This window comes from Emys orbicularis, chromosome 5, assembly GCF_028017835.1.
Source record: "Emys orbicularis isolate rEmyOrb1 chromosome 5, rEmyOrb1.hap1, whole genome shotgun sequence".
Taxonomy (NCBI): Eukaryota; Metazoa; Chordata; order Testudines; family Emydidae; genus Emys; species Emys orbicularis.
The window spans coordinates 100,927,631-101,063,534 of record NC_088687.1 but is presented as its reverse complement, the minus strand read 5'-3'; the positions used below and the strand labels follow the sequence as shown (position 1 = coordinate 101,063,534).

General features: G+C 43.0%; 1 protein-coding gene across 1 annotated transcript; it reads left to right on the top strand.

Annotated features, from left to right (window-relative positions):
• Window positions 1–14,273: 14,273 nt before the first annotated feature.
• Window positions 14,274–94,003, top strand: N4BP2 (NEDD4 binding protein 2). Its single transcript, XM_065405077.1, has 18 exons — window positions 14,274–14,338; window positions 31,020–31,208; window positions 50,724–51,078; window positions 55,569–56,811; window positions 59,089–59,213; window positions 60,384–60,472; window positions 64,670–64,746; window positions 65,980–66,135; window positions 71,290–73,676; window positions 75,538–75,623; window positions 76,688–76,733; window positions 77,955–78,175; window positions 79,839–79,957; window positions 82,035–82,173; window positions 83,851–84,039; window positions 86,756–86,924; window positions 90,025–90,148; window positions 93,958–94,003. Exons 3-18 carry the CDS (start codon window positions 50,850–50,852, stop codon window positions 94,001–94,003), a joined length of 5,445 nt encoding a protein of 1,814 aa, XP_065261149.1. The 5' UTR covers window positions 14,274–14,338; window positions 31,020–31,208; window positions 50,724–50,849.
• Window positions 94,004–135,904: the final 41,901 nt, after the last annotated feature.

Genomic DNA, 135,904 nt, shown 5'->3' with positions numbered 1-135,904 from the left:
TAACAGAGGATCTAAAAATATTTCCAAAAAAATAAACCATACTGCAAGGTTGATTTTTTAAAGATCAGCAAGCTAGGGCATAGATGTGTTAGCTAACTTGCCTGGGGGTCAGTGGCAGTGCCAGCAAAACAACTCAGAAGTCCTGATCCCATTGAAGTCAATCGAAGTTGTCAGTTTTCTGCTTTCACCGTTAAACAATGCTTCCTCCCACTTAAATGCTGCAGCAGAACTCAGGCAACAAGATGTTAATATGCTATTCAGTATAGGTGTAAAAAAAGAAATTACACAGGATGAAAACAGCTTCAGCATCCAAGAACCACTAAGGGCATTATTATATTGCGGTCAATGGCTGTGACAGTTGGGGTGGGGGTCCTTCCTGCATGTCTTTTCTAGCAAGTCTAGACACAGGAAAAAAATGTAATCAGTACTATGCAAGTATGGAAGCCAAATGTGGGAGTCTGCAGCAGGTTTTCAAGGTATAAGGTTTATGGAAAAAATATTAAAAGCACCATGCATTAGACCAAAGTCTGGAAAAGACAGTATCAGAGGAGATAAGACAGTACTATGCAACTTTTCCCTGCAGATATTTATATTAGGCTTCTAGCTCTTTAAATGAGACATGGGTCTATGCTTCAGGAACACAATTCAAGTGCAGGGAGGAGAGTTATTTTTCTGAGGAACTGTAAACTAGAAGACTCTGGAAAAAGGCATAAGAACTGGAGATAAAGGGATCCAAACTGGCCAGGCAAAACATCTTAAACCAGTACTACAGTAAACCCAATTTTTAAAACTGGATCAAGCCAACAGATTTCCCACCCCCATGGTAAATGAAGCCTAAAGTTGGCAGCAGAATGAAAGGATCAGTGAGAAGTGCCAGGATTACAGTATGATCAGACTGAATCAAAAAGGTTGCTGTGCAAGAGCTATATTTAAAGTATGGTGGGGACTGCATGGGGCGGGGGGGGTGTCTTTTGTTTAGGATTGAAAATTTCAGCATGATTTTAAGATTTTGTCCACATCAATGAACTAGAGTGACATCTTTCAAGAGGCTTGGATAATGAATCTAAAACAAATTACCTTTCCAGAGGCACAAGGTACAATCTTCAGTCAGGTCATGAATTTGGCCTGTGACCAACTGTCTGGATAACGTTGGTATTCATAATATTTTACTACACCCATTTCACAAATTGTCAAGGGGTGCACCACTGGACTAGCACCTCCTCCTGGTCACTCTGGGGATTAGCTCTGGAGGCCAATGCCCCATCTGCCATTTGCATACCATCACGCCAACTCCCATTCTGGTCTGCAGCACACTCCAGGACTCACCGCATCTCCTTCGTGACATCCTTCCAGCTAGGTTACTCAGCATTGCCCTTCTGGGGTACAGTCTATCAGCAGTCCTAGGCAGTCTTCACATTCACTGCCTCAGATCTATGCCATCCCCTTGGTGGCTGGTAAGGGAACCCAGTCCTGCACTCTTCTCCCGGTTTTAGTCCAGGGACCCTCAGCTCAGTAGTTTAGGCATTCCTCACTGCTCCTTCCCTGGACTGCTTCCTACCACTCTGGTTCCCCTTCTCTCTGGCTATACTAGCTCCAAGAAGCCTCTTCCCTCATCTCGGGGAGTGACTGTTGCCTGCCTGCAGCCCCAGTCTGTAGCCAGCTTCCTGGCTTTATAGGCCCCACCTGTTCCTGCACAGATGAGCTTCTCTAATTAGCTGCCTCCACCCAAAAGTTCTCCTGTTTGCAGCCTAACTAGCTGATTGGGCCCACCTGGCCCAATTCTGCTCTTCCAGGGCTAGTGTGGGGAATCTCATCCCACCACACTAGTGTTTATTTAATCTAGTTAATCATTCTATATTTAATATGTCATTGTGAATAAAAATAAAGATCTTTAAAAAATGACACCTAGGTTAGTCTTTGTCTGTCTTACTACCACACCATTTTATCTAAGTTGCAGGCCTAGAATATAGTTCAAGTTATTCTTGCAAATAAAAAAATCTATTCTGTTTTAATTCTAGAGCTTCAAAAAGCCATTTTTCACATAGTAGAAGTCACACATTTCTGTGAGCTCCCATAGAGGGCCATGCATATGGCAAAACTAAAATATAACAGAGTGAAAGAGTGGTATTTTGTGCTTTAACGGCTTTATGGCTCAACTTTAATGGTACTAATATGTTAATATAATTAATTATAATAAAAGCTAAAGAGGAGCAACAATTTTTTAGTTTTTGTTTTTTTAATTTGAAAAGACTAGATTAAGGAACAGATTCTGTTTTGAATTTTCTATATGGTATCTGCTGCACACCAGAAAAATAAACACTTGTGACAACCAGTACAGATTACATCCTATATGTTCAGGAGACTCCAGATAAACACAGGCCAGCTGTAGACAAAAGAAGTGACAAAAGAATGAGAAAAACATTTATAATGCATACAAGATGATTACTTTATTGAGTTTAAGAAACAGCCTTACCAACACTCAAAAAATAAGGCCTGAGCTAATTAAAAAAAAAACTCATGGAGGTTTTTACAACTATCAAGATGCCAATATTCCTCCTATTTAAAGTGTGAACTGTTATAGAGGGCAGGCTGCCAGCACCCAAATTAGTCTTGCATTTTCATGGTGTCGAATACTGTAACATGTACAACTGGCAAAGAACCTCATAGTTTCAGGCATAAAGTGCCAGCAGCAACATCACACTAGCACTCGAGTTTAATCAAGGCAGTAGGCAATATATCAGACTCAAGCATGCTTAAAACCTTATTTCACTTCCTTTTTTTTTTTTTGCAACCTTGAAAAGTAAAGATGCAGTCACTAAACTGGAATTTACATGACCTATTTTTCCATATGTATTATTAACATAATACCAACATCACACCCATTGAGAGAAGAGGTTGTCTTTTTCCTACTTGCTCAAAATTGAAAAAATAAGGAAGTTTTTATGTACTTATAAGGAACTGTCTCCTATCACTTGGCACCATGTGTATATTGAGTTCTGATCAGCTTTTCCTCTCCATATTTTTGGGCATTAAAGTCTCACAGTGGTGAAGATTTTCTTTTGTTTTCTTAATGAGTCATGACAGAGATTGCTTCACTGAACCCCGCCAACATGTTCTGTGGATTGAATGTGTGCAAATATTAGAAATGTTTCATTTGTATATTACATAGCAGATAAATAAAATATATACTGTATGTGCTCAAATACCAAAGTGAAAGGCAAATTAACATTGCTTAAATCAATCCATACTAGTTCAGGATTCTTTCTCTGTTTTAAGAGCATTTTCAGAAATTGTAATATTATTATTTGTATTTTGGTGACACATAAGCATTCCTGTTAAGGGGATGCACATATTATTTACCTCTCATTTGCTCTGCTCTCCAAGAGCAGACACAGAGAGACTGTGATACTCACAAGTTATACACAATGTGACTGTGAGTAATCTTCTCTAGTAGTTTTTTTAACCTACTTATAAGTAGTTCATCTTTTTAAAAACTCAAGGTTTTTTATTTATTTTTTTCCATACTTGCCTGGTCTTTATTCACATTAAATATAAAAATGAGCCTCAGAGCTCTCAAGCAAAAATGTCAGTCCTACTAGCAGAGGGAAACAACAGCTGGTCCTGAAGGGGGGTGGGGTTGGGAGGAGGCCAAGGACACTTTCTCTTGCTCTTTCTTGTGGTGATAGAAGGAAGATTAGATCCTGACTTTCTGCTTCAGTGCAGGGAGAATCTGTAAAAGGCTACCTCTTGCTCTCCTCTTTAAAGAAAAGTGGAGGAGAAATCAGGCTGGGTGAGACCACCCCTTTTGCTTAATTGTATGAAGCACACAGCATAAACACTGATTGGGATGGGAGATATTGTCACATTGTTTGGGACAGTGGGCCCCTTCCTGATTTTCCCTTTCACAGCAGCAGAAGAAGAAATCAGTCTAAGATTTCCTCACTTCTCTTCAGTCGGAAAAAAGAAAATAAGGCCATGGTAAACCACCTCCCTCCAATTCTCTCCCTCAGAGGATATTAAAAGGAAGTGTACTATATAGTGATAGGGTTGAATATATATGCAGAAGGAACCCATGTCTCAAAAGTGGGTGAAGATAGCTTATTGAAGAGCTGCCCAAAGGAGGAGGAGGTGGGGTAAAATCCATCTTGATCCCAACTCCAGCTGCTCACCTTCTAATGAGAAGCAGGAAGGAGTGGAGCCCAGGGCCAGTTTTATCTCCTTAGCACAGGCAGCTGAGCTGATAAGGAAGCACATAAACCACTGAGTGGCCACAGGTTGCTAGGAAATTCCCTGGGGGCTGTGAGGATCATTGTCTGGATATTTCTAAGGCGATGTGTACACTATAAAATTATGCCGACCTAAGTTACATCAGCATACAACCACCACAGTTATTGCATTGCATGTGCACGCTTTGTTCCTTGTGTCAGCAATGCGCATACATAGTGCAGTGCACCGTGGGAAGATATTCCACTGTGCAACTCACCACCAACCAGCACAGGGTGTTTTGGGAAGTTTTTGTAGTGCCTTCTGGGGCCAAAACAAGTTGCGCAGGGGTAACAGGGAGCATGGGGTCAACTTGCCATAATGCAGTGTTCTCCATACCATAATTTCATCTGCACCCAATAATATTTTGTGATTTCTTTTCAAAATCCGCACAAACCGACGCGTCCCTCCTCCCTATCTGCCTTCTCTGACAGAAGCATGGAGCCTGCACTACTGTCATGAGTGTTGCAAGCACAGGGAGCAGTATTTGCAGAGTCGCAAGAAGAGCTGTGGGGAACATGACAATTCCTTGGCGGCAAGATTGCTGTGGGACATAGAAAGAAACAATTCAAGGTTGTTGTTGGAACTCACAGAACAGCGTGAGGTGCTAGAATGCCGGTTCTGGTCCCAAGAAACAAGCACTGACTGGTGGGATTGCATTGTCATGCAGGTTTGGGATGACGAGCAATGGCTGCAGAACTTTCGGATGCACAACGCCACGTTCCTGGATCTGTGTGCCAAGCTTGCCCTGGCCCTCTACCATAGGGACACCAAAATGAGAGCTGTACTTATAGTCGAGAAGCGAGTGGCAATTGCACTGTGGAAACTTGCAACATCAGATTTCTAATGGTCAGGCAGGAATCAATTTGGAGTTGGGTAATCTACCGCAGTGGCCCTTGTCATGCAAATGTGCAGGACCATTAATCTTCTCCAGCTATGCAGGACTGTGGCTCTGGGCAATGTGCAGGACATAGTGGACGGTTTTGTAGCAATGGGGTTCCCAAGCTGCAGAGGGGTGATAGATGGCACGCATATTAGAACATAAGAACATAAGAATGGTCCTACTGGGTCAGACCAAAGGTCCATCTAGCCCAGTATCCTGTCTTCCTACAGTGGCCAGTGCCAGGTTCCCCAGAGGGAATGAATAGAACAGGTAATCATCAAATGATCCGTACCCTGTCGCTCATTCCCTGCTTCTGGCAAACAGAGGCTAGGGACACCATTCCTACCCATCCTGGCTAATAGCCATTGATGGACCTATCCTCCATGAATTTATCTAGTTCTTTTTTGAACCCTGTTATGGTCTTGGCCTTCACAACATCCTCTGGCAAGGAGTTCCACAGGTTGACTGTGCGTTGTGTGAAGAAATACTTCCTTTTATTTGTTTAAAACCTGCTGCTTATTAATTTCATTTGGTGACCCCTAGTTCTTGTGTTATGAGAAGTAGTAAACAACACTTCCTTATCTACTTTCTCTACACCAGTCATGATTTTATAGACATCAATCATATCTCCCCTTAGCCGTCTCTTTTCCAAGCTGAAAAGTCCTAGTCTTATTAATCTCTCCTCATACGGAAGCCGTTCCATACCCCTAATCATTTTTGTTGCTCTTTCCTGAACCTTTTCCAATTCCAATATATCTTTTTTGAGATGGGGCGACCACATCTGCACACAGTATTCAAGATGTGGGCATACCATGGATTTATATAGAGGCAACATGATATTTTCTGTCCTATTATCTATCCCTTTCTTAATTATTCCCAGCATTCTGTTCGCTTTTTTGACTGCCGCAGCACATTGAGTGGCTGTTTTCAGAGAACTATCCACAGTGACTCCAAGATCTCTTTCTTGAGTGGTAACAGCTAATTTAGACCCCATCATTTTATATGTAGAGTTGGGATTATGCTTTCCAATGTGCATTACTTTGCATTTATCAACATTAAATTTAATCTGCCATTTTGTTGCCCAGTCACCCAGTTTTGAGAGATCCTTTTGTAGCTTTTTGCAGTCTGCCTGTGTCTTAACTATCTTCAGTAATTTTGAATCATCTGCAACATTTTGCCACCTCACTGTTCACCCCTTTTTCCAGATCATTTATGAATATGTTGAATAGGACTGGTCCCAGAACAGACCCCTGGTGGACACTAATATTTACCTCTTTCCATTCTGAAAACTGACCATTTATACCTACCCTTTGTTTCCTATCTTTTAACAAGTTACTAATCCATGAGAGCACCTTCCCTCTTATCCCGTGGCAGCTTACATAAGAGCCTTTGGTGAGGGACCTTGTCAAAGGCTTTCTGAAAAATCTAAGTACACTATATCCACTGGATCCCCTTGGTCCACATGCTTGTTGACCCCCTCAAAGAATTCTAGTAGATTGGTGAGGCATGATTTCCCGTTACTAAAACCATGTTGACTCTTTCTCAACAAATTATGTTCATCTATATGTCTGACAATATTGTTCTTTATTATAGTTTCAACCAGTTTGCCCGGTACTGAAGTCAGGCTTACAGGCCTGTAATTGCTGGGATCACCTCTGGAGCCCTTTTTAAAAATTGGCGTCACATAAGCTATCCTCTAGTCATCTGGTACAGAAGCTGATTTAAATGACTACCGGTTACAAACTACAGTTAGTAGTTCTGCAATTTCACATTTGAGTTCCTTCAGAACTCTTGGGTGAATACCATCTGGTCCTGGTGACTTATTGCTGTTTAGTTTATCAATTTGTTCCAAAACCTCCTCTAATTATACCTCAATCTGGGACAGTTCCTCAGATCTGTCACCTAAAAAGAATGGCTCAGGTTTGGGAATCTCCCTCACTGCCGTGAAGACCGATGCAAAGAATTCATTTAGTTTCTCCGCAATGGCCTTATCATCCTTGAGTGCTCCTTTAGCACCTCGATCATCCAGTGGCCCCACTGGTTGTTTAGCAGGCTTCCTGCTTCTGATGTACCTAAAAAAATAATTGCTATTACTTTTTGAGTCTTTGGCTAACTGTTCCTCAAATTCTTTTTTGGCCTTCCTAATTGTAATTTTACACTTAATTTGCCAGTGTTTATGCTCCTTTCTAATTTCCTCACTAGGATTTAACTTCCACTTTTTAAAGGATGCCTTTTTGCCTCTCACTGCTTCTTTTACTTTGTTGTTTAGCCACGGTGGCTCTTTTTTGGTTCTCTTATTATGTTTTTTAATTTGGGGTATACATTTAAGTTGAGCCTCTATTATGGTGTCTTTAAAAAGTTTCCACGCAGCTTGTAGAGATTTCACTTTTGGCACTGTACCGTTTAATTTCTGTTTAACTAACCTCCTCATTTTTGTGTAGTTCCCCTTTCTGAAATTAAATGCTACAGTGTTGGGTCACTGTGGTGTTTTTCCTGCCACAGGGATATTAAATTTAATTATATTATGGTCACTATTACCAAGCGGTCCAGCTATATTCACCTCTTGGACCAGATCCTGTGCTCCATTTAGGACTAAATCAAGAATTGCCTCTCCTCTGGTGGGTTCCAGGACCAGCTGCTCCAAGAAGCAGTCATTTAAGGTGTCAATAAACTTTATTTCTGCATCCCGTCCTGAGGTGACATGTACTCAGTCAATATGGGGATAATTGAAATGCCCCATTATTATTATTGAGTTTTTTATTTTAATAGCCTCTCTAATCTCCCTGAGCATTTCATAGTCACTTTCACCATCCTGGTCAGGTGGTCAGTAATATATCCCTACCACTATATTCTTATTATTAGAGTATGGAATTTCTATCCATAGAGATTCTATGATACAGTTTGACTCATTTACAATTTTTGCTTCATTTAATTCTAGGCTTTCTTTCACATATAATGCCACACCAGCACTACCTGTTCTGTACTTCCAATATATTGTGTACCCTGGTATTACTGTATCCCGTTGATTATTCTCATTCCACCAAGTTTCTGTGATGCCTATTATATCAATATCCTCATTTAATACGAGGCGCTCTAGTTCACCAATTTAATTATTTAGACTTCTAGCATTGGTATATAAGCACTTTAAAAACTTGTCTCCTTTTAGCTGTCTGCCATTACACGATGTAATTGAATGGGACTCTTTTTTATTTGACTGTTTCTGATCAGACCCTACCTGTACTTTATCATTTTCCATCCTCTCCTCCTCACCAGGGCCGCCCAGAGGACTCCGGGGGCCTGGGGCAAAGCAATTTCGGGGGCCCCTTCCATAAAAAAAAAGTTGCAATACTATAGAATACTATATTCTCATGGGGGCTCCTGCGGGCCCGGGGCCTGGGGCAAATTTCCCCATTTGCCCCCCGCTCTGGGCGGCCCTGCTCCTCACTAGGACATAGAGATTCCTATTTTAGCACCAGACCAACTTGCCACAGAGTACATCAACAGAAAGGGCTACTTTTCTATGGTAACGCAAGTGCTGGTGGATCACTGGGGAAGCTTTACTGACATCAGTGTGGGCTGGTAAGAGAAGGTGCATGACATGCACATCTTTGAGAACACAGGACTGTTCAGAAAGCTACCTGCAGGGACTTTATTTCCTGACCGGTGCATTACCATTGGTATTGCTGAAATGCCAACTGTGATCATGGGAGACCCGGCCTACCCCTTGCTCCCAAGGCTCATGAAGTCATACATTGGCCACCTCAACAGCACCAAGCAGTGCTTCAACTACAGACTAAGCAGGTGCAGAATGACCTGGTGTTGTTTACTTACAAGATTGAACCTCAGTGAGAAAAATGTCCCAATGGTTATAGCTGCCTGCTGTGTTCTGCATAGCTGTGAAGCAAAAGGGGGAAAGTTTCCGCTGGGGTGGAGGGCAGAGGTGGAGCAGTTGTCTGCTGAATTTGAACAGCCAGATACAAGGGCTATTAGAAGAGCTCAGTGTGGAGCTATACGGCTCAGGGAAGGTTTGAAAGATCATTTTAATAGTGAGCTAGAGTAGTGTGTGTTGTTGTAGTGTGGTCTACTTAGCCTTGCTCTTTTGCATCCCGATATGAATCTTGTAGTGATAGCTCTGTATGTAAGAATATAACATTGTCTATGCACTTATTAATAATGTCTGTGAATGATGTTATGGATTCTGTGACACAGTGAAGTAACAGGAAATTGATTTCTGTCAGACTTGCTCAGCACCAGACAGCATATGTTATGAGCTAATAAAGATAAATTTTGTTCCAAAAATAGAATTTATTCTGTAACATGAACCAGGTAATTAAAAAAATTTAAAACTTAATAAATTAAGGGAACAGAATTTATGAAGGAGAGAGAATACTCCATTTCAGGTACACATACACCAATCGTGGCTTTCACAAGTCAGTGCATGTTAAACTGTGATTGTCTTTAATGTCCCCCAGGGTGGAGTGATAAAGGTAGTGCAATGACCCCTTATGCCATGTGGAATGTTAAGGGGGAGTATAGGAAGGTCCCTATATTGAATTCTCTATGGGCTGCAGAAAGAGGCGAGCATGGGATTGTTGAACCTGTAGGTCTATCAGAGTCAGCAGCATCTCAATTTGCTGTCTGAGAAGCTCAGGTATCTCTTGCTGCATGTCCCTCTCTTTTTCCCGTGCCTTTCTCCTCTCCACTCTATCCTTCTCCATGCTGTCTCCAAGGGTGATCTTCCAGGCCCTGGTCTTGTTCTCTGATTCAGAACTGGCTTGCAGGATCTCATGGAACATGTCATCCTGAGTCCTCTTCTTTCTCCTCCTTATCTGGCTCAGGCATTCTGCGGGTCTGGAGGGGGAGACCCTAAAGGCTACATTGGCATCAGCTGCTGATACAACACACAGAGGTACCATTGTCAGTGTATTCATGATGGAAATTGAAACTTAAGATACTGAATACATTCTCCTTGCTCCCCAAAAGTTGTAAGCACTACATTCGCACTTCTGCTTGGGACTGATAGAGCATGGCGCCAGTCACAGCACCAGCCATAACGAGTATTGTCCTCAGGGGGCAGGGGGGATAATGAGGGGGTAATAGCTCACTGGCATTATTATAGTTGTATAGGTCTGTGGCTCTCCACCGGATCAATTGTTGGCCTCTCTGGCCTTCTGGCGTGCCTGCTACAGCACCTTGGCTTTCACATGGCACTGCTGCTGGTCCCTGTTATAGCCCTTTTCCTGCACCCCCGAGCAATCTGCTCATAGATGTCCATGTTTCTATGGCTGGATCAGAGCTGTGCCTGCACAGCTTCTTGTCCCCAGAAGCTCAGGAAATCCAATACCTCTTGTGTATTCCAGGCAGGAGCACATCTGCAGCGTGTAGTCAGCATGGTCAGCTGGGCAGTTACACTCAACAGTGGAGAGCTGCTAGGTGTTCTCACTAAGCCAGACAACTAGAAAAAGAAATTTAAAAAATTTGCAGGGCTTTAAAGGGGTGGGGTGGCTTCCTGTCTACTTGACCTCTCAACAGTGGAGTTCACAACGGTGACCAGAGCGGTCAGTGGGACAGCTTATGGGACAGCTCCTGGAAGCCAGTAACAGTTGACGTAAGTAACAGAGCGTCTACCCTATCACTGTGTCAACCTAACTACATCAGCCCTGACTCTATACTGCTCAGGGAGGTGGTGATATTAAATCGGCATAGCAGGGTACTTATATCAGAGGGAGCCAAATTTAAGTGAAGACACATCCACAGCTAGGTTGATGTAACCTGCCTTGTGTCAACCTAGCCGTGTAGACCAGGCCTAAAACTTGCTACTTCTACCTCAATAACATTTCCAAGATCTGGCCTTTTCTTTTGTCCACATAGACAAAACTCCCCTTCAGGCCCTTATTACTCTTCATGACAACTCCAATCTCCCCCTATCTGGCTCCCTGCAGATCAGCTCAAAACACAGCTGCTAAGATCATCTGACCTATCATGACCATATCACCCACCTTTTTGAGACCTTCCACCTCTCCCTTCTCATCTGCATCAATTACAAACTCCTTGTTGGGCCTTTCAGACTCTTCATAATTTGATCCCTTTCCTAATTAACTGCTCTAGTATCCCACTGCATTGCACCTCTCCCCCTCCAATCTGCCAGTGATGGCAGCCTCCATTACACACTGGTCTACTTCTCTCATAGACACTTCTGGGCTGCTCCTTGTGCATTGAATGCCTTCCCCAAATTAATCTGTAGAGCCACTGTATCGTTCAAGTCCATTCTCCAGACTCACTTCTGCTGTGATGTCTATTGCCAACTGATGATGGCTAGGCAGTTGGCCGTTAGGAACTACTGATATCAATAAATATGCCCAGTTTATTTATTTAAAAAAATATATTTTTATTTCAAACCTGCTAGTTGTTACATGGCTAAAAGATGGAAATACATGTTCATTCACTGTTATCCTTATCCTTTTTTCCCTCACCAATGGTTTGCTACAACCATTTGTGTCTTGGCTTTAGTTAGTGTAATCTCTGTGGATATGTCTATGTTGCAATCAGGTGCTGTTACTGCAGCACATGTAGACATAACCAAGCTAGCTTTTTTTTTATATATATATAAATATATGGAGATATACCTATCTCCTAGAACTGGAAGGGACCTTGAAAGGTCATTGAGTCCAGCCCCCTGCCTTCAGTAGCAGGACTAAGTACTGATTTTGCCCTTAACCCCCTCAAGGATTGAACTCCCAACCCTGGGTTTAAGCAGGCCAATGCTCAAACCACTGAGCTATCCCTCCCCCTTTGATAGAGGTAGTTCACTAAAAATAGCAATGAAGTCATGGCAGCATTGGCTAGCTGCTCAAATATGTACCCAGGCTTGTGGGTGGGCTTGTACTTGGGCAGCTGCCCCAGGTGCCACAGCTTCACTGCTATTTTTAACAAACTAGCTTAGGTAAGCCTACACCTGCTGCAATCACACCTCCCAATTATAGTTAAGGCTATGTTTTAGTCACAGGTATTTTTAGTAAAAGTAATGGACTGGTCATGGGCAGTAAACAAAAATTCACGGCCTGTGACCTGTCCATGACTTGTTCTATATATTCCTTACCAAAACTTGGGTGCTCTGGGGCGGGGGGCGGCCCAGGGGCACCGTGGGTGCTTGGGGGGGACGGACAGTGGCCTGCGACCCTCACTGGTGGGGGGGCAGGGGAGAGGGGTGGGCTGGTGGGGCTGTCAGGCTCCCTACCCAGCTCCGTGCGGCTCCCGGAAGTGGCCGGCATGTCCCTGTGGCCCCTAGGCGGAGGCATGGCCAGGGGGGCTCCGTGTGCTGCCCCCGCCCTGAGTGCTCGCTCCGTGGCTCCCATTGACCAGGCACTGCGGCCAGTGGGAGCTGCGCCTCTGGGCAGAGGCAGTGTGTGGAGCCAGAGATGCCGGCTGCTTCCGGGGAGCCACCTCCCCCCCAGGTAAGCGCCGCCCAGAGCCCTCACCTCCTCCCGCTCCCCAACCCCCTGCCTCAGCCCTGATCCCCCTCCCACACCCAAACTCCTGGTGCTGCTGGTGTGTGTGTGCGGTGGCCTAAGACTGCCCCTGCAGCAGCTGGCCAGAGGGCTGCCCGAACTGCTCAGGCGGCCCGCGGGCCAGCCGCTGCAGAAGTCACACAGGTCCCGGAAAGTCACAGAATCCGTGACTTCTGAGACCTCCGTGACAGACTCACAGCCTTAATTATAGTGTACACATACCCTATAAAGGACTGTCTTCATTGAGCCTAACACAACAGGGCCTAATTGTGAGTGGGAACTCAGGGCACTGCTATAATACAAACAACACTAATCTCGTTCATCTCCCTGCTAATGCATGGTTGAATATTTGTTCAGCATTTTAAAAATGTGAATTACTATTTAAGTTTGGGTTGCCACCTCTGAGGTACAAAGAACTGAGACACCCACAATGATAGAAGCCATAAAACTGGACAGCTGGCAGTGTGCATTGAGCACCTTTACAGATTTCTGGGGACAGCTACCTCAAAAAAGGAACAGCTGGCACTGTTTACTGAAAACCCTTATAGATTTCCTGAGACAGCTACCTCAGAAAAGGGACAGCTGGCAGTGTGTACTGAACACCCTTACAAAGATTTCCCAGGACAGCTACCTCAAAAAAGGGGTGATCCAGGGAAAACCTGAACAGGTGGCAACCCTAATCCAACTGTTAAGAATTATTACTAACTAGATGAAAATGTTAATATAATTGCAAGCTTCTCAGGACAAGCACTACTTCATATTTTGTTTTACAGCATCAGAACAATGTGGCTTCTGTCTTGATTGGGGACTTTAGGCACTATTGCAATATAAACAGTATCAGGTTATTTCTTAAAAAATCAGGAAACATAGACAGTTCCTACCTCCATGTTAATTCTGCCTCAGCCACAATGCATAGATAGGTTTCAGAGTAGCAGCCGTGTTAGTCTGTATCCGCAAAAATAACAGGAGTACTTGTGGCACCTTAGAGACTAACAAATGCTCTAATAAATTTGTTAGTCTCTAAGGTGCCACAAGTACTCCTGTTATTAATGCATAGATACTATTTTCTATTGTTCATGCATACTGTAATGTGTTACCTTCCCCCCCCCCTCCTAAATACATGCTGTGGCACTGGTAGGGACCAGGCGAACCCCATAGGGTTGCCAGGTGTCCAGTTTTCAACCGAACACCCAGTGGAAAAAAGGACCCTCTCCAGCCCCGTGAAAATGAGTGAGGGTGGGGGAGAGCAAGCGACAGAGGAGGGGAGAAGATGGAGTGAGCCGGTTAAGGTCTCCGAGAAGGGGCGGGGCAAAGGTGTTCCGTTTTGTTCAGTCAGAAAGTTGGCGACCCTCCTCGGCAGACAAGCTGGGCGCGGGTTCTGCTGCCCGTGCCAGGCTGGGGCGGGGTTTCCCGGCGGGCGCTGCTGGGCCAGGCCCCGGGGGGTGGGGGGAAGAGTAGCGCGGAGTCTCCTCCTGGGCTGTTCTTCCCCGGCCGGACGGAGAGCGGCACTGTGTCCCAGCGGCGCGGCGCACGCTCCGCGTGAGCCGCCCCCTCTCACCCCAGCTCCTGCAGCCGCCGAGCAGCCTCCTCCCCCCACCTCTCCCCGGGCAGGAGCCGCCGCCGCCGCACGGAGAAGCGAGCAGCTGAGGCCGCTCAGGGCTGCGCCTCGCCGGAGCTGTGTGAGGTAAGGGCGGCCCCGGGGGGTCGCTGCAGGGAGCGCGGCGCGGCTTGGGTGAGGGGGCCGCGGCTGCCGGGGAGGAGCCTGGGGGTGGTTGTTCCTTCCTCTCCCAACAGGGGCGAGCTGCCCGGCTTCCGGGGCCGGCCGATCCGGGCTGTGCTGCAGAGCGAGGCCTTGTCCTACCCGCACAGGCAGGTGCGTCGCGGCCCTCGTCCCCTCCCACCACTGCCGGCCGCTCCGCCTCGTCCCCTGGCCAGAGGGGCACCGGGAGCTGCCCTCGCCCCGTCCCGTGTCGTCCGCCTTCCCACACGGGGCTGCCCCGGGGGGTTCTCCTCTGGTCCCTGCACATCATCCCTGTGGACTCACCAGCCTGCTCGGGGCTGCCGCTGCGTTGGGGGCTGTGCAGCAGCGACCGAGCATAGTCAGTCAGAATTAATGACAAAACAGAGCAAGAATCCCAGTCCCAAATGCGCTGGGAGATGAGCTGCCTGTAGCGGGGAGTATCGCCTAGGCAGCGCTTCCTGTGTGGTGGGAGATTTCCCGTCTTTTAGTACCAGTATGGGAAATGCTGAGCAGCGTGGCAGGACTTTGCAGACTAATTGATGTAGGGCTTGACTACACTGGGAAATTGACTGGAATAGCTCTCTCTGAGCACTCTCCTGGAATTATTAGCAAAAACAAGGAGGAGTCCTAGTGGCACCTTGGAGACTAAGGCCTGGTCTACACTAACCCCCAAATTCGAACTAAGGTACGCAACTTCAGCTACGTGAATAACGTAGCTGAAGTTGACATACCTTAGTTCGAACTTACCGCGGTTCAGACGCGGTCCACACGCGGCAGGCAGGCTCCCCATCGACTCCGCGGTACTCCTCTCACCGAGCTGGAGTACCGCAGTCGACGGCGAGCGCTTCCGGGATCGATTTATCGCGTCCAGCCCAGACGCGATAAATCGAACCCGGAACTTCGATTGCCAGCTGTCGAACTACTGCGGTAGTGTAGACCTGGCCTAACACATTTGGGCATAAAAGCTTTCGTGGGCTAGTGCATTTCCAAAGCAGAGTGATTATTCTGGAATAAAAGAACTTGTTATAGAGCAACTGCACCACCTGCACTTTTAGTTGAAGCTAGCACTGCAGTGGTGCAGAAGGACCCTGTGCAGGATACAAGTTCTTGGCTGTACACACAAAGTTGCTCTAAGAGTAGGACCTTCTTAACTAGTTAGTAAGTGCCTTGCTGCCACACATGAATGATCTCTCATCAAAGGCTCTTTTGTTTTAAATCAATAAAAGTTACTCTAGTTCAAAACTGTAACTGTATCCCTGGGAGTTAAATTGATTTAGGGCCAGTGTGGACATATGCATCCCACTTCTAATGTAATGAAACCAGTGCAAGAAGGCCTACTCTGCACCTTTCATTGCAAAAATGGCCTTCCTGTTTACCTTTCTACACTCACTTCCTTTGGGGTTACGCAAACCAGAAATCAAATAACACTGGCAAGTGATAGGATTCCATTTGTGAGCCTTCAAGCAAATCTAGGTATTAGAATGGTGCTGGCAGTACTTGTGCACCTTTCCAATCACTTTGATGTGTGGTCATGAGATATATTACAAGTATGGAAGCCACTTGCAATACCAAAATTCCTGACAAGATTCACTCTAGAAGTATGTGTAGATGCTATCGTTCCTCCAAACTTCCATACCCTAAATTACCTCACACCATAACAGCAGCCCTGTCAGGATAGTCTATTACAGCTTGTCTCCAAACACTTAGTTGGGCTATAACAAGATTCAGATCTACTCAAATTCACCCCAAAATATAGATTTTTTTTTTTATTTTTTTTTTTGTAAAAATTTCTGAACATGTATAACCTGTGGAAATGTTTCACTAATTTGTTTTTAAAACCTTACAAAGTATAAAAAATAGCTGTTTGCCATGTTCTCAATTCAAAAAGTGAATGCTTGAGAACCTTAAAGCGAAACTAACAATGCACAAAATGATACTAATTTATTTTAAAGTAAATTGTATTTTTAGACATTTTTGTTTTGTTTGTAATAATCTCACGCTTGTTTACAATGTGATTTTTATGTTTTGTCCATTTTAAACATGATTTTAATCTATGCTTTAGACTTTCATTATGGGAATAACCAGAGTGTAATCACATGCTGCAACATGGCTGATTTTGGTAGAGATGTGATTTAAAATATTGGACAGGAATATTGCACTCTTGTTTCCAATACTCTTCATATTTTTCCCTTGACCCTTCCTACCCTTACTTTTAAACTTGTTCTAACTAATGTAAACAACTTGAGTGCTAAGTTTTTAAACATTTACAGTTCCTCCTCCGTGATATATTTTTCAGCATGCTCATTACCACTTGTGGTTGACTGGTGCCCCCATTTGCGGAAGTCATGGGTGGCAACCCTACTAAAAATAAAACAAAAACCTGAATACAAATCCTACTGGAAGTTAGCCTCCAGCTAAACAAAATAACAGCAGCAAAGAAGTCAGTTGATTCCTTCTCCATATATTTCATCTCACTGACATGTTAATTGCAAGAGGGTCATTTAAATAAAATCATTATTTAACATGGCAGTCTGAGGGTTTGTCTACACTGCTGGCTGTAGCTGTGCTACTGTAGTGTCATAGTATAGATGTTTCCTACACAGATGGAAGGGTTTTTTCTGTCTCTGTAGGTAATACACCTCCCTAAGTAGCAGTAGCTTGGTCAGTGGAAGCATTCTTCCATCAACTAGGGATGTAAATATTGTTTAAAAGGTTAACCGGTTAAACGATTAAAATTATATAGTTTAACTGATTGACTCATTAAAGGGAGAGGCCCCAGGGCAGCTGCTTGGGTTGGCCGGCCGGCGCGGCCAGGGGCTGCTCTGTCTGGCAGGGCTGGGGCTGAGGCTGGAGCTGCTCCTGCCGCCCCGGGGCTGGGGCTAGGGCTGCTCCAGCTGTCTGGGGGCTGGGAATTAATGGTTAAGCTGGATTAACTGGAAAAACTAATGCTTACCAGTTAACTGTTTAGCCGTTTACTATTTTACACCCCTACCATCATCCTAGCCACATCAATGCTGAGGGTTAGGTTGGCATACCTCTGGCATTCAGGGATGTGAATTTTTTCCACGCCTGAGAAACAAACTCAGCTAGGAGCAAAGAACTTCTTAAAAACACTTACATTATTCTTTATGGTCTCTCTCTTTCCCCCCCCCCCTTCTTTTTATGTTCTTCCCTCACAGAATGTATTTATTTTCCCAGATTTTTTTTGTTTGATGGCCTTGTCAACACTTTCATTTTTGATAAACTTTCCCATTGTTGCATTGGTAGTGGTGCATCATAACCAATGGGTGCAATAATGGAAGCACTAATGTAGTCTGGAGGCCAGTCTACACTAGTGTTGCAATTGCATTGGTGGAAGATTTTAACAAAAATACAAATGTGTAGGCAAGGCTTTAGGGCCCATCAGCGCCACATTTTAAACTGTCGGGGACCCAATTACAACACAGTTCTGTTTTGTACTGTAGGTAGGATGTTAACTGTGTTACAAAATAGAACCATGTTGTAACTGAATCACTGGATAATGGTAATATATTAATAGGGTCTTGTGGCATTTGTAATTGTCTTGCAATTGGGTCTTATTTTCCTGGCCCACTGCCCTTGGCTTCAGTTCACCTTCGTTTTCATGTGCTGATATATCCTCTATACCAAATCCAAATATATTTGATAAAAAAGGACCCTCTTAAAGGGACACCTGTGAATGGAAGTAACCTGTTTAAAAATACAGTGCAAGAGGATTACTTTTGTGTGTGAATTTAGTGCTAGTGGAAGCTGCTAAATAGTTAGCTCTGAGTCTTGTCTACACTGGGGAAGTGTTTGAAAGAATTCTCTGTGGTTGAAGCCCTAGTATAGAGATGTCTCTAGCACTATGTTAGTTAATTCTGCTGAGACTGCTGAAGTGCCGATGTAGACCAGGCCATAGGGCTCAACTACACATGGAGTTATTCAGGAAGTGTTATTCCTGACAGCTTATCTGCACTTGAAACTACAGTACCGCTGTAACACTTCACTGTAGAGCTACCCACACTGATGGGAGGGGTTCTCCTGGTGGTGTAGGTAATCCACTTCCACAAGAGGCAATAGCTAGGTCAATAGAATAATTCATCCTTTGACCTACTGCTGTTTACACGTGGGGGAGAGGGGGGGTAGGTCAGTTGAACTGTGCCACTCAGGAATATGCCACTGTGGAATTTTCACACACCTGAGCAATATAGCTGGGTCGACCTAACTTTAGTATAGGCCATGCCTGAATAACTCCATGGGCTTGTCTGTATTGAGTCTTGGGGTACATCTACACTACAGAGACTATAGATCAGCCTAACTATGTTGGTGTAGCTATGTTGGCGTAACCCCATAGTGTAGATGCAGCCTACATTGACTGAAAAGGGTATTTCCTTCAGTGTATTAATACTAGGGTGACCAGACATCGTGATAAAATTGGGACTGTCCCGATATTTAGCTGTTTGTCCCGCGTCCCGGCCGATGTACGGTTGGGATGCTATTTGCCTCGATATTTGGCATGGGGCTGGACTGGTCACCCTCGCTGGCAGGCTCCCTACCTGGCTCTGGGCATCTCCCGGAAAGTGGTCGGCAGGACCCTGCGGCCCCTCGGTGGAGGGGCGGCCAGGGGGGGTCTCTGCGTGCTGTGCCCGCCATGAGCGCTGGCTCCGCAGCTCCCATTGGCCGGGAACCACAGCCAATGAGAGTTGTGGGGGCAGGGCCTGTGGGCACGAGCAACACGCAGAGCCCCCTGCCACTCCTGACCCTAGGAGCTAGAGGGACCTGCTGTCCGCTTCCCGGGAGCTGTCCCAGGTAAGTGCCATCCGGACCCCAGCCCTGCCCCTGCCCCAGCCCTCAAGTGAGAAGGTGAGCAGCGGGCGGGGAGGCCGGCCGGGGCAATGGGGCATGCATGGCATGGCCAGATGCACATTGGTCCGCCTGACCCTGTGCTGCCAGCATGCCCCTTCCTGTTGGGGGCGGGCCCATGCTGTGCCACACAGCTCCCCCACCTAGTGCCCCCCGGATCAGCTATGCCCAGCCTTCCCTCCCCCCAACCCTCCCACCACAAATGCACAGTGCCCTGCACGCCACCACCCCTGCCCAGCGTCCAGTCGCCCACAGCTCCACCACAACTGCCCAGCAACCCATACAGAACTCCCCATTCCCTAGTTCCTCAACACACACAGATCTTCCCCTCCCCCACTACCCAGTGCCCTTCCCCATAATCCCACCATCACAACTACACAGTGCCCCACACAGACCCCCACTGCCCAGCGCCCTGACAGACACACATCTCCCCTGGTGTCCCCCCAACAGGCCTCCCACTGCCTAGCACCCCAAAACACACAAACCTCCTCCACCCCCTCACAGCCCAGCGCTCCACCACAGACCTCCCAGACACTCACTCCCCCATTCCCTGCCCCCTCCCCTGGGTGCACTCACTGGCCCTGCTGGGAGGTGAGGTAACTGTCAGCTGGGCTGAGCCAGCAGAGCGGCCGGGACTGGAACTGGAATCATGCACCCCTGCCCCACAGCCTCAGCCAGGGGCTGGAGCTGTGGCCCTGCGCCCCTGCCCTGTGGCTTGTGGCAGGGGCTGCAGCAGGGGCCGTATGCCCCTCTTGCAACTTCCTAGGGCTGTGCACTCCTCTCCCCCATGTGTCCTGATATTTTACTCTTGCGATCTGGTCACCCTAATTAATATCACCTCCCTGAATGACACTAGCTATATAGACAGAAGCATTTTTCTGTCGCCATAGCTGTGTCTGCACTGGGGGTTAGATCAGCATAGCTATGCCGGTCAAGGTTGTGTTTTTTTCACACCTCTGACTGACATAGCTATGTCAGTCTAACTTCTAAGTGTAGAGCAAGCCTCAGCATGCTGGGGTGTGAATGTAAAATGCACTAGTCTGCTGTGTACTGTCACCATGTGGACCCTGCTCCTGTGCACTAAAAGTTCCATGTAGACAGTCTTATTCCAGAAAAAGAGTGCCTTGTTCCTGTTGGTTTAACCCACTTTCAAAATGCATTAATTTAAATAGGAACCAAGGCACTCTTTTTCTGGAATAAGAGTGTCCACACATGGAGTTATTCTGGAATAGTTATTCCTGAATAATTGCATGTGTAGACAAGCCCTAAAGGGTTTAGCACTAACCCTATTAGGAAGTTTTGACAAAACAAATTTGAAAACATGGTTGACTGAGCTGGCTAGACCAGGATGTTAAGGTCTTTTAAAAATTGGCAAAATTCTGAATTCAAATGTCTAGTCTTCGATTATTTTACTTTATTTTCTACCACTTTGATGCATCTGTGACAGCTTGTTTCACAAACATAAATTTGGGTTAGAAAGTGGGATCATCAATTTTAAGTGCTAAAAGAAAAGAACTCAGGATTTTGTCCATCAGCCATACTCCAACCTCTTCGTCCTGTTCTGGACGCAACTTCTGATCTTTATATTTGGGATGAGTTTTATTGGCTAAAATAATAGAAATGTTTCAGAAATCTTCTGGATGCTACTTTGAAATTACATTTTCAATAAGACTGGGATGGTAATGTCAGGAGCTTGTGAACTGTCAGGTCTTTCATCACTTTTGTAAACTATTTCCTCTTTGTTAAGGACTGAGTTATGTAAAATATGCTCTATGTTTTGATCAAAGTTCTCCTTATGCTTAGAAAAATTTCAACATACTTTGGTGCAAATGTGTAGACAGTCTTCTTAAGAATTCCATAAAGTGTCTTTAGGAAATTGGGGCGTCAGTTCTCCTTTTTGAATCAACCAATCGTAACAGTGGTTGTGGAAGAATGTTTAAACTTCCACAAGTGTGCTTTAGGACTGTATGTCCATAGTCGTGGTCCACTAATTTAACAAGACTGAAAACGCCACATAGCACCAGTGTAGACATGACAGCTGTACAGCGCTGTGAGTTAAACCTGTCTTGGTACAGCTGAGTAGGGAAAGCGCTGCAGTCTGTCCACACTGACAGCTGCCAGTGCACTGTCGTGGCCACATTTGCGGCACTTGCGGCGGCATTGGGAGCGGTGCATTATGGGCAGCTATCCCACAGAGCACCTCTTCCCATTCTGGCGCCATGGGTTGTGGGAAGGGTGCAGGAGTGTGTGGGGCATTCTGGGTCTTGTCCCAACGCCCCATGATGCATCGCCCAGCAATCCCTGTGTTTCCGTCCACATTTGGCGCCATCTTTCAACGGTTTCTGGGCAGCGCGATCTGTGTTCCGTTTCGGTCTGCGGGAGTATGCTGACGAGTCTCGCTAGCACATCACGTTTGGCAGTCGAGCTAATCCTTAAGATCCAAAGTGACAGTGAGGAGTCAGACGATGATAGCGAGTCGTGTAACGCTTACGACACGAAATTGCTTGTGCCATTCACGGACATGCTCAGCACCGTGGAACACCGCTTTTGGGCTCGGGAAACAAGCACTGAGTGGTGGGATCACATCGTCATGCAAGTCTGGGATGACGAGCAGTGGCTGCAGAACTTTCGGATGAGAAAAGCCACTTTCATGGGACTGTGTGAGGAGCTCGCCCCCACCCTGTGGCGCGAGGACACGAGATTGAGAGCTGCTCTGCCAGTGGAGAAGCGGGTGGCTATTGCAATCTGGAAGCTGGTAACTCCAGACAGCTACTGATCGGTCGTGAACCAGTTTGGAGTGGGAAAGTCAACCGTTGAAATCGTGTTGATGCAAGTTTGCAGGGCCATTAATCGCATCCTGCTCAGAAGAACCATGACTCCGGGTAATGTGCAGGACATTGTGGATGGCTTTGCACAAATGGGTTTCCCTAACTGTGGAGGGGCGATAGATGGGACGCATATTCCTATTCTGGCACCACCCCACCTAGCATCCAAGTACGTTAATCGGAAGGGGTATTTCTCTATGGTTCTCCAGGCGCTTGTGGATCACCGTGGGCATTTCATTGACATTAACACAGGCTGGCCCGGAAAGGAGCATGATGCACACATCTTTCGGAACACTGGCCTGTTCAGGAAGCTGCGGGCCGGGACTTTTTTCGCAGAGCGGAAGATCACAGTAGGGGAAGTCGAAATGCACATTGTGATCCTTGGAGACCCCGCTTACCTCTTAATGCCGTAGCTTGTGAAACCCTACACAGGGAAGCAGCAAGGAACGGTTCAACTACAGGCTGAGCTGGTGCCGAATGACTGTGGAGTGTGCTTTTGGCAGTTTAAAGGGCTGCTGGCGATCTCTGTATGAGAAGCTGGACTTGGCCGAAAACAGCATCCCTGCGGTTATATCCGCGTGCTGTACCCTCCATAATATTTGTGAAGGGAAGGGTGAAAGATTCAGTCAGGCATGGACCTCCTATGTTCAACACCTGAAGGCTGAATTTGCACAGCCAGAGAGCAGGGCTATTAGAGGGGCCCAGCACAGGGCTGCAAGGATTAGGGATGCCTTGAGGGAGCAATTTGAGGCTGAAAACCAGCAGTGATATCTGGTGCCCTGCAGGGGAGTGAAGTGCAGTGGTTACAATGTCAGTAGGAATCTGTGTTTGCTAAGCTGATTTACAGTGCCTGTTTCTTTCCTGGGCTAAGGTATCTTTTAAGGCAGGCCTGCACAACATACGGCCCGCGGGCCGCATACGGCCCGCGGGGGCTCACTGTGCGGCCCGCGGGGGCTCACTCTCAAGCCTGGGAGGGAGGGGGAGCAGCGGCGCGCGAATCAGCTGTTTCGCGCGCCGCGGCCGCTCGGGGTCTCCCCCTCCCTCCCAGGCTCTCAAACCTGGGAGGGAGGGGGAGATCCCGAGCGGCCGCGCGCGAAACAGCTGATTCGCGCGCCGCTGCTCCCCCTCCCTCCCAGGTTTGAGAGCCTGGGAGGGAGGGGGAGACTCCGAGTGGCCGCGGCGCGGGCGCCGCTTCTCCCCCTCCTTCCCAGGCTCTCAAACCTGGGAGGGAGGGGGAGCAGCGGCGCGCGAATCAGCTGTTTCACGCGCCGCGGCCGCTCAGGATCTCCCCCTCCCTCCCAGGTTTGAGAGCCTGGGAGGGAGGGGGACACCCCGAGCGGCCGCGGCGCGGGTGCGCTTCTCCCCCTCCCTCCCAGGCTCTCAAACCTGGGAGGGAAGGAGGGAGGGGGGGGAGATCCCGAGCGGCCGCGGCGCGCGAAACCGGCCCCCCTGCCCCAAGCGGGACACGGGCAGGGAGCCCTCGCGCGCTGCCGCCCCCCCCCCCCCGCCCCAAGCGGGACACGGGCAGGGAGCCCTCGCGCGCTGCCGCGCCTCCACCCCCCGCCCCAAGTGGGACACGGAGCCCGCGCGCGACGCCGCACCCCGCAGGCCTCAAGCAGGACAGGGAGCCCTCGCGCGCCGCTGCCCCTCCCCACTGCCCCAAGCGGGACACGGGCACGGAGCCCTCGCCCCCCCCCCCCAGCAGGGACACGGGGCTCAGCCACCGCCCCCGTCCTGAGCGCTTTTTGGCCCACCCCCCCCCCGGGACTCCTGCCCCATCCACCCCCCCGCGTTCCTTGATTCCCCCCCCGGGACCCCTGCCCCATCCACCCCCTTCCCTGTCCCCTGACTGCCCTCCGCTGCCCCGTCCAACTCCTCTCCTGATTCCCTATCCAACCACCCCTTCTCCCTGTCCCCTGACCACCCTTGGAACCCCTGCCCCTGACTGCCTCCCACCGCCCCATCCAACCCCTGCTCCTTCCTGACTGCCCCCTGGGACCCTTGCCCCCATTCAATCCCCCTGTTCCCTGCCATCTGACTGCCCCGACCCCTATCCACCCCCCCACCCCACCCCCTGAACTCCCCTGCCCTCTATCCAACACCCCCTCCCTGCTCCCTTACCGCGCTGCCTGGAGGTGGCTGGTGGCGCTCCAGCCACGCCGCTCGGCTGGAGCCGGGCCACGCCGCCACCGTGCAATGCCTGGAGCACCGGGTCAGGCTGAGCTTGCAGCCCCCCTGCTTCCCGCGAATCAGCTGTTCACGCAGGAAGCCTGGGAGGGCTGAGAAGCAAGCGGCGGCTTCGCGCTCAGGCCCAGGGAGGCGGAGCAGAGGTGAGCTGGGGCGGGGAGCGGTTCCCCTCCACACCCCTCCCCCCGGGTTACCTGCTGTGGCGCGGGCGGGTCCCCCCACCCCAGCTCACCTCCGCTCCGGCTCCCTGGGCTTGAGCGCGAAGCCACCGCTTGCTTCTCTGCCCTCCCAGGCTTCCCGCGCGAACAGCTGATTCGCGGGAAGCGGGGGGGGGGGGGGAGAAGCGGGGCAGAGTGTTCAGAGGCAGAGGCGGAGCGGAGGTGAGCTGGGGCTGGGGAGCGGGGCGGAGAGCTGGAGCACCCATGGGGTCGGCTCCTAAGGCGCCACTTTTGGATAATGTGCTCAGGGGGAGCAGCCGCTCCCTCTGCTTCCCCCCAGCTACGGTCCTGGTCACTTCAATTTACCAGTTGTCCCGCGCAGGACAACTGGTTCTAAAAGGGCTTCTAAATTTAACAACTGGTTCCCGCGAACCGGCTCCCGCTCACCACTGGAGACTCCCCTTGCCGCTCTCACCCTAGGAGCCAGAGACCTCCCAGCAGGGCTGGTGAGTACGGCCAGGGAAGGGGGAAGGGTGTGGTGGAGTGAGTGTCTGGGAGATGTGCGGGGAGTGCTGGGCTGTGAGGGTGTGGAGGGCGCTGGGCAGTGGGGGAGGTTTGTGTGTTTTGGGGTGCTAGGCAGTGGGGGCCTGTTGGGGGGTGCTGGGCAGTGAGGGAGATCTGTGTGTGTCAGGGCACTGGGGGTCTGTGTGGGGCATTGTTTAGTTGTGGTGGTGGGGCTTTGGGGAAGGGCACTGGGAGGGAGGGAGGAGAAATCTGTGTGTATTGGGAAACTAGCGAGTGGGGGGTTCTGTGTGGGGTGCTGATGTGTATTAAGAGTTACCAGCTGGATTGAGGACTGATAGATCTGGACAGAGTTTATATTGAATGGGCAAATGAAAAAGATCGCAGGGAAAAACAGTAAGGTTAGTTTAGCCGTCTTTGACATTTCGACCAATAAGGACATTAAAATGCATTTGTAATTACATATCTTATTCTTGGCTGATAATCATTTATTGATATTTTTTAGGAAAATTTTCAATTTAAAACACAAACTTTTGTTTTTCTTTTTTTACTTATGATGTCTATCTGAAAACCCATATAAATTGACACAAATTGCAAATTAAAACTTTTTAAATGTATAAGCATTTTACTCACTTGGGCGCATTTGCCTCATGGCACACAAATTTGAACTCTGCTTCAAAAATTTGCACAGAAGAAATTTTTCTTTTACCTTAATTATACTATCTTAGGAGCCCGCTATAACATAGTACCAAGGTTCAATACAAAGTCATATAAAAGTTATACAAAAATGCATAATGCAGAGATTTATCTACAACTGCATTGATTGACTGCTGTGTGCAGTAATATAGTGACCCCTGGACCTACAGGCTTCCACACACCGTCAGTGCCTTGATAGTGTGCCATGCGCCGTGAGATATCTCTTCTCTTTGTGTGTGACTGTGAGTGTTTCCCTTGTGTGTGAATTTATTCAACAAAATCTTGAGCTTCATAATGGATACCATGAGTGAAAAGAAAAAGAGAAAAATAGAATCGGAGCACAGAGTTTTCAACACTGAATGGACGAATAAATACTTATATACTATTTCCAAAGACAAAATACTGTGCCTCGTGTGTCGCGAAACGTTAGCCGTTCCGAAAGAATACAACCTTCGGTGGCACTTTGAAACTAAGCATCCCAATCTCGCCAAATTGAGCCCAAATGAAAAAATAATTAAAGCAGCCAGTTTAGCGAAAAACCTTAGTAGAGAACAGCAAATTTTCAAGAAAGTGAGCACTGAGAACGATACAGTTACTAAAGTAAGCTTTAAAATTTCTAAGGAAATTGCTGCTGCTGGGAAATGCTTGACAGAAGGCGAGTTATTAAAAAAGTGTATGTTGATTGCTGTATCTGAGTTATGTCCAGAAAAGAGGGGAATATTTGAGAATGTCAGTCTATCACACATGACTGTACGGAGAAGAATAGCTGACATTTCTACCAATTTAAGTGATCAGTTAAAGCAGAGAGTCAGTGAATTTTGCTTTTACTCCCTAGCTATGGATGAAAGCACCGATTTAAAAGACACCACCCAACTTCTTATTTTTATTAGAGGTATTGATAAAAACTTACTGAAGAACTTGCTGGCATGTGCTCCATGACGGGTCACACAACCGGAAAAGAAATTTCCAGTGAAGTGATAAAGTGCACGAATGATAAGTCGGGATTAGATTTCACAAACTTGGTGGCCATTTGTACTGATGGTGCTCCAGGTATGTGCCAAAAAAATGTTGGAGCAGTTACTCTTCTTGAAGAATTTATCGGGAGAGAAATAACCAAACATCACTTCATTATGCATCAGCAGGTTTTGTGTAGCAAAGTCTTAAAATTTGAGCATGTAATGTCAGTGGTAGTTTCCATTGTAAACTACATCCGTTCTAGAGGACTAAAACATAGGACATTTCGAGCCTTTCTTGAAGGGGTAGACACCGAGTGCAATGACTTAATCTACCATACAGAAGTGAGATGGTTGAGTCGAGGAAGAGTGCTCCAGCGTTTTGTTGCTTTGAAAGAGGAGGTAGCAAAATTCCTAGAAAATGGGCCAATAAAATTCCCAGAGCTTGAAAATGAGTCCTGGAATCAAGATCTCTTTTTCTTTTGTGATATTAGAGCACACCTGAATGATCTCAACATTCAACTTCAGGGAAAAAATCAACTTATATTTCAAATGTGTGCAGCAGTGAAAGCTTTCAAAATGAAATTGAAACTTTTCAGAAGTCAGCTGTCAAAAGGTGAAATGTGTCACTTTCCCACTTGTGCACAGCGTATCCCTCAGCACAAACACGCCGAGTTGGGAGAAAAATACGCAAAGCACATCATTCTTTTGATTGAAGAATTTGACAGAAGACTTACTTTGTCTAAAGAAGAAGACGTCCAGTTGAAGCTGATTGAAGATCCCTTTTCTGTGGATCCAGAGGAAGTGCCACTAGATTTGCAGTTGGAGGTTATTGAACTTCAGTGTTCAGCAGTTTACCGAAATAAGCACAGAGAAAGCAGCTTGCGGGACTTCTACAAAAGTCTGGACAATGAAGTTGCACTGAAAACATTCAGCATTTTTGGACGCACTTACATATGTGAACAAACATTTTCCATCATGAACATGAATAAAAACAAGCAACGTTCTTCTCTGACTGACGACCATTTGGAAGACATTATGAAAATATCCACTTCAAATATGACCCCCAAATGCGACAAGCTTGTTGCCGAGAAGAGATGTAATATTTCTCATTAAATTTGCAAGGTAATTATGAAAAGTACAAATGTTTTCTTTCAACGGAACAGATGTTTTTAATTTTTCCATGATTAATAAAAAAATTTAAAAGAATTTAAAAAATTGTTTGATTTAATTGAAAAATTCTTAATAAAGTATCACACACCCTCCCCCGCAAACCTTAGCTGTTTCGGCGGTGCGGTGCTGGGGAAGGAGGGTTTGTTTCCGCGGGGCTGGGCGGTGCTGGGGGGGGGGGGGGGTGTTTCCGCGGGGCCGGGAGGTTTCGGCCCTCAGCTGTTTTCTTTGGAGTAATATGGCCCTCGCCGCTTTACGAGTTGTGCAGGCCTGTTTTAAGGTATCTTTTACTTTATGCAATATTAAAGAATGTTTTCAAAGCCAAAAAATCCATTTATTGAAAAGAAAATTCATTTATTGAAAGAAACACAACTGTTTGGGAATCAGAAAGGGCAAGGGGGTGGGGTGGGGAACGGTACAATTATAGATTTGCGTATGTCCTGTCTGGAGTGCTGTGCAATGAGTGCTGCACTTCAGGATGGCTATACTGCATGGTGATGGGGGTTGAGTGCAGATGGTAAGGGTCGTAGTTCTCAGGGCTGGTTGGTGAAGATACAGGTGTTGGAGGCAGCTGGTGGCGATAAGAACCCGGATGTTGGGGAAAGTGGGTTGGAGGTGACATGGGGGGCACAAGGGAAAGAGTTTTGGGACAAGCTTTGCGGGGGGGCGGGCGCGGTAGTGCTCCGCCTGCACGGCTACGAGCGCCTGGATAGAGTCTGCTTGTCACTCCATGATCCTTGTCAGCCGATCCGTGCTTTGCTTCCGGTGCGCTGCGTTTTCCTTGCGGATCCTGCTTTTGCTCTCCCTCCACTCCTGCGCTTTTTTATTCTCTGTAAGAGATTGATACATCACTTCGTGCAGCATGTCTTCTTTGCTTTTTCGCGATCTCTTCCAGAGTTTTTGCAGTCTCTCAGCTGGTGATAACACGGACGGCTGAGATCTCAAGGTTGCGTCCGTAAAGGCAAAATGCAACACTTAACAGAGGCAGCATTGTTTATACCAGACAGAGTAATGATTCCCCCGCACTTAAGGAGGGCACACACAGTCTACACAATAGCATAATTTTCCCGTCCCAAAGAGAGTGCACATAACCCACGGGAGCCCCAAAATGGTGAGTAAGGGGGACTGATTGTTTCAGGGCTGTACTGTCCTCTGGGTTTCTGTGCCTTGGGGAGAGCCAACAGCTGCAGGGGGCACCTACACTGAACACTGTCCCAACATTTTCCACAGGAGTTTATCCTGGAAGATATCTCGCTGCTGAGGGTGACCTGGGAAGCAAGGGAGGGTCTTCTACTGCAATCCGGCTTCCGCCCTGACCCATATGCAGCTTGCCTGTGTGCAGCAATGGTCCCCCCGCTCCTCGTGGCACAGTGGTGCGGACATGTTAGCCTGACTGGGACAAGGACCACGGTGGCTCTCCCAATAAACCTGCGCAAGCGCATTGCCCACATTCTGGATGAGACTTTTGAAGAGATTACCGAGGTCGATTACCGCGATGTGATAGACCACATCAATGCACTATTCCGCATCTAGGCATGCATGCAGCCCTAACCCTCCTCTCCCAAAGAGCCCGCACCAAAAGAATTCCTTCCCGAAAAAAAAAAACCTCCCCCCCCCCCCCCCCCCAAAAAAAAAAAAAGCCGCTTACTGGGAACCTGCTCTTCTGTTTGTCCTCCACCAAGTACCGGCCACTGCGACTGGCTACCTTCCTCCTGGCTTGAGAAGAGCTCCTGGCCGCATGCCTCCAGGGATTCCGGGGTGTCTCCCCCAGCCCCAGCACCCTCACTCCCGCTTTCCTCTTCCTCCTCCTCCTCCTCCCCCCCGCTCTGAAGTTTCCATGGTGGTGCTCGGAGTGGAGGTGGGGTCACCCCCAAGTATCGCGTCCAGCTCTTTGTAGAAACGGCAGGTCATGGGGGCAGCACTGGAGTGGCGGTTTGCCTCGTGGGCTTTGTGGTAGGCATTCCGCAGCTCCTTCACTTTAATCCTGCACTGCAGTGTGTCCCGGTCATGGCCCCTTTCCATCATGGCCCTTGATATCTGCCCGAAGGTGTCGTAATTCCTACGGCTGGAGCGCAGCTGGGACTGGACAGCTTCCTCCCCCCAAACACTGATGAGGTCCAGCAACTTGCCATTACTCCATGCTGGGGCTTGTTTGGCGCGTGGAGGCATGGTCACCGGGAAAGATTCACTGATAGCACTTCACACCTGGCTGAGCAAACAGGAAGGGGATTTTTAAAATTCCCGGGGAATATAAAGGGCGGGTCTGACGATTGGTCACCTGAGGCCAGGGCAGTAGAGTTCGAACTGATGAGCAGAGTGGCTAGAACAGGCATTGTGGGATACTGCCGAATCCTTCTGGGGGCCAATCAGAGCGCATTCGGTGGCCACACTGGCGCCGCAATGCAGCAGCGGCAGCGCAATACTCTTTATTCCTCTCGGGGAGGTGGAGTACAAGCAGCGCTGTAGCCGCGGAGATACAGCGCTGTACGTGCCTTGCCAGTGTGGATGGGGAGTGAGTTACAGTGCTGTGGGTGGCTTTATTGCGCTGTAACTCTCAAGTGTAGCCAAGGCCTCAGTCTAGGAGGTCCAGTTTTAGCCCTAGGCCAAAATGTCTCCATTAGTGTTAAATGGGGTTTTCAATGAGTTAAGTTAGCTCTATTGAGCTAATTTAACTCAATTGAAAACCCCACTTAAACACATTAGGGCTGTTGAGCTAACTTGACTGAAAAAAGCATTATTTTCCTCATCTAGAAAAAGCCTAAAAAAGCTTGATCACTCTGGCTGTAAGGGATATATTCTGATTTCTGTGCACCACAGTTTCCCTGTTTGCTCAATTCCCCACATGGTGAGCTGAATCTCTTCCTGACCATCACACTTTCATGACAGCCTAAGAGCTACGATGAGGACATAAGAACCAAATGAAAAAAACTTATTTCTAGTTTGAACTCTGTTCTGTTTTTACAGGTATGGTTGGTGAGTTATGCCTATGTCTAATGCAATTCAGTTTTTTCTAAATTAGTAACTAGAGATTCTTAGCTGAATTCAAAGTTATCTTTGTCCTTTAGAAAAGTGAGTTAAATCTGACTGCGCTTATTGCACAGGTGCCAGGGTAATTGTCAGTAAATGTTAGAATACGTGGCTGTAAAAGAAGTTATATTATCCGGTCTTTAAATTTGCTCAATGTTATTAGATTGTTGGAAAATTATATACGGTATTTTATTTTGTATTTTGATTATTTCTCTTTATAAAGAAAGTGCACCCGCACCAACTGATGCCTGATTCGTATGTTCAACAATATGGTTTCCTGACAACAAGAAAGCAGCATATCAGATGTTTACATTCATTGAAGAGTTTGTAGATATCAGTGCTGGTTTCTGCAAGATGTGAAGGGACTCACCGCTAGGGAACCTAGTATGGTGTAGTCAACAAAGCTCAAAATGTAAGTTCCTTTAGAATTATTATTTTATTTGAACTATAAATGTTTTTTTTCCCAGTCTGTAGAGATCTATAGTTTTTCAAAACGAAAAAAGGAACATTGAAATGTTTTGAGTATATGTGGTTTGAAAAATAGAATGTGAAATAGAAATATTGATTCTTTTAAGTCTAGTTACTTAAATATTTTCTCTCTAATTTCTCTGAGCGATTAATTACCATAGCAGTCATACCACCCGAGATTGTATGTTAAAAGCTATGCCGTTTAAGGCCATTTCTATATATGAACCGGAGGCCTCCACAGTAAAAACATGTAAGTGTTTTTTCCACTTGTCTCTAGGTCTGTTGTTTGTTTGTTTGTTTGTTTGTTTTTCTTGGACTGTTCTGTGCTCCACAGTGTTTGTTTGCTCAATCCCTGCCCAGCATCATGACGTTTAGATGCAAATTTCTGCTGCCGATTATTTCTTGGGGTTTTTTTTTTTTTTTGACCAATCATGCTTGTTTTGGGTGGGCTTATTGACAACCGTTGGTCCACATTTTTGTATGAAACATAAAACCAAATTCGAGACCACTTCTAGTCATTAATCTCATGCAGAGATCAAAAACTTACCTGACATGACTAAGTACTAAGACAACTAATGGCTTTGAAAAATTACCTGTACTTGCATTCCTCCCTTGATGCGGTGTCCTCTGTGAATTAAAGATTGCAACTTTCTAATCACGCAAAACTGAACACCCGTGCCCTGCCCCTTCTCCGAGGCTCCACCCCACTCACTCCATCCCCTCTCCCTCTGTTGCTCGCTCTCCCCCACCCTTACTTATTCGCTCATTTTCACCAAGCTGGGGAGGCTCTAACCATCCGTAGCCAGAACTCTATTGATTTTGGGGACAATTGGAACATTGAAAGAGGAGAAAAAGGAGTCACATTGAGCCACTGTCCTCTGTTAATGCCACCAATTAAAATCTGGCAGCATAACAACACTCCTTCTCATCCTCCCAATGGAGTTTAATATGCTGACACCTGAATGGCAAATGAAAAATAATTGCTCTCCCTCCTGGGAGCTGTGGGTAGAATACTCAGCCATCAGGGGGTAGCCAGAGGGAGAGGCAAGAGAAGGCTTCATTCTTTCCTTCCTTCCTCTTTCCTAATGTCCTGCTGTGACAGTCTGTACCCCTATGTTTATTCTTTTACAGGATTATAATAAGTTTTGTACAAAGTATGCCTTGTGAGGTATCATTTGAAAACTCATAATCTGCTGAATATTATTGTCTTGTTAAAATGTGTGTGGCAACACTGTGTGTAATGTTATAAGATTTTATTGCATAATGTTACTGAAGTATGTTGTAATTTGGGGGAGTGCCCACAGACCAATTCCTCAGAGACAGAAAGGCTAGCCAACACCCCAGCCAGGTTTCAGTGAGATCAACTGGTTAAATGGCCATTCTTTAGCAGGAGACAGGGTGTGAGTGAGAAAACCTACATCTTGAACAAAGAAAATTTAAAGTTCCCTCCAAACAGACTTTCCGTCACTCATGACTCAGCTGGAAACAGGTTTTGTGAAACAGCTGGAGATGCTTCTAGCACAAGAGATTAGATTATAAAAGAGGACAACGCCTTAGGGCACTCCTCCCTTTCTCTCTGTTCATGGTGTCAACAACTCCTGAAGTTCAGGAGAGGGGGAATCCTGACTGAAGAGATGTTCAGCCAGTAAAAGACTGCAAAAAAGCATGTGGTGAGAAAAACCTTTGCTTTTAATTCACTTAGCTTGTTAAGTTAGGTCTTGTCTACACTGCCACTTTACAGCGCTGCAACTGTCTCGCTCGGGGTATGAAACCCCGCCGTCCCCCGAGTGCTGCAAGTTTCAGCACTGTCAAGTGGCAGCATAGGCCGTGCACCCAGCGCTGGAGGCCGTGCACCCAGCGCTAGGAGCCACTTCCCTCGTGGAGGTGGGTTTTTTTTATAACGCTGGGAGAGCTGTCTCCTAGCACTGATGCCGCAACTATACAGCCACGTTAAAGTGCTGCCGCTGCAGCACTTTAATGTTGCTAGTGAAGACATACACTTAGATGTTAGCTGTGTTTTACCTTTTATTTCCTTTGTAACCTCATTACTTTTAGGCCTGGTGTACACTGGCAAGATTTTTTGGTGATGAAACAGCAGAGGTGTCCACACTGACAAGCCACGGGGGAGGCGGGAGCTGAGGTCAGGGTTTCCGCCTCCTCCATCTCAGGACTGGTTGCTTCCTGCGGCTGTCTGAATTTACGAGACAGCATGCCGACACATTCTCCCCCAACACACACTGTCTGTCTGCCCCCTCCCCCCCAATACACAGGCTCCCTATCACACACACTCCCCTCCGCACTTCAGTTGAAAAGCAGCTGGCAATCGGATTGAGAAACCTGCATCATGTGATGCTGTACCTGCCCCATGAGGCATTGCAAACCCTTCCCAAAGCACCCTGTGGCCAGTTGCATAGTGGGATAGCTACCACAGTGCACTGTTCTCTTTGTTGTTGCAAGAGCTGCTAGTGTGAATGTGTTTCAGCGACCCAAGGAGCTAGTGTGGACACCCAACAGCACTTTTAATCAAAGTGCGTTAATAAAAGTGGTATAACTTTTTTGGCGCAAAACTTGCAAGTGTAGACATACCCATAGTCACTTAAAATCTTTCTTTGTGTAGTTAATAAACTTGTTTTATTGTTTTATATAACCAGTGTTTTTGGATGAAAGTGTGTGGGAAACTACAAGGGTTGTGCATGTAATTTCCATTGATGAAATGATGGACTTTATATGAGCTTGCATTGTCTAGTAGGGTGCTGGGCAGTACAAGATGCACATTTCTGGGGGAAAGTCTGGGTTGGAGAGTCTGCTGGTGTTCTCCTGTGGTATAATTCATGAGCGACCTGTTACATGCTAGAGACTGTGTGTTAGTAGACCAGGAGTGGTTGTTCCCACAGTGGAGCACTGTAAAAAGCACCCCAGGTTGGAGAACTGAGAGGACACAGCAGTTCAATGGTCCAGATTGTACCCTGGGGAATGTCACACCTGCTTCCTCAAAGTCTGCTCCAGGTGAGGCAGAGGTCACCAGTCATCCACCCCTCTAGAGGCTTCCAGTCTGGGGGAAGGAAAGGTACGTTGGGGGTTGGGAGGGAGGGAGAGACCAACAGAACCCTTGGCATGGTGAGAAGAATGGGGGGCCCTGATTTGGGGAAGGGAAAAGAACAGAGCTGCTGGCATAGTGGGGAGAATGAGGGACTCTGCTGGGGCATGGGGTGCACATACAATCCCTGTCAGGAGATTAAGGAGAGTTGCCGGGAGTCCCTGAAATAGAGATGGATGGGAGGCTGGCACACAGAGAGCTTGTAGGGTGAAATGGAGGTCTGCAAGGAGCTCCTGGTGTGTGCAATAAGCTTGGCCTACAGAACCTACAAAGCATATATCCCCCTAGATTTGTAAAGAATACATCACTTGCAAAATGAAATTGGTTAAATAAATAGTTTTTAGACCTCATCTGATGTTCTGGGGAGCAAGATAGTGGAGCTGTCTCGGTAGCAATGCTTCCTAAATATTTTGTAGTAAAATTTTCAAAATCAATATTTATTTTTAAAAATTGCTGTAAAGTAACTTAATATGGGGTGTGAAGAGAAAAGAAGAGTAGTAGTCCTCTTTCATTTTTATTCTTTTATATAGGGCATATCAGTATGGATTTAACAGTTTTAACCTCAGTTTTATATACTACTTCAACAAAGAAATAGCAGTAATTGAGATGAGAGGGGAAGAGAACTTTTTTTTATATTAGCACACTCAACATATAAAAAAATATATTTGTATACCGATAATTTAGATCTGTGACAACAGTGGTTTGAAACAAAGCAGAACCTGAAATATTCAATGGAGGTATCCATGTGTGTTTGTATACACCTCTATTAAAAAGGGTGACATAAATAGTGGGAGTGGCAAAAATTTTCTTCTGCCTCTTTTATTTACTTTTGCCATTATTGTCATTATTACTGGACAATTATTACTAGAGAGCTGAATCATAGCATTACCAAAGCTCCAAACAAGAGACAGCACGTTGTTATGCTGTTCCTGGAGAAGGCCAGAAAGCAGAGTGTGATTGTCAGTTGCAGCCAGCTTCTCAATCTCCCCTTTTCCAAAGTCGTCTCCTCCCCCCAGATGCATGGAGTGAAAATTACAGATACAGATGCCATTAATTTTCACTCCTTGTTGCTTTTGTGGATACAGACTAACATGGCTACCTCCTGATACTCCCCCTGGTGTTGCTATTACTAGCCACTGCACTGCAGCATTCACCACCCCTTTCTTATTCTGAGGCAGATAGGCCTGTGTATAAAAATTGAACAACACAGTTGTGATTTTTAGAAAGAAAAGACTTTTTTGCTCTGACCAAGTTAATCTAACCTTTCAGCCAGATTTTATGTGTGCAAGTCAAACTGTTGAGTACCAAAATATAAAAGAGGAAGTTATAAGCATCTGTCTATAGAACAGGAACTATCCTATCTGCATGGCTGAGTGAATGTATGATTGGTATTTTCGTATTGTTTTATTTCCAATTTTTTATTAGCCTTGCATTTAAAAAAAAATGTTGACCTTTGACTTTTGTAGGTTTTGTTGAGATAATGTCTATAAAATGACCCATGACCTGAAGTGTGTTAAAATATGTATAGACCTGCTGACTAGATATATTTTTGGATCTGTGAGATTTCGGAGCCCAAAATTACTGGAATGGGGAGTTGGGTTTTTTTGTTTTGTTTTGTTTACTTAAATGTGACCTAATCATACCCCTTTGGGTGATGTCAAGGACTTTAGAAGAGGAGTATCTCATTCTGATTCATCCAAGAACTTTAAAGGGGGAGGAATCAGGCAAGCGACCATCCTAAAAAAGTGAAGGAAAGGAAGTAGCCTTGGCTTTTGGCTAATGGCTTGTTGACCTTCACTTTTTTGGCTTGCTTGCTTTCAATGGCTGCTCACCTCTGGCCACGTGTTGCTTCCATGTCTGACAAAGAGGTCTGTACTTCCTCCATTTTCCCAGCTGCCCACTGAGGTAGGAGTCCAGTAGAGTGCAATGTCAAAATCTACGATCAAGGAAATTCCAGCTGATGGTGGAGAATGGGGTGGGGTGCATAGAACCACAACATTTATTTGAGAATGGCACCTATACAACAGTTAGTTCCTAAACAGCTTTTCTGTCTAAAAACTCACATTCATAAATGTAATGAGTTAGGAGTTGTAAATTTAATCCTGAGAGGTCATGTTAATTTAATTTTGTGGGGGAATGGAGGGAGAGAAACAGGCAATTCACTAACCACCAATAATTTGGGTAGATGGCCTTAATTGGCATCAGATCTGTAGTCTTGTTTAGCTTCATTCTCAGAAGGTTTTGACCCTCCCTGTATCAGCAGTTTGGCCGGAATATAAATATGCCAGTTATCATTGTGATTCATAGTTAGGCTTGGAAGGATTAGATTTTTATTGATACATGTTGATTTCACCATACACTCACAAACCTTTGAAAAAATATTTCTACTGATGATAGTTGAAATTTACAGATCGGCAAAATAAGGAACTTCTTGAGAACTTATTAGAGTTTGATTTAAGGCAATTTACTTTGTATATTTTAACATATGATGTTGACAATTTGTGTTTTAATGGCTATAAAGCTTTAACTTTTTAAATCTCCACATCTGTTTTCATTAAATAATTATTCTCTTCCTCCCCCCCCCGCCCCCCACGCATACCAATTTCCCACAACTGAAAATTCAACTGTCTCTTTTTTTAGGGCTGGCATTACATTAAAAAATTGTCTTTTGTGGATGTTTTTGATCAATTTCATTGCAGTCTAGAAGCATTTTGATATAAATTTGAAAGATTCCAGTTTCTCTAGGGAGTAATTTATATAACACATTGTAGCCAGCACAAAACAATTTAGTAAGTTTCAGGGTATGAGGGATGCCTGTGGAAGGGAGAGGTATTGGCTGCATCCTAACTTGAACATCAGTCAAGGACTCAGCAAATTGTGTTACATCTACACGTGGTAAGTCAGAAAGCTGGATTGACTCTGTGTCCTGTTTCTCATCCTCCAATTTCTTGACAGATGGCAGACACTTATGTTCAGTCCATCAAGAAATTAGAAAAAGACATGTATCAGAGGGTTAACCGTGTTAGTCTGTATCCACAAAAACAACGAAGAGTCCGGTGGCACTTTAAAGACTAACAGATTTATTTGGGCATAAGCTTTCGTGGGTAAAAACCTCACTTCTTCAGATGCAAAAGACATGTCACTCATCAAACTTTGAAAACGTTCAGGTACCTTCTATCATCAGGGTGCCCACCAATATCCTGAGTAAGGCAGATATTTTGATACACATACCCTTATCCACTCACAAAATATTACCAATTTTTCAGTATAATTCTTGGGACAGATGTCTCCTATAGAAATTTCTAGAAATATCCGAGTGAAGGATATTGCCAAGTATCAAACATGTACTCAGAAAATATGAGCCCTGCACATGTCTGCAGCATACTACACTTTTGTTATTAAAAACAAAATCACATATACTCTGCATAAATCATGAGTCTAAAATTAAGAGGCAAATGCATACTACTGATAGGACGAAGGGGTTACTCACTTTCAGGTGCATGTCTTGAACCTTTGTAAAGAAACATTCACCAGATATTCATTTTCTGAGTAATTCAAATCTCTTTTTGATGAATTAGTGTGTCACACTGTCTTGCAGTGACTCATGAACGTGAGTACCAACCTTAGGGCAGACTGTTAGGAACCAGGGCACAAACCCCAAATTGGCTGTGATTTCTATACTTCGATGTCAAAAACCAATTATCAAATGTAATCTCCTCAGGCACTATAATAGCCTTAACATGGAGTCACAGGCAGTTCCCTGGGGTACTCTGATCTCTTTTCCCACACAGTTAAGTCTACATTTGTGATAGATGGTCCCTTACACCAAGAGTCACAGCAATATTCAGGTTACTCTCAGGACCAGTTACCTACCCCAGGTCACAAAGTAGCAGCCGTGTTAGTCTGTATTCGCAAAAAGAACAGGAGTACTTGTGGCACCTTAGAGACTAAAATTTATTTCAGCATAAGCTTTCGTGGGCTACATGACACATGTAGACACATGCCTAGAACCCCGACCAGGTGTATTCTATTTGCTACCCAAGATCCATAAACCTGGAAATCCTGGACGCCCCATCATCTCAAGCATTGGCACCTTAACAGCAGGATTGTCTGGCTATGTGGACTCTCTCCTCAGGCCCTACGCTACCAGCACTCCCAGCTATCTTCGAGACACCACTGACTTCCTGAGGAAACTACAATCCATCAGTGATCTTCCAGAAAACACCATCCTGGCCACTATGGATGTAGAATCCCTCTACACCAACATTCCACACAAAGATGGACTACAAGCCATCAGGAATAGCATCCCCGATATCATCACGGCAAACCTGGTGACTGAACTTTGTGACTTTGTCCTCACCCACAACTATTTCACATTTGGAGACAATATATACCTTCAAGTCAGCGGCACTGCTATCGGTACCCGCATGGCCCCACAGTATGCCAACATCTTTATGGCTGACTTAGAACAACGCTTCCTTAGCTCTCGTTCCCTAACGCCCCTACTCTACTTGCGCTACATTGATGATATCTTCATCATCTGGACCCATGGAAAAGAAGCCCTCCATCATGATTTTAACAATTTCCATCCCACCATCAACCTCAGCCTAGACCAATCCACACAAGCGGTCCATTTCCTAGACACTACTGTGCTAATAAGCGATGGTCACATAAACACCACCCTATACCGGAAACCCACTGACCGCTATACTTACCTACATGCCTCCAGCTTCACACCACACTCAGTGACAGACTTGAAGGTGTCAGTTTTGCAACAAAAAACTTCAAAAACAGACTCCAAAGAGAGTCTGCTGAACTTGAATTAATATGCAAATTAGACACAATTAACTTGGGCCTAAACAGAGACTGGGAATGGTTGGGTCATTACACTAATTGAATTCCCCCCCCCCCCATGTTAACTTCTCTTCACACCTTCTATGGGTCATCTCGATTATCACTTCAAAGTTTTTTCTTCTGCTGCTACTGATAGCTCATCTCAATTGATTGGCCTCTTACAATTGGTATGCGTACTTCCACCTTTTTATGTTCTCTGTATGTATAAATATCTTCTGTCTGTGTGTTCCACTCTATGCATCTGAAGAAGTGAGCTGTAGCCCACGAAAGCTTATGCTGAAATAAATTTTAGTCTCTAAGGTGCCACAAGTACTCCTGTTCTTTCTACCCCAGGTCAGTTGCACGTTAGATCTCACACCAAAGACAATGCTTGTAGCCAATCCTATAATAAACTATCTAAAGATTTACTAAAAAGGAAACGACTTATTTGCAAAGTTAAAGCAGGTAAACATATATACACAAATGAGTTACAATCTTAAGGATAAAAAGGTAATAGAAAGTTCTATAATAAGCAAGCTCTATATGTCCTTTAGGGCTAACCCAGGCTAAACAGCTAGGTCAGGGGTTCTCAAACTGGGGGTCAGGACCCCTCAGGGGGTTGTGAGGTTATTACATGGGAGGTCATGAGCTGTCAGCCTCTACCCCAAACCCCGCTTTGCCTCCAGCATGTATAATGGTGTTAAATATATTAAAAAGTGTTTTTAATTTATAAGGGGGGTCACACTCAGAGGCTAGCTATGTGAAAGGGGTCACCAGTACAAAAGTTTGAGAACCACTGAGCTAGGTATCACTTGCTTATGCTTAGAAAACTTTACCCCTCTTCCCCCATCACTCCAAGCAGCACAGAGATGCAGTTCCTTCTTAGGGATACAGTAACTCCTCACTTAAAGTCATCCCGGTTAACGTTGTTTCGTTGCTGATCAATTAGGGAACATGCTTGTTTAAAGTTGTGCAATGCTCCCTTCTAACATCGTTTGGCAGCCGCCTGCTTTGTCCACTGCTTGCAGGAAGAGCAGCCCGTTGCAGCTAGCTGGTGGGGGCTTGGAACCAGGGTGGACCGGCAAGGCCGCCGGCAAGGATCACAGACTGGTGATCTTACTACCCAAGATCCACAAACCTGGAAATCCTGGACGCCCCATCATCTCGGGCATTGGCACTCTCACTGAAGGACTGTCTGGATATGTGGATTCCCTACTCAGACCCTACGCCACCAGCACTCCCAGCTATCTCCGTGACACCACTGATTTCCTGAGAAAACTACAATGCATTGGTGACCTCCCAGAAAACACCATCCTAGCCACCATGGATGTAGAGGCTCTCTACACAAACATCCCACACACAGATGGAGTACAAGCTGTCAGGAACAGTATCCCTGATGATGACACAGCACAGCTTGTTGCTGAGCTCTGTGACTTTATCCTCACGCACAATTATTTCAAATTTGGTGACAATATATACCTCCAGACCAGTGGCACCGCTATGGGCACTCGCATGGCCCCACAATATGCCAACATTTTTATGGCTGACCTGGAACAACGCTTCCTCAGCTCTCGTCCACTCATGCCCCTTCTCTACCTATGCTACATTGATGACATCTTCATCATCTGGACCCATGGGAAGGAGACCCTAGAAGAATTCCACCGTGATTTCAACAGCTTCCACCCCACCATCAACCTCAGCCTGGACCAATCTACACGGGAGGTCCACTTCGTAGACACCACAGTAGAAATAAGCGATGGCCACGTTACCACCACCCTATACCGAAAACCCACCGACCGCTACGCCTACCTTCATGCCTCCAGCTTCCACCCCGGACACACCACACGATCCATCGTCTACAGCCAAGCGCTGAGGTACAACCGCATCTGCTCCAACCCCTCAGACAGAGACCAACACCTACAAGATCTTCACCAAGCATTCTCAAAACTACGATACCCACACAAGGAAATAGAGAAACAAATCAACAGAGCCAGACGTGTACCCAGAAGCCTCCTGCTACAAGACAGGCCCAAAAAAGAAACCAACAGAACTCCACTGGCCATCACCTAGAGTCTTCAGCTTAAACCTCTCCAACGCATCATCAGTGATCTACAACCCATCCTGGACAATGATCCCTCACTTTCACAAACCTTGGGAGGCAGGCCAGTCCTCGCCCACAGACAACCCGCCAACCTTAAGCATATTCTCACCAGCAACCACGCACCGCACCATAACAACTCTAACTCGGGAACCAACCCATGCAACAAACCTCGATGCCAACTCTGCCCACATATCTACACCAGCAACACCATCACAGGACCTAACCAGATCAGCTACAACGTCACCGGCTCATTCACCTGCACGTCCACCAATGTTATATATGCCATCATGTGCCAGCAATGCCCCTCTGCTATGTACATTGGCCAAACTGGACAGTCACTACGCAAGAGGATAAATGGACACAAGTCAGATATCAGGAATGGCAATATACAAAAACCTGTAGGAGAACACTTCAACCTCCCTGGCCACACAATAGCAAATGTAAAGGTAGCCATCTTACAGCAAAAAAACTTCAGGACCAGACTGCAAAGAGAAACTGCTGAGCTCCAGTTCATTTGCAAATTTGACACCATCAGATCAGGATTAAACAAAGACTGTGAATGGCTATCCAACTACAGAAGCAGTTTCTCTTCCCTTGGTGTTCACACCTCAACTGCTAGCAGAGCACCTCACCCTCCCTGATTGAACTAACCTCGTTATCTCCATACTGATTTATACCTGCCTCTGGAAATTTCCATTACTTGCATCTGAAGAAGTGAGGTTCTTACCCATGAAAGCTTATGCTCCCAATACTTCTTTTAGTCTTAAAGGTGCCACAGGACCTTCTGTTGCTTTAGACTGGTCAGTGTGCGGGGGCGCCGTCAGCTCAGTGCAGAAGGGTTTCATGTCCTGCGAGGGATGCTACAAGCACAACTTCCTCCTTCAGACGGCCATCCAGGAGGTCCAAGAGGCAGTGCGCAGTAGCATGGCTTGACCTGACCAATGCCTTTGGGTCCATACCCCACCATCACATCTTTGCCACCCTGGGAGAGTTTGGATGCCAGAAACCTTCATCCAGATCCTCCGGGACCTCTACAAGGACTGCACCACCACCATCCGCACCACGGACGGAGAGACGGACGCCATTCCCATCCGCCGCGGCGTGAAACAAGGATGCCCCCTTAGCCCCATCATCTTCAACCTGGCCATGGAACCGCTCATCCGAGCCATCTCCAGTGGCCCAACCAGCTTCAACCTGCATGGCAAGAAAATCAGCATTCTGGCCTACGTGGACGATCTGGTCCTGACCGCGGACGACCGAGAGAGCCTCCAAGGTATGCTAGATGCCACCAGCCGAGCTACTGACTGGATGGGGCTCCGCTTCAATGAGAAGAAGTGTGCAACTCTGCACATTGACGGCAGCAAAAGGGACTCGGTGCAGGCAACGGGGTTTCAGAGCCCGTCATCCCCCTGGCAGAGGGGCAGGCATACCAGCACCTGGGCACGCCAACAGGTTTCCGTGTCTGGCAGACACCCGAGGACACTATCCAGGAGATCTTGCAGGACGCCGCCAAGATTGATGCCTCCCTGCTGGCACCATGGCAGAAGATAAACGCCCTGAACACCTTCCTGATCCCACGCATCTCGTTCACCCTAAGGGGATCCGCCGTGGCGAAGGTGCCCCTCAACAAGGCAGACAAGATCATCCGGAAGCTGGTGAAGAAGTGGCTGTTCCTTCCCCAGACAGCCAGCAATGAGGTGGTCTACATCGCCCACAGGTACGGCGGCGCCAACGTCCCCCGCATGGGTGACCTGTGCGACGTCGCGGTGATCACCCACGCCTTCCGCCTGCTGACATGTCCCGATGCCATGGTAAGGAACATCACGGCGAACGTCCTGCATGATGCAACAGAGAAGCGGATCGGCAGAGCCTCCTCCAACCAAGATATCGCCACCTTCCTGAGCGGCTCCCTGGAAGGGGAATTCGGATGGGACGGGCGAGACATCGCTTCACCGTGGTCCAGCATTCGCAATGCCACGCGTCGCCTGGGGAAGCGCATCAGCTGCCGCTGGGAGTGGTGCGAGGAGCTGGGAGTCCAGGTGCTGCACATCAGGTCCGACGACAACACCATCGTCACCCCGAGCGCCAGGGGCTTGCTGGAGAGGACTCTGAAGGCCGCCATCCACTCACTGCACGTGGAAACCCTGAAGCGTAAACCGGACCAGGGTAAAGCCTTCGAGTTGACCAGCAAGTGGGACGCCAGCAACCACTTCCTCGCCGGGGGTGGCTTCACCCGTTTCGCCGACTGGCGGTTCATCCACCGTGCCCGGCTCAACTGCGTCCCGCTCAACGGAGCCGTCCGCCATGGGAACCGAGACAAGCGTTGCAGGAAGTGCGGCTACTCCAACGAGACCCTGCCTCACGTCCTGTGCAGCTGCAAACCCCACTCCAGAGCCTGGCAGCTGCACCACAATGCCATCCAGAACCGCCTGGTGAAAGCCATCGCGCCACGCCTGGGGGAGATCTCCGTGAACTGCACCATCCCTGGTACTGACAGCCAGCTACGACCTGACGTGGTCGTCACCGACGAGGCCCAGAAAAAGATCATCCTCGTCGACGTCACGGTCTCCTTTGAGAACAGGACCCCGGCATTTCGCGACGCCCGAGCTCGTAAGCTGGAAAAGTACGCCCCCCCCCCACGGCTGACACCCTGAGAGCTAAGGGCTACGAGGTGCAGATGGACGCCCTGATTGTCGGAGCCCTGGGCGCCTGGGACCCCTGCAACGAGCGTGTGCTGCGGACCTGCGGGATCGGTCGACGCTACGCACGGCTCATGAGGCGCCTCATGGTCTCAGATGCAATCCAATGGTCCAGGGACATCTACATCGAGCACATCACCGGCCACCAACAGTACCAGGAGGCGTGAGCCAGAGTGACATCGTTCTCCCACTATGAGAAAGGGACCAAGTGAGCTTCTACGTTGGATCATATGAATTGGAACCATAAACTCCCTGAACATTAAATCTCACCAAATGAGGGTCAATCCATCCTCATCATCATATCCACTCATTATACTCCACACCCGAACATAGCCACTCTATGAACTTCATACCCTCATATCTCAATGCCTGTACTTTGACCCATCAACCTTTTACCCCCAATCGGGGATATTGCAGATTATGTATTCCTTATGCCACCTGATCTTAAACCAAACTTTACACCCTCGATAATCTGTACATTATTCCCTGATAACCAGAAACTTCTATGCTCAAACTCTGTTCACTTTTTTTTTTTTTTAACATCATCTTAATAAAATGTTGTTCAAGAGTAGGGTCAGCTTACTTAAATGGGAAATGCGCATCTCTCTCACTCACACTCACACACACACTCTGTGTGTCTCTGTCTGCGATGTTGTCTCCCCTCCCTCCATTCCTGCTCTTGTAGAGTGTGAGAGTTAACCCTTGAGGGCTCAGCCAATTGCTAGTTCATCATTTAGCAGTAAGGCATTTAGCACTAAGGCATTCCCTGGGAAATATTCCACACTTTGACCCCTCCAACTCAACCAAGCTTCACAATCATCATCACTATGTACCAGTATTAAATTGTTTGTTTAAAACTTATACTGTGTGTGTGTGTGTGTGTGTGTGTGTGTGTGTGTGTGTATATATATAGATATATTTTTGTTTTTCACCAGACAAAAGACTAATATTATATATATATTCTAATATATAGCAGCAACTCACAAGCATTCAGTAAAGTCTAACAGTAACCACATTCTTATCATTCTAATACCTATTTTAACAATACTAACATAGAGGTGAGCCAAACTGATCAGCTGTGTAATTATCAGTATATATATATAATATTAGTCTTTTGTCTGGTGAAAAAAATTTCCCTGGAACCTAACCCCCTCATTTACATTCATTCTTATGGGGAAATTCGCTTAACATAGTTTCGCTTAAAGTCGCATTTTTCAGGTACATAACTACAATGTTAAGTGAGGAGTTACTGTATTTATTCTCTTCCCCTCTTCTGCTTTGAGCTGAAAACTCAGCTGATGGGAGGAATTCACTTACAAGACCCATCTGCATGGAGGAGGGCGAGTAAACAATAAGTCTTTTGTCCTCTTTAATGTTCCACTCTAGTCCATCAGCTGTTGATGAGCCTTCCTTGTAAGGCAGGAACACCTTCTGTTGGTAATCAGCATTTCACATGAGTTAATGTCTCTCTCCTGTCTGGTGATTTACACAGTTGCTGAGGCTTACAATGCAAGCACTCAAATACTACATTACAATAAGGGATACAGCTATTATAAGTGAGATTAATGCATGCAGCAACTCACAAGCATTCAGTAAAGTCTAACAGTAACCACATTCTTATCATTCTAATACCTATTTTAACAATACTAACATAGAGGTGAGCCAAACTGATCAGCTGTGTAATTATCAGTATTCAGTTAAGACATGAGGGCTTTGGCATGAGGTGGAACCTGGTCTGCCAGTGTCATGTAGTGGACAAAGAACATAATTTCCAATTGCACTTCAATATACAGACCTGAGGGACAGCCTCAATTGTAGGTTCCAGGTAACATAACATGAATCAATCTGTATTTAAGGCCCTGTACTGAGCTCTGGATGGGAGTTCTTTCACCTAGAGCAGGGGTAGGCAACCTATGGCACGCGTGCCAAGGGCGGCACGCAAGCTGATTTTCAGTGGCACTCACACTGCCCAGGTCCTGGTCACCAGTCCAGGGGGCTCTGCATTTTAATTTAATTTTAAATGAAGCTTCTTAAAAATGTTAAAAACCTTATTTACTTTATATACAACAATAGTTTAGTTATATATTATAGACTTATAGAAACGTTAAAATGTATTACCGGCACGTGAAACCTTAACTCAGAGTGACTAAATGAAGACTCGGCACCCCACTTCTGAACGGTTGCCGACCCTTGGCCTAGAGTAAGATGGGGCAGTAACAGCATGCTGATGTAGATGTAGTGAAGGCTAGAAATGGATTTCTAACTCGTTAGCAAGAGGCTGTAATATATTCTGTAGCTCATGGTTTAATTCTAGGTACCTCTGTTGTACACATATCCAGTTAGAGAAAGCAGCTGTTTCATTTCAGCATTGATAAAGAACTCTGCTCCTCTGGCACAGTCTCAACTTCACTGTTTTCACACAGACCTCTTCCCTGATAACTGCTTCAAGGGCACACATTCAGCTTGTGGGTGAATTAAATATTCACCCACAAGATGATTCAAGTACACAAGTGAGTGGGTGTGCAGAGTCCACTTTTCTGGAAATTGCTTTCTTAATAACTCTTCTATTTAATCAAATCAGCTCATTAAGAAATGGGCATTTTCTGAAAAATAAGATGGCTTTTCAAATCACAATACCTAAGCAGTTATCCTTAGCCTGGATGAGAGTAAAGAGAGGCAGCTGCAGGGAGCCAGTTGCAGCTCTGTGATCTTCCGCTGCTGCCCACTCCAAAGCAAGTTAGAACAGCAGGGCTGATGTAAAGTCACAGACCTTACACCAGTTGAAGATGAGTCATAGGGGAGCTGTGATCTATCATGTCTCTCCACCAGAACACCCCTCCTTTCTCTTACACTGGTGGAGGAGGAGCTGCTGGCACAGGAGGTGATGGAACTGTTTTCACTGGCAGAGAATCCCCTACAGAAGGGAAATTCTCCAATAGCTATTCCTGGCTGTTCAAGCAGCACACAGCACTCTTAGCGGACTAGAGATGCCAACCCTACCACTTTTTGCAACTTGCAGCTTTTTGGGTTATTCTTAGAATGTAAAAGAGCTCCTAGATATAATAAAATATGAACTGCAAGAAAAAGCAGAGGTGTGTTTCAGAGTAATAAATTGGGTTAGTATAAGCAGAGGGTGGCATAAAAATGCAGCAGATAATATGCTCAATTTGTGCTACTAGAAACCATGTTCTAAGCACAATGCACCACGCTAAGAGTGCACACTTTTCTAAAGATGGAACTGCATTTAAGCTGAATTTATGCATTGTTTCATTAACTTTGTTCCTGGCTCTGTGGTAGCAGGGCTTAAATTTGTTATTCCTTCTTTAAATACTCCATTTTCAATGACATGCCAACCTTTGTGCGCAAGTCTAATTTTTTTCAGTTACCTCTTGTTTTGGCAATTGATACACACACTAATATTTGCCTAGGCTGACTTCACTTTTTTGAATTACCACTGTATTCAACATAAATAAAATGCTTTCAGAGCACTTCTTCTTATATATAGGACCTGTTGGTGACTGGATCTTGCCAGGGCACTTGGTGGAGTGGAAAAGAGAAATCACCGTCTCTCCAGATACAATTAGTGTCTGAGCTCTCCTGTGTACAGGGACTGCTTTCTGCTCAGAGGTTGAAATCATGCCAAAAGGGGCAGAGAGGAGCTTCTGCCATGGCAGTACTTCTCCTCCACAGCTGGTCAGCAGAGCTGGCCAGGTACAGAGGGAAGCACACTCCACCATCCTAAGGATGAATGTACAGAATGCACTCTCCCTGGATGCCAGGGAGTTACGGGCACAATCCCTCCTGGAGCTCCACAGGTGGTGCTGCACCCAGGGCCGTCCTTACTCATACGCAAACTATGCAGCTGCGTAGGGCACCAGGAAATTTTATCGGGACGTCTGGTCACCCTACCGTGCACTCACGGGGCGGCAGGAAGTGGAACGTCCCGGCCCCAACCCGCTGTGCTCTGCCGGCTCCCAGCTGCACTGCCGGCCAGAGGAGCAGAGCGGAGTGGGCTGGGGCCGGGTCACTCCATTTCCCGCCGCCCCGTGAGTGTGGGATTGGGCCCGCCATGCAATCACCGGGCGGCAGGAAGTGGAGCAACCCGGCCCCAACCTGCTCCGCTCTGCCGGCTCGTGATGGGGGGCAGTTTCCCCCTTACCCCCCAAGCCTGCTCCTGCCCTCCACAAACCTTGGGTGCCGGTCTCCCCCAACCCCCGCGGAGGCCTGGGGCCAACACCCCCGCCCCCGCGGGGGGGCTGTGTAGGGCACCACAATGTCTAGGAACAGCCCTGGCTGCACCCCACCACCAAGGCAGGGTTTTGCTTATCAGGCACAGCTAAACTCACAACGATTAGACATTAGAGATGCCACTTTTAAAGTATTTGTGAAGAACCTGTGAGAATTTGATGCTAGGCAGTTGTATGCTCTACATAGACTTCTGAGTATCATTAATGAGTAATTCTGGATTTATTTTTAAAATATTGCCTCTAATGTTGGTGGGGGGTTTGTGGGTTGTATGTATATGATTGATATCATCAGCTTAGCTCATTTCAAAGCTTTCTTTCCTAAGTAGAAGTACAGTACAGTTGCTTCCCGACTTACGGAAGCATTCCGTTCCAGAATGCCTTGCGTAACTCAAATTTTGCGTAAGTCGGAAACATATACCCGACAATTACGCCGTCCTCCCTCCCCCAAAATGAACCAGGGTGGACCGGCAGCCCCCCATCAGCTCCCCGTTCCCCTAAGTTCTCTGTGCAGCAGCCGCCCAGCAGGCTATCAATTGCCGGGCAGTTCAGCTGCCCGTCCCCCCACTACCTTGTGCTGCTCCTGCCCTCTGCCTTGGAGTTGCTCCCGGGAGCCTCCTGCTTGCTGTGCGGGGGAGAGGGGAGAAGAGGGCTGCTAATGTCAGGGTGTCCCCTCCCCTCCACTTCTCCACAGAGCAGGGGGGACACGACAGGGCTCAGGACAGAGGGAGCTTGCTTGCAGCAGCTGCTGTCTCAACTTGCTGATCTACTTAAAAAGGCAGTGTACTTAGAGTGGGGTCATGCTGTCTTCCCTCCCTCCATTCGTGCTGCTTTGTAGAGTGTGAGGCTATATTAACAACAATGTGTTAATCCTTGAGGGCTCAGCCGAGTGCTAGTTCATCATTTAGCAGTAAGGCATTCCCTGGGAAATATCCCACCTTCTGCCGCCCTCTGACTTCACCACCTCAACCAAGCTTCACAATCATCATTGCTGTGTACAGTATTAAATTGTTTAAAACTTATACTGTGTATATATGTGTGTGTATATATATGTATATAAAATATAGTCTTGTCTGGCAAAAAAAATTTCCCTGGAACCTAACCCCCCTACCTACATTAATTCTTATGGGGAAATTGGATTCGCTTAACATCGTTTTGCTTAAAGTCGCATTTTTCAGGAACGTAACTAGAACGTTAAGCGAGGAGTTACTGTAGTTTACTTTCAAATGTTTATTTTTCATTGGTGATACTGCATTCTGATTCAATGTTATAGCCAACATGGGAGATGTGAAATCATTTGAAAATATAGCTCCCATTTATTAAAAAAATATTATGCATATTGGAAGACATGCTTAATACATAAGTGAACTTTCCTTCAAAAGCTGTGTGTGTTCTGGTTTGGACACCAGCTATAGGAGAACTGTAGGATACTTCTGTGGGCCACTGTTAGATCCTTCACAGAGTTGCCTCTTCCATCTACCTCAGGGTTTCTCAGGTCCATAACCTTGACATCTAGGGAAATATATGTAAACCACACAGGTTTCCAATTTTATTAACTAAACTAAATAAATAAGCAAAAGTGTAAACAAGTCAGATGAGAATAAAGTGGGTTAATATAAAATTAATCTAATGATCAGGTTAACTAAACCATATCAAATAGAAAATTTAGTAATTACCTGTACATAGTTCTTTGTAAAGTTGTTAAACTGAGTTTATAGTGTTTTCTGCTGCTATCAGTTTGAACGCACAACAACAAAACTTTGAAGTTCTGCATTATAAAGAAAAAGCCTTACTGTATACATATATTGGCTATAGATATAGATAACTAATTGCTTTCCATATTGGCTTGGTGTAATTAGTGTGACACAAAGTGTTAGTTCATTTTGCTACCTAAAAGTCAAATAATTTTTTTTTTAAAGGGCTTCTGCACTTTTTCACTTCATGATCTATAAGCACCTGAAAGGCTTTTAACAAGACTTCTGTCTGCTTGTTTTTATCTTTAGAAATATCAGGAATGTTAAGTTTAGTCTTTCCTGACTTTGCTGGAAGACTTCTGGAAGATCTTGGGGATGTTTACTGTGATCTCTAACACCTTAATAGAGGGAGTGAGGGTGCTACATCTTTAACAAAGGGTACATTTCCCCAAAATGATGATTGGTCATGGAAATTAAATGTGTTAACAGGAAAGGGTTTAAAACTGATTAAATAGTCCTTCCCCTTTCACTTGCTTAACTTTCACTTTCTTGGATCTTGTAATACCTTTTCACTAGTTCTTCTGTCTAGATAGGACCTGAATATCTAGTGTAAAAATTTTTAAAAATAAAAATAGAAGCTCTTCCTTCCCATCCCTCGAAAAAAAAGAAAAGCACCCCCCCCCTCAAAAATATAAAATAAAAAGCTTTTCAAACCTTTAAATAGCTAAGAGTTAATGCAGTGGAAATTCAGTTGCCTATTTTTAAGCATTTCTCCATTCTCTTCTTTCTAGGTCTGCTATTGGTAATGTGGCCATCGGAGAGATGAAAGGTATCTTGCCTTGTTTTCTCTGAACTTGACAAAATCAACATCATGTGGGCAAAATAAAACAGAAAAGAAACTTGTTCTGAATAACAGAATGCCAAAGAAAAGGAAAAATCTGGGTGTGAGTCCCTCCAGGAAAATCGTGGATTCTGAGAGAATGGCTGCTTCTGGTGAAGGACTGGTACCACCTCCAGGAGATGTGTCAGTGTCACGAGCAATTTACAGTGTCAATAAGGAAGAGCTCTTAAACAACATGTCAGAAATGTTTTCTGACCTGGATCCTAGTGTGGTTTATATGGTGCTGTCTGAATGTGATTTTAAAGGTAAATAAAACATTTGTTATGTTAACAGTTGGATTTCATAGGCAAATTCTGCTCTCAGATAGGCAGTGCAGCTCCGATGGACTTCAGTGTTTTTAGAGGTCAGAATTTAACTTTTAATGAATACATGAGTGTGATGGGGGTGTTCATCACACATTAGCCCTGGAGGGGTTAATATAGGCAAGAGAGGCCAATTAACCATTGGCTGCACCCAAAAAGGAGCTAGGATGCAATGAGGCTTAACTGGGGATGAAGCTCACCTGGACAGAAGCAGGTGGGGCTTCTGTAAAGCTAGGAAGCTGGCAACAGATTGCAGTGAGGAAGCCTACAGTCATGCTCCCTGATACAAGGGAGCAGAGTAAGAGCCTGTACTAGGAGTGTGGGAAACAGTCCAGGGAAGGAGCAGTAAGGGCTGAGAGAATAGACCTGAACTGCTGGGTCAAGGGCCCTTGGATGGAACCCAGTGCAGAGGGCAGGCCCGGATTCCCCTACAAGCCACTGCGGGAGTGGCGCAGTTGGTGCAATGGCTATGAAGACTTCCTGAGACTGTGTGGAGAGAGACTGGTGAGACCCTGGAAGGGAAGGACAATTGTGACTTGGCCGGAGGGCTAAGCAATGAAGGAGATGAACTGCAGCTCCTGACCAGTGAGAGAGGGGCCACAGAACGAGTGACTGTGGCAATAGGCTGAGCAACTGCCGGATGGGGCATGGACGGTGGTGAGCTAATTCCCCAGATGAGCCACAAGGAGTCTCCATCGAGCAGCGAGTAGCAAATACTCCGTTACAATGAGTCATAATACTTAGGAATTTTATAGCACTTCTCATTAGGGTGACCAGATAGCAAGTGTGAAAAATTAGGACGGGGTTGGGGGTAATAGGTGCCTATATAAGACAATGCCTGGAATATTGGGATTGTCCCTATAAAATTGGGACATCTGGTCCCCCACTTCCCATGTAGGATTCTCAGATTCATAACGTTTTTGTGATGATGGTAAGTAGAAATATGTTTTACTTAATGAAGTTAGGTGGCTTGCCATAAGCTATACAGCAAGACCATGATTGAGAAGAGAACCCTGCTTTCCTGACTGACATTTCTGAGCTTTAACCACTACACAAGACTGTCCCACATTCTGTATGGGTGTATGCTACATATCAATCTCTTGTGATTTTACTAACCTGAGTATATTGTACCTGTAGCTCTGTGTTTTGGGTTTTGTTTTTAAACTCCCATTTTGTGCCAGCATCACTGGTCACTTCCCTGGGGCTCAGTTCATGCAGGATGCATTTTATCTGTGTTTTGCACGGGAATCTTCAGCAGGCTTCCTTGGACTGTTTTCCTTCCCTCATATTCCTTTGGGGTTTCCACTATCTCAAATTCCTTAGCCTTCTTCACTCTTTCTGGTAGATCTCATCTATTTTTGTGTGCTCACTTATCTATTTCCATTATTATTCTAAATACAAGTTCACTGGCACTTGACACATAGGAATGGGGGAGATGCAGAGTGCAAGTCCAGGAGGAGTTATTTTGGGGTGGGGATGTCAAATACAGAAGTATATTGGCTATATATAATGAATTACATACAAAGTGGGATTTTACCAGGCATATTGCCAAGAAAGGGAAAGAATGAAATGTCTGAAATATTTGAAAGCTAGTTATCCCTAAATAGTGCTACATTACTTACTACAGTAACTCCTCACTTAAAGTCGTCCCGGTTAACGTTGTTTCGTTGTTACATTGCTGATCAATTAGAGGAAATGCTCATTTAAAGTTGTGCAATGCTCCCTTATAACGTCGTTTGGCAGCTGCCTGCTTTGTCCACTGCTTGCAGAAAGAGCAGCCCGTTGGAGCTAGCTGGTGAGGGCTTGGAACCAGGGTGGACCGGCAGCCCCCCCATCAGCTCCCTGCTCCCCTAAGTTCCCTGTGTGGCAGTCGTCCAGCAGGCTATCAATTGCCGGCAGTTCAGCTGTCCCTCCCACCACTGCCATGTGCTACTCCTGCCCTCTGCCTTGGAGCTGTTCCCAGGAGCCTCCAGCTTTCTGTACGGGGGAGGGGAAGTGGGGGGCTAATGTCAGGGTGTCCCCCTCCCCCTGCTTCTGCCCCTCGCTTATCTCATCTCCATAGAGCAGGGGGGAGACAGGACAGGGCTCAGGACGGAGGGAGTGTGCTGACAGCAGCTGCTGTCTCAACTTCCTGGCCTACTTAAAAAGACAATCTACTTAGAGTGGTTCTGCGTACTTAAAGGGACAGTGCGCATCTCTCACACACAGGGTGTGCGTGTCTCTCTCTGTCTGCCATGCTGTCTCCCCTCCCTCCATTCGTGCTGCCATGTAGAGTCTGAGGCTACATTAACAACAATGTGTTAACCCTTGAGGGCTCAGCCGAGTTCTAGTTCATCATTTAGCAATAAGGCATTCCCTGGGAAATATCCTACCCTCTGATTTCACCACCTCAACCAAGCTTCACAATCATCATTGCTGTGTACAGTATTAAATTGTTTGTTTAAAACTTATACTGTGTATACATATAATATAGTCTTTGTCTGGTGAAAAAAAAATCCCTGGAACCTAACCCGCCCCATTTACATTCATTCTTATGGGGAAATTGGATTCGCTTAACATCGTTTCGCTTAGTCGCATTTTTCAGGAACAGAACTACAACGTTAAGCGAGGAGTTACTGTATTGTTACCTAACCTAAATACTATTTTTAATGTTAAGTGCAGTCATTTACAAAGTTTATAATTTAACAGACTTTTCATGCCATTTAGCTATATGATTCTTACCCCTTTCTAAATTGAAGTTGATATCTTTACCAATTAAAAATGTTCTTTAAAAATTTGTTTTTTTTTAAAAAGTGTGGTAAAATAATAGATTTATCTTGAGGTTGACTGAGAATACATTGGGTTATTAATATACCCACTAAGGGAATTGTCATTTGCAATAATTTTGGTAGATATGTAAAGTGTAACAGTTGCATGTTTTATTCAAAAGAATCTATTCACAAAGATAATCCTTTAAAAATAAAAACCAATAACACCCACCCACGCAGGCCACTTGTGTGACTTACTGAAGGAAGCATGCTTCATAAACAATATGTTAGCAAAAAAACTGGATTTTAGACCAATTATTGAAGTATTAAAGATTTCCCTTTGCTTGTCTTTAACTCTACTCTGTTTGTGCGTGTGTGTGAGTACGTGTGCATGTGTGGTTTTTTTTTAAACACCTCCAGTGTTTTTCCTGTCCTTCAATATATACCTTGTTGTGTTTCTCTATACACATTTTGGCTGGATGTGTTTTCAGATAGGCCTGGCCAAGTACTCTGAGGCCTGGTCTACACTAACCCCCAAATTCGAACTAAGGTACGCAACTTCAGCTACGTGAATAACGTAGCTGAAGTCGACATACCTTAGTTCGAACTTACCGCGGTTCAGACGCGGTCCACACGCGGCAGGCAGGCTCCCCGTCGACTCCGCGGTACTCCTCTCGCCGAGCTGGAGTACCGCAGTCGACGGCGAGCGCTTCCGGGATCGATTTATCGCGTCTGGTCTGGACGCGATAAATCGAACCCGGAACTTCGATTGCCAGCCGTCGAACTACCGCGGTAGTGTAGACCTGGCCTTAGGGAGCAAATAAGATGGAAGGGGGAGAGAAAAAGTCTGTTTCTCTTCTCAGTAGATTCATTCTGTCGTCTTTGGCATGAAGGGGTGGTTTCTGGCTATTATTTTGTTATCTTCCTCCTGTGAACAGATTCAAAAAGGGAAACTTATCACTATCACTTTTTAATGGATTGGTAGTTGGTGTAATAAACAAGGAGGAAAGGCTAGCCAGATTCTCTAAATTAAAGGGAAGATCTACCCAGCTGTGCTGAAAGAGCTGGACTTTAGGAAAAATCCTTTTTATTTTTTTAGTGTGCAGTTTCTTTCTACGTAGCTCTCTGGAATAAACAGAAAAGTTCCAGCTTATTTGAGTCATCTTAAGACTCTCTCGCCCCTAATTTTTTTTGTCATTAGCTCTTTTAACTAGCCCTGACTATAATAAAAAAAGATTTCTGTGCCTATCTTTTTTTAATTTGTACCTCTACAATTCTCCTTTTAGTGACTATTTCAATGTATTTAATCCTATTTCTCCTGTGTTGTATAGACTATAAACAAGTATTCCATTTAATCAGTCTGTGTAATCTTTTTCTTTGTACCCAGAGTTAAATTCAGCTTCAAAGTTTATTTACTTTTTTGCATATTATGCTGTTGTATTGAAGTGTGTGCAGATTCAGTTGGGTCTTGTCCCCAGTGAGCAACATTTGTTGTAAAGGTAGGAGGAAAGTATGTTAGCAAATTAATTGGTAAATTTTCTGTTTACGATCTCTGAAATTCAGGGTTTGATATAAATATTTCTTGATTTATAGATTGTAAAAAGTTATTTAAATTGGATTAAAATTAGGCTCTATTCCTTACCATGATCATTTTCTTTGATTTATTTTCTTTATCTTATTTAACAGTTGAAAATGCTATGGATTGTCTGCTAGAACTTTCCACAGCTGCTAAGGGAGTAGCATCTTCAAAAGTCTCAGGTTTTGATTCAATAGCATCATCTCTATCTCTTGTTAACCAGCAAAGCTCTGTTGCAAATGAAATAGTGGGTGAAAGTTGTGCAAAAGAAGATATTGTGAACTTTAAAGAAGAATCAGAAAAGATCCCATCACCTGATATTCAGCTGACTGAAGAGCTAGATTCCTTGATACAAACTGCTTTTGAGAAATACAATCTGAAAGACAAATTGTATGATTCCACAAATGACAAAATCACAGGAAAGCAGCCTATGACATTGGACCAGAGTAATTCTAATGGCATTAATGAATTTCCTGAGAGTGAAAAATCCAGTTTAGGGTTTAATGTCCTGCTTTCTCTGCAGCAAGCAGAGACAGAGAATGAGAAGTTAGAAAACTTCTCTATGTTAATCTCAGAGAGTCACAAATCTTCTCAGCCAGCTGTAAGTAAATCTAGCATTCAAACAAAGGATAGTTCATCAGCTGACATGGACATTTTTGCACAAGTATCAGTAAGCTCTAGTCTGCCAGAAATTGATACTGACAATGCTTCAGAAGTCATTAAACCAACAAACTCGGAAGTGGCTTGTAGAAAGCTTGATCAATCACAGAATATTGTTTCAGACCATGGAACTTTGAATTTCTTCCAGGGAGCTGTAGAAGCTGGTACAACAGCTAGTGGAAATTCTAGCTCAAAATGCCTTGAACAACAGGAAGGTGTAACGGCTGTGTGTAGTGGCCAAAAAAGCATTTCTCTCCCTGAAGTGTTTGAATCTCTTGAAGGATCCAGTTTCAAATCGCCACAACTTGCAGATGTTCAGCAGGGATGGAATTTACATTTTTCTCAACCTCCACAGCCTCCTTGGAATCCAATGGCTCCTGTGTTTTATCCCTCAAGTGGAAGTCACAGCTTTGTAATTCCAGTAGCTATCAGTCCGGGACAATGGAGGCCTGTTTCAGACTACAGGACGCATGGCAAAGGAATGCCTTTTCCTCCTCCAGTGGTTTCACGTGTCTGGGATAGCAACGCTTCTCCGAAGGTATGGGGAAATCAAGATGGAATCCAAAAAACGAACCTCTCTCAAGTACACCAACCACCTGTTTGTCCGGTGATGAGAAAAAAGACACATCTTGTAGGTCAAGTACTTGTTCTTCTCAGAGGGGTGCCAGGATCAGGAAAATCTTTTTTGGCAAGGTAGAACGTTTATATTATGTGTTTATAAGAGAAATCACTTAACACAGTGGTCTCCAAACTGAGGTCTGCGGAGGAATGTTCGGTGGGAGCTTGGTGGGGCCCAGGCCAGCCCTTACAGGGGGTGGGGAGGGAGCGCCACCCAGGCCTGCTCTGCTCCCAGTTGCAGCCCCTGGCTCGCAGCCCTGACCGGGGCCCTGCACCCTAACTGTTGCCCTGCTTCCAGCTGAGGCCACAGCTACAGCACTGGTCCTGCTCCCGACCATGGCTCCCAAAGTGGTGCGGACAAAAAAGTTTGGGGACTACTGACTTAACAGTATTATTGTAGGATTTATTAACAAGAGAAAGCAACAACAAAAAATAGTTTTCTGATGTTTGCAAATGGCCTAATTTAAGCCCCAATTCATCATCCTGTCCAAGCTGCACTCAGACATAGTGGACATCGATAATTGCAGGGAGCTGAGCCAGTTGCATCTACCTGATCCTTGGCCAGCTGTTGCTGGTGGAGGTTAGAGCAATTGGGGGCCTACTCTAATGTCTGTCACTGGTGCGAACTCCATAATGGAGCTTATGCCAGTAGAAGGGGGAGGGATAGTTCAGTGGTTTGGCCTGCTAAACCCAGGTTTGTGAGTTCAATCCTTGAGGGGGCCATTTAGGGATCTGGGGCAAAAATCTGTCTCGGGATTGGTCCTGCTTTGAGCAGGGGGTTGGACTAGATGACCTCCTGAGGTCCCTTCCAACCTTGATATTCTATGATTCTATGAAGATCAGGTTTAATAGAGCTCAGCTCCACCATGCCCGTCCTGTCCCTGGGCCAGTTCTGACATGCCCCCACCTCCACATGGCATCAGGGATGGGTTTAGCTGGGAATATGTCAGGTCTGACAGGTTTAAAATTGCTGACATTCCTCCTGGCAGAATTCTCCGTAAATCTCTGGCCTGTTTAAGTTCACTTTAAACCAAATAAGTAGTGCATAGTGAACTTGAGAATCCAGCCCTTTGTTTTCTGGGCAACTCCTAGAAAGCTTTTTAATAGTTATACTTTTAATATTCATATAGTAATCAATTTCAGACTTCTGTAGAAATGTCATACTGCCAGTTATGCAAATAAAACTTTGTGTGGGACTGTTGATGCAGAAGCATTTCATTATATACAGATATTTATTTTTCTATTATTATTAGGTATTTTTTTAAATTATATTTTTCCCCTTGCATTTTTTCTGTCAAGTTAGTCTTTAATTTCTTTTCTCTTACTCTATAGTATGAATTCTTGAAGTGTCTTCCCCACTCTTTAGATATGTTTTTACTCCAAACTATTATCAATTTTTTTCCAATTACTTTAACTGTCCCCTTCCATTAAAAATATTTGAGGGTCCTGTCATCCCCAGCACAATATTCTCCTGCACAGAATACTTGGAATATATGAGTTGCATGCTCATTCTTCCAGCAGGACATGGGGTTCCGCCCCTCCACTGCTGCCTAGAAGAAATAGGGGCATTCTGCTTCCAAAACCTGAGTTCCCAGGGTTTGCAGAGGTATAAGATGATCAACACGGAGGCTTTGTCCTTCTCTACCCCCTTCTATTCTTCCCTCCAAAACCTCCCCCCTGCTTCTCAGCAGAAGGAACTGGAGGAGCCACATAGCTAGGGCGTTTCCCAGCAGCTGCTTTCATAGGGACCAAATGCCTATAACCTCCCCATTACAGGGTGACAGTTGTATTGTCACCTACCCTCTTCTTGGGGCTGAACCTTCCCTCAGATGCATTTGTTCCCTGTGTCCCTGGGAATGGATCAAGATGTGTGTGTGCAGGAGTCAGTAAACCTGTCATTGAGACGCATCTACTACTGGTTTGGAGGGTGTCCGCCAGGTCGGTGGGTGTCCACCAGTGGATAAACCACATATAGCACTCTGCACATGGCACAAGAAGAAATTTTGAAGGCTCCTAAAGCACTCTCCCTTTTTTCACAGAAAGTGCTACAGGATCTTTAATATCCATTAAGAGAACACAAGACTTCAGTTTGAAAGGTCTTGTTCAAAAAATCTGTACACAGTAGACTCCATGAAACTTAATTTTTCTGCAGTGGAAGAAAGTAGGGTTGAGGCAACCTTGCTAGGAATGAAAACTGCTTTTTTAGAACCTGAGGCTTAGATCACTAAGCCATTCTCTGTTGTATATCTTATGTAAATCCAAAAGGAGTTAATATTTGGTTCACATATATTGTTGATAAAAGGGGACAAAAATTGGAAAAATGTATTGTTTTATCTTTGTGATATTTCACAGGACTTTGCTTGAGGATAACCCAAGTGGAATCATTCTTAGTACTGATGATTACTTTTACAAAAACGGACAATATCAGTATGATGCAAATTGCTTAGGAGAAGCACATGAATGGAACAGGAAACAAGGTAAGAACTATATAGGGGATTAGCTCAACTGCGTTGCGGATTGCTGAAAGCTATTATAAAAGCAGGCTTTCCTGTAATTGCACCACAGGATGAGCTTTAATCCCCTTTTAGAGGTATAAATTTTAAATAATATTGACAAAAATGGGATCCTAGACTCCAGAATGGCCTATATAATGTGCTGTTTGCTAACAAATGTCCAATTCAGCACTGAAGGATTATTTTCTCCTGGAATTATATCAGGGTATATATGTTGCATTAGGTTCTACTTATCGAGTGGTAATCTGTGCTAGCTCTCAGGAGGATTCCTTCCAAGATTAAGATCAATAATCATTATTTGCACTCAGATGCTATCCATGACAGTGGATGTGTTACACATATGGCACCTATCCAGATCTTTTCCCTGCCTTTGAACTAATGTTCCTTATAGAGCACTACATTATTGACAAAAATTAGGAAACAACCAAAAATAGAGGAAACCAGTAAATGGCGATTTTCACCAACAAAAGTTTTTTTTTCTGTTTCTCCTCCTGAAACTCTTCACTAAGCAATTATTTACAAGCTTTTATGTGCTAAATTTTAAATATGATGACATTTTTGCAGGTATGTTCTAAACCTATTCAAAAAATGGGTTTATAGGAAAAGTACACACTTAACAGCAACTCTGGTTGTGCAGGCTACTTTAATACTGCCTTCTGTTATTTTTTTAAAGCAACTGATAAACATTTTATTATTGTGTGTAAAAAACTACACTTTTTTTTAATTTTTCATATTTTATACAGTTTACAGAGTGGACTTATCTTAAGACTGTTATAAAGCCAAGAATTTTGTATGCAACAAAGAAGTCCACTTGAAGGTGATCATGTAGGTTTTAGTATAATTTACTGATTAGTCATATTGGTGTATTATACATCTGCATTTCCATTCCTTTATTATCATACATATATTATTTCAATGTGTAATACAATGTAATTGTAGTTTTTATGTTTGGAGGGTGGTAAATTTAAATAAAAAATGTGCCTGGGTGGCAGAGAGATCAGACTCCAAAAATAGTTATTTTGGCAACTGGTTAAACATGGTGTATTTTTAAAAAATAAAATTAACATTAGATGTAGATTTTTATTATCAAGAAATTAACCATATCTTGCTCTTTTATACTTGTTTGTCTTTCAGCCAAAGAAGCATTTGAAAAGAGAATCTCTCCTATAATAATAGACAACACAAACATACAGGCATGGGAGATGAAGCCTTACGTTGCTTTGGTTAGTATGATGATTTGAGCAATGTGAAAAGAGATTGGTAACTAACCTGAGACTATTTTAAAGTGTGGTTACGGGGCTCAGTCCAGCTTCTGGTTGAGTTCAACAAGAGTTGGATCAAGCCCACAATGAAAAAAATGTGTAAAAACGGTACCATATCATTAAATATTCTGCTTTGTGTAGGTCTGAGTGTTTTATCTGCTTATTTTACTGACAAATTCAAGTGTTTTGTACTGCAGAGCAAATACACATTTTGAAGAATAAGCTGGATTCTGTTCTTCCTTATGCATAATCAAATAACACTATTAGCTAGTTGTTTTTTTTTGCTGCTCATATTAGCTGAGTACCGACAATGGGGTTGGTGGTGCTCTACAGAAAGGCCCTGCCTCATCCTAAATTTGACATCAGTGACACAAGCACCAAATGAAAGATGGAGGCCTAACTTTCTTTTATTTGCTGGACTACCGTTGATAAGTTTCACGTAAGAAGTGTGTCTTAAATACTGATTTGAAGATCAAATTGTCCTGTAGTGTTATATTTTATTTAGCTGAAATATTTGAAAATAAATATACTCTCCAACTGGAAATCCTACTAAAGTGTTTAAGTAGCAATATTACAGAGTTTTATTAGGATATAGGTGAGCCTACTTATAAAGCTTTTCATATCTTCTATAAGCAGTTATGAAATACTGTTAGCTCAGTTGAAGGCAGGCTAGATGAATCCATTTATATTGAGTATATGACTCATATTTAGTTAGTCAAAATAATGCTGCTGTAATGTTTGTTAGTGATACATTTTTCTTATAATATTGTCTTGTCTTCATCTTCTGGTCATTTAGCTCCCAATTCTGTGAGGCCCTTGGTGCCAATAATGCCTATTGGAATACATCCTCAGCTGGTATAAGTTGACGTAGCTCCATTGTGGAGCTTTGACAACATATGTCATCTGAGGATCTGTTCCATTGACTTCAGTGAGAGTTGAGGAATCTCGGCCCTTTGCAGCAATGGTATCTTAGGGCTTATCTGCACTTAAAATGCTGCAGCTGCACCACTGTAGCCCTTCAGTGTAGACACCATCTATACTGATGGGAGGGATACTCCCATTGGTGTGAGTAATCGACCTTCCTGAGAGGCGTAGCTAGATTCACGGAAGAATTCTTTTGTTGATCTAGTGCTGTTTACGCGGATCGGCTTAACTACTCTAGTTAGAGCTGTGGATTTTTCCTGAGCTGCGTAAGTATGCTGACCTAATTTGCTAGTGTAGACCAGGCCTTAGGAATGGTAGAAATTCACAGTTCTCTTCTGGTCCTTCTATATTTGGAGCCCAATTCTGAATGCTTAGGTCAATAATTTAAACCGGTATGCATTTTTAGGCTTTTAACAAAAAGTGGTCTGTTTTTTTTTTTGTTTTTTTTTTTTTTTTTTTTAAGGGTGCTATGCATGGGGAACACGCTGTGACGGGTTGGGTCACAGAAACTCCCTCAACACTGTCAGTAGATGTGCTGGGATACCACTGAGAACAAACCCCCCTGCCAGAAGAGGCTTCCCCCCACTCCTGTCTTGCTGAGTTAGACACTTCAGTCAGCTTCTTAGTTAGTAGGGACTTTCCCAGCACCTAGTATTCAGTCTTTCTGGGAGCCTAAACCCTGAATAAATCCGCTTTACTCTGTATAAAGCTTATACAGGGTAAACTCATAAATTGTCTGCCCTCTATAACACTGATAGATATGCACAAGGTATTAATTATTTACTCTGGGTTAATTAATAAGCAAAAGTGATTTTTATTAAGTATAAGGATAAAAAGTAGGATTTAAATGGTTCCAAGTTATAACAGACAGAACAAAGTAAATCACCAAGCAAAATAAAACAAAACACACAAGTCTAAGCCTAATACAGTAGGAAACTGAATACAGGTAAATCTCACCCGCAGATATGTTCCAATGAGCTTCCTTCACAGACTAGACTCCTTCCTAGTCTGGGCCCAATCCTTTTCAGACCAACATTGTGGCTTATGGCCTGGGTCCAGCAATCACTCACACCCCCATAGTTACAATCCTTTGTTCCAGTTTCTTTCAGGCAGTTTCTTTCAGGCATCTCTTTGGGGTGGAGAGGCCATCTCTTGAGCCACCTGAAGACCAAATGGAGAGGCTTCCAGGGCCTTTTATATTCTCTCTTGTGGGTGGAAACCCCTTTGTTCTTCTGTGCAAAATCACAGCAACAAGATGGAGTTTGTAGCCACCTGGGCAAGTCACATGTCCATGAATGTCCGACGCCATTGTTTACATGTTAGTTTGAACGTTCCCAGGAAAGCTCAGTTGTGGATTGGCGTCTCGCAAAGTCCATTGTCAGTTAAGTGTTTCTTGATTGAGCACTTACTCAGAATACTCCTTTCTTAAGAAGATGAGCAAATGCTTCACTGATGCTACTTAGAATCAAGCACATTGAGGTACAAGTACATAACCAATATTCATAACTTCAAATACAAAAATGATACACACATACAGACTGCATAATCATAACCAGCAAATTACAACCTTTATATAGACACCTTACTTGACCTCCTTTGTACAAGATTTGGTGCAACTATAGGACCTTGGTTGCAACAGTGATTTATACGGTCACAGTTCATGTCAATAACGTCACACATGCATTTTACTACTTAGATTTTATTTTGTTTTTAAAGTAACTTAACTTACTGAACCATTTTACAGGATCCAGTACTAGAGCTGGTCAGGAATTTTCCAACCGAACATTTTCTAGGGAGGTTTCTCAAATCCAGGATAGATATTCTGATTAAAATTTCCTTTTTTCCATTGTTCCATTCATCACAATGTTTGTAAGATACTTTATATTTAAAAGGTACTTTCAAATCCTTATAAGGAAGCTCAGTTATGCTTGTTAAAAAGAATACCAAGGAGTGGAAATGGTCTCTTTGTTTGGAACTCCCACTTGTGATATGGCATTGAAGCCTAGTTTTAAAAGTCATCCATGTCAGTATTGCGAACAAACCAAACCAGACCCTCAAATTAGAACTAATTGTCAACTTTGTTGCCAGCTTCAGCCAAGAGACTGAGAGTTGAATTGGGATAAGGATTGATCTACTTTCTTATCCCTAGAGGTTTTCATCCTAGTCTGGGTTTAGGCACATCAGTGGGAAAGTGTTAGAACCTTCTGCTGCCATTTTATGTATTATAATTGGTTTTGTTGATAAACAGAGGACTTAACCAAGTAGTACTGTCGAGTTGGTACTTTTCAGCATAGTAAATTAACTTAAAAAATAAAAAATAGGTCTCCTCGGGATTTCTCTATACATAAATGCCCTTGTAGATATAAAAGCACTTCTTTGCTCAAATGAGATGAACACAGGATTGAAGTGGTTAGTAAAAAATATTCTACCTTTGCTGCATAGAATCATAGAAATGTAGAGATGGAAGGGACCTCGAGAGGTCATCAAGTCCAGCGCTCAGCATGTGTGATGGACAGGTGAAAGGTGGGACTTGTTCAATATTTAGATTATTTTTATGAATGGGGTCTAATTTTATACCTGGTCATAGCTACAATGTTAATTGTGGAAGGTTTTAAAAAGGTACTTTTGAGTGCTGTCAGTTCATGGCTATCTTCTTGGTAGTGTTGCATACTGCATGAAAGTACAAGGAAAATACTTCAAGTTCTGTTTCCAGGAAAGTGCTTTGGTATATCTCCAGGACAATAGGAATGGTCCTGAAGATAGGAATGGGGGACAGTCACCTCCCAAGTGATTTCTCTTGGGCAGATTTGTTTTTGCCTTGAGAAAATACCATAGTATACTAGAAAGAGAGAGAACTCCATGCTTGCAGCTAACTGAAATAAGAAAAAGTTGAAAAAAGGGAAAGAAATGGTTCTTAAAATAGTGAGATTTTTCAGAATGTTGCTTGGACAAAACTAAATTAGCTCTGTCATGTAGAGACTGTGGTTGAGATGTGAGATACATTTCATTAATTTTAAAGGAAGATATTGTATCTAAGCAACCTAGACTGCTTTGAAAAATCCCTATTTGTGTAACCATAAATGAAGCCTGGTACATAGTTAGTGTATTTTTGGAATGTTTAACTTGTTTTGTAAAATGGGAACCTGATATGTGTCTGTTTTGTACATTGTGTGCTCTTTCATGAAAATATGACATTACTGATGTATTTTGTATTCTATTTGTATTTTTATTCAGTCTCAGCAGTACAAATACAAAGTAATGTTCCGAGAGCCTGATACTTGGTGGAAGTTTAAACCAAAAGAGCTTGAAAGGTAAAAGCACTGTAGAAGACATTGAAGTAAGCTGCTTCACCTTTCATTTATCCTCTTTAAAATAACATTTTTTTTTACCTTTACAATGGCCATTAAGGCTCCAAAACATCAGTAAGCCCCCTGTTAACAATTGAACAAACACCTGATTAACTTTTTATTTTAACTGTTCTGCTTAGAACTTTATGATGTCTGTGTAGGGTTTGAGAAATTCCTTTCATTGTTTTGTTTTGTTTGTTTTGATATCCAGTTTCAAAAGAAATTAGCTAGCAGCCAGAAAGGCACCTTTGTCATTTATATGACACTTTAAATCTTCAGAAAGCTGTGCAAATGTATATTCATCCCTAAAATATCCCTTGGAAATCCAGGCACAATGATAGATCCAATGGGACCCCTGGAAAGCATCCAGGGTTTATCTTGTCGTATTGGGTTTGTCCTTGCATTGAGGTGATCTATTCTGCTGTTAGCCTTCCTGATTCCAAGTGTCCCTCCTACCTTATGCACTAGAGTAGCAGTCATGTCTTGATGTGAGCAGAACAAGCTCCTGGGGACAAGATCTGCTGAACCACCAGTGGAAGCTTGGTTACACCTTTTCCTAGGCATTACCATCTGGGTTGAACACATAGCTGATGCAGTTCTCAGATGGTGGGTGCTTATTGGGATCCTTCTAGAGCAGCTGTGAGTTGCTTTTCTTCCATGGAGTGGTGGGTGCCACCATTTCTTGCTGCTAGGGGTTACTTGGGTTTTCTCCCCTCCCCTCAACACCAGTTCCCCTTTGCTTGCCACGCTGGCTAGGATTTACATACCCTAGGTCAGGCCACTGCCAAGCAAATTGCTTTCTGAGACGTAACAAAGTCAGTGTAAATCCTACTCAGAGGGATAAGCTATACTGACAAATGGCTAGAAGCAGGGAGATCAGAGTAGGCAAATATGTTTTCTTCCCACTCTGAGAAGTTCTCAACTGAGCATAGCCTACAGGAGGAGGACTCCTGTAGGCAAAATCTTCTTTATGCAGTTTGGCTCCCTGACTCCTAACAGAACGTGAAACACCAAGCATCTGGTTTACAACATTCCAGAAAGCAGTTTAAGAAAAAAATATTTTAGCCTAATTCTTAGGTTTAATATTAAGCAAAACTAGAAATATAACAGCATAAAGAGAAATGATTCCATCTTTCAGTCTGTTTTGTTTGATTATTAAAATCTGGAATGTTACTTTTTTCATCTTTTAATCTGTAGGCGAAACATTCATGGTGTATCTAAAGAAAAGATCAAAAGAATGTTGGAGAGATATGAACGTTGCCTTACTGTTAACTCAATCTTGAATTCTACTGTCCCAGACAAATCAGAAAATGCTGATTGGAATGAAGATCCTTGTCAGGGGGAAGGTTATGGGTAAGACTTACTTGCTCTATATTCCTAAATAAAAAACTTTGTTACACAATTCCAATCTTAACTTTTTTTTTTTTTTTAAAACAGTGGAGGCTGGCTAACTCCTCCTAACCCAGAACTGTTTAAAAAAAAAAAAAAACACCCCAAAAAAGTTGAACAAAAATTCAGCATTTCTTATTTTTACAAGGTTAAGAATTTTAGAAGTGAACAGTTAAGGGAATCAGCCATTTCTCCATTTCTATATGATACACTATTAGTCCACTAGATTATTGCTGTCCACCAACCTTAACTTTTTCCTCTTGTTTTCTTCTGTACTGGAAATATGCTACTGGGTGTACAGTATAGATTTTTATATACTAGCTATTAAATGTGTAATAAAGTTTTTAAAAGGAGTATAGTTTTACATATATGTAAAAAGCAACAGAGGGTCCTGTGGCACCTTTAAGACTAACAGAAGTATTGGGAGCATAAGCTTTCGTGGGTAAGAACCTCACTTCTTCAGATGCAAGTAATGGAAATCTCCAGAGGCAGTTATAAATCAGTGTGGAGATAACGAGGTTAGTTCAATCAGGGAGGGTGAGGTGCTCTGCTAGCAGTAGAGGTGTGAACACCAAGGGAGGAGAAACTGCTTCTGTAGTTGGATAGCCATTCACAGTCTTTGTTTAATCCTGATCTGATGGTGTCAAATTTGCAAATGAACTGGAGCTCAGCAGTTTCTCTTTGGAGTCTGGTCCTGAAGTTTTTTTGCTGTAAGATGGCTACCTTAACATCTGCTATTGTGTGGCCAGGGAGGTTAAAGTGTTCTCCTACAGGTTTTTGTATATTGCCATTCCTGATATCTGACTTGTGTCCATTTATCCTCTTGCGTAGTGACAGTCCAGTTTGGCCAATGTACATAGCAGAGGGGCATTGCTGGCACATGATGGCATATATAACATTGGTGGACGTGCAGGTGAATGAGCCGGTGATGTTGTAGCTGATCTGGTTAGGTCCTGTGATAGTGCTGCTGGTGTAGATATGTGGGCAGAGTTGGCATCGAGGTTTGTTGCATGGGTTGGTTCCTGAGTTAGAGTTGTTATGGTGCGGTGCGTGGTTGCTGGTGAGAATATGCTTAAGGTTGGCGGGTTGTCTGTGGGCGAGGACTGGCCTGCCTCCCAAGGTCTGTGAAAGTGAGGGATCATTGTCCAGGATGGGTTGTAGATCACTGATGATGCGTTGGAGAGGTTTAAGCTGAGGGCTGTAGGTGATGGCCAGTGGAGTTCTGTTGGTTTCTTTTTTGGGCCTGTCTTGTAGCAGGAGGCTTCTGGGTACACGTCTGGCTCTGTTGATTTGTTCCTTTATTTCCTTGTGTGGGTATCGTAGTTTTGAGAATGCTTGGTGAAGATCTTGTAGGTGTTGGTCTCTGTCTGAGGGGTTGGAGCAGATGCGGTTGTACCTCAGTGCTTGGCTGTAGACGATGGATCGTGTGGTGTGTCCGGGGTGGAAGCTGGAGGCATGAAGGTAGGCATAGCGGTCGGTGGGTTTTCGGTATAGGGTGGTGTTAACATGGCCATTGCTTATTTGTACTGTGGTATCCAGGAAGTGGACCTCCCGTGTAGATTGGTCCAGGCTGAGGTTGATGGTGGGGTGGAAGCTGTTGAAATCATGGTGGAATTCTTCCAGGGTCTCCTTCCCATGGGTCCAGATGATGAAGATGTCATCAATGTAGCGAAGGTAGAGAAGGGGCGTGAGTGGACGAGAGCTGAGGAAGCGTTGTTCCAGGTCAGCCATAAAGATGTTGGCATATTGTGGGGCCATGCGGGTGCCCATAGCGGTGCCACCGGTCTGGAGGTATATATTGTCACCAAATTTGAAATAATTGTGCGTGAGGATAAAGTCACAGAGCTCAGCAATAAGTTGTGCTGTGTCATCATCAGGGATACTGTTCCTGACAGCTTGTATTCCATCTGTGTGTGGGATGTTTGTGTAGAGAGCCTCTACATCCATGGTGGCTAGGATGGTGTTTTCTGGGAGGTCACCAATGCATTGTAGTTTTCTCAGGAAATCTGTGGTGTCACGGAGATAGCTGGGAGTGCTGGTGGCGTAGGGTCTGAGTAGGGAGTCCACATATCCAGACAGTCCTTCAGTGAGAGTGCCAATGCCCGAGATGATGGGGCGTCCAGGATTTCCAGGTTTGTGGATCTTGGGTAGTAGATAGAATAACCCCGGTCGGGGCTCTAAGGGTATGTTGATTTGTTCCTGTGTTAGTGTAGGGAGTGTCCTGAGTAGATGGTGCAGTTTCTTAGTGTATTCCTCAGTGGGATCCGAGGAAAGTGGCCTGTAGAATTTGGTATTGGAGAGTTGCCACAGGACCCTCTGTTGCTTTTTACAGATTCAGACTAACACGGCTACCCCTCTGATACTTTACTACATATATGTAAACACCCTAGGTCTGCATTTTGTACTTATAGAGTGGGGTGTTGGTGGAGTTGATTATTTTTATGATTAGGATTGGAGTGATTGATCCGTTTGGTATTATGGAATATATTTATTATATGGAGGCTTATGTGAGTATATGTAGACTGAGAGTATATTTCCAACCATATTTTGTAAGCAACTAGCATCTGTGGTCTTCTGTAGTGGATAATGTAGAATGTGTTTATAGTATCTTGGAAATGGATCCCTTAAATAGAATAATAGAACTGTAGTGTTGGAAGGGTCTTTGACAGGTCATCTACTCCCGCCCCCTGTGCTGAGGTAGCACAAAGTAAACATAGACCATCCCTGACAGGTGTTTGTCCAACCTCTTCTTAAAAACCTCCAATGATGAGAAATCCACAACCTCCCTTGGAAGCCTATTCCAGATCTTAACTACCCTTCTAGTTAGAAAGTTTTCCCTAATATTTAACCTGAATCTGCCTTGCTGCAGATTAAGCCTATTATTTCTTGTCCTACCTTCAGTGGACATAGAGAACAATTGATCATTGTTCTCTTTGTAACAGACCGTAACACATTGGAAGACTGTTATCAGGTCACCCTCAGTCATCTTTTGTCAAGACTAAACATGCCCAGTTTTTTTTAACCTTTCCTCATAGGTCAGGTTTTCTAAACTTTTTATCGTTTTTGTTGTTGTCTTCTAGACTCTCTCTAATTTGTCCACATCGTTCCTTAAAGCATGGTGCCCAGAACTGGACATAGTGTTCAGCTGAGGCCTCCTGAGTGCTGAATAGAACAGGACAGTTACCTCCTGGGTCTTACATACGACACTCCTGTTAATACACCCCAAAATGATATTAGCCTTTTTTGAAACTGCATTACATCATTGACTCGTATTCAGTTTATGATCCTCTATAACCCCCAGATCCTTTTCAGCAGTACTACTATCTAGGCAGTTATTCCCCAATTTATAGTTTTGTATTTGATTTTTCCTCCTTAAGTGTACTACTTCATACTTATCTTTATTGAATTTCATCATGTTGAATTCAGAACAATCCTTAATTTGTCAAGGTCATTTTGAATCGTAGTTCTGTCCTCCAAAGTACTTGCATCCCCTCCCAGCTTGGTATCATCAGCTAATTTTATAAGCATATTCTCCACTCTGTCATCCAAATCATTAATGAAAATGTGGAATATTACTGGACCCAGGACTGACCTCTGCAGGATCCCACTACGTATGTCCTCCCATTTTAACAACGAACCACTGGTATCTACTCTCTGAGTACAGGCTTTCACCCAATTATGCACACACCTTATAGTAATTCCATCTAGACTGCATTTCTCTAGTTTGCTTATGAGAAGGGATCCTAGAAATCCGTTTGCCATGGAAAAATGCAGAATTTGCATTTTTATACAGAATCTTTATTTTTTCCCAAAATGTAAAAACTAAAAATGTATACTATAGAACTCTATTTATCCGAGCCTCCATTATCTGTCTCTTCGTATTAACCATACCAGGATTGACAGCCCGAGCCCCAGGCTGCGAGAGCCCTGTCTGTCAGCCCTGCCGCTCTCCGGATTATCTGAATTTTTGATTATCCAATCTAGCCACAGTCCCAGTTTGAATGGATAAATGGGGTTCCACTGTATATTAATAAAACGTGTTCAACTGATACCCATATACAGTATATTGTGGCTAGGGACACTAACGTTCAGCATTTCATTTTAATCACAGAAAAACTTGGATTTTTATGTTTTCTTTTATCAGAGAATTTTGTTGTATTTATCACAGAAAACAGATCCCTGCTTATGAGAATGTCATGAGGGACTGTGTCAAAAGCCTTACTAAAATAAGATACATCATGTCTACTGCTTCCTCCTATTCACTAGGCCAATAACCCTGTCAAAGAAGGAAATTAGGTAGCGTTTGGCATGATTTGTTTTTGACAAATCCATGCTGGCTATTTCTTATAACCCTATTATCCTCTGGGTGCTTACCAAATTGATTGTTGAATAATTTGCTTCAGTATCTTTCCGGGTGTTGAAGTTAGGCTGACTGGTCTACAATTAAGGCTGCGAGTCTGTCACGGAAGTCATGGATTCTTTGAGTTTCTGGGACCTCCATGACTTCTGCAGCAGCCAATGCGGCTGGCTCCAGGGCTGCCTGGGCCAGCCGCACCAGCCACTGCTGGGACAGTCTCAGGCCACTGCACTCCACCTGCCCTGCAGAAGCAGCAGTGGGGGTCCCGGGCCCCACAGCACCGGCGGGGGTCCCGGGCCGCGCGCCTCCACCCAGCCACCCCTCCCCAGCACCGGTGGGGGTCCCAGCTGCCTGCCGCTGTCCTCCTGTTGGAAATTGCAGGTTGGGGTAGAGGGAGATAGACTAATGTAAAGAGAAAAATGTAATCTCTATTTGGAATCAAGGAGGGGCCCTTATCAAGTAAATATCTGTGCTGTTTTGTTTTATTAGTGGGGAGTGTTCTTTTTTAAACTGTTTTCCTCTCCCTAGATTTCATGGATTGGGAGTGTGTGAACATTTTATGTATGTCTCAGTTCAATGATTGTATAGTATCCTAAACTAAAATATGGGACCCTGGTTTAAAGAGCTTATGAGCTTTAATTTAAATTTATTTAGTAGCCAAGCCAGAATAGAAGTTTGTGGGGAAGTGGGGTTGGCTTGTTAGGTTTTTTTTTCTTTTAAGTTTTCTTTAAACGTCTTCTGTTTAATTGTTTGTCTTACAGGCAAAAAGAGATACATGTATATGTGAAAGAAGAGACCCTTTTTACTTTAGCTTCAAAGCCTCCTGAATTAGCTGAAGAGGAGAAACATGCATCTTCTACATCTTCAGCAGTAGAAAATAAATTTGCAGATAAATATTTTCGAAAAGAAGAGGAGGAAATTGAAAATAATTTAAGAGAACATGTTTCTGAGAATAGCATTATTCAAGGTAGTGTGGATATCAGTTTATCAGATTATGAAGAAAAAGAAGTGCCTTTGGGGAAAAAAGCTGTAAAGAGAGAAGAAATACATAGAATTACTGAAACAGAAACTAGTAAAACTAATGAGGTGAAATCTGAAGAAACCACACACTTGCATATCTGTTCTTGTGAACATATTCAAGAACATAGTGACAAGATTCTGGAAGTTCAAACTGAAAAGGAGCAGTACAATGAAATTGCAGTAGAACCAGTAGTTACACATGAAAGGAACATTATAAAACAAAATAGTTCATCTTTGGATGTATCAGTGAGGCCAGAATTATTAAACTTTCTGGGTGACTGGCCTGTAGAACAATCAATCAGGCAGAGAACCAAAAGGACTAGAAGAATAGAAAAATTTTCTATGAAGACTGATAAAGAGGATAAAGCAACCAGCCAGCATCTTCTTGATTCACACAAGGCACAAGTGGACCTGGCAGATATTCAGCAGGAAGTACTACATGGTGAAAAAAGACAGAGGGAGGAAAATTTAGTCTGTGACTCTTTCTGTGTTCTTGGTGCAGATAAAATTACCCCAGAATTGCAAATGATGGGAGACTGGCCTGCTATGAGCTCTTTGCAGCAGAGGCAACATAGATCAAGGAGAATATCAAAGAGAAGTCTAAGTGAATCTGATGAAGCTGGAAATAATAAATGTGATATACACAAAAATGTTCTTGACACAGTGGATGTGCTTCATGGAACATCTGTGAGCATTGAAGAGCTACAGGACACAGAGACATCAAATTTTCAAGAACCTGAAAGAATAGCTAGTGAAAACATCAGTGAGAAAAAGCCCCAACAAAATAAAAGAACACGGAAGCATCATAAATTAGCCCTCACATTTACCAACAGCAGTGTGGCCCTCTCCAAACCAGAACAGTTGTCAACGCTTAATTTGCTGGAAGAGAAACCTGAAAAACACATCTGTAAACAACCAAGCAGGTATTCACAGACTGAGCCACAGGATTTCGCGCTCTTATGGAGATTAGAAAAGAAAATTATTATTTCTGAGAATATTCTTTCCGAGAATACCAAAGTATTACATGGCAGATTAGAATCATTCAGACCAAAAGACATGGATGCTGCTTCAAGTTCTCAAGAAAAAATACCCTATAGAGTTATGTATGATAAAAGCACATATGTGGAAGAAAGTGAACTTATCAGTATTGATGAATCTGAAAATCTGAATGTTCTTTGTAAGCTGTTTGGGTCCTTTTCATTTGATGCATTGAAAGACTTATATGAAAGATGTAACAAGGACATTGTCTGGGCCACAAGCCTGCTATTGGATTCTGATGAAAAGTTGTGTAAAGGCGAAGACATTGAATGTTTGCAGGAGGCAGGAACTGAGCCAGCTACCACAGACCTTGAATTCAAGGAAAATACAAACTATGGAGAGAATCTTAAAAATTCTGACCAAACCAGCCAAATAATTGGGACTGATGGTATCACTCAACTTTCAGAAAACAATTTATCAGTGTGTTATGCAGAGAGTGAAACTGCAGACATACTTGAGACAGATGCTAAAATATCTGACTCATTAACAAGACTTCCACTGAGTGCTTCAGTAAAACTCAAAAATACCAAGGACATTGCTCCCAGAACTCAGGCAGAAGATTCAGGAACAGATATCATTGAGCAGTCTGTTTCAGATACACAGAAAATAAACTTAAAGGCGATGAGCCTTGTTAATGAAACAGAAGAAAAACCAGTGGTGTCACAGCTTGATGTGGGCTTATGTCTACCTGTGACTTTATCTAAGGTGCTTAACACTGCTCCAACCATTTTGAAACCCAAATTAAATAAGGAGGTAGACAATAAACTTTCAGAAACATATCTAGAGAGTTCCAAAGTAAATAATATGATTCTTCCGTTACTGCAAATGGATCAAGCACCTTTGAAGAACTGTGCAAGTGATGAAGAAGAACTGGAAACCTATAAAGAAACTCAGGGGAATGATATGATATCAATTGGAGGTAATAGGGAAGAAAGCAAACCTTCTAATATGGATGAAGATAGAACCAAGATATTGAACCCTACTTTATTATCCTCGGAATCCATGAATATAAATTGTCTAGAATTGGCATTACCTCCTGAACTAGCCCTTCAACTGAAAGAAATATTTGGGCCAGTTGGCATTGACTCAGGTAAGGACATGAAAAATAATTAATACAAATATATATGTAATGTAGTTCTTTTTTTTTTTTAAAGACATTTTAATTTATTTATTATGCTTACTTTGAATTCCTCATGATATTGTGGTGCTATTCAAAGGTTCTTGTTAATTTAAAAACTGAACTGAACCAGAATGTTACATAAAATATAGCAGCAAAGATAGCTATCTTTTCTTTTCAATTTTTTGTCTCTGCCCACATATACATTTGAAGAGTATTGCAAGAAAATATTTCCACTTGTCTGGCTTGGAGCAGAACCTACTTTCCGTCTCCCAAGGGTGGAGAGGTAGATAATGATGAGGAAAATTTTTTGTTGGGAGAAGGAAGAGAGAGAGAACCTTTGATGGGACAAATCAATGGGGAAGGGAGATGCCAAATCAGAAATGAAAGAAAGTTTGAGAGAGAGAGAGAGAGAGAGAGAGAGAGAATAATATGAAACCTTTTTTAAAATGAAAAATTAGTCTGAGAGAAAACTCATTGAAAACCACCTGAAGACGCATCAAGATATAGAATTAAAAGGAGAGAGCGATCAAGAGAAAATGGAAAGAAAAAACAAAATAATCATCAAACACACAAAGTCCACTGGGGACTGTTGTGCCAGCCAGGCATTGTTTAGTGAAGTTCCCAGATCTGGCTCAGTCCTGCAAATCACAAATCTGTAGGGTGGCCCCGCAGGCAGTTCCAGGTGGGGTCAGGGCCTTCATCCCTTCATGGGATGGTGGAGAGTTTGAGAACATGTATCCATCCTGGCAACATGGCTGAAGAGCATGCAGCACCACTTTTGAATGTAATGAGGGATTGAAGAAAGGCCAGATCTTTATGAGATTGTGACATCTGGCACAATATCAAACCATTTTTTATGCTCAGGATTTGATGCTGACAGTGCATATGGAATGCCTCTAGCCACTCCAAGTCTGCCTGTAAGAGGGTCCAGGTTTCTGACCCATGTAGTAATACAGGTAGTACACAGGTTTGATTGATCTTGAACTTTGTTTGAAAAAACAAAAGGAGGTTTAGTAATCTTTGAAATTATTTTTCATAATGTTTACTTGATATAACATTTTGAATCTATAATTTATTGATGGGTTTGGCTGTGAGCAAAAAAAAAAAGAAAGACATTTTCTTGGGTTGGGGTAAAAAGGGGGAGCGGGGTGTTACTATTTCTCAGACCTGTCCCCCTTTCTTTGCATGCTCTAAATCACTCTCCTTTTCTTTTTGAGAAACTGACAGGTGTAATAGTATCAGGTAGGTGTGCCGGGGAAAGATTACATTATGCTGCTACCATGGTCACTCTTGCTCTCTGACTAGTGTAGAAAAGGATTCTTGGCTTTTATGCTTCCTAGGGAGGATGCTTCTCTAAATTGGGTATGATGCAGGGAACAATGAGGACACTAATGCCTGATGTATTCTTCAGGGATGATTATCCATAGAGAGAGATTAAATTAGGGAAAAAAGCATCACAATTGGTCACAAGGTTCAGAGTTAACTGCAAAGACGTTAAATGCAAGGATGGACATATAAAAGAAGAATATGCATTAAAAATTATAAGGGTATAAAAAAGCCAGTCATTCCAATAGTTAGGTTTAAACAAGATGCAGTTAATATTAACTTGCCCTCTCCTGCCCCTTCCATATTGTGTTGGTTTATGAATCCTGGGTGAGGGCTCAGAACTCAGTGTGTTTATTTAACTTGGAAGTCAGTGCAGTTTTCAGGCATGACATTTTTATGTAAAATTCCTAAATGCAAATTAATTAGTGGTAAGCCACAGTGCTATACTTGATAGGACTAATTTTTGTACAGTGCTTTAATGAGTATATTTTCTTTCTTCCATAAGGATCACTAACTGTTGAGGATTATGTGGTTCATATAGATCTGAATCTGGCCAAAGTGATTCATGAGAAATGGAAAGAATCTATTATGGTTGGTAGGCTTCTTTCTTATAAGAAGTTACACTTGGGCTTTGTCAATCTATTTGTTTCTCTTTCTGCATTTGTCTAAATATTTATATAAGGTATTTTATATATTTACTGTAACAGTGAGAATATTAGCTATACGGTGTAAAATACATAGGGTAAGTGGACATGTAGCATAGAGGAAATCATTATTTTAGTTAGATAGTGTCGCCTGCCCCTGCAACAAATAAAACCCAAAGGCAATATAATACCAATCTCTTAAAATACAAACGTAAAAACAAACTATGGAGTATAATTTCAAAATGGGCATCAGTGCCCCACTCTCATGCTTCTAAAATACATTTTTGGAGGGAAGGGGAGGAAGAGGAAATCATTGACATTTTTCAGATTTTGGGAGGGATAAGATGAGAAGGATTTCAGGGAAGAATAAATTTCACACTGTAAGACATACCATAGCAAAAATTAGATTTATTATGGGGGGAAAAAAGATCATAACATACAAATTTTCACAAAAAGATCAGTTAATGTCCAATCTGTTATTAGGTATTGCCCATTGTTTAAACATGAATTTTAAAACTATCCACCAACAATGACATTTGACCTTGAAAAGCCTTGATTTTTATTCTTTAAGAGGAAGTTTCAGTGCACATTACCTATTATGTACGGAAAACAAATATATTTATATTAACTAATTGAGAGAGGTTCTCTTAGAGTCTCATGTCATCATAAATTCAGCCAGAGTAAGAAGAAAAACTGCTTCAAACTGCATCTTATTTTTTGGTACAATCTTCTCTTGGTTTGTCTAATCTTTAATTTAATTATGAGATCTGATTTGATATCTTAGCACTACTTTGATCTGTCACTTGAAAAATAGTATTATTTTCAAAACTTTACCTCTTAATGTATTTCTTATCTTAGATATATACACATTTTTTCAGATAAAAAGTTTAAAAATTGTACTTTAATTTGAAACCTGTTTACCTGAAAAGTAACATTTGTTGAGTTAATATTAGTGGGAAACCTATATCTATGGTTCACTAATGTGATTTTTTTTTTAATATTCGTATTTAGAAGAGACAAAGGAAGGAAGATGAATATTATAAGCTGCTTATGCAAGGTACAGTATACTGTTCCCTTAAATTACTGTAATAATGCTCAGCTCTCGAAAACTAAAACTAGTAAGGTTAAAAAATTGCAAATTGTTGAAAATAGACTGCTTCGTTTGTTAAGCTCAGCTTGCATTTAGTGGACTTGATATGGTACTCACCATTATCTTACAACCGTAGTAGTAGTAGTAAAAATAAACAAGCCACTGACTTTAACAATAGCATTAAAGCACTCTATAAGGATTGGCTTTTCTCATGTCTACCTGGGATCAAAATGCATAGGGTGAGATTGTGACTGTCTGTATGGACTTGTAGCACTAGCCTGGATCAGTGTCTCTTTTACCCATGGAGATTGTATCAGGCCTTTGAACATCATATATATGTTGTTCAAATGATATATATGATGTTGTTCATATGATATATATGATGTTCAAAGGCCTGATACAATCTCCATGGGTAAAAGAGACACTGATCCAGGCTAGTGCTACAAGTGGGGCTACCCTTCTGCAAGAAGAAAGTGGGAGGGGCCATGGCCTTAGTGAGCATCCCATCCTTTCACCTTGGTCACCAGAACTGGCCCAGCATGGGGGTAATGCATGTGACCCTCTTTCAGATGGTGATGGATCTGCTAATCAAGCATTCAGTCCCTCAGCTCCCCATGAGGAATCCTTCTTCTGCAGCAAACACCCACTCCACTCCCCTACGACCTGGGCTGTGACTTCAAGCCACAATCTGGTCCTTAGACTTAAAAAAGTTTTTGCCTAATAGCTAAACTGTGCCATTAATATCGCAAGAGAAACACGTGACCAAATAGTTAAATATCTGTTCATAAGTTGTGGATGCAAAATATATATACACACAAAAAGGTAACCATGAGTATAAAAAATCCCACACATGGTCACATGCAGTTATCTATTTGCAGGTGTAAGTTAGGTTCCAGCATTTAAAAATTCCATCTGGATTGTTGCTTTTTTACTAGTTAGAAGAAAAATGAAGCTTGATGGACTTTGGTAGGGAGAGGGTGAGGAGGAAAATGTAGGCAATGTAATGTTATTTTTGCTAAAAATATAAGTTGCTTAAATAAAATTAGATTATTAATAAATAAATTAATGAAAATGTAGTAAGGTGAAATGTATTTTAATTACTTCGGGCTTTGCTTTAATTAAATACATTGACTTTTTCATTTTGTCACCTTGAGATTTTTGTTGCTTTTGTACTGTTTGACCAATTAGATCTGGATGACTCCAATACAATCTTATCTCAGAGGACAGACAGTAAACTGCAGAGAGAAAAAATGGCCTGTCCCTCTCAGTCATCAACAGAGAGACACAGTGAAAATCTAGCAACATCAGAAATTTTCCCTTTTATGGATCACTGGAATGCACAGACTCAAAGAGTATCACTCAGAGAAATAATGTCTGAAGAAATAGCCTTACAGGAGAAACAGGACCTGGTATGAATATTGCCACTTTTTATGATGTCTAAGTTGTATCACACTGATTTTTCCCCCCTGCACAGTTTGGTATGGTTAGAAGCCATATTTTGCTTCTACAGTTGCCTGTCTTTGTACAGGCTGACTAGTGCTGAGTTTCTGAGATAGATGCTAACTAATTTTATTAATTGTTTTTTGATAGCTAGAGTTTACTTAAGGTGCTAGATAAAAGCCAGTTGATGTTTCTGTTTAAAATAAATCTGTCATTTGAAAGTTTAATATCTTAATTGTTTCACAAACAGATCATGCGATATCTTGGTGTACAGGTTAGCATTTGCATTTGGTTGAGCTGCATTTTTGGTTGTTTACTTTTAAAAATTTATTTATCAAATTGGCTTCATGCATTCTTTGTGAGACACCATGCAAAAATTTGTAATTAGCACCATGCCATGCTTGTTCAAAAAGAGACTTAATTGCTTGTGATACTTTTTTAAAAAACCCACAACATTCCAGACAGCTGACACATTTAAAGGGTATTTAAGATGTAATTCTCTCTCAATTTGGCACATACTTATTATTCCCTAAAATTTTTTTTCTTTTCCATTTTCTTAGTTTCCATTTAGTTTTCCCCTGTTTTCAATTTGAAGCTTGTAATGATCTAGCTAACTGCGCTACTCTCCTTTAATGGAAGCAATGACAGACTAGTGCAGTTATGTCTTTCTTTGTTATTCTGTTGCCCTGTAAGTAGTTGTCCTAAAAATAGAATGTCCCTATTTCTGTTGACATTGAAGTTCAAATAGTATAAGCCTGTATTTCTGAAGCAGATTGTTGTGGGTTCTTTTCCTTATGCTTATATGTGGCTTACTGATAACGATGGTGTCCACAGATTGATTTAAGCTTGGTGTAATCTGGCTCAATTTTGTTTTGATCACTTTTTTTATATGAGCACTGGAATTGTCAGCTTTATTTATTTCAGTTTTATAATTAAGGACCTGTCATGTCATGTCCTCTAGGTCAGTGTTTCTCAACCTTTTTGATACCAGGGACCGGGTTGCTGCCTTCCCAAACTATGTCAGGGAGATCTGAGGGACTGGTGCTGGTCCATGGACCAAACATTGAGAAACACTGCTTTAGGTGACTTCTGAAATTTGAATGCACAATACATTGAAACAACCCATACCTGCCTCAAAACAAAACCAATGTTTCCCATCATCAATAAAACAACCAGAGCTCAACCCCAAACACTCAGTATGCTCCTGGCCCAATTGCCTGAGGGGAAAAAAGATGGGCTTTGCAGCATGCCTGGAATGTTCCGGAATCTGGACATTTATAGACCAGCAGGGTAGCACATTCCAAAATGTAAGGCCCCCTCGAAAAATACCTTGCCATCTGCCTTCTCTCCGTTTAAATTGAGAGAACGCTAGCTTAGTCACTTCCAATGATTGCAGACTCTGGCAGTACAGTATCACACAGCATGATATGCCCATCCCAGCTTTCTGTGCACCAGATGAGTGTGTGTGGCTGATGCTTATATGTAATTAAAATCTTTAGCATGATAGGTGCCTAGGTAGTGAATACATTTTTTTGGTAATAACAAATTAGTTACATTATTGGATCAGTTTTATTAATGTAGATTCCTCTAATGATGATTTTACCGTTTCACTTACTTTACTTTCTGGATTAGAAACGTGTTCCTTCCATGGCTAGAAAAGACTGTGCTGCCAGGTTGAAGGAGAAGCAACTCTTTGAGATGTTCCCAACCATAAATCAAAACTTCTTAATGGACATCTTCAAGGACAACAAGTGAGAGATCTTTAAATGTTTCCTTTGTAAAATGCTGCATAGTAATAACATACAGTGGATGGTTATTCTGTCACAATTAAGTGCCCAAAAAATTAATACTTTGTTAAAGAATGGTTCTATCCCAGTGGTTCTCAAACTTTTGTACTGGTGACCCCTTTCATATAGCGAGCCCCCCCTTATAAATTAAAAACACTTTTTAATATATTTAACACCATTATAAATGCTGGAGGCAAAGCGGGGTTTAGGGTGGAGGCTGACAGCTCGCGACCCCCCCATGTAATAACCTCGCAACTCCCTGAGGGATCCCAAGCCCCAGTTTGAGAACCCCTGTTCTAGCCAATATAACAAAAATAAGTTTAGCTTTAATTAAAGGCCAAACTTCGTGGTCCTTAACAGGAAAGATTTTTTTTTCTTCAAATTTATACGTTTTCACTTGTTTTAGTCTTGTCTTACTACTTTGAGAAGACTCTTCTCTCATTCCCTCACTTTCCCTCTACTATATTCCTTGGATGATGTTGACTGACTGGAGCCACTTTCTATCGATGGTTCTGCTAACTCAAGGAGCAGCCATCCTAAGAATTGACTTGGAGAGATTGGCAAGTAATGGGAACAGTATGGTCAGTGAGAATGGCACTCAGCCAGAGGGAAAATCTACCGTGGCCGAACATCTGCTGCTAATTCTCTACTCCTCACCACAGCAGCTATGAAGCAGGCCGTGGCAGTGTCATCTCTCCTTCCATCCATTCTTGCATCTGATTCTTTTCAGCTTCTTATCCTTGATGTCCAGCTACCATTTGAAACTCAAGATTGTGAAAACTGAAGTCCATCATTCTTCCTAAAACTTCCCTTCTCCTTCTCTTGCTATCACCCTTGACCATTCCAACTATCTTCCTCTTCGCACAGAGTTTCTTGCTTCCTGCATGTTCTCCCTACACATCTAGGCTGTCATCAGATCTTGTAGGTTATTTCTCTACAGCATCTCTAAAATTTGTCCTTTTCTCCATCTCAGCAGCTCAAGCACTTGTCCATACCTTGGTCATCATTCACTTTTACTGCTGCAGCCACCTCCTCTCTCACCTCTCTGTAACTTTCTTTAGTTCATCTAAAGTGCTGCTGCTAAAATAGTCATTTTCATCCACTGCTCAGGCCATTTCACAGGCCTCCCTGAATCCATTCACCGGTTTCCCTTAACCTTTTACATTAAGTTTAAGGAGCCTGTCCTCCCTTTCAAGCCCACACAATTCCACTTTTGTAGCATCTTTGTTTTCATTTCTTTCTTTCCTCACAAGTTTCCCTCCTAACTCCTTCCTCGGTATCCTTGCCTCTGTGGCTTCTTCACAACACCTCATTGATTTAAAACAGTCTCCCCCTTATCAGCAATATGAGAAATAGAGGACTACCAAAGTTGTGATAGTAAGACCAGGATCAATTTCTTCCATAAATCTGTATAGCAAAGGCTGATTGAAAATAAGACTAAGTATTACATGGTTTCCTTAATGTTCAAAGGTACAATGTCAATATATTCTTCATGATTTTTTAAAGTTACTTTTCTTACTATTGGTTATAAATTTCAAGAAGCTTGAAAATGAAATGTTTTCTTCTCACAGTTATTTTCTCAGCCACACTGACGCACATGATTGTTGTTGTAGTGTAGGTTGTGAGTGCTGGACTATTGTCTATGATTTCTTTTTTCTTAATGAGCACTTACTTCTGTTTAAAATGCACACAAAGAATACCATGACCTTTGAAAACAGAAATAATAAAGTTCTGTTTTGATTCTACAAATCTTAGCAGTGTCTGTCCCTTTTAATTACTGGCTGTCAAACAGCACTTGATACATCTGTTAGCACCAAGGCAAGTATGCAATTCAATGAATATCTGAGTCTGGTGATGTATTACAAGGAACTTTGCTGAACTAGTGAGTAGAAAAGTGACAACTCCAGTACTGTTATGATAGCATTTACTCCCGTAGCTGTATGAAGGTCTACTGTATATATTTTAACAAATGCAGCTGCTGTTAATATGCATTGGGACAATATATATGCAAAGTTACTGATATTTTATTGACTCTCTACAGCTACTCCTTAGAACAGACCGAGCAATTTCTGAACTGTGTCCTGGAGGCAGACCCTGTAAAAACGGTTGTAGCTCAAGAGATTGCTCAGCAAAGTGACACTCTCCCTTCCTGTAGTGCTATAAAGAACCGAGAGAAAAAGGTACAAGCCAATTTTTTTCATAATTACAAATATATATATACTGAAGTCCTGTCATCAGTGTTATAGTACACATTTTGCTGCAACATTTGTGGTTTGTATTTTTGTCACAGTGAATATGGATATTTTTGACATTATCTTCTTCCTAGAATGTGAAGCACTGAGTAAAGAACACTCAGTTCTACTGAGATTTTTAGAAGGGCAGTACTGACCTGTCTTTACTATCTAACAAGCTTGAACCATAAAGCTCTACTCTTCTGAAGTTTAGCGGTTTTGGTGTTTTGCCTAATTTTCTCAGTCACATATGCACACTCCCTTCCTTCATGGAGTGAATACTGAGATTGGGCAGGGAAAAGTGCGCTTAGAACGTTCCAAACAATCAGAAAAATCCAGTCTAGAATTGGAAAGTTTGCACTTGATCAGCCGCCCTCCTCCCCCTTCCCAAAGGGTATTTATTTTAAAGAGCTCCAGTGAAATATTTAAAAGGCCTTTTTGGAATTACCAAGGCAGCATCCTTCAGTTTAACTGAAAGCAGGGACTGCTATTTCCTCAACTGATGTCATTAGCTCCACCATCCTCTTAGAGATAGAATCATAGAACTGGAAGGGACCTTGAGAGGTCATCTAGTCCAGTCCCCTGATAGGTGTTTGTCTAACCTGCTCTTTAAAATCTCCAATGATGGAGATTCCACAACCTCCTTAGGCAATTTATTCCAGTGCTTAACCACCCTGACAGTTTGGAAGTTTTTCCTAATGTCCAACCTAAACCTCCCTTGCTGCAGTTTAAGTCCATTGCTTCTTGTCCTATCCTCAGAGGTTAAGAAAAACAATTTTTCTTCCTCCTTGTACAACCTTTTACATACTTGAAAACTATTATCATGTCCCCTCTCAGTCTTCTCTTTTCAAGACTAAACAAATCCAATTTGTTTCAATCTTCCTCATAGGTCATGTTTTCTAGACCTTTAATCATTTTTGTTGCTGTTCACTAGACTCTCTCCAATTTGTCCACATTCTTCCCGAAATGTGGCGCCCAGAACTGGACACAATACTTCAGTTGAGGCCTAATCAGAGCGGAGTAGAGCAGAAGAATTACTTCTCATGTCTTGCTTACAACACTCCTGCTAATACATCCCAGAATGATGTTCGCTTTTTTTGCAACAGTGTTACACTGTTGACTCATATTTAGCTTGTGGTCCACTATGACCCCCAGATCCCTTTCTGCAGTACTCCTTCCTAGGCAGTCATTTCCCATTTTGTATGTGTGCAACTGATTGTTCCTTCCTAAATGGAGTACTTTGCATTTGTCCTTATTGAATTTGCTTACTTGTGCTTGTACAATTTCTTAGTAATAAAAAATTAAACTGGACACTTACTCCTGTATATACGCATTAGCCTGACAAACAGAGACTACAAACATGGGGGGGTATTTTCATTTGTCACATATCTGTCAGTAAAACATTAGTTTTACTTGTAATGTGTTAATATTTTCTCTCAAGCTTGTTTTCCTGCGATATGTTTGTATTTGCTATACTACAATTAATAAATATCACATAGCCCATGTTTCAGACACAAGTAATCTCACTTAGAGGTTGATACTCCACTAGTGAGATCAATGGGAGCTTTGCAGTGGACTTCAATGAAATTTGGACCAGGCCTTTATTGCAAATGTTATCTGTCGCAGGCAAAAAAATCCAAGGAGGCTGAAGATGTTTTGAATGAGATGGTGTTCCAAGACATTGAGTACCCTGGGTATGATGACTTTAGAGCAGAGGCTTTCCTTCACCAGCAAAAGAAACAAGAATGCTTAAAAAAAGCAGAGGAGGCCTATCGCATGGGTATGAAGCCTGTGGCAACATTTTATGCACAACAGGTAAAAAGAGAAAAGTGCGTTGTGTTTTGATTTGAGGATGTTTTCACCCCTCAGCTCATAGAGAGCCAAATACCCAACTGAATGTGATTTGAACATGAATTCACCTACTGCACTTGTTTGGATTTGCTTTATTATTAAACCTCCCAAAATATGCAAATCTTGGGAAATCCCCCAACTATCACAAGTGCATTCATTGGTTAGAAAGTAGATTGTAGTTTTACACTGATCTGAAAGCTTGTGTAAAACTAATATTTTTATAGTGCAAATTTCTATTGAAAGTTTTAAAACTATGAAATACTCAACACATCTTTGCTATACAGTGATACAGAAATGTTACTATAAAATTATTTTTCTAGGGCTGTCAAGTTTTTGCAGTTAACTGACGTGATTAACTAAAAAAATTAATTGTGATTAATTGCACTGTTAAACAGTAGAATACCAATTGAAATTTATTAAATATTTTTGGATGTTATTCTACATTTTCAAATATATCAATTTCAGTTACAACACAGAATATCAAGTGTACAGTGCTCACTTTATATTATTTTGGCTATATGAATCTTTAGCACATCTGACATGTAAATATCTTGCGACGCCGGCTACAACGGTGCCATGCAAACACCTGTTCTCACTTTCAGGTGACATTGTCATTAAGAAGTGGGCAGCATTATCTCCCATAAATGTAAACAAACTTGTTTCTCTTAGCGATTGGCTGAAAAAGAAGTAGGACTGAGTGGACTTGTAGGCTCTAAAGTTTTACATGGTTTTGTTTTTGAGTGCAGTTATGTAACAACAACAAAACTACATTTGTAAGGTGCACTTTCATGATAAAGAGATTGCACTACAGTAGTTGTATGAGGTGAATTGAAAAATACTATTTCTTTTATTTATCATTTTTACAGTGCAAATATTTTAATAAAAAATAAATATAAAGTGAGCACTGTACACTTTGTATTCTGTGTTGTAATTGAAATTGTTATATTTGAAAAGGTAGAAAACATCCAAAAATATTTAAATAAATAGTATTCTATTATTGTTTAACAGCGTGATTAATCGCAATTTTTTTTAATTGTACAATTATTTTTTTAATCACGCAATTAATCACAATTAATTTTTAATTGATTGACAGCGCTACATTTTTCTAATAGAATATTTAATATTTTATATTGTGTGCAATTTTATTACCTATTACTCATATTGGTGAGTTGAGAAATTTTATTAAAATATTTAGTATCTGATTCTTTTTTTAAAAAGTAGCTTTGTTATATTTCTAATCTAGATATTGTTATGGCTTGTTCAGGAAGATTCTAAATAGTGATGTCTGCATGATTTTTGGACAGAAATATAATTTCAACCACTATCCTGCCTCTTCATCATGGACACAAATTATAAGTGAAATTTGCAAAATAAAGAATTTATTCTACGGCTTTTAGGGAAAAGCTAACTGTTACCTTCACTCTTGTGAAATACTTGCCTCTTGTGTTTACTTTTTTCTTTGTACTTTCCATTTGAGGCAAAAATTGTAAAAACTAGATTTTGTTTGTGAGGCGGAGTTTGAGACTTGAATGTTTGTGGTGTTTGCCTGTGCTTACAGCTCCCTGCAAGTGAGGATTGCAGGGCTGGTTTCTCTGAATCTGCCACTAATACTGGTCAGCCACTAGAGAAACTTTAAGACAAAATGTCACCTGCAATCTCCTCTTCTGCTTATTGCACCATCAGGCCAATATCCTAATTGCTGCTCCCTGCTGTATTGACAGTTCCAGTGCTTGTTCTTTGTCTCTTCACCTTCTTCTCCTTAGCAGGCTGCACTATTCCCCTGATAGAGGTGCTGCCTCCATCATGGAAGATTTTCCATAAAGAAAACCAGGAGATTTGGCAGCTATGGAGGAAATGTTTGCAACTGCATGGCTAGTCTGATCTGAATTAATATATTCTGTAGACTCAGACTAGATTTAAAGTATTTGAGAGGCTTGTTCTGGCCTGTGGGCCAATTGTTTGAGACTTCTGATTTAATAAATGCAGGGGCGGCGCTATGTTTTTTGCCACCCCAAGCACGGCAGTCAGGCGGCCTTCGGCGGCACGCCTGTGGGTGGTCTGCCGGTCCCGCGGATTCGGCGGCGTGTCTGCAGGTGATCTGCCGGTCCCGCACCTTCGGCGTGCCCGCCAACGAATTGCCGCCGAAGCTGCGGGACCGGCGGACCTCCCGCAGGCATGCCGCCGAAGGCTGCCTGACTGCCGCCCTCACAGCGACCGACAGGCCGCCCCAGGCACGCGCTTGCTGCGCTGGTGCCTGGAGCCACCCCTGAATAAATGTACAACTAATATTTTCAAAAAGTGCAATACCATTGTTAGGATAGAATATTAACTAACAAGTTAAAATTCAACACTGAACGGGGTTTATGTTAATGTTCATGTAGGCATCTTATACTGTTTATTTCTTTCTCTCTGGCTTTCCTTCATTTTCTTGATTCTGATCTCTTCTCTGTGCAAGCTTTGACCAGTGTCCCGTGAGCGAGTTTGATTAAATCAGCACATGACTCCCTCTAAATAGGTTTTAGTGACACACTTGCAGAATTTCAGTTGTAATTATAGTTCACAGTTTGATGCAATGAAATTTAAAAGCACCCTGCTTGTGCTGTCATCTTGAATCCTGATAACCAGTATGGAGCTTAGATTAAGTCTTAGAATTTAACAGTTGATGTGTTTATGAATCAAGGGTCGCCTTCATGAGCAGAAGATGAAAGAAGCAAACCATGATGCTGCTGTGCAAATCTTTGAGAAAGTAAATGCATCCCTGCTGCCTGAGAATGTTTTGGATCTGCATGGTCTTCATGTAGATGAAGCCATTAATCACTTGTCCAGAGTACTACAGGAGAAAAGCCACGGTAGGAATAATCTAATAATCAATCCACGCACACAGTTATCTCTTTGACACTTTGCTCAGGAGGCCAAAGTAGAAAGAATACATTTTATAAACAGGGAAATATAAGGGATATGGATATTAATAATAAAGGCAACTTAGCAACACCTGAAGACAACTTGGTTTTGTTGTAACTTTAACGATCCCCAGTGAACAGTGGTATTTTGTGTCATGGAAATGCAAATAAAATGTGCTTCTCTTTTCTCTTTCCCACCTGTATTTCTCTATTATTTTGTCTTTCCCTTTTTAATACACTTTATTCTCATTTTTTCTTTTCTTCTTCTTCTCCTCCTTTATCAAGGAGATCAGTTAATTTCTCCTTTATTGATTTTTCATCCTGACTTTTTTATCAAAGTTAATCACATCCCCTTCCCTCCCTTTTTGAGTCATCTTTTCACTCTCTTCTCTTTCAGTATTTTGTTGGGGTTTTTTAATCTTAAGAAAAAGTGTTATGCTTGCAGACCAGCAGCATAATCCAACAATGTCCTAACACAAGTTTTATACAAAAGTGTTCAGATTTCTGAATGATCTTTTAATAGCCTTTAAGATAAAATTATCACCTGTGTATTGGATTCTCTCAAGTTTCAGAAGCATTGTAACGTTCCTAAATGTCATTCTGTGCAGTTATGCATGAAGGTGTTTTTTAATTTTCCTCCCAGTGAAGCATTCAAGTATTGCAGGAATGTTCTTTTCTTAGGGGGGAAAAAAAATTATAAAAATAAATGCAGAAAATACTAACTTTACAAATTAAACACACCTGGAATGTTTTCTAAGAAATACGTACCATGTGAGGCACAACCATGTGAATAGAAAACACTTCTAAATGATCACTTTAAAAACAGTTTCCTAACACAGGGGAAACTGAGGTGTTAAATGGGGCCTCTCACTTGCAATATGAGTGCCAGAACTAATTAACTCCAAATTTGCTCATCTCATCCATGCTAGCCATAAAATGAGACTCCTATACTATAAACCAATGGTCTCCAACCTTTCTATGCACAAGATCACTTTTTGAATTTAAGTGCAACCCAGGATCTACTCTGCCCCTTCCCCGAGGCCCCGCCCTGCTCACTCCATCCCCCTTCCCTCCGTCGCTTTCTCTCCCCCGCCCTCACTCACTTTCACCAGGCTGAGTCAGGGTGTTGGGGTACGGGAGGGGGCTGGGGCCAAAGGGTTAGGCGTGTGGAGGAGGGCTGGGACCAAGGGGTTTGGCATGTGGAGGGGGGCTCCGGGCTGAGCCGGGGGCAGGGGGTTGGGGTGCAGGAGGGGGTGAGGGGTGCAAGCTCTGGGAGGGAGTTTGGGTGCAGGAGGGGGCTCCAGGCTGGGGCAGAGTGTTGGCGTGCAGGAAGGGGTGCAGGGTGAAAGCTCCAGGAGGGGGCTCAGAGCTGGGCAGGGGGTTCGGGTGCAGGGTGATGGCTCCAGGATGGGGCTCAAGGCTGGGGGTTGGGGTGTGGGAGGCTGTAGGCTCCCACTGGACAGTTCCCGGGCAGTGGCGCAGTGGGGCTGCGGCAGGCTCCCTGCCTGCCCCTGCCGCTCCCGGAAGTGGCCAGCATGCCCCTACAGCCCCTGGCAGGGGACACGTGGCTCCGGGCGCTGCCCCTCCCTGCAGGCACTGCTCCCGCAGCTCCCATTGGCCACAGTTCCCCATTCCTGGCCAATGGGAGCTGTGGGGATGGTGCTTGCAGGCAGGAACAGTGTGTGGAGACCCGTGGTGTGCCCCACCCCCAGGAGCTGCAGAGACGTGCTGGCTACTTCCAGGAGTGGCATGGGGCCAGGGCAGGCAGGGAGCCTGCCTTAGCCCCACTACGCTGCCGGACTTTTGGCGGCCAGAGATCACGACGGAGTGTCAGAGGCTCCAGGATCAACCAGTCGATCATGATCTACCAGTTGGTGACCACTGCTATAAACCTGAACCTCTGCTTACTAACGTATCATATATTTTCCCATTAATCCATAGAGTTTTAATTTCCTATGACTCAACACTTATTGTCAGCAGCTCTGAAACGCTGGCAGAGTCGTCCTTGCTCAGTAGCCTCCTGACTCTGAAATATTTATTTATTTGTTTCAATTTACATAAAAAGAGACCCATCCCAGGCTCTAGGTGCTTTGAAAGTTGTCAAAGATCACAGATAATACGAAAAAGAAGTAGATAAAGGGGAGAGAGCAAGATTAGGATAGATCCTACACAAAGTGCCAATCTGTAAGTGGTCCCTTCAGTTTAAAAAAAAAAAAAAAAGAAAGAAAGAGAGAAAAAGTTAGCACCTCCAATTATTTAGTTATAAAATCCAGATTAACTCTTCCTTCCCCTCCCCAGTAGTCCCCTTCCAGACGATACAGTAATAGTAGATTACTGCAACCTTTTCTAGAGGCAGAAGATTTGTGACTACTAGAAAAAAGCCCTAGTAGAGCCCATGCTGATGTATTGAAATGCTATATTGATCCCAAGAACCTGCTCCAATGTTTGAGAAATTACTACCCTGCTAGTCTGACTTTGATTCAGAGGTTAAAAATTAATGTACAGTTTCATGTTTCTTCCTCGTCCTATCTTTATGTGTCTTGTGAAAATTATTTCCGTTAAAAAATTTATTCGTGCAAAACTGATACAATTTATTTAGATTTAAGAATTTTGCTTCATGTTCATGATGAGTTTGTTCTTGTAAACATGTTCTGTACTAAAAATGCTTTTTTTTTTATTGTGCTCTTTTAACTATCTTATGTTCTAACTGGCTGTAAATTCCAAATACAGGTCTGACATGAATGATGTTTCTATAAAATCATGAGGTTTCTGTGACAGAGCACAATGTATAGGTTTCAAGATATAGTCCAGATTTGAAAAGTTCATTCAGACATATTTCTTAAACTCTAATGGCAAATTTAATTTACTTTTTATGCCAGAGGAAAAATGGATTGTAGTGATGCATACATAACGGTTAAAGCTAATGTAGGAAAACAGAATTGTAAATCACTGTGGTGAAAATTTTCAGATGTATGGATAAGAAAGTTCTGTTAAATGCTGAGTCTGTGCAGAGAGAACATTGTAACCGTTACAATTCCTCCTGTAACAGAGTACAAGCAGACTGGTGGTAAACCATATCTGTGTGTGATCACGGGAAGAGGAAACCATAGCCAGGGAGGAGTTGCTCGCATCAAACCAGCAGCCATTAAATACCTCACAAGCCACAACTTCAGGTGAGCTTAGATTTCTGTTACTGATATTTTGAACCTACATTCAGCTAACTAAACACTGAAATGTGTTTTAGAAAGCTATACAATTTGTAAAATAATTAAGGCAGATCAACTATCATAATAGTTTAAGATTGCCAGGCATCTGGTTTTTGACCGGAAAGCCCAGTCAAAAAGGGACCCTGGCGACTCCGATCAGCACTGCTGACCGGGCCGTTAAAAGTCTGGTTGGCCGCAGCAGCCAGCTCCGTGTGGCTTCCGGAAGTGGCTGGCGTGTCCCTCCAGCTCCTAGGCGCAAGAGCAGCCAAGGGGCTCTGCACCTGCCCAAGTGCCACCCCTACAGCTCCCATTGGCTGGGAGCCACGGCCGATGGGAGCTACAGGGTCAACACCTGTGGGCGGGGGCAGCGCGCAGAGCCCCCTGGCTGCCCCTGCGCCTAGGAGCCAGAGGGATATGCTTGCCGCTTCTGGGAGTTTCCTGCGGTAAGCACCGCCCAGAGCCTGCACCCCAACCCTGAGCCCCCTTCCTCTCCCAAACTCTTTCCCCAACCTCCTGCCCCAGCCCTGAGCCCTCTCCCACACCCAAATTCCCTCCCAGAGCCCGTACCCCCTCCCGCACTCCAGCCCTGAGCCCCCTCCCGCACTCCAAACCCCATATCCCTGGCCCCACCCCAGAGCCCGCACCCCAAGCTGGAGCCCTCAGCCCTGCACCCCAATCCCCTGCCCCAGACTGGAGCCCCCTCCTGCACCCTGAACCTCTCATTTCTGGCCTCACCTCAGAGCCTGCACCCCCAGCCCAGAGCCTGTACCCCCTCTCACACTCCAGCCCCGTGCCCCAGCCGGAACCCCTTCCCAAACTCTGAACCCCTTGGCCCCACCTCCCAGCCCAGAGGTTCCTGCACCCCAAACCCTTCATTCCTGGCCCCACCCCAGAGTCCATACCCCCAGCGGGAGCACCCCTCCCGCACCACTGCCCCAGCCCAGTGAAAATGAGTGAATGAGCAAGTGTGGGAGAGCATGAGCGAAGGGGGGAGAGAGGATGGAATGAGGGGGGGCAGGGCCTTGGGAAGGGCAGGATCTCAGGGTAGGGGGCAGGACAAGGGTGTTTGGTTTTCTGCAGTCAGAAAGTTGGCAACCCTATAATAGTTCCAGTGGAGATAAAATTTCATGACATAAAACTGTCCCATAAGGGAAGTTCGATACAGTTTTCTTCTGTCCACGTTTACTTTGGATGGTAGATGAAAACATTAGATGAGTTTGTTTTTGTGTACATAATTGAGTTTCTGTTGAGGTTACTGGAGCAAATTACTCCAAAGATCCCTTTTAGTCCCTCATAAGTACATCCCTCAGGTGACAAGCCTTGCTTCCTGCACCTTACCCTGGGGGGAACCCTATAGTCCATCCATTCTTAGGCTGGATCTCTGGGCTGCAGCCCCGGTCCCCAACCAAGTTAACAACACAAGTTCAACTGGCACCTGTAAGTGTTTCCCTTTTGGAGCCTGACAGCTCACATTTGCATTTGCAGTGGCACAGAACCAGCATCTTCAAAACAAAGCATTATGTATTCATTCCCAAATGATACGAAGCATATGATGCAAAGGGTAAAAATAATGAGGCCTACACATGTGGATATTACTTAGACCTTTTAAAGGTTTTCCTTCAGCCCAGCTGATTCTGTCTCTGAGTTGGGAGAAGCAGACAGCATTTCTGGAGTTTTTACCCCCCTCCCTCTGTGTGAGTTTGCTTGCCTGTCAGCATTTCACTGACATACACTGGGAGCCTTTCTCAGATCACCCAACCCCTCCTCCTTTTTTCTAGGATCTTGAGGTTTTCGATCTCCTTTGATCCAAGGTTTAGGTTTCTGAAGAGTAAACCATTCTAACCTGGATGGAGCAGGACTGGTAGTTTCTTCTCTATTAATGGCCCAGCCATTGTTATCTTGGCTGCTTTGAAGGTGTGTTCCTGAGGCGGTTTTATCTTTGATATCGTTATCTTTGATAGCAAGTAACCCATCATAATTAACCACACAGAAGCCTGCACGTATTCGTAAAAAATACAAATATTTTCCAGTTTGTCACTATTACCCATTTCCAATCAGTATAACCAGTCCATGAAGGGAAGCAAATACTCAGAAACATATTAAAATTAAGATTTTTATTGAGTGTATACACGCATGCCAAACATTTCATATGCTTACCCATACTTTTAAAAATCTCTAAACTTTATTTTTCCAGAATACTCTTAAACTATCATTGAATCAGAGAAATAAGATAGAGAAAATACCTATTAGTTCATCCAACAAATTGACAGTGCAGTATTGTTCCCTGTTGTACTTTTTTTAGTTCTTTGACCAGTCATTAGAGATGTCTGCACTGAGATGATAGAGGAGCACTCATGTTGAGAGGGTGCAGGATTTTTACCATCTTGTCTTTAACTTTGTAATCTGTTTGCAAGCTGGTGAAAAGCCTGCACCCAATCCTCTAGTGTTCTTACTATTGGTAGCTCCCAATGGAGAATTACACCAGTGCCAGATCACCAATTGGAGAAGCTCTGAGAATGCAGAGTGTAGACAAGACTTACCTGTACATGTCCCAAGCAATGAAGCATGTGGCATTTCAAATAATTCTGCAGCCTATGAGCATTTTTTTTCTTGATATTCAGCCTACAGTTTTCCATTTCTTAATTTCATTGAGCTATAAATAAATTCCTCTCTCTTCTGTTATATCTTCAAATATATTCCTCATAAATCAATCCCTCCAAACCTCTGAACTCCCTCCAGTTTGTTACTGTTTCTAGTACTGTGCAATATTCTAATACCAGTGCAATATTCAAGCTATCTAAAGAGGGATCATTGTCTCCTTGTTCTATGAAGTGATTCATCTGCATATCCTGCCCCAAAATTGTATTGGCCTGTTTTGTTGCCATATCTCACTAGAAATGCATGTCTGATTCCTCTTCTATTATCACTCCAAAATCTCTCTTCTTAGTACTTCTTTCCAAATTTTTCCCTCTCACTGAAAATCTGTTTGTCTTAGGTGTACTAACTTGCTTTTTACTAAAAGGAATCTAATTTTTTATTTTATGACCATATTTTTGATCTCCTTAGGTCCTTTTTTATTTCTTTGTCCTAACTAGTCCTTCAATTCTGTATAATCTGTAAAGTTCATTAAACACCTTCATTAATGATGATCTCTAAAAAAGATGAAGTACAATCTGTTTAACATCAACACTGCAGTGCCACCCTAGACACCTCTCTCTGATAAATGACAATGTCTAAAATCAATCCAAGTTTGTCTGCCAAAATTTGTACTTTATAAATTCATGCCGTGGAGTTTGGTCAACACTGCACATTTCTGAAAATCCTACCATCAATATTGTGTGATCTTTCTTTTTCCCCACCCTTAATGTTTGTTTCATTATCCTATTAGGAGTTGAAGTTAGATTTACAGGATGGCAGTTACTGGAATCCTCTTCTTTCTCTTTCTGAAGATGAGTACCACATTTGCTTTTCTTCAGAAGAATAGGGAAGAGTGGGAAAGATAAAAGCATAGCAGATATTAGGAGGAGGATTGGGCAATTTTTTCTCTCTCTCTCATTACAGTTGCCAAAACCCTACTGTTCAGAGCTCTCTGACCATACCAAAAACCATCCCATGTAAAACCGTCCACTCTATAAATAGAGGATGTCCTGATTTCTTCACTTTGGAAATCTTGTCACCCTACTCCTGGATGACAACCTTATTCACTTTCTAGGACTAGGAGATATGGTGCTGGGCATAATATAAACTTTGAATCTTAATCTCCTCTTGTTTAACAGGTTCACAGAAATAAAACCAGGCTGCCTGAAAGTCATGCTGAAGTAAAAGGGTGTGAAGAAGGGGAGTGTGAAACTAGAAACTTTAAACAGTGTCAGTAATTATAACTTAATGTACTTTAAAAACAGTATTTTAATAGAAAATTTTTTCAACTTATTTTATATCAATTAGTTTTGTCAGCATGTGTTTCCAATAAAATGGTAAGATTGAAGTGTATTTTTTCATAACTCCAAAGGGAAGATCCTCTTACAGAGATTGTAATATGAGAAGTACAGACCTGCAATACTGCTGAACAAAATGAGAAGTGTAGACCTACAATACTGCTGAACAATAGATGCAGTGTTAAAGAGAAATTAAGGTCCCGTTTTCAAACACTGTTTCCTTCTCAGTGCAGACAGAGCCTAAGGGTATGTCTACACTACAGGATTAATCCGAATTTATATAATTCGAATTTAGGAAACCGATTTTATAAATTCGAATGTATTCGGCCACACTAGGCACCATTAATTCGGTGGTGTGCGTCCAAGCTACTGTAGTAGCATCGATTTCCAGAGCGTTGCATTGTGGGTAGCCAATAACATCTAATTGCCAATAACATCGAATTGCGGCCACACTAACCTTAATTCGGATTAACAATACCGATTTTGACGCTACTCCTCTCGTCGAGGAGGAGTACAGAAATCGAATTAAAGGGCTCTTTAATTCGAATTAAATGGCTTCGTTGTGTGGACGGGTCAAGCGTTAATTCGAATTAAAGCAGCTAAATCCGAATTAAAGTCGTAGTGTAGACCAGGCCTTAGATTATCTCTGGCCCAATACATTTTAATAGTTGTGGATTTTGTAACTTTAAAATATACATAGTAAAAGTTAACTTGTTTAAAGATAGATAGTTATTGTGTGTGTTAGAATTTTGAGTTGAGATTTTCAAAGGAGCCTAAAGGAGCGAGGTATCCAACCCCCATGGAAATTTGAAACCCAAGGCAGGTGAGTGCCTAACACTCAAAGACTCTTTTTGAAAATCTGAGCCATGATCTTCAAGTGGTGTTTTCTTGAAAATATGGGCCAGTTCTGCTGTCCTTATTCATACAGAACTCTTCTTGAAGTCAATAGGAGTTGTGTGTTATAAGGACTCTGGATTGGGACCTAAAGTCTGTTAGAAAATTTTATTAATGCACCTTAATTCTTTAAGGAGAAAAACATAACCCCATAGTCTCATCTCTACCTACATTTTATCTGTGTATAATAAAATAAATAAGTAGATAAATTGGCACGTCTCCAGTAGTAAATATTATGTTTAACTGTATGGCATTTCAAGCACTTTTTCTAGCAGCAAAACAGTTTATAGTAGTATAGTGGTAATTGCTCAGCTGGAAAGATCAGATTAGAGGAAGAATTTCTTTGACATTAGCAGTTCTTCAGGATCCAGAAAATGTGCTTATAATGCCTCTGCCCCCCCCCCCAACTTAGAAGATATTTTTCAGCAAACAATCAGAGCATTTATTTTAAGAACAAAATGGAACAACTTAAAATATGCTTTTATTATAGTATGTAACCGCCTTGAAAATTGAGAGGCATAAATTTCCTTTAATATAATAGTTTTTAAAGCTTTGCTGTGAAACTTTATTTTCATAACAATTGAGTTATGTACTGGAAATAATGTTAATAGGTGAATGTGAGGTATTTTTCATATTCTTAAGTTAGTATGTCAGTAAATTTTGGGGGGGAAATTTTCAAAACAGTACCCTTTGTTTGTGCTTACACAGAGTTGTATGCATACAAATAACAGAATTTACGTGCACCACCCCTTTGTACGTGCCATTGAGGCTTCGGGGGTCAGGCAGGCTTGTACTCAGCTAGCCTGGGATGCCTCCAGTGCTGCAGTGTCCAGGCTATGATGTTTAGCATGCTAACTTGAACTGAGCTAGCATGAGTCTGTCTACCCATGCTAGGAATCACGCCTCCCAGCTGCAGTGTAGATATCCCCTGTAATAACTGTGTTTTGGTTTGTGGGTACTTATGTACACGGTTTGTCTCTCCACTTTAGGTCTCTGCCCTGTTCCTGTAGGCAAAATGTTCAAATATAAAAGAACCCTGCTCTTTAAGTCCTTAAGAGCAGAGTTCTTTTTATGCTTCTGCACTGTGCACTAGGGGCCTGAATATGGTAACGGGCAGTTGTGTAATAACATAAGATAAATAGATTCTTCTCTATGGAAATCAATGGCCAAACTTCCATTGATTTCAGTGGTGTATGATCAAACCCTAAGGTACCAATTAAGCAATGCATTTTAAACATGTGCTTAAGTCTCATTAAAGCAATGGGACTTAAGTATTCTGCTTTGCTGAATTGGGACCTAAAAAGGAGGAGAAAACCAGAGTGGAAGAGGAGTGGGGGATATACAAAAAAACCTCTTCTCTATCTTGGATTATTTGCCTAGTTTTCCAGAAGAAACATTGAAACTTTTTTTTCATTTTTATAGCCTTTGTTTTGGGAGCCCAATAATTTATTTTATAATGGGAAGAACTGTTTTAAATAACTGTATTTTAAAATATTTTGAAGTAGGTAACATTTTTTGGGACTTCCAGCCTTTACGGTGTCCTTTTTAATCAGAAACTAGTGACATAATTTTTACTATGAAAATTTCAAACCTTAAAGTATTACCACCAGCACTCTGAAAGAACATAGACTGTTAAAATAGGTATGCACCAGTTTCTTCTTTTCCTTTTATTTAACAGGACACTGTAGAGGTTAGTAGGCCAAAAATATGACTCCTTTCTTTTAAAAATACTTGTTCTTAAAGTTCACTCAATTTATTAGATTAAAAAAATGCTTCAAAACTTTTTCCTAAAGAAAAGTTAATGTCAGCAGCTTAGCATTCATGAGCAATTCTCAATAACAGACCCATACATGCCCATGCAATGAAAGAAAACATGATTCTGTAAAGGAACAGATTTGTTTAAAAAAAAATTAAAGATCATCTTTCAGATTTCCAGGGATTATAAAAATAGTAAGGCAAAACTGATTTTTAAAATACTTTTAAAAATACTTTGATGGTCCTTTTTATTAATGCTTTTGTTTTTCTTTTATAGTTTGTGGTTCAATTTCTTTTAAACTTTAAATATTTTTTTAAATAATTAAACCTAGCTTAGTTAGGTCATCTTAAACACAATCATAGCGGTACCTTTTTGAGGTTAAGTTGTTGGAAACCTTTGTAATTCAGGAGTCCTCATTCTGAGAGTTTTATAGATGCCCCATACTACCTTGTAAGGAGACCATTTTAATAATCATGCACTGTATATAAGTGATATTCATTGCATGCCCTACAGAACTTGTATTCTAATTAAGTTTTACTGTGAAGAGGTGGAATTTAACCACATTCACATCCAACGTGTTCATCAAACATGTGCAGAACATGTGTGGATAAGAGAATAATCCCAGTGTTGGTATTATTAAACAAATGTCGTAAATGTGCTGAGATGCATTAGACATAGAATTTACATTACCAGTGCTTATATCTTTAAATGTAATTCACGTTTCTATAATGGTAATTAGCCCTCTTCACAGAATTGAAGAGAGGATGGAGTAGAACACCTTGAAAAAGAAGAGTACTTTGACTTTTCACAGTTCTGTGGCAGCAAGGTTATTTTTCTTTAAAAAGAAAAAAAAAAATGATCTTGCTATCTCAACTAATGAGCAAGCTCTGATGAGGATTAAATGACTGATACCTATGAAAGTGCACATAATAAAAGTACAGGTTTGCAGCTATCAGTTGTAAAAGTTATTAGGACCTGTATAATAGATGATATACACTTCTATTTTTAAAATTAGAGTATGAAAAAAAAGAATTTTATTTGTATAAAGTTGTACATTTATTGTTAACTATTATGCTCATTTTTACTGGAATACAGTTTTGTAATTTGCATTTAGGGTTTCTTATGTCAAAATGAATTTACAAATTAAATCTAGATTAATAAAGGAATTTTACCACAAACATGATCTTCAGTCTTTCCTTCAGAGACTAACATTGTCAACGTTTGAAATGAAATAAAATGTAGTTGTGGAGTTTTGTAAGAAAGCTTGTGTTTGTTTCTTTCTTGAAGTCATCTTCTGGGATACAAAGTAACAGATTCATGGTCTAATTTTCAGTGATGTGAATGGAAAGTGAGTGCTCAGCATCTCTGAAAATCAGGTAATTGGTTCAGTATTCCTTTGTGTTTTTTCAGTAGCTGAAAAGAAGCCAAATAAGACTAGATCCTTCTGTGCTTTGCACAAGTGAACTAGAGAGAGAAGGGTAGAATGAGCCATTTCTCACCCACCCCCAGTGCACCTCTGCAGCCGCAGGGTAAGATAGATTCCAACCTTATGTCAAGAGAGCGCTAGGAGCAGAGTCCAGCTGCCATACTTATAGCCACTCTACAAACTTTAGGGGGCAAGGAGATGCAGCTGCTGGCATGTGTGCATGCTAATGCTACGGTGAAGTACATGCTGAGGTTGGCACTGTTCCCTTGGCCTGGCCTGAGCCATCCTGTTCTGTACAGGCAAGTTGGCTCTGGTAACTAACAGGTGACAGGCTATGCTTCATCCTTACACATATTTAGCTCCAGCTGTTGAGGAAAAGAATTAGTCCTTATCGCCCAGAGGAGAAAGAAGAGTATCAAGAGCCTGAGTAATCCCTCAGAGGTTTTATTGATTCAGCTTCACCTGTAGTCAGCTGAAGGTCATTCAGCAACCTACAAGACCTGACCCTAAGTCTACATTGATCAAGGGACTTCAAGAGGTAAGGAGGCAGCCTATCAAGTTTGGAATCCTAAATTACAGCGCAGGGCCACTCTCTTCCTGTGGCTGAAAAGGTGAGAGCAAAGCTAATGTTTATTGTCATTGCTGTGCAAGGAGTTTCTTACTTCTAGTGCACCTATGTGTGTGCGCGCGCACACACACACACCTCCCCAACACTAAGAGAACATTATGAAGGTTGCAAAGTCAAGCACTCAAACGTTAGGAAATGCCAGAATTAAGGTTGCCAGTGTAACCTTAATTCATCTTCCTTCTGTGTGTCTAATTACATGGTCACATATTGTTTTTTCCACAGGACCCCTGCCTCATTCAGGGCACAAGACGGATGGTGCTCACTGAATGAGCAGCTGTTCAATATTTAGTTTTCTCATTGTTCAATTGTTGCCCCTGCTCTTATTTAGAGCACACTAGTCAAACCCTGATCTGAAGACAGAATTATTTATTTCCTCATGGGCTTTTCTGCGTCCCTTGTCACTATAGTATGAGTGTTTTGCAAGTGTTAACGAAGGTATTTTCGCGCCACCTGTGTGAGATGGAGTGATAATTCCCATTTTACAGATGGGGAACTGAGGCACAAAGAGATGAAGGTCAAAAGTATTCACTAATTTTGGATGCCCTGTTTGAGATGCCTGACATGATTTTTCAGAGTCCTTAGCATTATACAGTATTAAACGTGTTTGAAGCACAGCTCCCAGTGACTTCAGTTCTAACTGTGAGCACTTAGCACTTCTCTAAATCAGACACAGGGTCTCCATGTCAAGCACCCAGAAAATGAACGCACAATCAATCGCTACCTGTAAAAAGTTTGTTTTAAATGACTTGACTAGCATCATATAGTAGAACTCTGTGGCAGCAGCAGGGATAGAATCCAGTACTCCGGGGAAGCATTCACCTACCTTAACCATGCCTGTCTCTTCGTGGGTATCTAGCCATCAGCTCATGCGCAACTTGTCTGAACCAGAGCTCCTAATCTTTTCCCCGCAAGTCCTCCTCCCACTCCTTTCTCAATTACTATGTAAAACACTGTCATCCTGCCTGATGCTCAGTCCCATAACCTGGGCGTCATTTGATCAGAGACCTCTGTCTAGGTCCTTACATCCAGGCTATATTTAAAATTTCATGCAGATTTTTTTTTTCTACATGACATCTCTTAAGATATGGCTTCCCCTATCCATTCACACAGCTAAAACGTGTGTCCAGGCTCTCATCATGTCACATCTCAGTTACTGCAACATCCTTCTCTCTGGCCATGACAAATTCAGTTTTGCCCCAGTCACAGCCATTCAGAATGCTGCTGCAAAGATATTTTTTCTAGCCTGTCGCTTTGACCATGGCACCCCTCTCTGAATCCCTCTGCTGGTGGCCCCTTCTCTGTCACATCAAACATGAGTTGTTTCCCTTTCAAGGTCCTTCATGGCCTATCCACATCCTACCTATAATTCACTATCATAATGTCAACTCCTGCCTCCAATCAGCACATGAGGCCAGCCTTCATGTTAAATTTTCAAACAAGCACATTCATACTTTCTCCCATGCTGCCCTTGATGCTTGGGAGGAACTCCCTGTGAACATCTACAAAGCTACCTCCTTCAAATCCTTCATTAAAATTCCTCTTTTCCATGATGCCTACAAAAACATGACAGTGGTTAGGCCCTGCCTATAATACAAGTTCTTGCACTACCCTCACCACTAGCTTCTCAGTGCCTTCCAGGGGTGCATTAAGTAGTGTTACTAATGTATCGCATGTGGTTCATTATCTCTTATCCTCTCCCCAGGGGGAGAATGTTGTGTGCAGTGTAGTGATTTGTTTTGGTAGGGCAGGGTTTTTCAGGAGGGAGGTTGTTTTTAATATGTACATGCTGCTTCATGTTTATGTTGGAGAAGGCACGTCAAAGAAGTGCACCTTGCACTTGGAAAGGAAGATTGTGAGGTTTGTGAAGTCCTTAGTTCTTGTGTGAGTTTGTTCCGCAGTCTTGGACCTGCACAGATGATTAACCTGTAATGAAGGATAGCAGTACATGTACATATTGACTGTCTCTTTGTTCTGTGTTTGTGTAGCCCTTAGCAAAATGGAGTCCTGGTCCATGGCTGGGGCTCCTAGGGGCTATGATATTACAAATAATAATAATCGGGGTGTCCCTTGGGTTCTGGGCAAGCTGACAGTACATCCCTTTTTAAAGGGTTTTGGCACTTGAAGTTCTATACACACTACTCTATATGAAGAGAAGAGTCTTATATTCCATGTTGGAAGCTTTATAAATTAATTTAAAACTGCTTCTTTATTTGAAATAATTTAATGCAGCAACTTTTTTACAATCTTGACAATCTTTTTCCTCTGGACCTTTCTACTGCTATCAGTAATCATTGCACTGATTGTCTGTCGTACCAAAAGAAAGTCTGTGGCAGAACCGGAATCCTGGCTCAAAAGGTGAACAGAGAAAAATGGCAAGGAATGTTGGTCAGTAGAGAGCTACTGCCCTCAGGACTCTATAAACTAAGAAAGTTGGTCTCCGTGACACCTTGACTTTTCTATCCTACCATAGATCTGATGAACCTGATCCTGCCATGTATAAATAGGGGAGGAGGTAAGAAACACTGCTCATCTCTGTCTAAATTGGAAATGGGATACTATTTTCCTAGGACATAAACTGTACCTTGAAACCAGACTCCCCCACCTAGATGAGCAACTTTGAAAACTGAGGATTTATTGAATTAAACATGAATAATACAAATGGGTCAGCATTTTTTGTTACTTATTTTTATATTACATTCGGGTCATGTAGCTCCCATATTTTTCCATGCTACAGATGTTTGTCTTGACAACATTAATTTAATTGTAGAAGTTGAAAGGGGGATTGGAAGTTTTGGCAGCTTGTTCAGGAAAAATGGGAGCTTTGGTACCAATTTATGTAGCAGGCACATTCTGTGGCTTTGAAATCACAGAAAATGCAGAACATTGCTTGTAACAAAGAATTTGGTAAAACAGCAGTGTGTCTTTGCCACCACTAGAGGTCACAGTTGATATAACACAAGGTCTGGCCCTTAGCATTTTTTTTGTTAAAGTTGTTCTTGTTATTTATACTGTTAAAAGAGAGAAAAAAGATCCACCATATTGCTCTGTACCCCGTCCCTCCTCCCAACCCTCCCAGGCTGTTTTGTTACCTCTTTCATTGTGTTAGGTCTAAAATTAGATTGCAAACTCCTTTGGGGCAGGGACTGTGTTTGCTTATTTATACTCCAAGCTGCCTGGCATACTTTTGGGCACAGGAAAATACTAGAAAAACTATAAAATATTAAACACATTTACAATATCACCCATCACATTAAAATCAGCAGATTGATGTAGCCTTTTGGCGTCATGGTAATCTTTTGGATGTGAGGTTGGTTTCTTTCTTTTTTGATTCCTATAATGTTGAAAGCAAATGGAGTCAGCCTTAGCATTTTTACACAGGCCCAAGAAACAATTCCACCATTGTTGCATTTATACGCACAGCACTGGCCTAAAGAATTTGGGAGTATGAGCAAAATGAATCTTTTGGATACACCCCAAACTTAAGTGGTTCATTTTACATTTCTGAAAGAACAATGGTCTAATGTTGGCAGCTGGGCGATCCGGATTCTAATGCTCGTTCTGCCACAAAATGTGTGTACGTCCTGGGGCAAGACGTACTCTGTGCCTTAATTCCCCATCTGTAAAATGAGGATAATAATACTTCTGCCCAACCTTTGTCTGGTCTTTTCAAATACTCTCTGCTCCTCAGTGTTTATCATCTCCCACTATGCATTTGTGTAGCACTTGCAACAATGAGGCCCCATTATTGGCTGGGGCCTGTTGGTACTATTGAATAACAATATTAAGTGTGTATGTATAGTAGAGGGAGAATTTTTATCTCCTCCTGCCTCTAGCCCATTACTTCCAACTAGGATAGTGGAGTCTGGCTGCTTGTTCTTTTTATCCCTAGTGATCGGTTGTGCTTGGGATATGGCTACTTTTAAAATGCTATTGTAGTGCAGCTGCGCTGCTGTAGAGATTCAGTGTAGACACGTACTACAGTGATGGGATGGGTTCTCTCTTGTAGTTAATCCACCTCCTGAGGCTGTAGCTAGATGGACAGAAGTGCTGTCTACACCGGGGGGGAAGTCAGCAAAGCTACATCTCTCGGGGTGTGGACGTAGCTATGCTGATGTAAGTTTTCAGTGTAGACCAATCCTATGTCTGCATTTACAACTTATATCATCATCGCTATGTCAGTCAGGAGTGCAGTGACAAAATCCGCAGTGTAGTCGCGGCTATGCTGATAGAAGACTGTTTCTGTCAACATAGCTAATGTCATTCGAGGTGGTGTTCCAGTTCACTGACCAAAAACCCCCCCAAAACTCCTGTTGGTGTGTAGGCTGTGTCTATGCTAGGGGGCTATGCCAGCTCAGGCTTTTTAGTGCAGATATAGCTTTCGTTTACAAGGCTTTTTTCACAAGGAAAAGGTGAGAAAAGATGTTTAAACAAAAACTGAGTGTCGTCTTTACATATCTGGTTCCCCTAAATCAGGGGCTCTTGTGACTTTGGGCTTTGTCAGAGCCAAAGACCTGCTCTGTGGTGAGCGTTTTTTAATATACAAATCTCTCTTTCTCTATAAGTTTAGTATACTACTAGGATTTTTTTTAAAGTCCTCAACTCGCATTCCAGAATAAGATTACAAGCAGTACACACTATCTGTTGTGTTTATGGGAAGTACAAGGTACTTTTGCCCCTTATGCTCATAATAATTATTCTATACTGATTTTACACTGTTATTCTCCACTTACTATATATCTTGCCTAGTGTATGTGAGTGCGTGGGAGGGGCTGGAGTTGAGCTGCCCATTATGAAAGGGTTGTGGTTTTCTTGGGCGCGGTAGTGCAGTTTTTGTATTTGTATTAGTCACTGGAGGAAACAGGAAAGGCAGGCGGGTGGGTATCGGAGGCTCTTGGGGTCAGTGGATTGTATGTATGTGTGTTCTGATCATGAGAGCCTGTAAAAGAGAAAGTATTTTCCTAGAGAAAGGATGATGGTGCCTCAAAGGAAATGGGACCTGCTCTTCATCTACCCCAACTCCTGTGAGCAGGGTGGATCAGAAACAGTGTTCTGAAGCTACAAAACAGCCACACCACCTGCTAATGCAACCAACAGCAGCCTGCATTTTAATCTGCTGCTGAAGTACATACCACTGTGAGTTAAATTTCACAATCATCTGTGCTTGAATTGTGGGCAAAAAGCTGGTGGACTCCCCCATTATGTCACACGTCCAAAAAAGAAAAAGCTTCACCCTCCACAACCCTTCTCCCTTAATAAAACCCTCGGAGCCAAACCCCAAATTTATGCTGTCTCTTCTCCCTACAAAAATAAAGGTTGGGGTCAACTTTTTCCTCAATTCTTTTTCAGCATTTTTCTTTTCTTATTTCCCCTCCCCCCCCCCCCCCCTCAACCTGCAGCAATGAGAAGGGGAAATGCTGCACAACCATCTCTGCCAGCCCAAGAATTCTAGTGCTAAGAATGTGGAAAGTTGACCCGTCATGGAAGTTATAGTCCCGTTTGCTGTAAAAATTATTCTATCATAAAGAAAATAATCAGAAATTCCTCCTTTGCTTAACATAGCCCAGGGTTGTTTACATGTTCACTGCAAATGTGATATCATAATAATACCAAGCTCCGATATAGTGTTTTTCAGCAGTAGATCTCAAAGCGCTTCAGTCTTTAATGTATTTATTCTCACTACACCCCTGTGAGATAGGAATGGGGAACTGAGATACAGAGAGGTTACGACTTGCCTAAATTGAAGAGGAAAAATATCGCTTTCCTTTTGGTTATGAAATAGAAAGTATATGCTTTGAAATAAATAAATAAATGGCATAATGTGTGCAGCCAGATGCTGCCCTGCATTTGGACAGATTTGTGTTGCTTTAAGTCTGGCTTATCCAGCTGTAGGAGGAAGGCCCTAGTGCAAGGCAATCATCAGGTGGTGTAGGGCCCTGCAGCTCTTATGCCACCTACTTGCTTTCCAACTGGGCAGGACAGATGACGTGGCTATGGGCACCTGTTGTGCTCTGGTGATCTCATGTTGTTGGAATGGCTACTTTGGGGCTTTAAATAGCTCTAAATAGCCAAGACTGACAAAGGGTGGGAGAAATCAAGTGTTTTCACCATTTTACAGAGTCACAAAGAGATCAAGTCACACACACATGCACAGTAACAGTTGTATGCATATGTGGGAATTAGTACATCTTTACACACACTGTTTTATCTTTGAAGAGGGGAATTTAACTTGTTTTCAACCGTTTTATTGTTTTTATGGTAGAACATCAGTGGAAATAATATTTAAACTGGGAGGGAGGGAATTAAGTACCTGTAAATGTACAGCTAAACAAAATTTCAAGTTGAAACCATTTAAAAGAAATGAGAAATAGAATTTCACAGTACCATAGAGGAAGGCTCGTGGAAAATAGCTTCCTCCAAGCTGCACATGCCACTACTACTTCATTGTCGTCATGATGGGAATTCCAGTGAAAAGTTTTTTTCATTTTTTCTGCCCACCAAACATCAAAAGGTGTAAATATTAGATTGGGCACACAGCATAGAACACATACAAACAGTCCTCAGTATTTGATCCCAAAGGATATTGATCTGTTATTAGTAACCAATAAGTAGGATAAACTATTTAAAAGTGGTAAAGAAACAATTCGACACTTTTAGCCACTTCTCCTCTTAAAAAGCAGATTATAGAGGGTTCAAAAGGTAGGGAAACATCCACCTTTTTGAGGTTATCTATAGTACAAATTACACACAAAAGCTACATTAAAAGATCAATTATTAAGAACATTGCACTGTCAAGCACTCAGAAATTAGGAAATGCCAGAATTAAAGTTGCCTGTGCAACCTTAATTTGACCCCTTTGTGTGTGTGCATTATGATCTAGTCCAGTTACATAATCATACTTTTTTCCCCACAGCATCCCTACCTCATTCAGTGCACAGGATGGATAGTACTCACTGTCACAGGGTAACTGCACCTGTGTTTCCTCTCTGTCATCCCTCTGGGCCACCCCTGTAAGGTTTCTGGTTCCCAGCCATCACCTCTCTTGGGCAGAGACCTATGTCTCTCTCCCTCCTGACCGGAATTTTAAGGCTGCACAGTTCCCTGCCTTACACTGTGAGATCCCCAACAATCCAGACTGCCTAAAGTTCAGCACTTGTGCTTTGCTTTCTCTCCAGTGGCTATGAACAGTGCATTGCCAGCACTTACAAGTTACCACACAGTTCTTTCTAAGCAAGTACCTTTTATTCTGAAGGTGAAAGCATGACAGAGAAAACATGCAGAAAACAATAAATGTTTCTATACACATGCTCAAAGCTTACCAGAGGTCACCCATCAGTCTTGTGAGGCCCTATTAGGCCAAAGTCTTTCCAATCCTTCTGCAATGTTTGAGGCCTTTGTACAGAAGGTCCTGTTTATTCATCCTGATCAGAAAAAAGACTCTGACTGAGTCAGTTTAACTGCAGTCTTTTCATGCCAAAACCCCTCTCTTTGTCTGTTGCTGTATGGAAAATACGGCCTGAACCAGTACATGCAAGCCTTTTCAGGACTTGTTCCTCTCTGGAGGTGTTTAAAATCTAAGTGATTTGCCTTAATCACCCTGTGACAGGGTGTATAAATCCCTCACCAGACAGGAGGGGATTAAGGATGCTCGGGTTGGAGACAGGGTTTAAAAACCAGCCATGCAGCTCAGTCAGGGACTGGCAAGCCAGGGAGGAGGACATGCCGTGAGAGCTCTAAGGGAGGATTGGATCTGAGTCTGTGGGTGAGCAGAGGAGCCACAGCATCAAGCGGCTAGGATGAGACCTGGAAGCCCAGAAAGTGATGTTCCCCAGAGATGGGCATTGGCTGGATGGGCTACGGATTGGGTCGGAACCCAGTGGAGTGGGAGGGCCCTGGTTCCAGTACCCCACCTGCAGTGTAGCCACTATGTGGGATGGCTGCTGTATGGACTGTATCCACTAGACAGGATCGCCATCCTGAAGACTGTAACTAGTAGAAGGGACTACCACCACCTGAACTCTACTAACTAGGCAGGGGGCCGTGCCCCTCCCCTCTGCTTATACACCCCCACTGTTTTTGGTTCCTAGTGGAGCTGTGGTAACCCTCCACCACTGAGTAGAACACAATCTTACACACAATCCCTGGTCCACAGTGATAATACAATATGGGCTCCCAAAGATACTGTATGTGTTTGCAGTATCAGTTATACTCACTTAAGGAGCTGTCCAATATTTTGTTTTCTCCTCATTGTTCAGTGTGTAACCACAGGCTTTATTTACTGCACACTGTTCACACCCTGCTATGAAGACAGAATTAATTTCCTTGTGGTTCTCTCTTTGGCGTTCATCACTATAGTATCTTAGTGCTTCACAAATGTTAATGAATTTATTTTTGCAAAACCTTCATGATGAGGTGATGTTATCCCCATTTTACAACTGGCAAACTGAGGCACGGAGAAATTAATGTAAAAAAAAATCCACTAATATTGGATGCCCAATTTGGGACCTCGGACCTGATTACTTATTATGTGGCACTTTATATGTTTAAAGCACAGTTCCTGTTGACCTCAGTTGCAGCTCTGGGTGCTCAGCAATCAGTGACCCAGAAAATGAGGAACAGGGTGACCATGTGTGAAAAGTTTAGTTTAAGTGACTTACCCAGCATCACACAAGAACTCTGTGGTACAGTCACAAATAGAATCTAATTCTCCAGGGCAGCAGATTTAAGGGTGCGACCATCCTTTCTTTTTCTGCCGTTCTCTGCCTCAGACACTATACACTTTCCAACTTCTGCAACAAAGGAGGCCGAGGTCACTACACGCTCTAGAGCAGGCCCAGCCTGTGCACTGAAGGAGACAGGGGTCTTGTGGGAGGGGGGAATGTGACCATGTATTAAAGATTGTATCATAATGCATACACACATGGGGATGAATTAAGATTGCACAGACAACCTTAATTCTGGTATTTCCTAACTTTTGAGTGCTTATCTTTGCAACCTTAATAATGTTCTTTTAGCATAGTTTTTGTGTGTGTAATTTCCCAAATTAAAAACAAAAACCAAACTAAACCAACTGTCTCTCTCCCTTCCAGTTGCCAACCCCTCCTCCCCCACGGTGCTTGTCTCCACTGGCTCGCAGTCCTAGGGCTGGTCTACACTGGGAACTTACATCGGCATAACTACAGGATGTGAAAAATCAACCCCCCTGAGAGACGTAGCTATACTGACCTACACCCTGCTGTAGACAGTGCTAGGGTGATGGAAGAATTCTCCTGTTGACATAGCTGCTTCTCGGGGAGGTGGATTACCTATGCCGACTGGAGAACCTCTCCTATTGGCATAGGTAGTGTCTACACTGAGTGCTACAGCAGCTCAGCTGTAGCTGTGCCACTGTATTGGTTTAAGTGCAGACATAGTCCTAGTCTCCTTCCCCAGGTTCTTTGTCGAATCTCAGTGCCTTCTCCACCCCCAACTCCTTGCCCAATCTCTTTACCCGGCCAGTCCCAGTTCTCCCCCCGCACACAGCTTCTTGTCAAAGATGTCTCCCCTCCCCCCCTTCTTTCCTCCACCACACTGTTTCCCAGTCACAATCACCTTGTCTTTGTCCCCTCCCCTAGCTCCTCAGCCAATGTCAGTTTACTACCCCCAACCACTGACTCCCCCATTTCCCTTTCAAGCTTCCAGACTTAGTCTCCTTGCATGGGCAATCCCCGTCCCCATCCCTGTCTCCCAGTCCCAGTTTCCTTCCTCATGTCATTGCCAGTTTTCAATTCCAGTTTCCACCTCCAGGCTCTTTGTCCCAATCTCCTGCCCAAGCCCTCCCTCCTAGCACCCTAGGTTTGGCTCTTGTCCCCTGTGCATTTGAATCAGATGGCATCCTTTTCCACATTGCCTTTGTCATAACTATAAAGGGAAGGGTAACAGCTCTCCTGTGTACAGTACTAAAATCCCTCCTGGCCAGAGACTCCAAAATCCTTTTACCTGTAAAGGGTTAAGAAGCTCGGGTAACCTGGCTGACACCTGACCCAAAGGACCAATAAGGGGACAAGATACTTTCAAATCTTGGGGGGGGGGGGAAAGGCTTTTGTGTGTGTTCTTTGTTTTAAGGGGTTGTTCGCTCTTGGGACTGAGAGGGACCAGCCATCAATCCAGATTCTCCCCATCTTTCTAAACAAGTCTCTCATATTTCAAACTTGTAAGTAAAAAAGCCAGGCAAGGCGTCTTAGTTTTACTTTGTTTTCTCAACTTGTAAATGTACCTTTTACTAGAGTGTTTATCTTTGTTTGCTGTACTTTGAACCTAAGACAGAGGGAGGTCCTCTGAGCTCTTTAAGTTTAATTACCCTGTAAAGTTATTTTCCATACTGATTTTACAGAAATGATTTTTACCTTTTTCTTTAATTAAAAGCCTTCTTTTTAAGAACCTGATTGATTTCTCCTTGTTTTAAGATCCAAGGGGGTTTGGATCTGTATTCACCAGGAGTTGGTGAAAGGAAGGAGGGGGGAAGGGTCAATTTCTCCTTGTTTAAGATCCAAGGAGTTTGGATCTGTATTCACCAGGGAATTGGTGAGAGGTTTCTAAAAGCTTCCCAGGGTAGGGAATGGTGGCAGCGGACCAGAACTAAGCTGGTAGTTAAGCTTAGAAGTCCTCATGCAGGCCCCTACATTTGTACCCTAAAGTTCAAAGTGGGGATACAGCCTTGACATGGTGGCAATGGTGGGATTCGTTTTAAACCCAAAAGCCAGTAAGATTTTTTTTTTCCTTCTAGCTGCTTGGAAAGCAGAGCTGAAGGTAGATGCATATCTTATCTCTCCTTGCCTGAAGGCAGAGGTGTTAAGTTTTTTTTAACAAGGTCCTTTGTTAAGAGAAGGGTTCAAAGCAAGCAAACTTTGACTGGTAAAGGCAATTTACAAGCTGAATTTTTTTCTTTTCTTTTTACATCCTCGTGAATAGCTAGTTAGAAAGTCTCTGTTAACTCAGCAGCAGCCAGAGCTGAGTACATCCCAGTTTCAGTCAACTGCAGAGGGGTGTGACCCAGCACAAGAAAACAGGAAAATGACTACCAAAGAAGTAGCTAACAAAATAGAACTGGCCAAACTAGAAGCAGAAGAAAATGAAAGAAAACATCAGAGACTGCTTCAAATTAAAAAACTTGAAACAGAGGCCCATGAAAGAGAAGAAAAAGCCAAAGAGGAGGCCCACAAGAGAGAGATGGAGCTGGAAAAAGCCAAAGAGGAGGCCCAAGAGGAGGCCCACAAAAGAGAGATGGAGCTGGAAAAAGCCAAAGAGGAGGCGAGAGAAAAAGAAAGGAAGCATGAACTGGAAGTAGCAAGTGCTAAGCAGGATGCATCAGACCATCCTAGCAACTCCTCTCCAGGTACCACTTCCCATCCCAGGAAATTCCCCACCTACAAGGCAGGCGATGATACTGAGGCCTTCTTAGAAAATTTTGAAAGGGCCTGCCTTGGATACAGCATCACTCCAACCCAGTACATGGTAGAGCTGAGGCCACAGCTCAGTGGACCCTTAGCAGAGGTGGCGGCTGAAATGCCTAAGGAACACATGAACAGTTATGAACTTTTTAAAAACAAGGCCAGACTCAAAATGGGGCTAACACCCGAGCATGCCCGTCGGCGGTTCAGAGCCCTAAGGTGGAAACCAGATGTGTCATTTACCCGGCATGCCTACCACATTGACAAAAATTGTAATGCCTGGGTATCAGGAGCAAATGTTAAATCTCTGGAAGATCTGCTTTCCCTAGTAAAAACGGAGCAGTTTTTAGAGGGTGTTCCTGAGGAAATAGAAAGGTACATCCTAGATAGGAAGCCCAAAACTGTAACCGAGGCGGGGGAGATTGGAGCCAAATGGGTGGAGGTGACAAAAAAGAAAAAAGCTAGTAGCAGTTGGAGCGAATATCAGAAGGGGCAAGCCGAAACAAAACCTTATCACCGGGGACAACCCAAGGCCCCACCCACATCCCAAGGAAAACCCCAGACGCCTTCTCACCCCACCACACCAATCTCCATCAACCAACATCGCCCCGGTGATACCTTAGCAGGGCGATGTTTTAAATGTAATGAACTGGGGCATATAAAGGCTCACTGCCCCAAGAACCCCAACCGATTACAGTTCATTACACCCCAATCACACCAAAGATCCCCAGACCCAGATGCCTCTCTCATACCCTCGGAGCGAAGGGAAACCTTGAGAGTGGGCGGAAAGAAGGTTATCGCTTGGAGGGACACTGGGGCACAAGTGTCAACTATCCACCAATCCCTAGTGGACCCCAAACTCATCAACCCGGAGGCTACAGTGACAATTCAACCCTTCGTGTCACAGTCTGTAACCTTGCCTACAGCCAAGTTGCATGTCCAGTACAAGGGCTGGTCAGAAATGTGGACTTTTGCAGTCTATGACAATTATCCCATCCCCATGCTGCTGGGGGAAGACTTGGCCAACCATGTGAAGCTAGCCAAGAGGGTGGGAATAGTCACCCGCAGCCAGGCTACGCAAGCTTTCACCCCCATCCCTGTTCCTGAGCCATCCACCAGGGCCCCGTCTGTGTTACCGGAGACCCAAACAAAGGTGGTGGAACCGGATCCCCTGCCAACGACTGCAACAGCCGTAGTGGATCCAATCCCAGAGACCCAGCCAAAGCCAGTCCCAGAACCGGAACTGGCAACGCAACCAGCACCAGAACCATTGCCAGCACTGAGTCCAGCGCTTGCAAACCCGTCTACAGCTCCAATGCCAGAGGGCACCAGCGAGCCTAAACTGGTGGAAGCAGCAGATAACCCTACCCAAGAGGCTCAGCCAGAGCCTGAAATACCACATAGTGCACCAGCGGACAGCGGTTCACAGTCAATGGAAACAGGCCCAACACCTGCATCGCTTCCAGAGGGACCAAGCCCCAGTCCACAGTCCAAGGAGGAACTGATGTCTCCAGCATCAAGGGAACAGTTCCAGGCCGAGCAGGAAGCAGATGACAGCCTTCAGAAAGCTTGGGCGGCGGCACGGAGCACCCCACCGCCTCTCAGCTCTTCTAACCGATCCCGGTTTGTTGTAGAACAAGGACTTTTATACAAGGAGACTCTTTCTGGTGGGCACCAGGAAGACTGGCATCCTCAAAGACAGTTGGTAGTTCCCACTAAGTATCGGGTAAAGCTCTTGAGCTTAGCCCATGATCATCCCAGTGGCCATTCTGGGGTAAACAGAACCAAAGACCGGTTGGGGAAGTCCTTCCACTGGGAGGGAATGGGCAAGGACGTTGCTAATTATGTCCGGTCTTGTGAGGTGTGCCAACGAGTGGGAAAGCCCCAAGACCAGGTTAAAGCCCCTCTCCAGCCACTACCCATAATTGAGGTCCCATTTCAGCGAGTAGCTGTGGATATTCTGGGTCCTTTCCCAAAGAAGACACCCAGAGGAAAGCAGTACGTACTGACTTTCATGGATTTTGCTACCCGATGGCCGGAAGCTGTACCCTTAAGCAACACCAGGGCTAAAAGTGTGTGCCAGGCATTAGCAGACATTTTTGCCAGGGTAGGGTGGCCCTCCGACATCCTTACAGATTCGGGAACTAATTTCCTGGCAGGGAACATGAAAAACCTGTGGGAAGCTCATGGGGTGAATCACTTGGTTGCCATCCCTCATCACCATCAAACCAATGGTCTGGTGGAGAGGTTTAATGGAACTTTGGGGGCTGTGATACGTAAATTCGTAAATGAACACTCCAATGATTGGGACCTAGTGTTGCAGCAGTTGCTTTTTGCCTACAGGGCTGTACCACATCCCAGTTTAGGGTTTTCACCATTTGAACTTGTGTATGGCCGTGAGGTTAAGGGGCCATTACAGTTGGTGAAGCAGCAATGGGAGGGGTTTACGCCTTCTCCAGGAACTAACATTCTAGACTTTGTAAGCAACCTACAAAGCACCCTCCGACACTCTTTAGCCCTTGCTAAAGAAAACCTAAAGGATGCTCAGGAAGAGCAAAAGGCCTGGTATGATAAACATTCCAGAGAACGGTCCTTCAAAGTAGGAGACCAAGTCATGGTCTTAAAGGCGCTCCAGGCCCATAAAATGGAAGCGTCGTGGGAAGAACCATTCACGGTCCAGGAGCGCCTAGGAGCTGTTAACTATCTCATAGCCTCCCCCACCTCCAACATAAAGCCTAAGGTATACCATGTTAATTCTCTTAAGCCCTTTTATTCCAGAGAATTAAACATTTGCCAGTTTACAGCCTAGGAAACAGATGACGCGAAGTGGCCTGAAGGTGTCTACTACAAAGGAAAAAGGAATGGTGGCGTGGAAGAGGTGAACCTCTCCACGACCCTGGGACGTCTGCAGCGACAGCAGATCAAGGAGCTGTGCACAAGCTTTGCACCGATTTTCTCAGCCACTCCAGGACGAACCGAACGGGCATACCACTCCATTAACACAGGTAATGCTCACCCAATTAAAACCCCACCCTACCGGGAGTCACCTCATGCCCAAACTGCTATACAAAGGGAGATCCAGGACATGCTACAGATGGGTATAATCCGCCCCTCTAACAGTGCATGGGCATCTCCAGTGGTTCTAGTTCCCAAACCAAATGGGAAAATACGCTTTTGCGTGAACTACCGTAAGCTAAATGCTGTAACTCGTCCTGACAACTATCCAATGCCACGCACAGATGGGCTATTGAAAAAATTGGGACATGCCCAATTCATCTCTACTTTAGACTTAACAAAAGGGTACTGGCAAGTACCACTAGATGAACCCGCTAAGGAAAGGTCAGCCTTCATCACCCAGGCAGGGGTGTATGAATTCAATGTACTCCCTTTCGGGTTGCAAAATGCACCCGCCACCTTCCAAAGACTTGTAGATGGTCTCCTAGCGGGATTGGGAGAATCTGCAGTTGCCTACCTCAATAATGTGGCCATTTTTTCTGATTCATGGACAGAACACCTGGAGCACCTGGAAAAAGTCTTCAAGCGCATCCGACAGGCAGAACTAACTGTTAAGGCTAAAAAGTGTCAAATAGGCCAAAACAAAGTGACGTACCTGGGGCACCAGGTGGGTCAAGGAACTATAAATCCCCTACAGGCCAAAGTGAATGCTATCCAAAAGTGGCCGGTTCCAAAGTCAAAGAAACAGGTCCAATCCTTCTTAGGCTTGGCCGGATATTATAGGCGATTTGTACCACACTACAGCCAAATCGCCGCCCCGCTGACAGACCTAACCAGAAAGAAACAGCCAAATGCAGTTCAGTGAACTGATGAGTGTCAAAAGGCCTTTAACCAGCTTAAGGCAACACTCATGTCTGACCCTGTGCTAAGGGCCCCAGACTTTGACAAACCGTTCCTAGTAACCACAGATGCGTCCGAGCGAGGCGTGGGAGCAGTTTTAATGCAGGAAGGACCGGATCAAGAATTCCATCCTGTCGTGTTTCTCAGCAAGAAACTGTCTGAGAGGAAAAGCCACTGGTCAATCAGCGAAAAGGAATGCTACGCCATTGTGTACGCGCTGGAAAAGCTACGCCCATATGTTTGGGGACGGCGTTTCCAACTACAAACAGACCATGCTGCGCTACAGTGGCTTCATACCGCCAAGGGAAATAACAAAAAACTTCTTCGGTGGAGTTTAGCTCTCCAAAATTTTGATTTTGAAATACAACACATTTCGGGAGCTTCTAACAAAGTGGCTGATGCACTCTCCCGGGAAAGTTTCCCAGAGTTAACTGGTTAACAATTGTTCTTGAAATAAAACATATTGTTAGTTTTTATATAATCAGTAGTATGTCTAAAGGTACATGTGTCTTATTAACTCTGTTTTCTCCTAGAGCTCCAGGAAAAAAAATCACAGCCAGTGTGGAACCGGACGTCCAACACTATCTGTGATTTGGGGGGGCGTGTCATAACTATAAAGGGAAGGGTAACAGCTCTCCTGTGTACAGTACTAAAATCCCTCCTGGCCAAAGACTCCAAAATCCTTTTACCTGTAAAGGGTTAAGAAGCTCGGGTAACCTGGCTGACACCTGACCCAAAGGACCAATAAGGGGACAAAATACTTTCAAATCTTGGGGGGGGAAAGGCTTTTGTGTGTGTTCTTTGTTTTAAGGGGTTGTTCGCTCTTGGGACTGAGAGGGACCAGCCATCAATCCAGATTCTCCCCATCTTTCTAAACAAGTCTCTCATATTTCAAACTTGTAAGTAAAAAAGCCAGGCAAGGCGTCTTAGTTTTACTTTGTTTTCTCAACTTGTAAATGTACCTTTTACTAAAGTGTTTATCTTTGTTTGCTGTACTTTGAACCTAAGACAGAGGGGGGTCCTCTGAGCTCTTTAAGTTTAATTACCCTGTAAAGTTATTTTCCATACTAATTTTACAGAAATAATTTTTACCTTTTTCTTTAATTAAAAGCCTTCTTTTTAAGAACCTAATTAATTTCTCCTTGTTTTAAGATCCAAGGGGGTTTGAATCTGTATTCACCAGGAGTTGGTGAAAGGAAGGAGGGGGAAAGGGTCAATTTCTCCTTGTTTAAAATCCAAGGAGTTTGGATCTGTATTCACCAGGGAATTGGTGAGAGGTTTCTAAAAGCTTCCCAGGGTAGGGAATGGTGGCAGCGGACCAGAACTAAGCTGGTAGTTAAGCTTAGAAGTCCTCATGCAGGCCCCTACATTTGTACCCTAAAGTTCAAAGTGGGAATACAGCCTTAACAGCCTTTGTGCCAATGGGGGGCGGGGGCGGTCATTGAGAGCACAGGAGAAACAGGCTCCCTGTTCTCAGTTCCAGTGCCCAGACCCACTCTGGCCCAGAGCACCTGGAAGCAGCAATTATAATTACAGGGAAAATCTGGTTTCACTCCAGTAGCCCTGGTCTGGAGGGAGCATTCTCAGTTGCTCTGTGGGGAAGGTACATGTGCAGTCTATGAGTACTAAGAGCGACGAGGGGCTGGAGCATGCTCAGTGAGGATTGAATCTGTGGAGATTTTAGCTGTTAAGACTTAGCAAATCTTTATTGAGCATGTGTAAACTGTGATATTGCAAAAGCTTATAACTTAGCCAAATTTAGGTGGATTTTCACAGGAACAGCAAAAGGCATATCCCTGACACAAAGTCTCAAATTTCAGGTCCCTGCTCACAATCATGGGGCTGCTAGAGCTTTCCGAATAAAAGGTTACAAGAATTTTTTTAACATTGAAAATCAATGTATTTTTCCCTTGCCTCATTTTTCGAAATGGCTGAACTGTTTTGTCTGAATTTTTCCAGAAAAAACTCAGCCCAAGGCAGACATCTGGCATGGGAAATTTCAGGCTGAATGGATAAAGCCTGGCAAAGTACAAAGCAACTAAAAACATGATCTTGTAATGGGAATTGTCATGCAACCTAAATAATAGGGAGCACTACCAGCTCCACCTGTAATGTGCAACAGTTTAGCTTACAGAGTAGTTATATAACTCTTTTGATTCACTTAGGGCACATCTTCACTGGCAATGTTAAAGCGCTGCCGCGGCAGCGCTTTAACGTGGCTTGTGTAGTCGCGGCACCAGCACTGGGAGAGCTCTAAAAAAAACACCTCCACAAGGAGAATAGCTACCAGCGCTAGGAGTGCTGCTCCCAGCACTGGTGCACTGTCTACACTGGCGCTTTACAGTGCTGAAACTTGCTGCACTCAGGGGGCTGTTTTTGAGCAAGAAAGTTGCAGCGCTGTAAAATGCTAGTGTAGACAAGCCCTTAGGCACCAAGCAACAAAATACTACCAGGCATAGTACTGACACTGTCATGAGTAGTTTTAATGTAGTAGGACCTGCTCATGAAAATGCCTCTCCCTGCTCCCCCTCGCCCACCCGGTGTAGTTCTTTTACCATGAGTAATCCCATTGAAGTCATCGTGCTTGTTCTATATATCTTAGGTAAATACATGGTGTCCGTTACTGCAGTATCTGAATATCTCACAATCTCTAATATGTTTATCCTCACAACATCCCTGTGAGGTAGGGAAGTGTTGTTATTCCCATTTTACAGATGGAGAACTGAAACACAGAGATATGAGAGTATGTCTGCACAGCTCAGGGAATCGAGCCTCCCAGCCTGGGTCGACAGACTTGGTCTCATGGAGCTTGTGCTACCTCACCAAAAATAGCTGGGCAGACAGTGTTTTGAAGTTGCAGCTCAGGCTCTGAAGCTCACCCACTTTCTTAGGTAAAATAAAATCATAACATGCTGTCTAGAGACTAAACTTAACTAACAAGTTACTCTCTTGTCTAACAAAGTTTTATTTCACCCAATGTTCTCTTCAGCATTTTCAACCAAGCCTGGCTGAGTCCCCTTTTTCATGAAGCAAAATCATTGTCCTTTTGCTTCCTCTGCAAAGGTGCCAGGGTGTCTTCTTTGTCTCCCAAATATAGTGGAGCAAACATTCGAAGTGCACCCCAAGATAAGGTTCTCTCCCCCGCTGTGTTTTTCTTACTATTAAACCCTTTTTTGAAGTTCATTCTTACAGTCCTTCATTTGCATTTGGTTTAGACTTGTGGTAGGAGACCCACTGTAAATGAGACAATACTCCATTTACAAGAAAATGGATAGATGAGTAAACATCTCTTGTCTGAGAGAGAACCTCTTTTCCTCCTTTGCTGGTGACCAGCCGGTAGACACTTACTTTAAGAACATATTTTCAGGATATATACATAACTCCTTACATAGCAGCTGTACATACATTTCACAATGATATTAATGATCAGTGTGTCAGTGGCTCTCACATGACATTCTTTGTTGCTCCAGAACTTACACACCAGAATCCAGAGGTTTTGCAACCCCCTTGCCAGCTGGCATAAGAGGTTCTTGGGTCACATGTACCCTAAGTGACTTGTCCAAGGTCACACAAAAACCCTGTAGTACAGCACAGAACTGAACTGTAGTCTACCATATCCTAGACTAGCAACCTAACCACAGAGTCATCCTTCCTTCCTTCCTTCCTTGTTAATGTTAAGAACATAGTGTGTAAATCAATTATATGTAAAATTGAGCACAGCTCTAGTTTTATTATTGATTAAAGTTTTTACACAGTGTCTAGACAGTTAGTCATGAGTGTTATATAAACAACTTAAAATAAAATTAGTTTGTACAATGTTAAGACATCCTAGGATATGAGGCGGTGTAGCAGGGTGAACACCCACTCTAGCCCTGAAAGGGTTGGAAAAGCCCTGCAGAGGGCTGGGGCTGTGAAAGGGAGCAAAACCCTTCCTGATTGGGGGAAGTGGCTGCAGCTGGGGCCACGCCCCAAACCAAGCAACTGGGCCCTATAAGAAGGCCGGGGAAGGCCAAGGGAGAGTCTCTCTCTGACTGGAGAGGGAGACAGGCCTGGCTGCTTGGGAACTCACTCAGGGGACCGAGAGTGAGGCAGAGCTGGGGAAAGGCCTTAGGAGCTGGGAAACCCTAGGCCAGCAACTCCCCAGGCTGCAGGGCCTAGTTCTAGGCCCACCTAGGTATTGGGCTTGCAGAGGGGCAGCCTGAGGGTGGGTAAAGGCAGCCAGTCCAAACCCCTTTGCCTGTGATGAGTGGCTGATACTGCAGTCTGCCCCAGTGAACAGGGGCTAGATGGAGACTGGGCAGAAGCCAAGACTGAGGCAAAGTGGGGATAGTGGGTGGGGTTCCACTGGGAGGGGGAGACCCTAAGACTGAGGGGTTCCTGCCAGGGGGCAGCACCCAGAGAAAGGGGCACAGGGGTCCAGGGTGGGACATGGGGGCCAGAGGACAGGCACCCACCGGCCTTCAGAGGGCGCTCTGGAGCTGGAACAAGCTAATTCCCAGAAGTCACTAGCAGGAGGCGCCGCAGGGGTGAGTCCGTACCTCTACAGGCGGGCTTGCAGGCATCAATGTAAACAGATACCTTAATGGAGATTCCTCCTCCAAATCAGTTAAAAGTAGTTCACTTTACTTTCTGAGCATGTGTGTATACTACTGAGGAGGAAACAGCAGTGTTTTCTATCACTTAGAGCTGCCCAAAGCATAACTAAGAGAAGCTGAGAATGAAAAGGAAATCAGACAGTGGTTATAAGAAAGAAAATTCTGGGTTTGATCTCACAATCCATATTGACATGGGTAGTCTTTACGCAAGTAGCAGCATTGTGCTTCTCAGTGTTGTAGTATGCACGCTATTTGAATGAGTAAGGATTGCAAGATCAAGCCCAGTGACTTTATCATAGAAACTATTAAAAGACCAACACAAACTTGTATGTAAATCAGGTTGCATCGTACATTAGTGACCAAAAAACTTGAGTAATGTTACATTATGTAACTTGACATAAACTGAGTTCACCTGAATGTTTCTCTTTAGTTTCTGAACCATTGTTAACTGATTTTCAATGCAAAACCAAAATGCAGTCCTCTGCACCTCCCCCACCAGTCTTCCACAAGTAATAGGTGGTTTCTGCAAAGCCCCGGAATTGTGACTCATACCGAATTTCAAAAAAAGGAGAACCAATATATTTTGTTGTGTGCTAGTGTTAACAAAACTCTTTCACGGCCAGATGTTCCCCGCCACTGTACGTAAGGGAAAAAAGGGAGCAGAAAAACAGCAAGAAAGACAAACAGACAAGTCCTGAGACTCAAGGAAGGGAGAAGTCACAGCTATGCTGTGTGATTCTACTCTTGCTCCTGAGCTTGTGGGTTCTCTTGTAATTTAAACTGGTTAGCCATAAGTAGAAAAAGCCATGGAGCAATTGTTGCCTACAACATGCTTCCCTAAGAAAGGTCTCAAATTTTTATTGAAAAAAGTAAGAGAAGAAAAATATCTTCTACCCAAATCTTCCTAGAAACCTCTAGGTTGAGACTGTTCCAGGAAGAACAGTGAATTTTGCAATCTAAAAGTGGAGGGAATGGATGGAAATCAAGATAAATTAAAACCAATTTCTTACTCCCAGGCCTGCTTTTTCACAAAATTCGGTTTAGTTGAAAGTTGTTTATGAAATATTTAGCAGATGGCTGTGTTATTTCAACCAAAATGCAAACAGTTTACCAGATGGTCTTCACATCTGGGTTAATCAGTAATAAATAAAAAAACAAGAAACACATTTGCATTTCTAGGCAACTGTTTTGTCTGTAACTCCTAAAAATGGATGGTGATCACCTCAGATGTTTAAATCAATAGAAGTTGAGTACTGTATTTGCTATCCCTGATTCAAACAAAACACTGAGTTCCAGGGGAGACATCCCAAGACATCTTAGTGTATTATAATAGAAAGAGACTGATTTTCTCTTTATGATAAAGTACTAATAATCTTTACAGAAACTTTTAGCCTGAATGCACAAACTAGTCTTGGGAAACATGAGCCTGATTAAGTGGATATAAGAATTAAGAACTAAGTTTATTTGTAATCAAGTGACTCAAGCGCTCTTATCTAAATCGATGATGTGCTGAAACCCCTTGTCAAAAAAATTGATAAGAAGATCAGGTGATTTTCCTGTCTTCCAGAGTGACATCCTTTCTAGATTCTAAATCATCCCTTCCAGAGGTGACATCCTGAAAGCCTGCAAAATTTCTTTTGAAGATCAATTTGTTTCCAGTGAAATAGACTAGGTTGCACTAAATGTCAGGTGTGTCCTAAAAATTCCCTGGTGAGGATATTTCTGGGCCCACTACAGAGTCGTCACCCTCACTCCCTTTTCAGATTATACAACAATGTACTGTCCTAAACTCTGATATTTGCTGACTCTATACTTTTCAGAACAGAGTATTCCAGCAAATGACCTTTGTTTGTCAAATGATGTTCCCTTCTTTCTTAAGCATGATTATCAGAATGGATTTTAATGGGAAAACAAATAAATAGATTCCCAAGTCCTTCATGCCTCGACTCTGAAAGAAAACTCAGTGCTTTTGTGTGGTTATCTCAGCAGGCTTAAAACGTGTCTACAAAGTAAAGTTTTTTTTCAGTACATCTTTAGATAGTTTTGGCATAAACTGCCTTGTGTCCACACACAAATAACCTTTTGTTTTTTTCACTTTATCTTGCATCTTATTCTGCTATAATGAATCCTCTTTGGAAATGACATAGCTATTTTAGAATGAGTTACACCACTATAAGGTTTGTGTGGATGCATCCCTGTGACAGAGTGCTGGGCAACAACTGCTGAGCCAGCACTCTGATCACTGCAGCTCCAATTAAATACTGCAGAACAGACCTTGTTAAGAAGAGCTGTGCCTAATTGGTGGGTGGAGAAGAGCTGGCAGGCTAATTAAGCCATTAGACAGAGGATACAAAAAGGCACAGGAAGGAAGTGGGGGGAGGAGGGAGGGCAAAAGAGAGATTGTGATTGCTCTTCCCTGCTTGCCTCAGGAGCTGAGGATCCCCTAAGACTGTAGGAATAAGGCTGTAAAGTGTACAAGGGTGGTGGGAACTAACATTGTAAATAAACTGCACTGAGTGTTTTACCAGCATAAAGGTCTCTGAGCTTAGGACTTGAGCAGAGGCAGGAGTGAGTGGGCCCTGCCACAATCCCCATTTTGAATGATTAACTATATTGTTTCATGCAGTCCTCCCATTGATGCAATGCAGTATGCGATAGCATATCTGGATTGCCTTGTCTGGTTACATGCATGCTTTCCCCTGCTCTGGGAGCATCTTCTGTTTAAATGCAGGCACACACCCAAGCATCTCTGTTTGCAACTCCAGCTCATGGCAAGTTCGCAGTCCCTAAGTCTAGTACAGCCATGTGTAACAAGGCGATCTGCTCCTTTCATGATTGGGGGTGGGGAACAGGGAGCAGCTGACCTATACTCCAGAGAGAAGCCCAGAGGCAGGTGCTGGGAATCAGCTGACCCATGCTGAACAGCACTTCATAACTGGCCCATTCTCTCAGGTGAAGGTATAAAGGAGGACTCAGCCCCATGGGGGGGCCGAATCAGGAGAGAGTAAGGCACGTACTCTCCTGTAACCAGAGGAAGAGGCAGCAGCCAGGAGGCTCCTGTGGATTCCCCTAGGGTTGGAGAAGGCCCTGCCCGGTAGCTGCCAGAGGGCCCAGTCTGAAAACCTTAAACCAGATTGTTGTTTGTGTCACTTTTTGCACATTTTCTTTGTTTGTTTGCAAAGATAATAAACAGAGCCCTGAAGAAAGTGATAGAAACTAATCTGGGCATGGCTGACTATTGGTCCCCATCTGATGATAAGGACCACCAGGGTATACCACCATGCCCTGTTCTTATGCTTGGTCTTGTCAGAGACCCTGGACTTCCTTGCCTTCAGGGGCAAACAAATACTAGAGAAATTATAGGTTGCTGGAGAAGGAATCTTGGGAATTTGACACCAAGTCCTAGAATTTCAGTAAGTTCTGCTAGGTATCCCACAATCCACCATGAACAACTCATAATGCATAGAGCCTAGCATCAAAACATTGCCCCCGGGGATAACTGTACACTTATTTTTAAAAGCGCAGTGCTATGTGAGTCAGAAGGGAAGTAGTTTAAGCAATTTTAGACAAAGCATAGTGGACACACTCTTTTGGTTTAGGAGGGTAGCCGTGTTAGTCTATATCAGCAAAAACAATGAGGAGTCTAAGGTGCCACAAGGACTCCTCATTGTTTTTTCTTTTGGTTTAGTTATACCTGTATAATTATAGCAAAACAACTATGCTGAAAAAAATTTCCTGTGTGGTCAAGGCCTGAGACTCCATCTAGACATACAAAAAGGGTGTGTTTTTAACTCATGTTAGCTCAAACTAGATTAACACAATTGAGATGCCCTCTTAATTCTAATTAAGGGCTTTTCTGCACACAAAAATTGTATTGCTTCAACTAAACCAATATAGATAAAGCAGTACAACAACCCCCCTTCAATATGAACACAGCTATACTGGAAGGCACCTTTACACCGCTATAACTGTGTTCACACAAAGGGTTGTACTGATGTAATTATTTAGGTAGAAAATCACACCCTTAGTTAAATCAGTAAAACAAACAAACAAATGCGTAGACCACATCTAAGATGTAGGCTAACATGTTTCAAGCCATTTTGTCTGGTCATGTTGTAGCCTAAAAGGGAGCTGAGGCAACAACACAGCCAGCCAGCTAACATGGGTTCAAATATGTTAACCTGAGGCTTTGTTTACATGAAAAAGAGTGGTGTATTGAACATTCTGTTAAAGTGATAAACTATCATTTTAAATTCTCATGGGTTTTCTTGGTCTTGCTTGCAGGTGAGGGGCTCTGTAGGGAAGTGTGTGATCTGGGTCTTTCAGCAGCCACCCTAGAGGAAGGTGGGCTGAGCTGTAACTCTCTGCCTTAAAGAGCAGCCTGCTTTCTTTCTCTCTGTTTTTATTACTTGTATGTTAAGGTTCTAGATTTTTAAGAAATAAAGTAATGTTACATTTCAACCTTCCAGAATGAGTATTTTATGTTTTATCTAACTTCTTTGTTTGTATGCTGTTGTAACCTACACACCTCCTGGTTGTGGGGTTCTGTCCCATCTAGTGGCACTGAGACCTCTTAGAGAGAGAGAGATTAATGAGTCTGCTCTACAGCCTTAGCTAACATCCATGTGGCTTTTAGCTCATGCAGTAGAGGCTCATGCATTTAGCTCCAGAGGTTCCCAGGTTTGATCCTGCCCGCTGCTGCTGGGGGTCTTTTGGCATTTACACTATGGATATAACAGAAAGTTTTACTATTTATCCAATGTAGTTGTATGGGGTAACCCACTTTGTAGACACACTGATTCTGATACGAATTGGTTTTTTTTGTTTTAGCTTAAATCCCTTCCCAAGCAAAATAAGCTAAACTGAAACGGCCCTATTATACCAGAATAAGGGCTTGTCTGCACTACAGTGGTTGAGCTACAGCCCTGTAGCTATGCCATTGCAGTGACATAGCGTAGGTGCTTCCTACAGTGACAGAAGGGATTTTTTCCATCAATGTAGGTAATCCACCTCTCCAAGTGGCAGTAGATATGTTGACTGAAGCATTTGTCTATCGACTTAGCTGTGTCTACATGGGGAGTTAGATTGGCATAACTACCACACTCAGGGTTTTTTTCTGTGGCCATGACAGCCTCCTGTGCAGAGATGGGTAAGGGGGGAAAGCAGCGGCCCCACCCTGCAGCGTCCAGGGTAGGGCTTCAGTCCTCCCCTCCCCCACTGGCCTGGCTTCAGCAGTGAGATTCCAGGGGTGGGCTTCAGCCCTCCCCTCCCCCCAGATTCAATCAGAGACGCTGGTGGCAGGCTTCAGCCCCGCCCCCTCCCCGCCCGACTTCAGCCACAGCACTGTGGGGGAGGGCTTCAGCCCCCCATCTCCTGATCCAGTCGGAGGCTCTAGCAGCGGGCTTTACTCTCCCCCCACCCCGGCTTCAGCCAGAGGCTCTGGAAGCAGGCCTCAGTCCCCCCGCCCCATTCAGCCACAGGGTTCTGGCAGCGGGTTTTGGGCTTCAGTCCCTCAGGGTGGCGGGGCTCTGGACTCCAGACATGGGACTCCGGCTCACGACTTCAGCCCAGGGTGATCGGGCTTCAGCAGGGCCTGGGGTGTGAGGCCGTGGAAGTGAGCTCAGAGCAATGGGGTGGGGGAGGAAGCAGTGGAATCCAGGGAGTCTGGGGGGACCATGAGGAGTTTTTTGGTTTATCTTATGTTGGAGTGAGGTGGCGGGATCTGTGGGGGGTTAAGGGAGGCAGCAGGGGCGGGCTGGGGGATCCCGGGGGGGGGGGGCCGGGGGAGGTAGCGGGGGCTAGGGGCACCAAAATACAACTGTACATAATTTTTATTATTGAGTCTGCACAAAAGCCCCTACATAAAGAAATTACAATGATTTGGACATGTGTATGTGCATATTTATTTGTTTTCCTAAGGTTAATTAAGTATTTTAGGAAAACTTGTCAGAGCAACCACCAGGAAGAGTTGGTGGCCACTTTCTGAGGCCACCAAAATTTGTTGTGAGAACCCGTTTTAGGGTATACCAAAAAACCTTTCCCATGTAGACAAGGCCTGAGTCTTAACGGGGCTTTTCAATCATGTTAAGCTAACTCAACTGAACTAACACAACTGAAAAATGGACCCTTTCAACCTGTCAAGACAGGGCCAAAGGGAAAGAAAGCAGCACATTGCTCAGCTAGATCTCTCTTTTCTTTCCTTTTTGTGATTTAGGCCTTGACTCAGGGTTGCACTGGTTTGTCTAAAGGAGTGTTTTTAAACACAATTTAATTAGATCTGACAAAAACAAGTGTGGAAATTCATCAATCAATGTAGCTTAATTCATTTCCTAACCAAATTAAGGCAAATCCCTATAAACAAGTTTTAAATCATTTTAAGAGTATCCATACTGTTTTGCACCTGTTCAATTTAAAATCGCACTTTTTAGGGCTGGTCCACTCACAGACTGGAACCAAAATGTTCACTGGTGTGAATTAAAATCAATGTAAAAAGCAAAAGAGGGTCCTGTGGCACCTTTGAGACTAACAGAAGTATTGGGAGCATACGCTTTCGTGGGTAAGAACCTCACTTCTTCAGATGCAAGAAGTGAGGTTCTTACCCACGAAAGCTTATGCTCCCAATACTTCTGTTAGTCTTAAAGGTGCCACAGGACCCTCTGTTGCTTTTTACAGATTCAGACTAACACGGCTACCCCTCTGAAAATCAATGTAGTTATTTCAACCCAAGTCTGTGAGTAAATAAATTCTTTGTTAAACCGATGGAAGTTTGAATTATAGACCAGACTCGTGGGCAGTTGTTCAACTGCTCTTCCTTTAACTGGTTGCTGGTGAGTGGGCAGTGGTGTCCCCACCTTAGTAGCAGCAGCAACCGAATGGAAACAGCAAGCTGCAGAGAGAAATCTTTAAAAAGAACAGGAGTACTTGTGGCACCTTTTTTGCAGATACAGACTAACACGGCTGCTACCCTGAAACCTGTCACTATGCAAGACAGAGAAATCTTTATGCATCAGGGCCTTGCTGTGCCCCTCCCCCCTCTGAGTAGGTTTTACATGTACGTTCTGGAGTCATCACAGAGAGAATAGGACACACAAACCCACAGCAAAACCCACACAGGCAGAGCTGAGAACTCTTCAGGAAGCTGACTTGAACTAAACCACTCGCTTATTTTTCATCACATTACGTCTGTCTCTGCTGCCCCATCACCAGATGAACTAAACTCAGTCTCTTACACCGGGCTTATTTGGAAGGTATGTAATTCTTTTTTCTTCTTTTCCCCTCCTCTCCCCACCCCCTTTTAAGAAAAAAGAAAATTTACTGTTAATCCAGCAAGGAAAATTCCATTGGAAAAACAAAAACCGTAGAGCTCCAGTTTGCTTCTTTATCCTCCACTTGCACTAAGAGTACTTGACTTCCGTAACATTTATTTTCAAGAGCCATGTTCAACATCCTGTGTCTGGTGAATTTTTGCCCCCTGCCCCCCAATGTCTTAATGTAAATATATATATTTAAAATCAAGATTAGTGTTTTTAGCTGTCACCATTGTCTCATCTTACAAAACTTGATTTGAAAACTACAAATACTTTCAAATTTTATACAAAATAGAACATTCCTTATTGTGATATCATATTAAAAGACAACCTAGTCCCCCTTGTTCACTTCCCCTGGATTTTTTATGATATTTTATGCTTACTTTCTACTTCAGCATAAAAAAACCATGCTGCTGCCCCTGGATTTTTGATTGTGTTTTAAGGAGTTTTTTTGGTACTTCAGTCTAACATGACCCATTATAAAGGGAGGACATAAGTGAGGTTGAACATACTAGTAACTTTATATGTTAATTGATGCAGGTAAAAAGATAAACAAACAAACAAATCTAAAAATTCTGGGTCTGATTTTGATCTAATTGACAGTAGTGCAGATCATGAATAACTCTACTGAAGTCAATGGAGTTATACATGTGTAAACCTGATGCAAATGAAAGGAGGATCCCATCCCTTGTTTGTTAAGTAAACTGTCACTGAGGGGAAAATTTATTGTTTTATTTTCACAATATACATTTAGAATGAGAATTGTTTTGTAATAATTTTTTCAAAGAGGTGAAATGGTAATGTTTTATTAACTGAAGTTGGTATTAAAAGGTTTTTAATTTACTGATTTCTTCAGCTCCATTCCTAGTTTCAGTTGAAGCCTGGTCCAGCTAGGATCCTAATGATTTTTCACCTCTTCATTTTGAGAATGAAGTCCTTAACTTGCCTTCTAAATGGCCACAAACACAATTCTCCTCTTCCTTCTCAATGCTACTCCTCTCTTCTATAGAACAAGTACGTATTTTCATGACACATGGTCTGTTTACATATGCAGTGGTGTGTATGTACATGTAAACCCAGATATACACATGCATTTCAAGCTTCTATTTTCAGAGGCTGCTCCTCCAAACGTATAAGCTATTCGATAATGGTCACTTTGCCAATGAAAAGGTAGCTAACGTAAGAAGTGGATAAGGACAGAGTCTAAGGGTGCTGGATCACATAATATCTACATAATAGACACAGCCAGGTCTAGATTTCTCTCAGGTACCCGTAAAAATCTGAATGTAATTCTTAATTTTCCTATCCTCCTTTCTTTCAGTGCTGTTTCCATTAGTACATGGCATAAGAGTGGGGCTGTGACCATCTGGAAGAGGCCGTCTTTAACACAAATTTGTCCTAAGGAAAATATTTTCAGAGTGGAAAGGTAGGATAAAAAAGGCTAGATGATCCTTGCGGGGCTGATCTGCCTGCTTTTTCTGTACCTACTGTATGCCTGTCTACTACTGCTATAGAAATAAGGTGGAACTTTGCATTAGATTGTGTAGTAGTTTACATTTATAAAAAATCTAACAGAATTTTTATACAAATAAATTAATTTAACTTTCGAAGTTACCATAAATGTGAAAGTGATTCAAAATGTGGTTTAATCTCATCCATCAAAGAATGACTTAAATACGTATCACATAATTGAATCCAATTTCATTAAAGAGGCAGGGACTTGGCATATATGTACTGTTTAGTTGTTGGGCAGAATTAAAATTATAGGAAGGCTTACGTGACTTTACTTCCTACAGCAAGAAATACCCTTGGAAGGAGGAACTGGCTGAATTTACTTTAGGGTTTTACACTCACTAGAATAGAAGCCCTACAATGGGAAAATTAGACATTTATGTGTTTATATCTTTTATGTATTTATAAATGACCTCCACCCATTGTCTAAGCCTCTGAGCTCATTAACCATTAAATTATAGTATATGGGCCTGAGTTTCATTACACTAAGACCAGTTTACACTGTTCTGTTATACCAAGTTGCCTTAAATTGCCTGTACACTGTACACAGTATAAATGAGAATCAGGCCTCAAACATTTAACTTTTTTCTGCCAATGATTAGCTGCATCAGAGGATATGTCTCACATGTCCATTTGCAAGAGTAAGAGCATAAATTTAAGTCTACGTCCCCAGCCAGTTACCACCTGACCTGGTCTACATTTAAAAAATTAGATTGACCATGGTTAGATCGATCTAGCCCCCAGTGTGGACGTGGCTAGGTCAACTGACGAGTTCTTTCATAGATCTAGCTACCACCTCTCAGAGAGATGGTTTAACTACATCAATGGAAAAGCCCCTTCCATCGATGTAGGAAGCATCTACGCTACAGCAGCACCATTGCAGTGTTTGGCTGTGCTGCTATAGCAGCTATAATGTAGACAGAGAAATTCCCAGAGAAATTCTTAAGGGTCTGACCAAACTTCTCAGGAAAATCGTGAGTAGAGAGATGGGTTTTAGACCATGTGCTGAAGTTCAACAAACTCTCGCTCTGTCTGACCAATGTGGGAAGTGAGTTCTAGGGGAAAATACCCTCCAATGAAAACACAGCAGCCCGCAGTCACGCAAACCTCAAGAGAGCATCAACTGATCTCAACTACCACAGTGGTGGACAGCAGAGAGTCGATCTCTTGGGTAGATAGGACTAAACCATAGTCCTTTAAAGGCCTAAATGAACATTTTGCATTACACCCAGAAGCAAACCGGAAACCAATAGAACTAGAGATGTAATGAGCTCCCTGTGGCCAATCTTGCAAAGCAAGAGATCTGCTGTATCTGCACTAGTGGAACCTTCTGACTGGTCTTTCCTGGTAGTCCCATGTATAGTGTGCAATATGGTAACCAATCTAAAGGTCACAAAGGCATGTGAGACCAAGACATTAGCCTCTCTCTCACTTCATGGATCTAGAGCCGGTTGTAATTTTTCATTGACAACGTGGTTAGCTGAAAAATGGCCTTTGAAAATGAAATATTTCTTTTGTTGCAAAAAGTTAATGTTTTTTATAGTTAAAAATAATGAAAACATTAAGTAAAAGTTTGTTGCAATTTTTTGTTTACCATTAAATTAAAACCTTCAATAACCTTTTCAGTAATGTTTTTCGTTAAAAAGAATTTGTGGAAAAAATGAATGAAAATCATGAACAATTTCTAAAACACTAAAAATGGGTCTGTTTCAAACACTTAAGAATGAGTTTTTCACAAAAGTAAGTTTTTAATTTTTTGACTAGCTCCAGCTGGATCTTTTAAAACAGTGGTTTTCAAAAATCACCATGCCATAACCCCATAACCCCATAAAAAAATCAGAAAATAGTTTGGGGACCCTTTTCCCACCTAGTTATAAAGAAAGGGAGAGTGGCTGTTACCTTGTCAAACTCACCATTGAGAACATATTTTAAAATATTGCGCCAATATCGCTATGTATTGGAAACATACAACAAATTTGAGGCCCATGACTTGCCATCACCCCTTTCACATAAAATTAAACATATTTTCCTATATATTTAGCATAATTTAATTGTGCTTAATTTCTAATGTTCACTGAAAAACCAGAAGACTCCCCAACACACAAATGAGCTCTGATCTGTGTTGAGAGGAGAATAATATGGAGCCAAAGGCTCTGGTTATGCAGCTGCTAAGTATGAACAATGGGAATCACTTGTACAAAGCGGCTGCATAATCAGGTCTAAAATGTATCTCTCACCAGAGAAAGGAAGGGCAACTGAGAGATTCTGCTCTCAGTTATATCAGAATATCCCTATTGATGTTAATGTGACTGCACCAATGGAACTAAGAGCAGAATTTCACCAAAGATTTTATCTGTTTGTATGTGCAAAAGAAAAAAGGGATAAGCAGGGGCATAAATTATCACATTAGGTTACCTTTCCTAATTACTTATGTCTTCATATATATAGACAAACATACCTTTTGCACAAGGGACCCTATTTTGCCCTCCGATACTTCTGTCCAACCCCCACAGGAGTCAATGGCAGTTGTAAATTCATATGTGATGCGAGTGGAATTGAACTCAAGATACATATTTTTATTCACATGGGTCAGTAAAATAGGCAGATCAAACGTTTAAAAATGTTAAAAACCAAACATTGATGCTGTTGTTGGTTTTGGGAGTTTCCCAAAGGGGCACCACTGATGACACACCGTCTGGGAAAGACCCGACATACATGGGAAGGGAAAGAACACCTTCTCTTCCAGCAGAGGCCAGAATGAATATTGTGGTTAATGGTAGTGCACGATACTGTTTTCAGTGCACACATGTTTGCAAGGTTGAAAATTAATCTAAAATAGTTGAAATTCACCCAATTTGAGCTAGTGGTAACATTTGTTGATTTCTTTACTCCTCACAAGTGATATTGATTTGATTTTCAAGGTTACCCGTGTCTACTTAAAATAAGGCTGATTCGCTTCATGCAACCAGGGCCGTAGTTAGTTAAAGATTTTTTTTTTTTGTCTTTCATATCCATGGGCTTTGAAAAGTCCTGAAATCTTTCACTTTAATAGGAAAGGCAAATGTTTTCCCTTCTGATGAAAGTCAGTTTGGGGATAAGCAGAAGTATAGATAAATTGCACTTTGTATTTTTCCATTTACAATGGTTATGCTTAAAAACTTGTCAAAAACTGGAAAGTTTTAAGTGTGGCCATTATATCAAATTACTTCCAACAGTGTATGGTATACTGAATAATTTATAGTGTCTTCTTTTAACCACATTTGTATTTTTGATTTCCTCTTTTTACAAAGGCATGTTATAAAATAAATTAAACAAAAGCTTTTCAAGATGGGACGTTTCATTATTATCAAACTAAAACCAGATTTGAAAATTCACTTATGTTTCAATAAGGCTTTAATACTGAATGTGAGGTTGTTATAAAACTTCCAGATGGGCTTGGACCAAGCCCCCTGAGTCAAATAAACCAAATTTTGCAAATGTTGGTATAAAAAGTCCAAAATGTGGCATTCCGCCATATTGCCAATAAAAATGTCTTTTTCATATAAATGGCTGATTTCGTGCAAAATGTGCTAAGACTTTGCCAATAAAGAAAAACTTTAAAAAGTTCCTGACCACCCTCAGAGAACAGAAATACTTTGCCAGAGTGTACCCCGGTATGTACTATGTATTATCCATTCACTAGATGAAAAAAGACATTCCAGCTATAAGAATCTAAAGTGAAGTCTGACAAAACTGTACTGGGGGATGAGAAAAGAAGGGGTCTATATAAAGTATCTATTTTTGGTAGTGGAGAGAAGTTGGAAAATCCACTCTTGAGGGTTTTTTCTTCTTCTGAAACTATTCCATATGGTCCAATGCTGCTTGTAATATTACACATTTTATATAAAAGTGATAGGATGTTAAGGTTGCACAGAAATCAGAGAGCGCCAATAAAGCAGGCGTTCTCAGGCCAAATTCCGCAAAGACTTACACCACGGATTGCACAGCGTATACATCAATGTAAATCTGACCCTCTATATACAACAGGTGCTACTTCAAAAATAAATTAAATGAATACGAGCATGACAGCTTGTTAAGGCTGGGACACTCCCTTTTTTTTGGTCATAACTGCAGCCCTGACCCTGAAATAAGATCCATGCTCACAGGCGCCTGCACCCAGCTGGAGAACCATTGACTTCATTGTAACTCCGTGTGAGCAGGAAAGGGGACTTCAGTGCCATTTATACGTACTTTTGTATTCAATTTCTTTTGTTAAAATAAAGCATTCCTAGGGAAGCTATGAATGTGGGAAAGGAGCCTTTCCAGTGTATTCCATAAATATGCTTTTACACCAATTTTATAACTGCACCGTATAAAGTACATGAAGACTGGATAATGGAATAGACCTTGCAAGGTAGCCACATATAAATTAAATACAAAAAAGTGTAAAACAAATTAAAGGGTTAAATAGGTTAAACTACCAAATGCAGGAATAATTATTATAACCTTCCATCCACAAAGTGCTTTATAAAGTGATTTGCTAACTAGGTACAGACATATTGCCACAAAAAAACTGTAATTGATAGTTAGGTTCGAAAGGGGGATACCACTTACTACAGCTAACATCTAACTAAAGATTTTATACCTTCCTACCATACACACAGGACAGAAACTGTGGACATTGGCAATTCTGGAAATACACGGTTAAAGTATGTAGTCAGTTCCTTACTACCTTGACATAATTAATCATTCATCATTCACCACCTCACCAAATTTCTACAGCTCACTCAATTTTACCTTTGCCCCATTAGAAATCAACACATAACTTCAGACATGAAATACAGGAAAATATTTTTTCTCTAACTAATAAATGTTCACCATAATGTAGCAATAACACAATATCCTGAATTGTTCACTATGAAATACAACATACGTTATTTGTTACACAAAACAGTTACAAATTCAACATAGAATATCTTGTTCACACATCCTCATACTTGGAACAACAGCACCAAATCCCTCCACCGCACCTAACACTTCCATGAAACATTCCAATTCTGTGCTTGCATTATTAATTTTCTTCTCCCTAAGCACATCCCCCTGTAATAAAGCACATACAAATATTACATAACATACTGAACACAGAGAGTCTGCTCCTACTCCCGCTGAAGTCAGAAGAAGTAGGGCTGGGCTTTGAGATCCTACCATTTAAAAAACCTATAATGTGCACTTTGTAAGGAACATACACGCCCCTAATTTAGCAACCTACACCTTTGTTCAATTAAACAATGAAACAATGGGGGCAAAGCTAAAGTTTGAGTGGATAAATGAAAGTAGTTGCAGTACGAGTGGATGGCCAGTTATTACTACCCAGCAGGGGGGAATTGGCTGGACAGCTTACAGATGCATTTTCAGACTTTTTAACATTTGGAGGTTTTTATATGTATATGACAGGGAGGTATACAAATCTATATTTTGGTGTTAACTGTAGTATTATAATTTATTATTTTTATTATAGTAGTGTCTAAGCCTTCCCCACCCCCCTCAGTCAAGGACAAAGGCCCCATTTTGATAGTTACTGTATAAACAAGTAACAGGAAGACAGTCCCTCCCCAAGTGATCAAAGCTCACTGAAATCAATGGAAAGACTCCCATGGACTGGAATGAGCTTTGGACAATGTACAAAGACACTAACATCCTTTTAACCTCAACTATCTTTAACTAAAGATTTTTTGTGTGAGGATTTCCAGATTTTTAAGTTTTTGTATTTTGTTTTAGATTATATAGTTATAGGATTTAAATATAAATGCATGCATAGACACATACAATAGAGGATAGAAACATTGTAATTATTTGAATATAAATATTAGTATGTACACATAGAATAGAAATGTAATTACATGTAAGTGACTGTGTAATTTATTTATGTCCGTTTGTCTCCATTCATTTGCGTATATAAAAATCTATTATCTCCTCATCAATATATATATATTTGCATGTGTATGAGTGTATTTATATATAGGTGTGTGTATTTGTGTTTTAGTAAACATGAATGTATAGATTCATAATTGAATTGTTCATGTTTTTTAAATATATGCTGATTGATTTGTGCATATAGCTATATACTTACCCAGGTAAGGTTGGCAAATAGTGCCATATTCTGAATAAAGGTATATATTAATTTTATACACAGATTTGTATCCATTGTGTGTGCATGAGGGATGGACACTCTATGTACATTGTACTTCCTAATGGGTGTTAATCACTCTTTAGATATCCAATAAATGATTAAAAATTCAAACAAAAACAGTGAAAGACACCAGACTTTGTGATAAGACCTATCTGTAGAGAAATCAATACCTGAAATTCAATAAAACAAAAAACGATAGAAGGATTTTAAAGAGTTAAACCGCTAAAAATGTTTTTACCAAATAGTATATAAATATTTACATAATATATATGTTACCATAGATATGTCTTTTCTGATTTACCTCATACTTCAAGAAAAAAGTTCTGTGTGTTTAAAGTAGGATGTGTAATCATGAGAAATTTGAAGTGGTTTGGGGTCCAGTGCTGCAAACCCTTATACATGTGAATAACTTCACACACAAACAGTGCAATTGAAGTCAGTGAGACTGTTTGCATGCCTAAATGGTTACAAGATCGGACCTTTGGTTTGATTATACTGAAGTTAGGCATGGCCTTAGGACTGGAACCTAGGTCATTTTTAATTATGGAAAGATGTCTCTTCATAATATGTACATGTAATAGGAATATAATGTGAGTGTGTTTATATAAGTTTAAGTATGTTGTGTGTGTGTGTGCGCATATCTATAACTAGATGCACACACAGAAGTAGCTGTATTTCATTGGTGGATACACATACACTAATGGGGGCCATTAAGTGTCTTAGATAGATAAATATGGGTGTATGTGTGTAGAATACCACCTCCCAATATGTATATGCATATCCACCACTGAAATGTAGCCACATCTGATGTAAAAAATTTGAATTATTTAACAGCATAGAACAAAAAGGTGTTACAGCTGAGGATGGGAAACAAAGGCTATTTTATCCAATATACAGTGTACCAGAACAATTTTACATGGCACAACGGATGAAGTTCACCCCTATTCAGGTAACCAGAAAAAGGCCTGGAGTACTTGCCACAAGTACTCCTGTTCTTTTTGCTGATACAGACTAACACGGCTTCTACTCTGAAACCAGTAAAAGGCCTGTGCATCGCTCTCTTAGGGCGTGACCCGATGTTCCCTTTCCATTGACTTCAAAGGATATTGGATCAGGGACTTGTACTGGCCCCCCGTAAAGGGTGAATTTCACCTCCAGGAATTAACCTCATATGAATTTGGGGAGTACACAGGGGTTAGTGTTGAAAATCAGTCATTTACTGTTGTGTCTTGGGCACCCAAATAGTGAGTTATCTGACATTTCGTACTATACTCCATACCTAATGAGAATGAGGTGGTTTAAGGATCCACCTGATCCATGCCTTGATTATCAGAGGTACTCAGCACTCATAGTTCTCATTGACTTCACTTCAGGAACCCTAAATAGATAGGCATAGATGGCAGTTGCAAGGTCTAAATTCTTAAAACTACAATTAATCATAAACTAGCAATTGATCATAATTCTGGCAATTATGCACTAACAACACTACACTAGCAGTAACATAAATATAACAGACATTTAAAAAACCTTACCAATGAAATTACTATAGTCTGCCAACCGCACCCTTCTCCCTGCTCCTGCTCAGACAGGAAGAAAGAGGGACCTTGTAGTCTGCCCTGCAAATTAACAAATTGAACAAAGGCTGTTATGGACCAAGTGAGAGAAGAGAGTTGCAAAGGTGCGGGGGCCTAATGGAAAACCCTCAGGCAGTATCCCCTTCACCCCCACCTTCTCTTTCGTACCAATGGTGCCATAGCTCAAATGCTTCCACAGACTGCAACTGTGGTGCTGTTTTATGAGGAGAGAGGTTGTCTTATGTCTACACTACAGCTGGAAGATGTAGTCCCCAGCGTAGGTAAACAGACTCACACTAGCTCAGCTCAAAGTAGCACCTAAAATAGCAGAGTGGACATTGCGGCACTGGCGGCATCTTGAGCTAGCCGCCTGAGCTTGGACTCAGGAAGTTGGGTGGGCTTGGACTGGGGTGACTAGCTAAGTCACCACCCGCGCTGGAGAGTTCACACTGCTATTTTTAGGTGATAGCTCAAGCTGAGTCTGTTTACCTGTGCTGGAAATTACGCTTGCCAGATGCAGTATAGACATACCCATAGATAGGTAGGTCATTCAGGTTTTACAGGTCAAAAGCAACATCTTAAAATCAAACTACAAACTAATAGGCCATTAGTGCAAATAATAGAGCATTGGTTTAACACAGTGATA

Coding starts and splice junctions, on each gene's coding strand:
- N4BP2 (XM_065405077.1), top strand. CDS start 50,850: ATGCCAAAGAAAAGGAAAAATCTGGGTGTGAGTCCCTCCAGGAAAATC. Junction 82,174..83,850: donor TAAAGAACCGAGAGAAAAAG/GTACAAGCCAAT, acceptor TATCTGTCGCAG/GCAAAAAAATCCAAGGAGGC. Junction 86,925..90,024: donor ACTACAGGAGAAAAGCCACG/GTAGGAATAATC, acceptor CTCCTGTAACAG/AGTACAAGCAGACTGGTGGT.